The following is a 107083-nucleotide window of genomic DNA, read 5'->3' on the forward strand; positions in this document are numbered from 1 at the left end:
CAGCAAAAAGAAGAAAAAAGCAAGCAAAAACAAAACTGTATGCTTTGATGCGAAGAACAAGATGAAAGATCAGAGAAAAAAAAACTAAAAACTATGTTGACTAACAGCAAAACAAAACAAACATAAGCATTCACAGAGATGAAAACAAGAAATATAGAACAAATGGTACGTCTTTATTAGTGAAATTGATGAATTTAAGGGAGTTGATTGATTTCGTCGATGACCACACCTATTACCGATCGTATCGTATTTTACTAACCATTTTGAATATAGGGTAGGGAACCTATTTCAAGCAATCTAAGCGAGTCACTGATTGTTTTACCTTATTAAACGTAGCAATCTTTTTGTTAACTTTAGTTCTTCAAGATGTTTCCACTAAAAGTCACTATATATTATTAAACCAGACTTCTGATTTTATACATTAAAAAAATGAAGCTCTGGAATTAATTTTAATCAGCCCGAAATGCATTTTAATCACCAAGGTGCTTTCTTTTCAATTCTACTTAATTACTTACTAAGCCAACTAAGCTTGTCGCCTTAAGACAAAGCCTGATGAACAAAGTTTCTCCAACTTACTCAGTTGTGAGCTCATCATTATCAGCAGCATAGAGCCGGGGTGGCTCGTGCTGCTCCAAGCACTCGTCTCCATTCAACTCGGTCTTGGGCCACTCGTCGCCAATTTCCTAGTCGTCTTAGAAGTCGCAAATCGCTTTCGACCTGGTCGAGCCATCGTGCACGTTGGGCTCCGCTGTTCCTGGTGCCGGTGGGGTTGTTGAAGAGGACTATTTTCGTCGCACTGTCGTCCGGCATTTTTACGACGCGTCCGGCCCACCGCAGCCTGCTAACTTTCGCTAGATATATGATGGGAGTCTCCCCAAGCAGTGCCTGTAGCTCGTGATTCATACGCCTCCGCCACTCTCCGCTTTCAGTTTTTACTCCGCCAAATATCGTCCGCAGCACTTTCCGCTCGAATCCGGCAAGGGCGCGTATGTTCTCCGTGAGCAGCGTCACGGCTTCAAGTCCATAAAGAACTACCGGTCTAATAAGAGTTTTGTACATTGTTAGCTTCGTGCGGCGGCGTACGCTTCCTGATCGTAGCGTTTTACGAAGGGCAAAGTAGGCCCGATTTCTCGCTCGGATGCGCTGCTGGATCTCCTTACTAGTGTTGTTGTCCGCGGTCACCAGCGATCCCAAATACACGAAGTCTTCTACCACTTCTAGTTCGTTGCCATCAACGGTTACCGTCCGTGGGAGGCGCGCGTTTGTTTCCTTTGAGCCTCTTCCTTTCATGTATTTGGTCTTCGACGCATTTATTTTTAGCCCATTTCTCCTAGACTCCGTTTTCAGTCTGGCGTAGATTGCCTCCGCCGTCGCAAAGTTCCTGGCTATGATATCGAAGTCATCTGCAAAGCCTAGAAGTATGCTACCCTTGGTAAAAATCTCGGTTCGGTGCTCGCTAGTCGGATCACCCCCTCAAGAGCGATGTTGATCAGCTTGCAGGATAAACCGTCACCTTGTCTCAACCCTCGCCGCGTCTCGAACTCGAGCGTGTCCCAAAGATGCGTACGAAACACATCACTCGATCCAATGTAGCTCTGATCAGTCGCGTCAGTTTGTCCGGAAAACCGTGTTCGTGAATTATGTGCCATAGCTTGTCTCGATCAACTGTATCGTGTGCTGCTTTGAAATCAATAAAGATGTGATGCGTAGGCACGTTGTACTTCCGATATTTCTGCAAGATCTGTCGGATAGTAAAAATTTCGTCCGCAGTTGCGCGAACCCCATGAAACCCGTCCGATAATTCCCTACGCAACCTTGTGCTATCGGTGACAACCGGCGTAATAGGATCTGGGAGAGTACCTTGTAGGCGGCGTTTACCAGTGTAATACCACGATAGTTGCAGCAGTCTAGCCGATCACCCTTTTTGTAGATGGGACAAACCACTCCTTCCATCCATTCCTCCGGTAGCTTTTCCTCCTCCCAAATTCTCGAAATAACCCAGTGTAGAGCCTTTGCTAGCGTTTCTCCGCCATGTTTATATAGCTCAGCCGGTAGGCGGTCCTTCCCAGCGGCTTTATTAGTCTTCAGCAGCCCGATTTCTCGTTTGACTTCTTGGAGATCAGGTGCTAGGACATTACTATCTTCCATAGGCGCTCCTAGGTTAACTCCTCGGAAGAAGGCAGTGCCTCATTCAGTACTCGCGCGTAGTTCTCGGCAGCTTGCGGGTTATCTAGCTGCCTGATGTTCAGTCGAGGAGGGCGGCTTTGACGTGTCCGGTATACGGTGGACAGCTTTGAGCGCACATGTACTGCTACTAGGTAGTGGTCAGAATCAATATCCGCATCCCGACGGGAGCGTATGTTCGTGATGTTAGAGGAAAACCGGCCTCTATGAGAACGTGGTCAATTTGGTTCATTGTACGTTGGTCAGATGATCTCCAAGTGGCTTTGTGGATATCCTTGCGCGGGAAAAAGGTGCTTCGGATCACCAGGCCTTGGGAAGCCGCGAAGTTTATACATCGTTGGCCGTTATCGTTTGTGTCGGTGTGCAGGCTATGGAGTCCTACCACCGGTCTATACATTTCTTCCCTACCGACCTGGGCGTTCATATCCCCGATGACGATCTTGATGTCCCGTGACGAGCAGCTGTCGTACGTTGCCTCCAGCCTCGCGTAGAACGCTTCTTTCTCATCGTCGGGTCTACCTTCGTGCGGGCAGTGCACGTTAATGATGCTATAATTGAAGAAACGGTCCATAATCCTCATTACACACATTCTCTCGTTGATCGCCTTCCAATTTATCACGCGATCCTGCATTCCTCCCAACACTACAAAGCCCGTTCCCAGCTCGTTAGTAGCGCCACCGCTCTGGTAAAACTGGGCCTTTCCGCCACGGATCTTCCATACCTTCTCTCCTTTGCGACAGATTTCCTGCAGAGCTATGATGCCGAGTTTGCGGGGTTCAAGCTGTTCGATCAGCACCCGCTCGCATTTGCTCCGAATTTGCTTGAATTTTGTAAGTGTTGTAATTTAATTTAGGTGTGTAGCCTTACTGGGGTAACACTATCGAGTCTCGCCATAAGGCTGCCATCTTATAGTGCCGAGACTCACTATACCTCCTTCCCTGTTAGTATACGACCTTAGTTTCCACCGGGGTTGGTTACCCGATCTCCGCTAAGGTTACTCGTATTCCGGCTGGTACCACGAAGAGGTCGAGATCGGAGTTGCTGGATAAGAGGCTAACGACCTCTATGGGGTCTATATTCCGCATTATCCAGCCATTTACCAGATGTACATGCATCTACCACCAGGATTCGAAGCAAAGGGAGGAAATACGGTTTGCAGACTTCGCAAAGGTTTATACGGACAGAAACAAGCTGCTCGAATCTGGAACCACAAAATAGATGACACTCAAGAAAATAGGATTTCGTTAATCTATGAATGATTCCTGCTTGTAGGTGAAATGCTCGGATAGTAGGACGACTTACATCGCTGTGTACGTAGATGATTTCGTGATAGTTTGTGGCTGTGAAGAAGAGTACAATGATTAAGAGATATTAAGCACATCCTGGGGATTCAAGTGAATCAAACCTAAGATTACGTTTCTTTGAATCAAGCAACGTATATTTGGAAGCTTTTGTCAAGATTGAAAGATTCGAAACCAAGTAAGATTTCTCTCGATCCTGGCCAGTTACAAGGAAAGGAGCAGAATGTACTGCCCAACAACCATCAATATGCTAGTCTGGTTGGTGGATTGTTGTATGTGGCCACAAACACTCGCCCTGATATTGCTGCTGCGGTATCTATTCTCGGAAGGAAAGCAAGCTGCACCGCAAAGTACGATTGGGTTGAAGCAAAACGTGTACTTCGGGATCTAAAAGGAACGATTGATCATAAATTGGTACTAGGAATGGACATATCACAGCTGGAGATTTTTGTAGATGCTGGCTAGGCTGGAAATTCAAAGGATCGTAAATCCACAGCCGTTTACTTGTTTCGGTATGCCGGTGGAATGGTTGGATGGTGTTCAAGAAAACAGGACTGTGTTACGTTGAGTAGCTTGGAAGCTGAATATTTGGCACTAGCTGAAAGCTGCAAGGAACTGATCTAGATACTACGGCTGTTTGAAGCTTTGGGGATTAAAATCACCGTACCAACTAAATATCACAACAATTTTTACGAAGCTAACGCGCATGTGTTTGTGTAGGACGGCATGGCAAATGTTATTCTGCAAAATTTCTGCTGGCCAGGCAAGTGTTCCTGGCTGTAGAATAACGGCAATGCCTTGCGTGAGTTATTTTCATTTATGAATGACGGAAATTAAAACGATTAGTTGACATTTTCTTCTTCGTCGCATGAAAAAACGTAGTAAATTTGGCTGGTAGGACTTCTTTAATGATAAAAAGCATTTAAATAGATCTCAGCTCACTTTGATTGATCGCGTATGATAGCCAAGAAACCTTAATATTAGGGAATAACTAGTTTTGCATTGTGTGTCATAAAAATGCTGATATTTTTAATAATTTGTGTTAGATAGGAGACCTCCCAGTTGCCCATTTGCCTCCCAGTAGGCCTCGAGGTAAGACGCTGGTCTAATAAGCCAGTCTTCGTATGTTCGAATCTCGGCTGGGAGAGGCTGTTAGAGTCAATAGCATCGTAGCACTGACCCCGCACTGTCCTGTATTCTAACAGCTGGTTGCGAAGTCTGTCATATAAAAAAACAGAAGGTCAAATTTCGATAACGGAATTAGCACCCAGGCTTTGGCTTGTTAGATAGGACGGGAATAGGCAATTACGACGAAGCAGCAACATACCCTATATTCGGCAAAAAGCGACTTTGTTTAAGCAAGGCATTGTGAGAATTTGCTAATTATCCTAAATAATTCAAAACACACAACAATATATTAATAGTTGAATTCGAGTAGCAATATCAAAACATTATGATAGCCACTCATTCGAAATGAATTCTACTGTCAGAGCAATACTTTCCAGCGAAGGTCTAGAACTGGTTAATCAAATTTCAGCTCAATGCACAAAAGGCAAGAATTGTATTTTCATCGTCTTTGGGTTCACTCTTTTCATTTAGCAAACACGCGATCTTAATTACAGGCTACCGAACGCAGACAAAAGAGAATATAATTAATTTTCGGCAATCGATGAAACCACTAAAGGACCAATGGTTTTATCGGTAGGTAGCATCAGATGGACGGTAAACAATACGAAAGCACTTGAATGATCAAGCTTAGTTAGTGGGTCTTCTGTTCAGAACGCAAAACCAGTTTTTGGAGAGCATGATTTTTTTTCTGGAGATTTTAATCGTTGAGTGATTTCTTTCCGCTGCATCATTCGTTCGTTTAACTATCGTACATATTTAGCTTGTGCTCATTTAAATTTATACGTTAAATCGGATGTTTGCTGGTAAGTTGAAATCAGCTGAAACACCAATATCTAACTATGATAGTAACTGTATGAAGAATCCAAGGCCCACTAAAATTATAATTCCACATTCCAATACGGTAGCAGGGCGGTGTACAGACACGCAATGCGAAATTTCAATAGAGATTGTAATTAAGACGATTTTTCTGCGTGTCTAGTTTACGGACAAGACAGCTGGGAACCGGAAAGAATCACATTCTTTGCTGTGATCTCATCGTAATCGAGCAGCGGAAAGCTGGGTTGCGCTGGAAATAAAAGTAGCAAACTTTCGACAAAATAATGACAACACAAAAAAAGAGAATCATACCCAAATTGCAACATGACTGGACAACTTTGGGACTTGCAGTTGGAAGAGGACAATACGTTGGGGCGTGTTTTGCTGTGAATTTAATACGCTACTTGCGACCAATGGGTTTCCTGCTTTTAGCATTGAAGTCTTTCCGCTTTAGGAAAAATCGTCGGCGGAATGATTTTTCCGAAAATTGTTGAATAAAATTTAATATGTTCAATTTGTAAGGATTTGTATGAGGAGCATTTAGCTACTGTTGGTTTTAATTCAAATGAAGCACTGTTCAAACTTCCTAAACACACCAGAGCAATTCTTCAAAGTCCCACTTCAAAGAAAATCACATTGTCTCTCAATCTTACAACAATTGTTGAATTCTTTTTACAGCAGTGCATGAAACGGTTTTTGGTCCGTAAGATAATTACCCAGACCTGAATTTTAATTTGATATCATACGCCTTATTAAAGAACAATGCAACATTTCGGCTATCCCGGTTTGCCTACAGCAGCGGTGTTCCACTTGATAATCAAGCCATTTCTTCTTTGCAAAAATATGCCATCCGAAATTTAGGAGGTCAACGTATCGCAAAAAGTGAGTTTTTTTATTCGACAAGAAGGGAAGCCTTCATTATTTGCTTGCAATCAACGGACCATCACGTACCTACCTCTTCCGTCCTTCCTATAAAGCGACAACCCTAGAGGGCGGCAACCCGACAGGAAGAAGATTAACAATCTTGGCTTTGTGTCAGCAGTACTGTACTTCTAAAAATTTTCACATTCCTCTTCTTGGGCAGCAAGCTGTTATTACGCATTATCATAAAATTATCAGCTGGGTGAATAACTTTGCACAAATTTCTCAAACTTATTTATCCCATTTACCGCCAGTGTTTTGAAATGTGCGCTTCATGCGGTGATCTACTTTTGATGTTTTCTTTTTTTTTATTCCGATAAATTTGTGTTGAAGATAACAAAAAGGTGATAGTTCGTTTCATTTTATGTATTCTAAAGAAAGTTTATATGATTCTGGCCATTAATCAAATGTGAATTATTAGCGAAGATTTGTGTCATGCACTTTTCCTCTGCTATACTGCTGTGCTGTACACTAACGTATGCATCGGGTCTTAAAAGGGTTAATGGATTGGTCGCTATTCTTTGGCGAGCCCTGCCTGGAATGATTTGCACTAACCGCGCAAAGGGTAAAAACCAGCCGGTTGGGTGATGTCAGATTATTACGGACAAATGAACAGTCGCGTAGCGCTGCAAATCAGAACAAAGCCCAACCACCGCGGTAACGATGCTTTGCGGAATTGAATCGGATTCTGATGGGTTCTTACTGCTTGGAGCCTTGAACTTTGAATAAATTTCCGCACCGTTTGCTTCTGCTATAGAAATGCTATTGCGGCACGTAAAAAGTAGTAACAGTCAAAGCTCATCGTACATTTTGACTGTTGATTCAGAGTGAGTGTTATGATTAATGTAAGCTTACAGACAGTTAAAACCCGTGGATAATTCGTCAATAAAGATTTTTAAAGCTAGGTACCATGGTGCTAAAACAATAGATACTGAAATCATTTAACTGTTATCTGTGCAAACTATCGCAATCGCGTTGAATGAAAATTTGTTCATCCTGTGCCGGTGATGGTATAGCGTCACACTAGTTTTGTTTGTTCATACATGACGTAAGACAGGTGTTCATGTATATCATTAACGGTCAAAAATTGTAATATGACACTGCCATAGCTCTAGGTTCAAATACGTTCAAAAAACAGTAACGGTGTCTTAACAAAAGTTGTAGTACAATAATAAACAACTTTGATGAATACAATAGCTCTCTCTCTTATTTTCTAAAGAAGATTAATAGAATATGTTATTATTAATATCGATGTAATCATTTTTATCGATGTTCCTTTACTGATTTCTTAATGAAAGCTTTTGTTTTTCGAAATTTAAGGACAGCGCTTTCCTCACAAGGTTGTTTGATTTGTCACGGTTCGTCTAATATGCAACTGAAGATGAAACCACAGACAAACAGACGTAACACTTGTTTTCCATTCTTCGTACCGATTAAACCGTCATTTCAAATTTGCGTTTAGTTGGGAATGTCTCCGTTTTGGTCAAAGTGGCGCTTTTTGACGAAAGAAGGGAAATTCCCCATAAAAAATACTTGCTACTTCGAGGGATACCCATGTTGCTATTTGATATTTGGGAATGTCGATTATAGATGGTGCTAATGTTCAGGCTTAATGTGAGGTACGAAAATTCTTGTTGATTTTTCTTCCAAGAGTTATGTCTGTTTGTCTGTGATGAAACGGTACTGAATCCAAAGAGCGCCGTAAAGGATATAGCCTCGCATGGGAGCCATTTTTCCGGCCAAGTTTGGATTCAATACCGCTTCATCTTAACGATGTATTTTTTGTTTGGACATTATCACTGCGATCGGTGTTTCAATCTTTTTTGTTGTGATACCGTCCAGGTGTTTGCCAGTACTTTGTTCTATTTCATCATCATCATCATCATCACATCATCATCATCATCATCATCATCATCATCATCATCATCATCATCATCATCATCATCATCATCATCATCATCATCATCATCATCATCATCATCATCATCATCATCATCATCATCATCATCATCATCATCATCATCATCATCATCATCATCATCATCATCATCATCATCATCATCATCATCATCATCATCATCATCATCATCATCATCATCATCATCATCATCATCATCATCATCATCATCATCATCATCATCATCATCATCATCATCATCATCATCATCATCATCATCATCATCATCATCATCATCATCATCATCATCATCATCATCATCATCATCATCATCATCATCATCATCATCATCATCATCATCATCATCATCATCATCATCATCATCATCATCATCATCATCATCATCATCATCATCATCATCATCATCATCATCATCATCATCATCATCATCATCATCATCATCATCATCATCATCATCATCATCATCATCATCATCATCATCATCATCATCATCATCATCATCATCATCATCATCATCATCATCATCATCATCATCATCATCATCATCATCATCATCATCATCATCATCATCATCATCATCATCATCATCATCATCATCATCATCATCATCATCATCATCATCATCATCATCATCATCATCATCATCATCATCATCATCATCATCATCATCATCATCATCATCATCATCATCATCATCATCATCATCATCATCATCATCATCATCATCATCATCATCATCATCATCATCATCATCATCATCATCATCATCATCATCATCATCATCATCATCATCATCATCATCATCATCATCATCATTATCATCATCATTTTCATGAACAGAATTTTTGTTTCAAACAAAAAACTGCTTTAGAAATTTACAGAATCAATGACGACTCATTTCAATGTTATTTGTTATTTATTGATAATTTCATCCGACTTTTCATAGTCTTAATGAATAAAGAATATGGCTGGGAAAAGCCACCTTGAAAATGCAATATATATGTAGCATAGCGAGGATGCTGGGACAATCGTAGCTACCGGTCAGGATTTTTCTGGCCATTTGAGATATTATATCCTTGCGTCGCTGTTCGAGGGGTTTTATTCCAAAAAGAATGCAGAGGTCATTATACGGTGGTAAGCTCTCGGGATTTCTCCATGGCAGGGTGCGGCAAAGACGATGAATAAAACATTTTTGAATACGTTCAATACGTTTCACCCAGATGTCGTAATACGGGTCGCAGGCAAACTCCAGAATTGAGCGTGCCAGCGAGCAATAGAGGGCTAGCAAAGTTCCATGATCATCAAATTCTTTTCCAATTCTCAAAATTAAGCCAAGTTGCCCATTCGCCTTGTTAATGATCATGGAGTAATGTTGTCTGAATGTCAATTGAGCATCCAGAATAACACCTAGATCCGTAACAACTTCCTTGCATAATAAGGATATTCCATCAACGTGATAATCAAACAACAAAGGCTGTTTTTTGCGGTGAAAGCTCATGGCAGTGCATTTGGCCATGCTTAATGTCAAAAAGTTGCGGTGGCACCATTCAGCGAACAAAACAATTAACGCTTGGAGTCTGAAGCAATCATCGTAGCTTTGAATAACCTGGTAGATTTTTGTGTCATCGGCATATAACAGTCGTGTGCCACGAGGTAATAACTTTGTAACATCGTTAATAAACAACGAAAACAGTAAAGGCCCCAAGATACTTCCTTGAGGGACTCCGGAGTTGTTACTAAACCGCGAGATTGCGACGTTCCCACCTTCACAGCAATTTTACGATCCCGCAGGTACGATTTTATCCATGCAACCATCGTGACAGATACTCCGAGTTTATCACACTTGGCACATAATATCCCATGATCGACACGATCAAATGCAGCTTTCAGGTCGGTGTATACAGCGTCAATCTGAAGACCTCGATCAATGCCGCACAAGCAAAATGAAGTGAACTCTGATAAATTGGTAGTTACGGACCTGCCAGAGAAGAATCCGTGCTGTGCGGTCGAAATATAGTTTTTTTTGCTGAACATTAGATGATTGTATACTTCTCGATAGTGTGAGTCAAGTAGAGAAAAGTTGAGTTTTCTCATATAAACTTCCATGTGCCCCAGTGCCCACATACTGCACGCTGGCCGCACAAATTCCAATTTTCTGATTTCTAGGGGGTGCCGACTAAAAGTCCTGATCGTTGGTTTGACCTCTAGTGTAGGCAGTTATGCGCAATTCTCGATAATATGAGTCAAATAGTGAAAAGTTGAGTTTTCTCATATATACTTCCACGTGCCCCAGTGCCCGGTATGAAATGGGGTAGGCAACTAGGAAAAAGCGCCCAACATAGCTAAAGCCATCTCAAGCCCCTACCTAGCGCCTCCACGTGGCCATACCTGGAAATACTTCAATTTGTATAATTGAGTAGCCAAGCTAGGAGGTGCAGGGTCGTGCGGTTTTCAGTTCCTAACCTTACAAATGTAGTTTTAGGCAACCATTAAACCACACGACTTTATTTTCAAGTATTATATGATCTAAACATAATATTGTTGGCACACTAATCTATTTTCAGAGAGCGAAATTAGGCGCTATATCCTTGGCCAATTGCAGCCTGGTTTCTGGTCTAAATGCCATTAGTTCATCCCTGAGGGTCCGGAGTATCACTTAATTTTTATTAGCAAAGATACTCCCAACGACTGTAAATAAATCATTATCTATATATATGGGAAGCGTTTGGTACGGGAGGTCCACGCTTTCTTCCTTCCCCTTGATTTCAAGGAATTTAATGGAATTAGGTTTTTTTTTGGTTTCACTTGATTCCTTGGAATTCTCTGCGGTACATGCTGCGCAGTTGGCCTGGCCGTTGACAAGAAAAATGATTGATTCAAGTAATCGTCATTTTCCAGGATGCCTTCAAGAATTGGCTGCGTTAGTGTGAGATTAGATAGATTAGTACATTAGATGATTGTATACGATAGCTTCTAGAACTTTCGAGCAGGCGCACGAACAGAATGTCAATGTATGTCAAAGCCAGAGGTGTAAAATCGATATAATAATATGAAAATATAGAGCCTTCATACTTTTTCCAATTTTTTCTCGTTTCGTGAATTCTACTATGACACTCGAAAATAATTTTTATTTATGCTTATATTGCAAAATAAAACTAAATAACACACATTAGTTTAGAAGATGTTGAAACCCATGTTCTACAATTATATTCGTTAAGGCCAGTTACACAAATCTTGTGACAATAAACCCACGCCAGACGCCACACATAGGAGTATGTAGAACAAAAACGTGGCCAAAATTATTTCAATGGATTTTAAGTCTGTTGATGCATTAAATAGCTCAAAAAAATTATTATTTATTATTTTTAGATGATAAAACTAGTAAATAACAGCTTGTTTTCAGCTAGCAGTGACATATATCCTTTTTGACATACATTTTCAGTGTAGTATTCACATTTATCGTAAAGCAAATATTGGAATCAAGAGAAACATGACTTAAAAACAAAATTACACCATTGTTATATTTTTTCTGCAGTACTATAAAAAAATGTAGATCGTAAGTCCTAAATTAACGATTTAGAAACCGCTACGAATTTGAATCACTCTCACTTTCATCTGAACTCGCGTTTGATACATCGTTGTATCCTTCAAGTTACAGGTTTGGCTGACCTGGAACGAGTAGTTTAAGCACTTCGGCTGTTAAAGACTGGGTAGTTTTTATTTTGCGCGAGAATTAATCAGCAATAGTATTTCTTTCTTATATTATTAGTTTCACGGGCGAATCTGACTTTGACTGGACGGCAAAACTTCAGCGATTAAGGATTATGCCATAAAATTTTTTCTGCCTGGTAATGTTGCTTATGATCCGAAGAGGAACGACCTAGCTTATAAAAATGTTGGAATCGCTGTCTAACGGGTACTCACATTTTTGATTATATTGAATATTGTTGAGAACCATCGCATCCCCACTTGCTGATCAGCTCCGAATCAAATCAGAATTTAGATTTCCATCATTAGGCAAGGACAAAAAACGTCATCTAGATATTTACATAAGCGTGAAGCTGCTACTAGGACTGCAACTTTACATCAGCATGGGTACCTGTTACTGAAAATTTTACTTCTAGTGAATAGCAGTTTCGTTTAGCGTTCTTCAAAAGCGAACAATAAGGATAAGTGTTTTTGTTTGAAGAATATATAATTTTATACTGCTTTTTCGAAACGACGAATATAGTTAAAGCGTGTCCTGGCGAATGCTTTTGAACAGCATTTAACTGTACAGTTGTCAGCGCTTTTTTTAAATTCTGAAGCTTTTGAGGGATTTTAGGTGATACCTTTAATGATGCTGGAAACCGTTGTATTTCCCACAGATCTTTGACTTATTTGTGTTGCATAACTTAAGATCTCAACTGGGACATTTTCTCACAGCTCCAGGCTTCGCATGTTTCTCTCAGACGAGTCTACAAACTTCTTACTTGGACGACCTGCATTTGATATCTCAGACCAAGTAGATGACTTGATTGTAGAACTTATCCAAGTTTTGTTTACCTCTTTAAACCGATCCTTATGGTTATAAGAAGTCGTCCATGGGCGTTTGAACTGTGTTTTAAAACCACTCAATTGATGTTTCAGTATATGATAGTGATTCGGAGGGCATTTAAGAGTTTCTTTAAGTTTTTTTCTGTAAACAAAAGCGTTTTGTCGATGGAGCGATCAGGACATTGCCGTATAAACTGAAAGAGGTGGTTTTTAAAAAATTTCCGGTCAATTCTCTCAGAATTTGAAAGAATACATCGAAATTTCTTAACTAATGCATGACAAACACAACTAATTGATAAAGTTGTAAAACGCGTGAAAAATCGTCACAACTTCAAATTCAAAAATTAATTGAGAGCGTGAGGATGCGTGAGATTTTCTTTCGCAACATTATTCTGGAACTCCATACCTTTCTAATGATGGTAAAATTTTTGCTTAGAGATGCTTAGAACATAAACAAAAATGCTTTTTTGGAAAAATATGCCTTAAAAAAAGAAAGCAAAAAGTTGCTACTTCCAAGCCTGGTTTACGGCCTTCACCTAAATGTGTATAAATAAACTTATGCTCAGATTTACTCTACATACCTTTGTCTTGATTATCCATATTGAATTTTTACGTGGCAGTTTCTAAAAAATATCAAAAACACAGCAGGAACTCAACCTTGCTGGTCGGACCACTTGCAAAAAAATCACGCTGCGATTTATAGCAAGGTTTTGACAGCTGTACAGTCTTATAAACAATCGAGATGTTATCAAAATGGCCGACATATGATGCTATAAGTATCTAACAATACAACAATGATAAATAGCGCGTGGTTCATTCACATTTTGATTTTTGAATTTTGGCCAGGTTTTTGGCTGATATACTCCTACGTGCGCCACTTACTTTGCGCGCCAAAGCGGACGCTCGGGAAAGCTTTAACCCGAATATTTCATCCATTGACCCCACAGCCGTGCATCCAAAGCGAATGCTACCGGCGGCAGCCGTGCACTATGAGATATCAGGCGGACAAAAATCAGAAAACTGACTTTCACTAATCCGCTTAATGAAATTTTCTATCGATAGCAAATACTTCAATTAAGAAAAATCCAAAATAGGAAGTCTCTAGTCGATGTTGTTTCTGAGATAGAGGCTGTCAAAGTTGAAAAACAATATGACATATACGTTTTTTGCCATTCAAACACGTTTACTTTCAAATCAATTTTTGAACACTATTTCCAAAATTAAATCTTATGTATTATATATCATTAGAAAGGTAATGAAATGAGGTTTCCGAAAAATAAATGGTTTAGACGGCTAGAGGAGAAATTCTAATAATAAAAAGCATGAGAAGAAGGAAAATATAAAAAAATAAGAGAATTTTCTGCTTTCTCAGTCGAGAACTTTTTTTCTCCAGATATCTCCAGGTTAATACCTCCTTTTGGGTTAAATCTCAGGTATATACTATCAACTTATGAAAGAATTACGTGCCACCATGCGCCACTCTGAGAAATATAGTGTTTTGAAAATTTCTAGGCACCATGGGAGATTTCAAGATTAAATATATTTCCAGCGAATAACACACACACACACACACACACACACACACACACACACACACACACACACACACACACACACACACACACACACACACACACACACACACACACACACACACACACACACACACACACACACACACACACACACACACACACACATACACACACACCCACACACACACACACGCACACACACGCACACACACACGCACACACACACGCACACACACACGCACACACACACGCACACACACACGCACACAAACGCGCGCGCACGGCTAACTGATCAACGTGAAATTATGTCAACAGAAGAAGCATTTAGTATAATCATATTTAGAAACTAGGCTAAACAGATTTCAATATGAAGTAATTCATAGGGAGTCACCATCGAGATTTCCTTCATACAACGTTAATGGAACTATGAAGAAAACATGCGCCCCTCCTGTTAAGTTCATCGAAGAAATGTCTTCGAAAATTTTAAATTGCAATCCACATTGAGTGGGCTGAATTTTTAGACCTATGGCCTATTTCAAGATATGTTCTAGATCTGCTGAACTTATGGACCAATTTCGGTAAATCTTACAAAGCTTATATGGGACGAATGAATAACTTAACTGGCCTGATAAACTCCATTAAGTTAAAATATTGGTTAAAAATAGGTGAAAATCAGCAAAACTTAATACTTTCCGATGACAATTAAGGAAGGGGTGGGCACCATTAGATTTGACGGAAAATTTTACATAAGGTCAGTTATATTTGATCAATTGCCAGGCAGTTTCTGAATTTCGTTCGTTTTAGGCTAGGTTTTCCCGTAGTGCTAATAAAGCCATTTTCAAAATTACTTCGAAGTTTCGAATAATATCAGAAGTGAAATACCATAATAATTTTACCAGTGAAATGCATTATATTGCACAAATAAATAGCACAATTAAATAATAGAACTATACAAATTTGTACGAAATTATTACTTATATTAAAATACATACAAAAGTATTCAGAACCTCAAAATATATTATGTTGATTCTATGTTGAAAATGCATCTTTTTAATTAAAATACATTATTTAGTCATACAAATGTCTGGAAGCTTCAGGTAAACGTATTTAAACATGCTTTTACTAATAATTCAGATAGAATAACGCATGCCCCGGATATTCAAAACACCATATCTCCCGAACTACCAATATTGTCTTTTCTAGTTATGTGATCCTTATGTAGAATTTGTCTGGGGAACATTTTGAGCATATTTATTTGAAAATAAAATTGGGGGTGTTTTGAGATATTCGCATTTTTGGTTTTAAATTGCAAAAAAAAAGTATGATCTTGACAAATTAGATAAAAACTGATAACATCATTCGATTGCGCGGTCAAAATCCCATAGAAAAAGTATATTGGCATGTATTCACATCAAACTGTTGCAGAGATATTTAAGCCCGAAAAATGACTTTTTTTGAAAATCTGTAAAAAAGTAAGCAGTGCCACTGCTAGGGGAATTCATCAATCGGCGTATAACTTCGGGAAATTGGTTGTGGGATCGGAATGAACAATTATGCCAACTTTGGTTGAAATCGCTGATGGTCGAATCCAAACGTTTGAGATGGAATGATCCATATTAGTTTTTCACATATGACAAAGGTAAACAGTTATACCCTTTTCAAAATATGTTCGTGAAATGTTTGCAAATGTACTCTAACAACATATTTCAATCATATCAACTAGAAGAACGTCAAAAATCCTAGAAAAAATTCGAAAATATTTTTGTCCGCCTGCTTGTATGGAAATCCCCCATAGTGCCGTGGTCGCAAGCTTTTCTATCGTCTCGAAAAAGTCGCAATTCCACCAACAGCTGCTGCAGGCACCCGAAATCCAACCAGCCGCTTCCCGCCCAGAGCCACAAAGCAAAGCAAAGCAAAGAGACACGGCGATGATGGTTGCAACCAGATGGCCATCCCGGCAGCACGGAGAGCACTCGAATGAACGGTGCTGTATATGTTAAAATATAAAAATAAATTCACTCTAGTCACAGCCAAATAATTCAGTCGGTTCCGGCGTTTGTTTGCGTTCGCACGTGTTTCGAAGCCATCGCGCCCGGTTTGATAGTGTCAGGCTGAAAAGACCCGGTAGAGCAGAAGCGAACCCCGTTTCGAAACCGTTCGCTGCTGCAGCGGATGGGCTTATGGGTGGTTCGGTGTAAATTAGATTGCGGTTGGACATTGCTACTTGTGAAACTGGTAGGGGAATTAACCGTGAGAATTTGCGGCTTCCGGCGAAATTTTGTTTTAGATTTGTGTGTCCAGGAAGAAAAGTTCGAAATGCAAATCGGAATTATCAAAAATCAGTGAGCGGTGAACTTCGGTGGACAAACATAAACGGAAACAAAAGTGTAACGGAAGGACGGAGCAGATTTGCCGGCACCAAAACATCTCGATTTGTGGTAAGATTTAGAGAATTGCTGTTAGATACCGTTAAGGACAGTGGAGAAAAAAGTTTCCGTGAAATTTTCAAACCTAATAGTTTTTTAGTAATCTTGAATTTGAAAATTTGACATAACAAATTAAGTTTTGTTGGAATTTTGAAAACTGATGCTCAAAGTGACTATTAGAACAACCAGCAATATATGACTGAAAATTACCAGACAGACATTACCAACAGGCGGTAGGATAATTTGATTCCTATGGTAGCTGAGGTCACAAACCCAACTGGTCATCAACATCCTGCTGTATTCATCCATATTCCTCATTTACCAAGTCAAAATGCATTAAAGACCTCACCAAATCCACTGGTTGCAAAGCAGGGCATCGCACCGAGCGAAGACACGACATATTCTAATTAAAAAACAAAATGTCGATTCAAATGCAAAATTGCTGGATGAAACATGCAGCCGTTGATCGGATGGAAGCGTACCGCGTTAGTGCTGGCCAACCTGTACGCTAATGTTTGGTCAGGTTTGATTCCAAGTATGGTTAATAACAGGGTCCTGGATAGAACAAAATACTGCTACTGCTCACTGTGTGCGTGGGTGATTGAAGTTTTATTGACCTTGCCTGCGCACTGATGCTGCTGCTGCCACAAATGCACATCGCATGTCGTCGTACTGTCCAATGCGTCACCGTATGGGCACCGATGTGGAAGATTATTCAGATGATAATTAGTAAACTATTCTAGGTGTTTTGGTGCTCGACCGAAACAATCGCGTGTTGTTTTTCGGTTTTTTCGGATTCGCACACCGCTTTAGTGGAAGTGTGAATTTAGTTTTATGACGATATTTCGTAACATTTTGACAGTGACACTAGCTTTGGATGGTTTTGACATGAATTTTAGGCTTGAAATTTTGTTTGAGCAATCTTATTGGGGTCAATGTTACTTGCGTGAGATGAAAGTAGTCATGCAAGTATAAGTGAAATGGTCGGCTTTCAGAAATGTTTATATTATTAGCAGTTAAAAGCAGTGCACCATGCGTCTCCAGTATATTATCGATATCTCTTTTTTTACAAAACCGTATATGGGAACTTTCCGAAATCTGCTAAATATATAAAAGTGAGCATCAGTATGTATGTATGAAAGTATGTTCTTCCAGAACGCCAGATCGTCTGCAGGTTCTTCATCAAACTTGGCATATACATGTACCAAGCACAGAATTGACAGGAGGAAGAGTGTTCTCCAAACAAAAAGGGAGGTCTAAGGTCCAAATGGTTGTGTGACACTAGGGGGGGGGGGTTGCAAGTAACACGCTTCTACCACATGTAGTTGAAATACCTTATTTGTGACTTGTATTAGTCATATAGCAGTACTTCTGAAAAGCTTCACTGACGCAAAAAATTATATATGAGGGAAATTTAAAAAAATATTTTTAGGAAGTTCTATCTGTATTACCCTTTAATCCAAACTTTTTTTCAGCGTTTTAAGCTGGAAATACTGTTTGGGTAGTCCTAAATTTATCTTGTTATAAAATTTCTGTATTTGTCTATTTCACATTTTTATAATATTGAGGCAGCACACAAAAGATTATTGTAGTGAACAATTTGTTATAATATTCAAAATAGCATAAACAAAATCAGAGCAGCCGAGATAAAATCAGAAAACACGTTTATAAAATTGAAACTGAGACTAATTTAACTAAAACACGTAAGATTTTGAATCCAATACAAAATCAAACATATTATAACAGCTTAATAGCAATATAACAGAAGGAGACGGAACGGAAGTTAACCTAGGAGTGCCTACAAACGATAATAGCGTGCCGACTCTCGATCTGGAAGAGATCCGAAAATTCGGCGAAAAATCAGTCAGCTGAAGAACAACAGACTGAAGAACTTTACGAAAAAGGTCAAGAACCACAAGCAACCGCACTTCAATGGACAATTTCGAGGATTTGGGAGGAAGAGAAACTACAAGATGAGTGGATGAAAGGTGTGGTTTGTTCCATCTACAAAAAGGTCGACCGGCTAGATAGCTATAATTGCAGTGGCATTACGCTGGTCAACGCCGCCTACGGGGTGCTCTCAAGAATTTTGTTAGTCGACTATCCGCAATAGTAAGAGAATTCCTAGGGAAGTACCAGGTGTGTTTTACAGGGCTCGTACTACTACGGATCAAATTTTCACTGTTCGACACATACTCCAGAAATGTTGAGAGTGCCAGCGCACAACGTGCCAACCCAAGTAACAATGTGAGTTTTATTGTAATCTTATGGTGGTCTTCAAGACCAATTTTGGTCTTGAATGTCATCATAAGAGTGTAATAAAACCCAAATTGTTACTTGGGAAGGCATCATGTTACTGAGGATTTCAAGGCAGCATACGATGCAGTCGAGCGTAAACAGTTATGGCAGATAATACACGAGAAGACGTTTTCAGACAAACTGACCTGGCTGATCAAAGCTACCCTGGGGTATTTCGGGGGCACTCCTGGGGGGGAGGGAGGTCGATGAGTCCCTTCGAATCGGGCAGAGGGTTACGGATGGGTTACAAGATGGACTGTCCTGTATGTTATTCAGCATCGCTATTGAATGTGTGATCAAGGAGTGGGAATCAAACCGAGAGAAACGATCTTCAACAAAACGACATCATTACTAGAAACTTTGGGACGGAGGCAAACCTACGCCAGACTAAAAACGGAGGCTAGAAGGATTAGGTTACAAATCAATATGTCGAAAACCTGATACATGGTAGGAAGAGGCTCCAATAACGTTCGCCTCCCACGGACAGTGACTATTGATGACGATGAACTGGCAATGGTTAATGAGTTCAAATATTTGGTATCTCTTGTCACCACCGACAATAATGCGACGTATTCAAGCTGGAAATCGAACCTACATTTCCCTCTGCAAGACGCTTCGACCAAGGAGCATACGCCGCCCGCACAAAGCTGAAGATGTACGAAATGCTAATCAGACCGGCAGTCCTCTACGGACATGCGACTGTAATTTTGCGTAAGGAAGACGATACGTGCACTAGCCGTATTTGAACGAAAGATGTTGCGGAGTACAAACAGAAAGCGCAGAGTGGCGTAGGCGTATGAACCACGTGTTGCTGACACAACACTCGTTCACGTACCTGGGGAAAGTTGAAAGACTACGGTGGGCCGGCCTTTTTCAAGGCTGCCGGACGACTGTGCAGTTAAATGCGTGCTCTTCAAGAAAACCTACCGGCACCATGAATACTTACTTACTTTTTCGGCGACAATCCGCTTATCGAATCCATGCCGAATTCAGAAGCCGTCTCCACATTACTCGGTCTTGGGCTGCCACTCTCCAGTCGCCCCTAACACCCGCTGTTCTAGCATCCTCGTCAACAGCGCTCATCCAACGGGTACGGGGTCTGCCTCGAAGTCGTTGGCCTCTGTCGGGTTCTTTGCTAAATATTGTTTTCGCTGGTCTCTCATCCGGCATCCTTGCTACGTGGCCAGCCCACTGTAGCCTGCCGTATTTTAGTCGCTTCATAATATCCGCACTTGGTATATTTCATGATGCATGCGCCTGCCCCACACTCCTTCGTCTAATATGCCGCCAAGAATTGATCGCAGGATCTCACGCTCGAAAACGCCAAGAGCTCGTCGGTCGCTCTCTTTCAACGTCCACGCTTCGTGGCCGTAGAGTTTCACCGGGAGAATTAGCGTCTTATAGAGCGCGAGTTTTGTACGGAGTTTTAGTCTACGGAACCTCAGCTGGCTACGTAATCCGTAGAAGGCCCTGTTGGCAGCCGCTATCCGCCTTTTTACTTCACGGCTCACATCGTTGTCACATGTCACTAACGTACCAAGGTAAACAAATTCGACGACTTCAAAAGTATCTCCATCTATCACCACCGCAGTTCCAACTCCCGAAGGGCTATCACGCTCTCTACCAGCCACCATATACTTTGTTTTGGTAGAATTTATGATAAGCCCTATCCTCGTAGCTTCCTCCTTAAGATGCGTGTACGCTTCTTCCACAGCTCTACGGTTAACATCGATGATATCGATGTCGTCCGCGAACCTTAGGAGCATATGAGATTTCCTGATGATGGTACCGCTTCCCTGCACGCCGGCCCTTCGAATAGCACCTTCCAATGCAATGTTGAACAGCAAGTTCAATAGACCGTCACCTTGCTTCAAACCATCTAACGTCACAAACGAGTCCGATGTCTCACCCGCTATCCTGACGCTTAATTTTGAACCATCAAGGGTAGCACGTATCAGCCTAATCAGTTTTGTTGGAAAACCATGTTCAAGCATAATCTGCCACAGCTCGTTTCGTTTAACTGAATCGTACGCTGCCTTGAAGTCTATAAACAGATGGTGAGTCTACAAGTTGAGTTTCCGGAATTTATCGAGGATCCGTCGCAAGGTGAACATTTGGTCCGTCGTGGAGCGTCCCTCTCGAAAACCGCACTGGTATTCGCCAACAAAGGTTTCCTGCAACGGCCTCAGTCTGAGAAACAGGATGCGGAAGAGAATTTTGTATGCAGAATTGAGGACAGTAATACCTCGATAATTGCAGCATTCGAGTCGATGGCCCTTTTTGTAAATTGGCACCATGAATAAAGAGGCCTAAATTGCTAAATGGCTCGACCAGGTTGAAGCCGACTTGCGTATGTCGAGACGCTCAACGAATTGACCAACCATTTGTGAAATGGTTGAGTACCATATCAAAACTGTTGCCTGGTATAATATCAAGTATATTAGTTATGGTTATTCGTCGAGTTATGCGGGAAGTAACAATTTCTATGCTATGAAGCCGTAGGTATTTCTTGTGAGACTTTTATTGTGGCAGTGCTGAAGTTTATTTGTTTTTAGACAGCAACATCTGGCATTGAGTAAATTTATCATCAAGATATCCTGGAAAGGTTTTAGAAGACCATTTTAGACTGTTTTAACAGGCTATGATGGCAATAATGAAATACAATCAAGTATAATATGAGGGCATAATAAAACTCATTCTCATTAAATCCTTCAAAACTACGATAAGATATTGTGCAGTAAACTTAGATGCATCTTAAAATTTGGTTCTAAATCTCTCTTATAGTATGGTCCTCTTTAATTATAAGTAAGGTTTTTCATTGATTTATTATAACCTTTCATGTTCACGATGCTTAACAGAAAATTTAAGAATATGGCTGTAGCAACAGCATAGAGATCCTCAAAAAACTTATTTGGGTACCAAGAAGTAACTCACGACCGAGTACAGTAGAGAGGAATTGTTGATAGGGTAAGAGCCACCCCGTTCTATGCTGTTAGAAGTAATAAGTAAATATGACATCAAAGTGATCATCGGAGTCCTTAAAGCTCAGGTAGGCCAGGAGGAGAAATTCAGACCGGTTATTATAAAGTTCAGCGTGTTATCAAACCAGTTTTGCATACGAGCGATCAACAGCGGGCCAAATCATTGTATCGCGAGGGATGGTCAAAAAAGCCATCGCAAGAGTGTAGAGCTATAGAAAATAATAAAGGAAACCGACTGTCCCAGGGAAGCTGACAAGACAGATATTGGCCATGGTGAATAGAATGAATGGAAAGGTTAGATTAGCAGTAATTTTAAAAATCAAGTAGGTATCTGTATCCGCAAAAGGAACCGAGAGCTGTAGATGGAGGCGAATTCGAGGTGGTAGACAAATTTGTATACCTTGGATCGTTGGCGACATCGGAGAATAACTGCAGTAGAGTAATCCGCAGACGATTTCATGCCGCAAGTCGTGCTTATTAGGAACTCCACAAGACCCTAAAGTATGGTAAGCTTCACCGCCGTAGTAAGCGTATCATTTACAGAACGTTCTCTACGGGCAATATACGTAGACAATGCTCACAAAAATGGTGGTGGTGTTGGGTACAAGACGCAGAGGAGTAAGTGGAGTAAGATAAGGAGGTGTGGGATTTGCAAGGAATTGGAGAAAAATAGCCATGGATCTTCAATAAATCCAGTCAATTTGTTTGCTGTGCTGACGACATTCTTATCAAATATTAAACGGTAAACGGAAAAGGCACTTTGCGCTTTGGTCATTGGTAAAGAGTATAGTTAAGCAAGTGTTATAGGTATTCCGTTTTCGAAACTTGACCTTCTGTTTTGCAAGGTCCTGTTAGAGTACAGGACAATTATGGAGCTAGTGCTACGAGCTTATTGACTCTAACAACCTCTCCCAGCCGAGATTCGAACATCCGACGACTGGCTTGTAAGACCAGCATCGTACCTCGAAATCAACTCGGAGGCTAGTGGTCAGTGATAACAAAACTTATAATGCTACTTGTTTAGACAAATGTACAATTCTGTGGATTCTTTGGTTATTTTTGGTATTTACAAGTGCAATTATGTTCAAATTAAACAACAGCAGCGACAGTCGAACGCTATAAAGTCATCTTAACTATTTGAGACAGCAAAAAGTTCCTTAACAACTATGTTAATTTCATAAATGAAATCTATACCTATAAAGAAGGATTTCTGTCTGTCTGTCTGTCTGTCTGTCTGTCTGTCTGTCTGTCTGTCTGTCTGTCTGTCTGTCTGTCTGTCTGTCTGTATTTTGTTCCTTATAGAATCGAAAACTACCGAACCAATCGGCGTGAAAATTTGCATGTAGAGGTTTTTGGGGCCAGGGAAGGTTTTAGTGATGGTTAGAGACCCCTCCCCCCACTAAGAGGGGGGGCTCCCATACAAATGAAACACAAATTTCTGCATAACTCGAGAACTAATCAAGCAAATAGAACCAAATTTGGCATGTGGGTGTTTTCGGTAACAAGAATTTATTCTAGGGTAATTTGAGACCCCTCCCCTCTTTATAAGGGGAATTTTAACTCCTCTCCCCTTTAAGAGGGGGGCTTCCATACAAATTTCCTCATAACTCGAGAACTAATCAAGCAAATGGAACCAAATTTGGCATGTGTGTGTTTTTGGAGACCAAAATTTTTTCTATGATGAATTGGGACCCCTCCCCACTTTAGGAGGGGGGGCTCCTATACTAGCAAAATACAAATTTCCTCATAACTCGAGAACTAATCAAGCAAATGGTACCAAATTTGGCATGTGAAGGTTTTCGAAGGCAAGAATATTTTCTATGATGAATTGGGACCCCTCCCTACTTTAGGAGGGGGGGCTCATATACAAGCGAAATACAAATTTCCTCATAACTCGAGAACTAATCAAGCAAATGGAACCAAATTTGGCATGTGAAGGTTTTCGAAGGCAAGAATATTTTCTATGATGAATTAGGCCCCTCCCCACTTTAAGAGGGGGGGCTCCTGTACAAATGAAATACAAATTTCCTCATAACTCGAGAACTAATCAAGCAAATGGAACCAAATTTGGCATGTGTGTGTTTTTGGAGACCAAAATTTTTTCTATGACGAATTGGGACCCCTCCCCACTTTAGGAGGGGGGGCTCCTATACAAACGAAATACAAATTTCCTCATAACTCGAGAACTAATCAAGCAAAGAGAACCAAATTTGGCATGTGTGTGTTTTTGGAGACCAAAATTTTTTCTATGACGAATTGGGACCCCTCCCTACTTTAGGAGGGGGGGCTCCTATACAAGCGAAATACAAATTTCCTCATAACTCGAGAACTAATCAAGCAAATGGAACCAAATTTGGCATGTGAAGGTTTTCGAAGACAAGAATATTTTTTATTATGAATTGGGACACCTCCCCACTTTAGGAGGGGGAAGCTCCTATATAAGCTAAATATAAATTTCCTCATAACTCGAGAACTAATCAAGCAAATGGAACAAACTTTGGCATGTAGGTGTTTTTGGAGGCAAGATTTTTTTCTATGATGAATTAGGACCTCTCCTCACTTTAGTAGGGGGGGCTCCTATACAAATGAAATACAAATTTCCTCATAACTCGAGAACTAATCAAGCAGATAGAACCAAATTTGGCATGTGGGTGTTTTCGGTGACAAGAATTTATTCTATGGTAAATTGAGACCCCTCCCTCTTTATAAGGGGAATTATAACTCCTCTCCCCTTTAAGAGGGGGGGTTTCCATACAAATTTCCTCATAACTCGAGAACTAATCAAGCAAATGGAACCAACTTTGGCATGTGAAGGTTTTCGAGGGCAAGAAAATTTTCTACGGTGAATTAGGACCCCTCCCCACTCTAAGAGGGGGGGCTCCTGTACAAATGAAATACAAATTTCCTCCTAACTCGAGAACTAATCAAGCAAATAGAACAACATTTGGCATGTGGGTGTTTTTTTTGGTGACAAGAATTTATTCTATGGTGAATTGAGACCCCTCCCCTCTTTATAAGAGGAATTATAACTCCTCTCCCCTTTAAGAGGGGGGACTTCCATACAAATTTCCTCATAACTCGAGAACTAATCAAGCAAATGCAACCAAATTTGGCATGTGAAGGTTTTCGAGAGCAAGAAAATTTTCTATGGTGAATTAGGACCCCTCCCCACTTTAAGAGGAGGGGCTCCTGTACAAATGAAATACAAATTTCCTCATAACTCGAGAACTAATCAACCGAATTGAACCAAATTTGGCATGTGTGTGTTTTTGGAGACAATTTTTTTTTCAATGATGAATTGGGACCCCTCCCCACTTTAGGAGGGGGGGTCCTATACAAACGAAATACAAATTTCCTCATAACTCGAGAACTAATCCAGAAAATGGAACCAAATTTGGCGTGTAGGTGTTTTTGGAGGCAAGAATTTTTTCTGTGATGAATTAGGACCTCTTTCCACATTAGGAAGGGGGGCTCCCATACAAATGAAATACAAATTTCCCCATAACTCGAGAACTAATCAAGCAAATAGAACCAAATTCGGCATGTGGAGGTTTTTGGAGGCAAAAATATTTTCTACGATGAATTAGGATCCTTCCACACTTCAAGAGGGGGGGCTTCTACACAAATGAAATACAAATTTCCTCATAATTCGAGAACTAATCAAGCAAATGGAACCATATTTGGCATGTGGGTGTTTTTGGAGGCAACCATTTTTCCCATGATGAATTAGGACTTCTTACCTTTTTAGGAGGGGGGGGGGGCTCCCATTCAAACGAAATACAAATTTGCTCCTAACTTTAGAACTAATCAAGCAAATGGAACCAAATTTGGCATGTGAGAGTTTTAGATGGCAGAATTTTTTTTCTGTGGTGTATTACGACCCCTTTCCCTTTTAAGAGGGTGGGCTCCCATACAAATAAAATACAAATTTCCTTATAATTTGAGTACTAATCAAGCAAATGGAACCAAATTTAGTATGTAGGAGATTTTTGAGTCTTGAATTTATTTTATGATAGTTAGAGACCTCTCACTCCTGTGGTAGGGGGATATGGACTCTCATACAAATAAAACAGAAATTTTTGCGAAACTCAAAAACTAATCCAACTCGAGAAATTCGAGACTCTTCCATAAAACATTAATCAATAACAAGACCACAAAAACTATCTATAGTAACACTAGATCATTCAGGACGAGCCGGTCGCGAGTGTTGCCGGTGACCCGCCGTCGGAAGCGCCGCCCACTGGGGGGCTTGCAAAACTCGAGAAGTGACAAAGATCATCCGAGATTCATGATTTATGTACAACACAGGTTAATTTGTGGCAATACGAAGTTTGTCGGGTCAGCTAGTAAGTTATAATTAATAGGTAAACTCACACATTTAAGTTAGAACTTCTTAGGTCAGCCAACAGTCCCTGGAAAAAAATATTACAACGAATGGCAAGGTTTTCGATTCTTCCATTTATCAAACTCCCAACCCCCGCAGACGCTTTTGTTATCTCCGCCATAAAACCTAAACAATCGGCAGGTATGTATGGGATTCACAGATGATATTGATCTCGTTTTGGGTCTCGAGTGTGGTGCTATGGTGTGGTGAGAATATTATTGATCGCACTTTTTAGCTGCCGTTTTACGACCGTATATGAGCAAAATGGTTTAGCCATTATTGTAGTTGTTAGAACAAAGCTCATCAAGCTAAACGCCACCAGCGTTGGATACTAATATAACACAATCTGCATCAACGCTGTTGAATGGACGCGTCGTTATTGTGGAAAAACAATGACCAACTCGCAGCAGATGTTATGGGGAAATGAGTAGAGGTCAAATTTCTCGTATTGTAATGCAAATTCGAGTTGTCGCGATAGGTTTGAGTCATGTTTTCAAAAAGTTCAATGATTTTGTTTTTTGTTTTATGTTTGTTTGTGTCTTGCTGAAATAAAAAAAAATCAGTTACAGTTTATTTTGGAAAATACAGGCTGACTCCAATTCAGGAACTAATTTGAAATAACGATCAACAACTAAAACTAAATAGGTACTCAGACAAAAAAAATTCTCGCATAATTTATAGACAGTTAGAATTAAATAGAAATAGCACAAATAACTCACCGAATATTTTCTTGCTTCTCTTTTTCCAGCTTTCGCAACAATGTGGTAAACAGTAATTGAAAATTCCATCGTTTCCACAACTACGATGAAATTTCGGCCTAAAACTCCCAGATACTCAGCCAAAAGACAAGCTACAGTTTCAGCAATGTTCTTCTTATCTACCAAGCTGACCGGTGGTGTAGTGCGGGGGTATTTGGCAAAATTAATTAACTTTTCTTGCTAAGCCAACGGACCTTGGCAGTGAGTGTGTGAAAAAAAAATCTTTCGAATGGACAAAAAAAGACAACATACAACCATGAACGGCACAAAAGAAAAGAACCACAGGCGCTGATGTGTGATATAAGCGGCTTGGTTACTAATTGGCAGCTACGGATACTTTCGCTTCAATCACGCAGGTTCGGTGACCCGAAGGGAACAAAATAATTTAGCAAAACTAACCTGATAATCACAGCAGCAAAACCTGTCCAGATGGGCCGATGATAGTGGTTAGCAAAAACGATGTACCATCTACAGCCGAACTAGTCGCACTTTCTCTCCACACATCCTCTTAAAGTGCAAAATTTGGAGGTTCATCGCTTATTAGGCCACGTGAACTCTGCTACCAAAATCGTCCGCGGGCGAAATAGAGGCAAAACCGGTGAAATCGATAGATTTTTGAGACAAAGAAAGTGATGTGAAAAATTAAATGTGCAGTGAAAGGAAGATTACTATAAAAAAACAAACGGAACTTAAGAATAGTTAGTTAACTTGTGATTAGTAGGTGTATTGAACGTAACTATAATGAAAATGGTTACTGCCGAAACAAACTGCCGCCTTCTCACCGCTGGCATAGTACTATTTGCTACCATTCTTCTAACGGAAAGCATACAAATAGACAACCGACTCGTCCAACCACAACATGGTGAGTAGAAGGATATTAAATTAGACACTTCGAAGGTATCACAAAAAAATTATTTTTAAGAAAATTGACTTCAATTTTTTTTTTACTTATCAGTCAATTTAATTGTCAAAATGGTTTCATTTTGCCTATTAAGCATTTGAAAAAAAATTCTATATCCCATAGCCTTGACTATTTTTTTCTCCGAATCATGCTTCTTCAGCTTGTACTTACGATTTGAAGTAAACTATTCTATGTCTACTAAATTTTTAGGTGTAAGAAATACCTCCGCTATCATTTAGTAACGGGAAGTTTCATTATTTGCTTTGTATTGGAGCGATTGATGTAAAATGTCACGATAAAAATGTAGAAAATATTACTTATTGCCCATAGCGTTCATAGGTGATCCGGTAGTGATAATGTTATTGACGTGGCATCTGCTTACCACATAATTTTAATGTAAACAAATTTCTATGACATTTTCCAGAATCGTTCATCTTTCAAAACACTTATTTGAAAACAGATTCCCTAATTCGACATTAGAATGATTAAATAAAAAGAAAACTTATCCAATTTAATTCTACTATGTATATTTTATTTTTGACAGATACGTAATTCGCCTACGACTTGCAGGCTTCCTCAGTGTCTATTTGCGAACTGTTCGAAAGTTCGAAAACAGACACTGAGGAAGCCTGCAAGTCGTAAGCGTATCTGTCAAGAATAAAATATACATAGTAGAATTAAATTAGACAAGTTTTCTTTTTATTTAATTAACATGTTTCGTATTCTACTAAGACGCTCCAAAAACTTCCTTCAATTGGAATGATTGAGATTCGGGGTTTACTTACTTACTTAAGCTTACCGTCCTAAAACAAAGCCTGTTGAACAAGGTTTCTCCATATAACTCGGTTGTGGGTTAGCAAAGCAAAGCAAAGCCTAGGTGCTACATTCCGTTATCGAAACTTGACCTTCTGTTTTTATACGACAGACTTCGCAGCCAGCTGTTAGAGTGCAGGACAATTGCAGGGCCAGTTGCTACGATCCTATTGACTCTAACAGCCTCTCCTAGTCGAGATTCGAACATACGACGACTGGCTTATTAGGCCAACGTCATACCTCGAAGCCAACTGGGAGGTCCAACTCGGTTGTGGGTTTCCGCTTTCCAATTCCTTGGACACTGCGTACTCTCCGTCAGATCTCGCTCCACCGGGTCTAAGCAGGAGATTCGGGGTTTAATACCAGTGAAAAAAAACTTGTGTATCAGAAGCAGATGGTTCAAAATCGTTTAATTTCAATTACAATACAAAGCAACAGTTTTTGTTATCTTATTTTCCGAAGGGAATTAGTTGTTTAGCTGTTTTCAACCGGTAATACGAGTAATATAACCCATTAAGGACGGTTTGTTTTTTTGCATGTTTTCGAAAAAATAATCACTATGAAAGAACTACGTTTCATAGAACGCGTTTAACTATTGGGATGTGAAGTGTATTCAGCTAACGTTGCTCGACTTTTTAACTTTTTATGTCATGCGACTGACTCTAGTATTAGTATTTAGTATTTATTTATTACCCAGTAGCGTAAAGGTAAACCTTTTTCAAATTTGCTACCTGCGGATGTCTTAGTATTGTACATCATAAAACTTAACTCTAACAAAGAACTTAACTACTAACATTAATTGCGATTCCAATAATCAAGGCAGCCCCTCTTAAAAACTGTTTCAGAAGTTGAGCGTTTAACAATCGGTGGTATTGCGTTATAATTTATCACACCTCTAATGAACAGTTAGCTAGGGGGCTCTGTAGCCGCCAGGTTACCGAGTCTGCTTTCACAACCGAATGGTCGTGGGTTCGAATCGTAGTAGAATCAGGCCATTCGATGTCAAAGTGACTTTAGCATGGGTTTATTCTCTGGCTCCTCATCACCCTTCCTTCATGCTGAGTTCTACATTATCCCGAAGACGCTTCTTATGGTTAGTATACTGGTATGAGGACCTAATGAGGTAATGGTTTTGAACTTCAGGAGGACTCATCAGTGCTAACTATAACGAGGCGAAACAGGTTTGGTATAGTAGGACATGCATCGAAGCATGGGTAAAACCCTCAACACATAAGCACACATAAAAAAATAAGCTTATCGTTTACTCAATAACGATAAAGCACAGAAATACAGTGCAGAATACAGCATACACCCGGGCAACATTACAATAGATCAATAATGTTGTAGTCAAAGTGATAAGCCCATACAAAAAAAAAACAGTGAGCTTGAGTAGCTAGTCGAGTTGTTGGGAGGACCTATCAGGTTCTGTAGCCGACGCCCTTGGGATGGCAACAATTTCTCAAAGAGTACTGGCGGAGATTGCGTTCTGATCAGCTTGCGTAGGAACACACATGAGCACAAATTCTCAAGTGGGCATCCGATCAGGTTTTCCTGCAGTTGAGTTACATGCGCGTAGCGGTTCAACCCGTAAACAAAACGTACACATGAATTCTGCGACCTTTAGCCTGTCCATGGAGCCCGCACTTGGTCTAACGTGAAGTAGTTCGCCAAATGTGAAGTGGGGTAAAATCAACGCTTTGAACGGCGTGTGCTGGTGGGAGCAGCAGAAGCAGAACCGTAGAGCGTTCGAAGGCTGGCATAGATTTTCCCGCATTGCTGATTTACTAGGCTGTCCCATTTCAGATCCGTCTGGAAAATGAATCCAAGATTCTTCGCACTCTCTGTCCACACAATAGTTTGCCCGTTCATAGTGACAGAAGGTAAAAAGTTGGTCTGATCTGTATTTCTACAACGATTCTTCAAGAACATTGCTGTACTCTTCGATTTGTCGACGAACAACTGGTTACGTTGAGACCATTCCATTATTCTCGCTAGATCTTCGTTCATCATCCTAATCAATTCATGAGAACAGGGGCCAAGGCAGCGGATATACAGCTGAACGTCATCCGCATACATCTGTATTGAGCAACATCTTAATACGGAGGGTAAATCGTTGACATAACAACAAAAAACAGAGGTGTGAATACTGAGCCTTGGGGAACTCCAGATGTTGAAAACCCCACTTCGGATTACTGATCTCCACAGAACACGGTTTGAGCTCGTTCCTTCAGATACGACTCTACTAGGTTAACAGCAGAAACGGCAAAGTTAAACTGAGTTTCCAGCTTCGAACAAAATTTAAGATGATGGATGGTGTCGAAAGCTTTAGAAAAATCCAGTAATAGCAATATGGCCGAACCCTGTCGATCGTTTTTGCTAGATCATCGAAAACGCGAACCGCTGCTGTTTTAATGCTTTGCCCTTTACGAAAACCAACCTGATACTCAGATAGCAAGTTGTTCACCTTTGACAGGGCACATAAAATACTGACAGGTCTAAGGTTAGACAGAGCATTTAAATGCGGCTTTTCCGTAGTGGCAATATCTTGGCGTGTTTCCAGCATGTGGGAAAGGAGGATGTTTCGATGATGCGGTTGAACATGTACGTAATATGCTCGACTACCAACGGCAGAATTATTTTCACGAATTTGATTGGCAAACCATCCTGACCGGTTGCATTCGATGTAATATTGCATATTGCGTTCACCACTTCCCAGGACTACACTGGACGGAAGGAAAAGCTGTAGGGCAGGTCTGGCATCGGTTTTCTTCGTTCCCTGTTTTCGTCGTTTTGAATGTAGCTCGACAAGAACGTACTTTAGAACCTTTCACATACACAATTCTGTGGCTGTGGCTAGCTTAAGGGGGAACCCTACTCTGGAAAGTCGGAAAATCGAATTTTATTGTTTTGCATTTTCGAGACGCTTACACCTTCAGAAATGTCATGCCAAAAGGATTTTTTAATATCTGATCTCGTTGAAAACTTCAGGCAAATATTGTGAAGTCACCTCCACAAGCAAGTATATTGCTGTACAAAACTTTGAACGCGTTTTCCCCAAAACCATGTTTCTTTAGGTGGCGGTACGTGTATCTCAGAATTTGGCTGAAATTTTTTTCAGCATGTAAAAATAAATTATCTAAATTTTTACGTAGCCGTTTTCTGATATCTCAATTTTGCAATTATTTATCAGCTTTTGATTGGCGATTTTTGATGAAAAAACACCTTTGTTTTCGAAAAATTGCCGCCATTTTGGTACATTTTCGAATTTTCAAAAACCGTTACGTAACAATTTAGGTATTAACTTAAAGCTTCAAAATCATCCTTGAAATCCGTCCTACGATACTCCGTTGGTTTCCGGCACGTACCGCCAGCAAGGAACTATTTTCTAGAGAGCATTCACGCGCCCACCTGCCTCCAGCATAATAATCACTATTCTGGTACCGTCATCCGGGGCGAGATTGTGCCAAAAAAACATATGTTTTTGATCTTTAGCTCAGAATACACACAATTTAGGAACTAAGTTGATTTCAAACCTGTCAATATATACTAAATTGTTCAATTAACAACTACCGTAGAGATGGTTTAGTTACAATGAAACCGAATTTTACTGGAAGTGCATGAACTTTGGCACAATCTCACCCCTTCTAGGGGGTGACATTGTGCCAAAAACATAAAGTTAAGCTAAAAACCTAAACAGTGAACATTAGTATGTTTATAAACAATTCACATAAATATCAGTATAAAGTAGTTCATATGGGGCCGTCCATGAACTAAGTGGACTCTTAGCGGCAGGGGGTCGGCCAAAAACAACGCATCATACAAAAAAGTATGAACGAAAATAACCCGGGGAGGTCTGAAATTACTAAATATGAGTTTGCAGTCAGTGTACAGCCTTTATATAGCCAGTAGCGTTTCTAGGGTTAACAAGGGGGAGATATATGAAGGGGTGTATCCTAAGGGGGCATACCTACTTGATCATTTAACAAAAGTAACCATTACTTCGTTCGAGAACCCGCGGCCACAGAACATGTGGCCTATCCCACCTCCCTCCCCCCTCCTTAAAACTGGCAGTTTATACACGGTATAATATATTCGTCTTATATTAGAGTGTTTATTCATAGCAACTGAAATTTCCTGAGAAAAAATAAAAATTAGTTTAAATTATTTAGCGAACCTATGATGCTGTTTGCTCCAAAATGGATGATGCAATCTAATCTGTCCAAATATTGTGCTCAATAGTAAAGGATGTGAGTGTACTGGTGTATACTGACGTATTTTTGTTGTATATGTGAAATCCACAAATTGGATCGATCATTATGGCTTGGCACAATCTCACCCCCGTGAAGCTCGAAAAGTACAAAGTTTCGAAAAATATAATTTTCGTAATCAAAACTTATCGAATGCATAATAACCTTTCAATACATTGTAAATGATTAGTTTATATACCTTTAAAATAGCAAGTTGATGCAATTTCTTGTTTGGGTTGGTTTATGGGGGACATTTTTTACAAGCGTTATTTTCGAGTATTCTTGATCGCCAACTTTGCAACCCTATTTAGGCTAAATAGTTTGCTAATATTATCTGTGTTCCATTCTAAATTTTGAATAAATATGTTATTTTCATCATCATCATCTTGAATTTAGGTCACCAGTTTCTATAGATATAATAAATTTTCACAAATAAACATTTTTGGTTTTTGGCACAATCTCACCCCCGTGGCACAATCTCACCCCGGATGGCGGTATCTAAAATATACAAAATATATCTTCAAATATATCTTAACTAATAACCAAAATACCCCAACACTTAACTATAATTCTAACATCTGAAAAAAGTTTCCGAAAATTTATTATTTTTCGGTCTTCCAGAGTAGGGTCCCCCCTTAAAGGGATAATTAACTCAAGCTCCCAAATTTGACTTTAAACTTTCCAAACCACAACTTTAGAAAAGCTTAGCGTTGCTTAGATTGTAAGTGATAATCGAAATCCGTATACCTATTTGTGAAATATTTGTATAGTAAAAATCTTCAGTAGCATAGCATAAACAACCGTACACATCATGGGTGGCTGATATGGTGTACTCGTAAGTACACGTAACGTACACGTACGTAATATTGTCTGACTATATGAAATATGTGTTCATAGCAGATTTTTTGATATTTTGATATTTTGATATTAATACCATGCATTCAAAGCTTAGTATCTTTGGAAAACAAGAGTTCAGAAAAATTATTATTATACATATTTCGCTTTTGAAGAAAAAGGATATCTAGAACGAAATGATTAATCTCAAAATACGGTTGAAAGCCCCATCAAATAGTAAATAAATAAATAAATAATCTCAAAATTTTACTATTCGTTTGTTGGCTTCAATTTTGTAATACATATATCTGAATGCAAATGCAAATGCAAATTTTCACGCCGATCGGTTCAGTAGTTTTCGATTCTATAAGGAACATATAAGGGCAGACAGACAGAAATCCATTTTATAGGTATAGATTTGGAAAAATCAACTCACTAGTATTTTTAATCCTATACACCACTATACCTACATGCTTAAATTAAATGCTTTTCTTCGCTTTTTGCTTTTCTTGTACAATTGTGAGTAACAGCAAGTGAAGAAAATGACAATTGAAATCTAAAATCAATGGAAAGAAAAAACTTTCCGATTCAATCCCACTATCTAATAATTATTTGCGACAGATACGTAGTTCGCCTACGACGTGCAGGCTTCATCAGTATCTTATTTTGAAGTGTATACGTATCTGTCGCGAATAAATATTAAATAGTGGAAGTTAGTCGTTAAAAGGTTTTTCTTTTCTTTGATTTCAGCGTTCGTATTCCACTAAGAGGCTTCAAAAACTTTAGACAATTGACATGTTTCTTACTTTTCTTGAATTTCAATGCAAATTTCAAAATTGCAAATTGTTACATACATACATACACACATACATACATACATACACACATTCATACATACATACACACATCACACACATTGAATACAATCAACATTTGATTGATATGTTTTGATTTTACACGTTTTAACGGTTTAATATACGGAGCTTACGTGTTAAAGTTCGAATAACTTTTAAATTAACCATCCGATTTTAAATAACTCGGTTTCGTTTGATAGATATCAACAGTAATTTTCAAATATTAATAAATTATGTGATATTTTTCATTGAATTAATGCTTATATGTTACAAAAATATGTTCTAAATACTATTTTTTCATATTTCTTCATGTAACTTTCAAACTACAAGCCCAATCGTCATGAAATTTGGAAGTTAAGGGTTTGCAAGGCTCCTCTTTCATATTTTGTTCAAATCGGTTAGGGGACCTATGAGATAATGAAGTCCCATATTTTTCGTATTTTTATTCAAAACTTTTGAACTAAAAGTCCGATCAGTATGAATACGACCTATGGGAGACCTAGACCTTTCATTTGACACTAAGAACATTAAAATCGGTCCAGCCATCTCCGAGAAAAGTGTGTGAGATTGAAAGCGTTACATACACACACACGGAAAATGCTCAGTTTTCGAAACTGAGTCGAATGGTATATGACATTCGACCCGCAGGACCTTCTCTCCATTTCTGGTTTTCCGAGTGATTTCTATACCGTTATACTATATATTTATATAGTAGAAAGGCAAAACATAATCCTATATCAAAAAGCAACATCAATAGCATTGGCCCGATGAAAACAAACTCGATCACTCTCACTTTCGCCCTGACCGGCACAGGCAATGCAACAACCAGCAGCATTACGCGCCAGTTTTGGTTCTGTTTCATTAACTAAATGTCTTAATCCACCGTGCCTGCACGCATGACGTTTCGACCTATATACCCACTACCCCCGGCGTGACGGGATTGCGCCACCGTTCAGAGCTATCAATAGTCCATCTGCTGCCACCGACCGCGGGGCCACTAACTGAGGAAAGGCATCTCCAATATGCAAATAATAGCGAACATCCGTTCGTCACTGTATCTAGCTGCTCTGCCCCTCGCCGTAGATGATTTAACAGCAAATGCAGAACAATACTCTAATCCACGTTCGTTTATATGGGCAAACAATTCCATGGCGGCAGCAGAAATTGCATAATATGTTCGTGCTACCAAGCTCCAACTTTCCATAACGCTGGGAAAAGCAAAGGAAGGTTTGTGAAAGATTTACTACTGGACAGCAGCTGAGCTATAGATGCCGGCTTCGCGCTTTGGCCGCCTTAGACAAAAATGTGTTTAAATTCTAGCACCCGATGCCAAAAGCGCATCGTTCGTCATTGTTCATTGCATTTATGTGTTAGCGGGACAGCAGCAAATGGAAAATTAATTAGAATCTTCGATGTAGAAGAAGATGTCTTCAAATGTTTGCAAAAATTCTACAATAGAAAGTAACGAGCATTGAGCAACAAGAATGTTTTCAGAATATGAAACTTTTTCCTCGAGTAGAGTTTATCAATATAAGAAGAAAAAGTTAAATTACCAAAGTTAGAGTTATGAATTTGACCTAAATAATTTCAGCTAAAAAATCCGATTTTACTGAATATTGCCTACTTTACAAATTCAAAATTTTCTAAGCAAATTAAAAGTGTAAACATTTAAAATAACTATTTTACCGATTTTACCTAATCAGTAACAAATATCCCAATATAATTAACTTACAATATTTTGTTCTTCATTTCATTGCAGATTGTTTTGAGCGGATAGCGCTGGGTGCAATGTTACCGTTTGAGAAAACTTTTCGAAACTCAGACACAAACTCGCTGAAAATCTGCGAAACACTTTGCCTCAATGACAAAGAATGTCAGACGTTTGCATTTGGGTAATGTAATTTTTCAGGATAACTTTGCATGAAATATTCTGACACCAATTCTCATATTCCAGCATATCCGGGCGAGGCAATGGAACTTGCCAGCTCTCAGCGAACATAATCGATGCTACCAATTCACGCCCAGTCGGTACCGTATTTGATCCAGACTTTGATCTGTATGCCAGAAAGTACAATTGTTTTTTAGATACAGGCGGGCCGTCGAATCCTCCTCCACGGCCAGGAGGTAGGAATAATGCAAAATAGCTAAATCGAATCAATTTTCTCATCTTTACTCACATTTTAGGTTTAAACACCTTCCCCGCGAGTGAATTGCCGCCAGGAGGAACACAACGACCATCATCTTCTTTTCCTCCTTCGGGGAGTCCTGAACGACCAGGTCCACCGGTATTTACACCCACCGGTAGTACCGCTACTGGAGCACCGATATCGACCACCAACAATGGGTTTTCTGAAATCCGACCTACAAGTGAATATCCGGGAACATTTTCTACTAGCGTAGGATCGACCTATAATCAAGCAACTGGTGAAACATTTCCGGAAACGACTGCTCCCGGAGAAGATTACTACTCCACTAAAGAGCAACCGTCATCAACATTGTCAGGTCATTACACCCCAACAACTAACGCCGCCTCAGGTCCTCCGAGTAGTACAGGAGTAGATCGAATTCCTCCAAAACCAACACAGCCTGATGAAAATCCCATGAAATACCCTATTGATCTCAGACCACAATATCCAGGCAGTTCCGGTCCATCGCGACCCGGAAATTATCCATATAACTTTCCAATGCTCTACGAAACGAACTACCCGCTTCCGAACAAAAATGAACCGCTTCCGGGCATTTACGCTCCGAACATACCACCTGTAGACAACAATTACCTACGACCGGAATACTCTGGATACTTTGGAAGACCTTCCGGTCCTTCTGGACCGACCGGCTTAATGAAACCAGTAGAAAACAGTGCATCTGGCTACGGAGGCAGTGGACCTCAACGACCGGTTGAACACAAACCTCCCGACTATGGAAAACCGCTTCGGCCATCCAGTTCGGGATCTGGGCCGGATCCGTCTGGATATGGTGTAACGCGCCCACCACCTCCTGCGGCACCCAGTGGACCTACCGGTGGGGATGGATACAAAGTTACCGAAGAAAACCATAAGCCTGATAGACTTAGACGTAAGTATTGTTTTGGAACTCGCTTACTGATACTGTTATTGCTGGTAAACACATATTCTCGTATGCTCACCCTAACTAATAGTAACAAAATGACACATTAAATTCAGTTGGTGTCCAAAAAGCATATAAAAAACACCGCAGCGTTAATGGAAGTATTTATAAACAAATTTGCACGCCACGCGATAGATTCATTGCGTCACTGCAGTTAAAATGAGTCCCACATTGTGGCTGTTCCAATGGATAATTAAATTCTTTCTACTGTAACCAACAGTGGTGAAAAGTGTGATTGCAGCACGCATCACTAATAGTCATGGACAAGGTACATTTACACGGTACCTGTTGGTGCCATTTATATACATGTAGACCCATTTCAACATGTTTGCATTCGCGTCGATAGAACGCTTCTCGACTGCGCGGATAGGCGGCTTTTGTGCCTCGATGCATTAGCTGTCAATTTCAATGTCAGCTTTAGGTACACGCTGAATTCGTTGCAGTGCTGCGTCTATTTACTGTCGAGCGCCGGTTAATGGTGCTTCTGCTACCACAATGCATCGTGCAGTCCACTTTTTGACGAACCGTTCCGGGTAGTAATCACTGACCCGGTCATCGCTACTACAACGATGTCATGTCATTTATGTTGCTTTTAAAAGAGGGGTGTTAATTTGCGCTAAGCGGGTGTTAAATTCACAAAATGAGTCAAAAAATGGACGCAATTAAAATACAGCATGCAGGCTGATGGAATAAATTGCATGCTACTCACCCCTTTCCTGTTTGTCATCCGGAGCTGCCCCATTTTGCTCATTTTCCTGTATTTTTACAATTTTTACCCTTATTGGACTATACCAAGCAAGACTTTGAGTAAATAAAACTAAGAAACCTAGTAATTTTATGTAACGAAGTTCGCAGAATCAAGTAGGGTTTCTCCCATTTAGTTTAGAAGACTTTTATTTGGTTGAATTCCCGTAGTCGGTTTAGTAACGGGAACTCAACCAGAAAACATAATGTGCTCTAAACTAAATGGGATAAGCCCTATTCGATTCTGCGGACTTCTTTACATAAGATTATTAGGTTATCTTAATTGCGGCCTTTTCATTATTGCGTACGTTATTCGGATTGCTTTTGCCCATAGTGCAGTAATTCAAGGTAGTTCATAATCGAAAATATCATAACTCATGGATCCTCAAGCATCGCAGAGAACTAATCATTTCAGTAGAAGTTTGCAGATCTGTAATAATCCTTTTTTCTATACCTTATACTGTTTTAATCTATGTTTTAATCTATTATACGGATTAATCTATGTAACTATGGTTTTTTTAAATACATATCAAAGTATCAAAGGGCACTTTAAACTTTCGTTTGAGGAAAACAGCTTTTGGCTCTCAAGGAAAAATTTAATTTTTCAGACGCATTCCAAATGGCATTTGTAGTACTTTCACAAGTACATGGTATAAATAGTGGGAAGTCCTCTATGGCCGGACACTAGGATTTCTCAAAAACAAAGATTGATAAAAATATTCGGAAAGCATGCAACAAGAGTAAATTGCAAGATTTCATGGTATGTATCCCAATTATGAGGTCTTTGTTTCAAAAGGGTAACAAATAAGAACTGTTCAACCATTAAAACAGAGAGCATCGAGTAAATTTCATAAAAGTGCAGTAGCAAATGTTTTTAATAAATAAAAGATGCGATATTTCTGAACGTCGGCTTGATAAAATTGTTTTCTGAAACAGTTTAAATTTGGCATAAAAATACAAGATTTTGAAGAAAATACTTAATTTTTTGAAACTGTATCGTGTCCTCTATGGCCGGACAGTAAAGTAATCAGCGAAATATACTTACTTTATCTAGAATTGCTTTGCTGAATCTTTGATTCCTATGTAAAATATAACTAGTTAAGCAATGCAAAAGGCAGAAAAAATCAGAAAAAAATTGCTGCAAAATATCAGTTTAATGTCAACCTATCGATATGCCTTGACAATGGAGTTGCCGCGTATATTTTTGCATGCATTGCACATTACCAGCACTCTCAACAAAATTTTTATGTGAATATAACTTTATTCAGTTTTTATACAGCAAACCTGACAGGACTGGAGTCACAAGGTCTGTCTTGGAGTTTTAAATTGTTCTAGAATCTTTTTCTTCTATTGATACTGGTTTCCCCATATTTTTCTACAAAATTTTATTTTTATAGTCAGCTTTTCTTCTTCTTTTTCGTTTTTCTCAAGCTGTATTCCGTTTACAAAACTCAAAAGCTATAAAAGTCTTGTCCAAGCACCTACCAACAAAACAAAAAAAGTTTGTTCCAATACGTTGTGTAGTTTCTGAGAAAAAGGTACATAAAGTTTGAAAATCGTGGTTTTTCAGGAGCGGCGTTTCATTCCGTCGAGGTTGTTCCACGCCGCACTGGAATGCTTATGTGTATGATCGTTTTTCGGCTACTTCCCGTGGTCGGATCATTACAAAATTACTATTAAAATAAGCGGGAAAGATTGCAGAATCAAAATCTGAAATAAAAAAATGATGAATTTTTCAAAATTTTTAGTCGTTGATGTCCCCTTAATAATACAATCTACTGCAAATGACACGAATATTTTATTCACAAGTGGTTAGTGCTAGATGAAGGTAATTCAGGAACATTAGATATGAATATGTCGTACAAGATTAGACCCTCGAACCTTGAGTAAGACATTTTTCGTTGAGGAAAAAAAGTTCCAATAGAATAGTATTCAGGTTTGCAGACTCGAATTTTATAATTTGCTCTGAGCAGTAAAATACCCATGGTGAAAATTAAACTGGCACTATTTTATTGAAAGTAATTCTCTCAAAAAGTTTGCTTATGCAGAAATGATCAACTGCACAAGACTCGGGGGAAATTGGGATATCTTAAGCATTCTTCGATAGCTTAGGAAAATACGACGAATTGCGATTTTTACTAATAGGGCATGTCAAAATAATTAGAGGAAATTTCAACCAGGGTATAAATATCCCTTCATCTTATATTTTTTATTTTTTGGTAATTGAAAGAACACTATTCAGTCAGCTTGGGCTACCTCATCGTGAAAGAAGCTTTGATTACCAATTTGTCCATATTTTTGCACGTCATCATTTTCGCCTGAATTCGTTAGAATAACATTTAAATTATTAATATTCGCAAATTACTTAGCTTTCAGTTCTATAGTTCATTTATTCAATTCAGTATTTATAGTTCAATTATTAACAAATTCATTGTCATCTCTTACTTCTATAATAGACTGCATAAGTTTCTAAAAAATCTTCTAAAGATTTGGACGTTAACTGATCGACGACGTTGACTAATCAATCTCAACTTTAACGATTTTGATAGCAAATGAAAGGTATTTTAATGAGCTATGCATAACATAGAGACCCCAATACTTTACATTTTTTTCTGCAAAACTAACAACCTTTTACATCGTATTTGATCAGTGTTTGCCAATAAGTCTGGAGTTCCTCAAGGAAGCAACATGAGATCTCTGCTTTTCTTGTTATTCTTTAACGATGTTGCGTTACTGCTGGGTGTTGGCTGCAACTTAGTGTACGCCGATGTCCTGAAATTGTTTGCTTCGATAGCAAGTATAGACGACTGCCGCCGCTTGCAAGATTTGCTTGATTTATTTACTGACTGGTGCAAACGGAACTGGCTCATTGTAAGCATAGCCAAATATGAAGCTATAAGCAGGCTTGCAAGAGCCTCACTCATGTGCTGTATTTGAGGTGAGCATGGCAACGAAACACTTCATTATTTTTTTCCTCATAGTGAGCCTTGAAGTGTTTCAACACGAAGCTCCCGAATCATTGGAAAACTGCACTTCATGAAATATTCCATTTGAAGAGCGCATGAAGAGCAGCTTTACTACACATTGATGATTGCACATTGAAAAATTTCAAAGGAATATTTGCTTTACTTTTTCAAATCTTCTACATTTACGCACAGTTACTCACATTCACATTTTATGTTTCATACGAATGCTATTTTTTGAAAATTTACACAACACAAAGATTCAGGAACTTATCCATTTCAGTGAGGTGACAACAGAGAATCGATTCGTCTGGATTCCGTGAATCCGGTATTCCGGGAAAGTGTTCCGGTTGGGAAGGTTTTTTTTATGTTTTTGGATATTAAAATCAAATCAAATTATGAAAAGCGTCAAATTTCTTGAAATTATTCCGGAAGGTAATTCTTCATTGCTTTGAAACAATTTGATGATTGGTCCTCGCTCCTCGGAATGGCCATTTTGCAACGGGTTCCCGTAGGGATCCGCATGACCATGGGTGTTTTTGGATAGAATATCGACAATATGGATATCAAAATTCATAAAAATACCCCAGACGGTCATTTGCCATTGTTTTGAGACATTTTGATGATTTATGATCGTACTATTGATAATGGTTGATGGTCCCGACGAGTTGGATTCGTGGTAGGATGCTAGCCTTACAAGCCAGTCGTCGAATATTCGAATCTCGGCTGGGAGGTGCTGCTATAGAGTCAGTAGGATAATTGCACTAGCCCCGTAAATGTCCTCTACTCCAATAGTCGATTGCGAAGTCTGTCGATAAATGAGGGTCAAGTTCTCAACAGGACGTTTATACCCATGGCTTTGCTTATTACTGATAAAAGTACCGCGGAAATTTCTTCCAGAATCGCCCAGAATTTGTATACCATTATTGCCGGTGTTGCAAGCCAAACACTTCTATGGCCGCATGAAGCCCTAAGGGAAACTGTTGCAGAATAGGCATTCCAAGTACCAATTATCATAATGAAGGATACCCGATCTGTCGATGTATGCATGTATGTATGTATGATGTATGGGGACTAGCACCTATCTCAGCAGAACAACCGTTGTGAAGTCTATGGTGGCTCGAAAACCACGTGACAAACTTGCGTTTGTTACGCCTGAAAATAAAAATCAGGCACAATGTAACGAGCCAATATCGTCCCTAGGGTGATAAACATTAGACGCGCTTGGAATCAAACGTCGGCCTTCGATGGAAACTGAAAGAACTTTTTCAATCACGTTAACATCAAAATCCATTCGGGTTGAGAAATGAATTGTTCCTGTTGTTTTACTCTCCTAAACAGAAATTTTGAAGCTGAAATTTGAAAAATTATTGAAAAATAGCATTATTTCCTTAATCTCAGATAAATTTGCCAATACCGGTTTTTATCAAAAGTGTCCAATATCGATCGCTCAACTTTCATCCCTCGTTGTAATTGTCCTTATATAGTTTAGTGATCTTAACATTTTATTGCTAATACTCGCCCACCTCTATGATTAACGTCACTACTGGCCTTACAAGCCAGTCATCGTGTGTTCGAATCCCGGGTTTGAGAGGCTTTTAGAGTCAAATTATCATAATCTGTCGTATAATAACAGAAGGCTTTGCTTCTATATCTCTACATGCTCTGGTTAATAGGTCTGACCGTTTTCATTTCATAAACCATCATTTGCTTTTATAGTGAAAACTGATAGGAAAATGGTTGCAAAAATAAATTTGAAGGTAAATTTATAATTAACATTTGTATAAGAAAATCGTAATTTATTGATTTACATTTACATACATCGTACATTTGCAATTCCTATAAAAAAAATTAAGGTGATAAAACATACTTGGCATTTTGAACTATGAATATTATAAACATAAACTGTACTAGTCCATAGATCATTCTTGAAAGTTGCTAGTAACAATTACTTATGGAGTTGTGAACATAATAGGTATATTTTGTAAAATAATGTTGCAGCAGAATTTCACAGAACAACATAAAAAAAACTATAGCGATGTGATGATGAAAAAACACATAATGTGATGATAAATTTATTCAAATTTAGCTTGAGTTTTGCTCTCTGAGGATTTTCGAACTTGCTGTAAATACTACTCTTCAAACTATGATGATGATACTACTATGATTATATACAAAACATAACAAATGTTTTAATTCCGGAAAACTTCCTCGTAATACCAGATTTGCGGAAACCAGTTGAACCAATTCCGACTCTGTTGTCACCATACTAGAAGTGGATATGTTCCTTAATCTTTGGGTACTAAGAGAATTCAAATTGGTCGAAAATTGCCAAAGTTACAAGCATTTTAGTTTGTGGTACCCGGGTACCCTTGTCGAGCACTTAACGGTTAATTTTGATGAAGGTCATGATTTCAATAAACAAGTTTAAATTTCTGCATCTCGTGATTTGTGCACTTTTATTGCCCAAAATCAACTTTAGCAAGATGCACAATTTTGAGTTTGAAGGCTTTTGAGCTGACTTGTGTGAGCGTGAAATATTTCGCTCCCGAAAACTCTGAATTTGCATTTCAAGGCAATCGGGAGGAGCTTTTTATTTCTACTCAGAGCGATATGGAAGCACAACGTAGCAGGCATGATACATATGTTCTTCGTTGCATTTGCACTTCACTATTGATGAAGATAAAAAATTTTTCAGAGTGAGCCATGGAACTGCTCATATGAGTTTGAAGTGTTTTTGCAAGCCTGGCTATAAGTTTACAAGGTCGAATATCATCGCTACGCATAGTGGACCGAGTTAAGCCCCAAACACAATGCATACGGATTTTACTACGTTGCGGCAATTTGACAGTTTTTACATGGGTTTTCTGTCAAATTTCCGCAACGTAGTAAAATCCGTATGCATTGTGTCTGGGCCTTTAGTGACCTTGGCGTCCTGTTTGACACCACTCTGACGTATAATTTACATCGTGAGTCAATTATATCCAAAGCATCTCGACAACTTGGTTTCATCTTTAAAATTGGATCGGGACTTTACAGATCCGCACCACCTTAAATCATTGTATTGCGCCGGAGAATCGTAGTCTGGTTTGGTTTCCTAAGCAGTCAACTTGGAACCTATGGATTGAACATGTGCAACGGAGATTTGTCCGATTAGCATTGAGCCACCTGCCCTGGCAATAGCAAAATCATATTTATGGCTAAAACTATCAAAGGCGAAATTGACTCGCCAAACCAGGGCTGTCCTGCACTCAATGCACCGATTTTGCTTATTTAACTGTCACACCTCAACCATTTGTGGGGCATTTATAGAGTCATATATCTATACCTATAAAAATGGATTTCTGTCTGTCTGTCCCTATGTTCCTTATATAATCGAAAACTACTGAAACGATCGGCGTGAAAATTTGCATATAGGGGTTTTTGGAGCCAGGGAAGGTTCGTATGAAGGTTAGAGACCCCTCCCCCCACTAAGAGGGGGGGGGGCACCCTTACAAATAAAACACAAATTTCTGCATAACTCGAGAACTAATCAAGCAAATGGAACAAAATGTTACATGTGGTTGTTTTTGGAGACAAGAATTGTTTCTATGGTGAATTGAGACCCCTCCCCACTTTAGGAGGGGGGGTTCCTATACAAATGAAATACAAATTGTCTTATAACTCGAGAACTGATTAATCAAATGGAACCTTATTTGGTATGTGGGTGTTTTTGGAGGCATGATTTTTTTCTATGATGAATTAGGACCCCTTACCTTTTAAGGAGGGGGGCTCCCATACAAATGAAATACAAATTTCCTCCTAACTTCAGAACTAATCAAGTAAATGGAATTTTTTTTCTATGGTGAATTGAGACCCCTCCCCTCTTTATGAGGGGAATAATGATCCCTCTCCCTTTTAAGAGGGGGGGGGCTTCCATACAAATGAAATACAAATTTCCTCGTAACTCGAGAACTAATCAAGCAAATAGAACCATATTTGGCATGTGGGTATTCTTGGAGGCATGCTTTTTTTCTGTGATGAATTAGGACCCCTCTCCCTTTTTAGGAGGGGGCTCCCATACAAATGAAATACAAATTTCCTCATAACTCGAGAAGTAATCAAGCAAATGGAACTAAATTTGGCATGAGGGGGGTTTTGGATGCAGGATTTTTTTTAATGATGGTTTGAGACCCCTCACCCCTGTGGTAGGGAGATAAGGACTCTCATACAAATAAAACAGAAATTTTTGCGTAACTCAAAAACTAATCGTACTCGAGAAATTTTAGACTCCTTCATAAAACATTAATCAATAACAAGACCACCAAAAACTATCAATAGTAACATTAGATAATTCAGCGCGAGACGGCCACAGGCCGCGAGTGTTGTCGGCGACCTGCCGTCGGAAGCGCCGGCCACTGCGGGGGGCAGTCCCCCGTAGAGATCACCTCTATCTAGGTTTATTTATTTCCCTAAATCTACTGACCTCTATTACTTTGCTTCAGTTGGGTCACCCCTGCGAAATGGTACTTTCTACAAAAAGATTTTCCGTGAAATGGTGCATCCCGCGTAAGGTTTTTCGCGAAATGGTATTCTCGAAACTTTATATTCCGCGTTATGCTCAACCGAGAATTGGTGTTCCGCAAAATGGTATTCGGCGAAATGGTTTGTAATGATGGCGAATATTTAAATGCTATCCGCTTTATTTTATCAGGCTAAGCAATCGGGGGAGTTGTTTTCTACTTTACGGTGAGGAAAATTTGTATATTAAAACACCCATGAACTCCAATACACCCATAACACCCATAACTTCCAATACTCAAGATTGTGACAAAGGTCATCCGAGATTCACGATTTATGTACAACACAGTTTAATTTATGGCAATACGATGTTTGTCGGGTCAGCTAGTTATCAATAAGAATGCTAAACTAAGTATAAGTCTATCTTAAGTATTTACGGCACACTCCCAGTTCACACTGGGTGGTGCACCAAGAAGGTGCGCTATCTGCGCACCACCTAATGTGAACTGGGAGTGCACCGTAAATACTTAAGATAAATCAATACTTACTTCAGCAATCTCATGGATAATCATTGACTCTATAAATGCCCCATACGTAACATTTCAAATTTTGCTTGACTGAGGTATTACAGTTAAATAAGCAAAATCGGTGCACCGAGTGCAGGACAGCCCTGGCCCAAACTTGCTATCCATGATTAAGTTTCGCGCATCGACCATTGCGATCAACGGCACTGTGCCAGACGGGGTTCATCGGACTGCGTTTGGAATTAGCGAGCCAATAATTGGATGTATCACGACCTGTTCAAACGTGGAGGAATTATTTGATTTAAGTGAACAGTCACACTTGTTCATGAGAGATAGCGTAGATTTAATTTAGGATTTATTTAGTTTTTATTCAAGTAGACAATCGTAAGTAAGGTCAGATGAATTATGTGCAATAAATAAACAATCATAGATAACATTTAAAAAAGTAGAAGGTTGAACCGGAGACACTATTGCTCTATCCACGTAGGACTACGCTAAGCTGTTAATTATAGAAATTTTTACCATTTTTAAATGGTAGCGAAAATGGGTTTCGTTTTATATGTTTCTATAAATCCATGGCGTACACTGGCCACTAGGACAGGTCCTCGTCTATAGCCCGGATGTCGCTGGCTAAGCTGCGTCGCTATGAGGCTCTGGATCTGCCTCTTCTTCGTTGTCGTTGCAGATTCCAGTCCAGTGCTTCTCTGCAGATCTCGTTCGCTCCTCTTCTCAAGGTTTGTTCGATCCACTTCCACATACGTTCTCGAATTACTGATGCTACCGGCCGTTGATGACATCGACGATGGAGTTTCTCGTTGGTTATCCAATTGTCAAGCCACCAGGCGCGAATGAAGGATTAATAAATACCTGCAGCAGTACTATTAAATTGGTAGGTTTGTCAGTGTCCACTGTCAGTCTATGGTAGTAAACATTATGCTCAACCCCTTCGAAAATACTCCGAGATTTGCCGTGGTGGACGTCGGCACTGGTTTGCTTCTATCACATTGACCGAGTAGATAAGTCTCTTTTCTCGGCGGTAGAAATATTGAGCAGTCATACAAATAATAATCGTCGCACGGGGAAGTGTATGAGGCGTATACGGGAGTGATAGAATTGAGAGAATAAAATAGAATTAGGTATTAGACTACGTAGTATAGCGGGTGGCGGTAGTTTAGTTAATAAAACACTCGGGTGCCAACCGAGAGAACCTGCTGTTGCCCCAAAATATCTCTCTCTCTCTGTCTCTCTCTCAAGTAGCATTTTCACCTCGTATGCCAGAGTAGATCAAGACTTCCTTGGACGATGTGTGTTGTTCGCCAGTATCCGATCAACGGACCTCGCTCAGCCCCTGGATTTCAAGTTTCGCGAGGGAGTAAGTTGAGCCAGCTTACCCTGCTAGGCAAGAGACAGTAGATTCCATGTTCCGAATCGTGTCCGTGTTTTCATTAAAATTCAATTCAATTCTCTTTACCCCTATTTCCTAAAACTTTCAAGTAATCAATCGCTAGTGCTGTAATAATAACCGGAATAATAACCGATTTCAGCCGATACTATTAAAACTTGTTTAAATGTTTGAACAGAGTAAACGTTTACCCACAGGCGGTAGAAAATGCATAAATTCTTAAAAGCATCTTCCTTCGTTTTCAAGATTTGTAATTGTGCCGCTATCGGTACTTGCACGATTGAAACAAGAATTTATTATTGATTTAGCACAATGGTGTGAAACACACTCAACAGCACTATGGAAGTACAAATGATTAGCTTAACACTTATGATAATAAATTTAAGTCTCGTGCAGTCTTGCTATTTTAGCACTTAAGCAGCAGCCGTATGATGATAGGAGATAACAGAGAACAGAGCTATTTTGATAATATATTTCAGGTTTTTAACCAAATCATACAGATAGCTCAGACATTTTTTTGGGAATATCTGGATCTGATGATGGGAAATAATCCCAGAGCGGACGAAAATCACGACAAACGTCATTGTGCCAATACTGCGACACAGACTGAAAACAGTACCTGTTGGTCAACATTAACGTAGAATAAAACTACAAAATGTTGAATAGTTTTCGGCACAAGTAACCAACGTTTGCAGTCTCAAATCGAACATTTTTCCGAAATAAGAAATACCAACGATATTCATTTTGCTATATCTGGTACGGTTGGTTACTGAAACCATAAGTTTTAGGAGTAATTTCCTCCAGTTACAGGTACCTAACGGTGCACATTTCTTTGTCGTAACAACAAACGAGAGGCATCGTTGGCTCAGTATGTGATGGATTTCGCAACCTACTAACTGTTAGTTGACCGGTACTATGCACCACAGCCGATGCGTTCGGATCGTTTCAGAATGCATCTTCTACGATATAGGTACAAAGAAGCAAGAAATTTATGTGCACTCAGATGCTATAAATTTGTGTCTCTCACACGCGGCTTATTGTACTCTCACCGGCGAATACCGCAAGTCACTGGACGTAACTTTTTGCCATTACTATCGGGTGGGGGATCTGCCTACCGTTTTCATCTAGAAACTAGGTGCACCCGACAGACAGCTGGTGCTTAGTGAGCGTTTAACGTGAAGTCGTTTTGAAATTATAATCAAGTGTCAAAACAGTTCAAGCACCTTGTCAAAACAATAGCCCCTAAAGCCATTAGTCCCCCTTTGACTGCAACCAGGCGAGGATAGCCAGTTCACCTCAAAGAACCAAATTTGCGTTCTGGTCTAGTGAGTGCATACATTTTTGTGTCGTATCCCCTACTTTCTAGGGAACACCCAATCAAAATTGTGTTAAAGTGATTACATAGTTTACATTATTTGAGCATTTGCCATTCTAATATGATGTAGCTCCTTACAATAATAAAACTGTTTAACAAAAACTTAGGGAAGAACAAAATTATGAGAATTACCTATTATGACTTTGCGTCAAAGCTTTCAAATCGGATGCTAAACGGGTAAATCTCAAGTTTTTTTTATGGCTATGTAGTCATACTCAAGACATGCGACATACACCACTGAACCGGAACCAAACTGAATGAACCTAGTTGGCAATTGAAGGGTTGTGTAGAATCAACGCATAATTGCTGAAAGGAAGTGACACTATATTTCATTGTCATTGCCCATCATAATCGACAGGTAGGTGAAGCGCAGTGCAATCGTTGTAATGAGATAGCCTCGGCAACATGGTTTGAAAATATACGAGCGATGAAACTTTTGATTTTCGTTTCGTACTGGGCATTGTGTAAATCAGACTTGTCGGGTTTGTATGTTACCTTGCCGAAGAAATAGAATTTATTGTTGGGAGGTTGGGACTATGCAAGCAGAATCGGAGTTAAGCAATAGGATGCAGTGCATACAAATGTTAACACTGCTGGCCGATTACCTAGTTTAGATTAAGACTGTGCGAGATCTCGCAAAATTTCGTGTTTGCCGAAATTTAACGAAACTGGACGAAATTTACCATAACGTTAACTGTAGTTTAATGGTAATCTGTAATAAAACCTACACACTAAAAAAAAATACCGAATTCGGCAAAATTTTGCCGAAATTTCAACATCCGAACGTTCGGCAAAAATGTCGTTGGTGCAAATCGACGTTTATGGATCTTTAGTAAAATTTGGTAACATAAAAAAATTTGCCGAACGGTCGACTGTTGAGATTTTGGCAAAATTTTGTCGAACTCGGTGCTTTTTTTAAATGTGTATGGTAAATTTCGTACGACTTCGATAAACATGAAATTTCGCAAAATCTCGCACAGCCTTAGTTCAGATAACAGCTACTTTTCTTATTGAGAACATTAGTTTCGGTTGAGAACGTTTGGGAAAGTTAGAAGAATTCCGCCCAATTATATCAATTTTAATACATTTTACTTAACACAAAGGTTAACCTTTAAATGCGCAATGTTGCTTTAAAACAACATGGTGAAAAACATCCCCAGAGTAAATTATGTTTACCGCCTTTAGATAAGTAAGTTTTCTTTATAAATGAATTTTTTCGGCGTGCGCATTTAAGGATTAACTAAAACTCATTTTGCCTGAAATTTTATTGCTGAAAATACCTTCTAATTACTTTTTCTAATACACGGACGGTCGTCTTCGGAGAACCTCGATTCCGTACACCTTTTCTTTATCTTCAACGTCAATAATCAATTGCATAAAGTTGCAATAATCATCATGCTCAGTTTCATTTGAAGATTTCCATTATTTCCGGAAAATAAAGAATAATTATTTATCTACCGATGTTATTAGCTACCGAATTTGTCTTACTTAACAGAGAGTAACCTTGTCTTCAAATTTTTGAACGTTTGCCGTTTTCTTCGAGGGGCAAGACACTTCATAATATTATCATAATATAAATATATTAGGCCCTATTAAAACCCTATAAATGTATAAATAAATGTAACTTTATAGGGCTTTAGGTTATATTATGGGTGGGAAAGGTCAATATATTAAGGTTGGAAAAATATTTCCATAGGGAAAAGTAATATATTTTCAACAGTGTCTTGCCCCTCGGTTTTCTTCGAGTGAAAATATAAATCAACAGCAACACTTTCCGTCCGCAAAGATTATTTGGCACCAAATCAGACATTTTCGCAAAACTAAAAATAGGATAAGGAACGAGTTAAGCAGTGTCACCTATTTTAATCAGTTGAACATAAATGAGCCGAAAATGCACTTTTTTATTCATATTTTCAAAATCTTTTGATAGGATCGTCTTCACAAATCACTTAACCATACATTTGATTCACACAAACACAATTTACTGGGTTTCCGACAAGAAATATGATGAATTAAAAATTGTTGTCCAAAAACGTACATTTTTCAGCTGCTCTTCAGCAATCGCCACCTCGCTACTAACGAATTCATCAAATTTTCAGCACTGATTACAACCACTCTGAAAGTCAAGCACTCAATTGTCACATACCATATTATTCAGTCTCTTTTTTTCTATTATCTAAGGCTTTGTCACTAGCCAAAAGTTTTATTATTTTCTAACAAAACTGAAAACAAATTCTGAATTGACGGAACCTGTTCACCACTAGCAGCAGCTGCAGCACAACTGATGAACTATCGTGTTGCCAAGACACTGTTTCGGTTCTGGAAATAAGAATTTTAAGTTTGAAATTAACTGAAACCTCCTATGGTGAAAACGTGGTTCAATACTTTCAAGAGAAATGTATGTTCTCTTTTGTTCTCCCACCATCCTTATGAACAGCGAGTGAGACGTCAAACTCGCAGTTTCCCATAAGAACACTAGCGAATAAAAGAGACGACGAATTTGCCGAACGGTGCGGTGAGTGTATGCCCCGATAAACAATTTAGACAGATGGCATTTTACGCATCTATGCCGATACGCTATGCCGATTACGCAGCAGATGCTGATTAGTAGGTCGCGGATAGGAACGCGAACTTACTGAATAGGGGGAAAAGTTCAAGGGATTTTTTAAGGGGACGTAAAAAAAATCAGATTTCAGGATTGCTTAAAAAAGCACCTTGCGGGTGAAAATAGGTTCGGTCTGTTCAAAATTAGTTCCGCCGCACCAACTTTTAAAGCGAAAAATCAAAAGTTTAGCTCAACAATAGTGTCTTCCAATGGTAACAGCTTGAAGAACTAAAGATAGCAAGAAGATTGGTATGCTGATATCCCCCACTTAGTCAACCCATCGCTTGTAATAAGGTAAAACCATCAGTGACCCGCTTAGACTGCTTAAAAGTAGTTCTTTACCCTATATAACACTAAAACTGGAGCCAACTCTCATTCTCTCTCGCTTTCTCTTTCGCTTTCTCTTTCTCTTTCTCTTTCACTATATTTTTCTTTGTCTCGTGCTCTTTCTATTTTTCTCTTTAATTCTCTTTCTTTCTCTCTCTTTCTACTTCTTTCTATTTCTTTCGATTTCTTTCTCTTTCTTTCCTTTTCTCTCTCTTTCTTCCTCTTTGTTTTTCTTTCTCTCGCTCTCTCTCTCATGCGCGCTCACAAAAGAACTAACATTCCCTAACATTTGATTATTAACGGTTTCATAATTATTTCCTATAAATAGTTAAATTCAATATCGAATACATCCCATTTTATTTTTTGACAAATGGATCGTGACTGTGTATGTAATCTCATTTTCTGAAATAACTATTGAACAAAGAAATAACTATACTCCACAGCAGGATTACTTCGCACCGACTCCATTCAACTCAATCTGAGCCACTCGTCACCAATTTCAAACAAATCACTCTCCGCTTTCAGTTATTACTGCGCCAACTATCGTCCACAGTACCTTCCGCTCGAACACGACAAAGGCGCGTATGTCCTACGTGAGCTGCGTCACAGCTTCAAGTCCATAAAGAACTGCTAGTCTAATAAGAATTTTGTACATCGTCAGCTTCGTGCGGCGGCGTACGCTTCCTGATCGTACGTTTTGCGAATTTCCCGCTTGAATGCGCAACTTGATCTCTTTACTAGTGTTGTTGTTGAGCGAGTACCTTGCAAGTCGTAAGGGCCTGCACAGTGTCGTCGTCCTGAAAGTACAAACAAGTTAGATAAAAACATCTCGGTCGGTGGTTTCTACAGTTGACGTAGGTAGAGACACAATTTGTGTATCTAAAAATAACCCAAAACCAGATACGTCGCTGCATTAATAAGGCGGGTTGCGCAGTCTTCTTTTGTCCAGCACCTCTATGGTTCAAAGGTACAAGTACCAGCGAGCCACACGCCCTGGCGGGTGTTGTGGGTTCGAATCCGGATATAATCTCTGATTATAGCTTGGTTCGACCCATGCACCTTCCAACATTAGACAAGAGGTAGGAGTCACAACGACGAGTTGTTAAGCGTAGCTACCTATTACCCCCCCCCCCCCTTAACTTTCCACTCTTTCCCCTCCATTTTCCAAAAAAATTTCATTACTTTTCCCTACCGTCCCTTCATCAATTGTAGGACCATCGGTTCAAAAAATATTTTAAAAAACCTAGGAGTTAGCTACCCTTGATGAATATCTGCTTTTCTTTTCGATGCCCGCTCGTCGGATCACACCCTTAAAAGCCATGTTGAACAGCATGCTGGATAAGCCGTCACATTGTCTCAACCCGCGTCTCGGAGGTACTCGAGAGTGCACCCAGATTCGCATGAAACACATCACTCGTTCCAATACAGTTCAATACAGTCGCGTCAGTATATCCGAAAAACCGTTTTCGGCATTATCTGCCATAGTTGGTCGATCGACTGTATCGCACGCTGCTTTGAAATCAATAGAGATGTGATATGTGGGGACATTGCACTCCCGACATTTTTACAAGATCTGTTGGATGGTAAAAATCTGGTCCGTAGTTGCGCCAGCCCCCATAAAGCCCGCCTGGTAATTCCCTACGAAACCCTGTGCTATCGGCGGAGCAGGATGGGCTGGGAGAGTGCCTTGTACATTCTTCCGTTGATCGCCTTCCAATCTATCACGCGACTCTGCAATCTGCCCAACACTACAAAACTCGTTCTCAAGCAATTAGTCAATCCCGGTGTAGTGGTTTGCATTCACGCCTCTCTCGCCGAGGAACTTTTTTTTCTCTCCTGTAGAGCCATATTACAACTGCGTCCATTGATAAGGAATATTGTTGTACGACCATATTTGATTTGGTGCTAGTAAGATATCCTATCACAACTAAGATGTGATGGACAATGATTAACATAACACACGCTACCAGTCGTTTTATAAAGCCTAATACCCTACCAGGATCGCTTTGCCAAATTTCGAAAGGCTCTAGTAACCCCTTTCCAAATATTGACATCCTTTGATTGAATAGTGCTCCACAATTACAGAGTATATGTTCAGTAGTAGTTCTATATCTAATCGGCAAAAACGACGTTCAGTAGTATCATTTTTACCTATTTTGTTTAAGGGGAAACCGAAAGTGGCTCAAAGATGGCTGGGTAAATGGCTACCATTCGAAGCATGTATTGTTTTGCACCTTAAAAATGCATCTGTATTGGCAGAGTACGCTTTCGCCACGTAATCAGTGCTTCCAGCGCTGTTATAATTTCCTAAAACTTGTAATTCAATTTATCGATCTGCTATGTATCAATAAACGCTTAGCAAAACATAATTGCTAATGGAAAATAAATTTAACTAATCAGATCGATCATTACGTGTTCATAAAAGCGACCAATGTATAATTTGGAATTAGGGTAGAAGTACCAAATATCGTAGTAGCACCCATTATGGTAATACGAAAGTGTTTTTTAAAATTTTAGGACGGATAACATGCTTTTTTGATCCTGAAATATGTTTTAAAACAAGAACTAATTCTTCTGTACTAATTTCTTAAATTATTTTTAGGCTAAATATGTTTCTTCTGTGAAAAACCATAGTTTGAAAATTTCGTGTTAATGAAAGACTTGATTCTTAGCAATTCGCTAAGGTACACGTAATCATAATTAAGATGTTTTCGATATTTAAACTACATTTTCCGTAAACAAAACTACATGGGGGAATTAGTTATAACCTTTTTAACGTTGTAAATTAAAAAAATAACACGACTTTATTCAAAAATAACTATTTTTCTGTATTACCATGATTGGTAAAATTTCACTACGATGCGCCTATCATCGTAGTAGGCTATTAGTAGTAAACGCCTATTATCGTAGCATACGAAAGCACCATTTCTCTCCGCTGTCACTTTTGGTCATAGTGCGTTGTTTACCGAGTGTGATTGAAAATTAATTTGCTTTCATTAGCTTTTGCTGTTATTAAAATATCAGGTATGACCAAAAATTAGTCACATATTACTTATCACATAACTACAATATTTGATTTACGTTCTACAATATGTGTCCACAGCGAAAGCAACGCAAGTTTAGTTACGCAAGTTCGAGATTTCGAAGTCTACTATCGTTTATATGTAGGAGAAATGTGCTGTCAAAAATGGAGGAGCAGCAAATTATCGGCTGGTTGAACAGTATGCTGGATCGGGATTTTGCTGTGCCCCACCTTCTGTTTGAAGATAATGAGTACCTGACGTCAAATGAGCAGATTACGCCATTCCGGAACAATCGGTCAAGTATAAAGACACTTGTAAGTAACGAATTCTATTTGGGACCAGTAGGGATCACGAGAGAACCGTCGAAAAATTATGTGAGGCAAACGGTGCACACTAGAGATGGTCGGGTATGAAAATTTGAATACCCGAACCCGACCCGTACCCGATTAAGAAAAAAATTTGAAGGCCCGTACCCGACCCGAACCCGAAAGTTAATTTTATAATACCCGAACCCGACCGGAACCGGCGGGTACAGGTACGGGTCCGGGTCTTCGACCATCTTTAGTGTTGAATGTGGTCAATAGAGATACCCGATCCGACCCGTACCCGGTTTTAAAAACTAAAATTAAGAACCAGTACCTGACCCGAACCCGCAAATTATTTTTTTTTTCAATACCCGAACCCGGCGGGTACGGGTACAGGTGGGGGTTTCGGGCAAATTTTCCGCTACCCGACCATCTATAGTGCTCACGTATTGCGGTGTTACCTCTGATTAATCAAAGTTCTCATCATAATCAGCCTTCCGATCCCAAAAAGTTCTGAAACGTTATCCATGCTTACTAAATATGTTACTCATTTTCAGGACACAAAAGAAGGGCTGGTTTCATGTGTCGTATTCTCGGGTTTCTATCCGCCCACCAGAGGTCATTTACGAACCCTATATGAGGCGGCGTGCACTAATTACGCACTTCTTCCTGCTTTAGGCAATGCGAGCTGCTTTTGATAATACTCCATGTCGCAATGCTACTTTCGCTTCCACCTTAGATGCGTTATGTAAACTATGAATTATTTTTGCAATAAAATTAACACAAACGTCGTAATGTATTTTTCGCTACTCATTTTCAATTTATTTGCAATTATTAATTGATTTTTACGAATTAGTCTTTGATGTTCTAGTATATTACTATAATTGGTACACATATAACGAAATGCCAGAAACACTGCTACTATATTTGGGACATTGCAATAATATTTTCAAATCAAGTTTTTAAGACCTATAATCGAAAAATCTTCAAAACTTAAGCTTGATTCCTTTTCTACTGATCCCAAATTACTAGAAAACTTATAGGTATTATACGTTTTGACTCATAACTGGATATTTATACGTAAATTTGTCTTAACGGACGACATATCTCCACCATATTTGGTACATCTACCCTAGTTAATAGATATTTGGTTGCGCACATATTTCGTTGAACTAGCGATTTCCGAAAAAGCAGCAACACAGTATCAAACTTTCGTCACATCAATGAGCTTTTAAAGAGCTTTCAACTTTCGCCGCATCGATGAGCTTAGAGTGAGGTAAACAAACAAAACGCAAACGCAGGAATCAAAAACGCAATCCGATGCAAGCGGATTAATTAAACATCCTAGTGATCCTACGCATTATTCAGTTGCTGCTGTTAATTTTGATTGAATCGGAATGCCTTGATAAAGAAAACAAACCCTTTTTCGGGATGTTTGTAGTCAGTGCGGTTGGCTGCGGATCAGCTGTTTATGTTTGCAAGCTCCGCTATTTGACATATATTACCAATACTAATGCAATATTCAAATAAACGTTTCAAAAAACGTTTAGGTTTTTAACAAACACATGAGATGTACAGTACAGTGTTTGTCGCACTAACACAATAACGTTAGCCACTTTCGGTTCCGCCTTAAGTGATATCTGCTCGGACAGTGACCAGTCAACAGACCAGTAATTACCCGAAGATCTTTTCTACTAAGATTTAATAATATCCGGGGTTTTGCTGCACTTGGTCTTATGAAATTTTTTGCTTATCTGGATGTATCCGTGGCGTTCCAATTTTATTCTACCATGGACATTTCCCATTTTCTTATTTCGGTCCTCAGAGCACACTCCGGGACTCCGCAAAACGGTTCCGGACCAATGAAGTTTGATGCAGAACCTTCTGAAAAGCCTCTAGACTGTCGGCTTTTTCATTTCCCTCAATACCACAATGACCGAGCACCCAGTATAAAGTTACTTCATTCCTATTGGCCAATTGCCTAAGAGAGAGAGAATGCATTCCCACACTAGCTTCGATTTACATGTAAAAGTTTTAAGCGCATTGAGAGCCGCTTGGCTATCTGAAAATATGCAGATCTTTGCAAATCTGTACATCCTATTTAAACATATATTCGCACATTCAATAATAGCGTGAATATCTGCTTGAAATACTGTTGGGCTATGACCCATTGGAATATCTTTCTTGACTCCAGGGCCAAAAACCCCAGCTCCAGTATTTTCACCCATCTTCGACCCATCAGTATCGAACACAATTGAACCTGGACGCAAGCTTGGCCCAGCAGACTCCCAAACATAGTGGCTTGATTTAACCACTTTGAAGGGAACGTCATAGTTTGTCTTCGTTGTCATCCAATCTTCAATTGTAGGAATATCTGGGTATAGCCTGAAATCCTTAACGATCCTTAAATGTCCTGTCAGATCACCGTCTAAAATCTTGTTATACCGTTTGAATTGCAGGGCACTTTTCGCGGCCTGTTGCTTCACAAATTGATGCAGAGGTAACAGGTAACAGAAGGGCATCCAAAGCAACTGATGGTGTACTTTTCATTGCTCCAGTTATTGAAAGACAAGCAAGCCTCTGAGGTTTACCTAGCTTTACTTGAGCGGTTACCTCATAAAGTTTGGGCCACCATACAAATGAGGCGTATGCCGAGGACTTGGGTTCTACTCCCAACCCCGCAGAGGTCACGAATGACCCAAGCTGTTAAAGTGACTATAATTAAACAAAAAAAAATTATGATTCCACGCGTCTCGACCAACAATGATCAATATTATCAATTTGCAAGAAATTGCACGCATGCTATTATTTTCAAAAATTAAGGCCTAGTATTTTATCTAGCGGCACTATAATTTGTCGGAAGCCAGTTAAAAGTGGTAACATATCTAAAAATTAGCGAACGCACTATTCGCTGGTTAAAAAGTTTACGATTTCCTCAGTATGAAAAGGCTTTCCAAACCATTACACTTCCGCCCACAAAATTTCACCTGAATTTCTCGACGCTCTGTTGTCGTAAATTGTTCCAATAACACCTATAATAGGGCGGCTCACAACATTTCGTTATTCTTCCGCTCCTTGTATTTTTGGCAAATTTTAGGCGATTTAATTTGTGGGTAATAGTCAGCCTCGACTTTCCCTGAAGTTTCCTCCGTTTGATGTTCTGCGATTTGTTCAGGATGCGTGAAATATGTTGTCTTCGCGTTACAGGGACATCCAAATGCTAGATGATTTAAACGGATAAATGGGTGATAATGGGTGTAACTATTCCAAACGACAATGATGATTTCAAAGATAAAATTTATCCTTATATACCCCTATAAACCACCCAGTGAACTTCGAGGTGCAATACTGGCCTAACAAGCCCGTCGTCGTACGTTCTCGGCTGAGCAGTGTTGCTAGACAGTGTCAGCAGAATTGTTGCATTAGCCCCGTAATTGTCCTTTACTCTAATAGCCAGCTGCAAAATCTGTCGGTAAGGAGGGATCAAGTCTTAGAATGACATACCCTGCCTTATAAGCTGATACTTATTGCTCATCATGCGTCTGATTCTCCCCAGAACGGACATTTTTATTGCAAACATGCCATAGAATCGCAAATCTTGATGAGTGTAATAATCACCCATAATAAGGCAAATCCATTCTTTCATTCCATTGCCTAATAGTTAAACTTTCGTTGAATGACTTCCGTCTCACTGTATGAGATAATCTAGCCGGCTTCAACGGTCATTACACTTGTCGCAAAATAGCTAGGAATCATGAAGTTCAAAGTTTTTCTACGTACCTAGTCATGCCAATTTCCAAACCACACAAAGTGCAACTATCATGATCAGAAACTACCAACTTCGTAGACAATTACCCACGGTAACGCCACTTCGCAAGAAAGAAGTAACACTCTAACGATGATGATCATAATGATGATGATGATGGTGTGGGTCAAATAATTGAATTACTCATTCGGGTTTCGTGACACAATTATTCGACTAACATGAAAAGAACACACACCGTATAGGTAGCATGAAAACGTTCAGAACGGGGGGAACCTTGAATGGACAGAATATTTTACCGCTGCTGCTAGGTTAACACCGACGGTAAATCCGTTAAACATAAGCCAACTGTCATCTACTCATTAACCTTGACTAGATCCGATAATTATCTGTACCATCCATGTAGGTATTTGTATGAATGTGCGCAGTCGCCACTAAATGAAATGAGATATATTTTTGCCATATGCTAGTTTTTACAATTATGATACAACATCAAATATGGAACAATTATGAAGTTAAAAAAATGGGCGTATTATTCATCATTTGAGGTAAAATAATTCATGGACAGAAGCTCTTCAATAATGACCGGCAGGTACTGAATATTAAATTAATTTTAATAGCGTAATTCCTAACGTATGGTGAATTAGATTTTTTGTGTTTTAATTTTTGGAAGTCTATCTCTTCTATTCAAGCGTGTTTATACCCGCTGTTAATGTACAAAGTAATGTCCAAGTTATTGTTTTAAACCTACAGATTCTAGCATTCCCTTACCGAGTTTCGAGCATACAATGGCTAGCTTTACATACTGTCAACTCGAATATGTAGGTATAAAGGTAAAGTTCACCCTCCGATTGATCATGTTTCGCTGTACTTTTCGGCGCATTGTTGGAAAAAATTTGACCAATCCGCTTCCACCGGAAAACCTTGAACCACCCGTCAAAACAAAAGCAAAACCGACATTCAAAACGAGTGCCCACTCGAGTCATGCACAAACGCATCGCAAATTTCCGCTAAAATGCTCGCTTACATACAGGCCCCGGCTACGATGTTCATTTGGTGGGAAAATCAAACACCCGCAAAACCGCTCCATTTGAGAATAACCAAGCGGCTCCACCATAGCACCTAATTGCAGAACGACGCGGCGGCCGTACTTCTTCCCCACGCACACGACCCGTTGATGGCTGTGTTTGATATCTAGGTAGGTATATCGTGCTTGTTTTCTGCCAAATAGCAACGATTTTCATCGCCGGCTCGATAGGCACCAGTCGCAGTTTACGATCAACACCAGGAACTAGCGGTTGGATAGATTTGCGAAAACAAAGATGTCTACAGACCAGACGCCCATCTAACCGTGTCCGCAGAAGGATGCTCAGTGTTCGATACGCGACTAGCTTCGTAGAGTTGCTGCAGAAAGATTGAGACGAATATAAAAGACTTCACTTTGTATAGCGAAGCTTCCAGTAACAATTGGTCAGTTCATCGTGTTGAACGCGATATTCACGTGATAGAATCTCCCTAAAAGTAGTTGGTGCTTCTTTTCATTTCGTATGATGTGCGAAAAATTTAATTAGTTCCTGTATACAAGTGGCATAATGCAGTTCGGTTCAAAAAAAATGCTCGCACGTCATTAATAATTAAAGTCGAATAAATTATTAATCATCATTTTAACAATGTTTCCCAAACGCGCATGAAAAAGCCAGATTTCAAGGTAAATGTTATTTAGTGCATTCCAGTGTGCTCGCTCTTATGCAGCTGTGTTCAAATAATGATGATTGGTGATCATCAGGGCTTGTTCGTTCACTTTGACTCAATGTTGATTCATTTGACAGTACCGTCTCAGTCGAGTAAAATTTGACAAAGTTATATATGGGACATTTGTAGAATCAGTCATTATCTACAATTTTGCTGAATAAAGTTTTACTGTATGTTTTGTAATTACGCTGATACAATGTTAGTACCTTATTAGTGACTAAATGAATGCTCATTTAGTTACTAATGACGTACTAGCAATATAGCATCGTAACTAGTACAGATACAGCAAAACTTTATTCAGCAAAATTGAAGATGATAACGAGTTCTACAAATATTCCATACACAACTTTGTCAAATTTTGCTCGGCTGAGACGGTACTGTCAAATGAATCAACATTGAGTCAAAGTGAACGAACAAGCCCTGGTGATCATAGATAAGTACCCATTCTAGTCGTAGTGAATCGAGAAACGCCCTGGTTTGTGAATTATGATAGGTGGCCCAGTTCGGGTTTAAATCTAAATCTGTCATACCATCGAGAGCCGTCAGCTATCGAAGAGCCACCGAAATAAAACGGCTGTTAGATATGAGAAAAATTGTTCGTTCAAGTGTAAAAATTAAACAGAATCAACAATGATACGAAGCGTAGTGCATGTGATGATCATATTATCGTTTGGAGCGCAATCAACTATCATTATAGTTGAGGATGCTAAAGGTAATTCGTGTTTATCGTGTCTTGGCAGTCATATAGTTTGTTGTTTGTTTTATGAAGTATAATGTGGTCATACGAATTTACGAATAATCAAGATTTAATCATTCCATGGCGTACAAGTTAAAACAACAATAAAGTTATTGAACTTTAAAATATCTGGATTTGTTTTTTGAGGACCTAACCTATAAATTTACAATTTACAATAAATAATTGTCTTGTATTATTCGAGTAACAATATGGAAAATCATTATAAAACGGAACAGTGAAACAATCAGGTGCTAATCTATTTTTAATAAAATAATCTTCAGTTTTAAGTCTCTTCACTGAATTTTTTTGGTAAATAGAACCATAACGTATTACTGTATAGAGTTATGGAAAAAGATAGTTTTGAACAAAACCGGCTGAATCTATCGTAAAGTTACAATACAGTCGTACATAGTTACAATTACTCATATTATGGTAGCCTAGAACGTACACTCTGACGAACCTCTGGTGAAAGTAAGTTTTATGCTAACCAACCCACAACCGAGCTTATATTTCAAAATCCGTGCAGAGTAAGGGCCTCTTCCAATTTATTTTACCACATATTGTTACTATTGCCTTCCTATATAATTATCACTTATGTAATGATAAATATTTATTGCTATCTAATTTGCATTTAAATTTCTTCCATTTAACTAATCCATGCACGCATGAAGGAACCCCCCATAGATTTTACTATTTTTAATGTCAGCTGGAAGTTGATTTCATAAGTCGATTGCTTGCTTACTTACTTACTTAGGTGACTTGCCGTCCAAAGACAAAGCCTGTTGAACAAAGTTTCCCCACGGTTGAACTCGCTCGGTTGAAGGCTACCGCTCTCCAATTCTTCGGACACTGAGTACTCTCCGCCAGATCTCGCTAAACCTGGTCTAACCGTCTTGTTCCTACCGGATTTGAGGCGAACACCATCTTTGCAGGGTAGTTGTCCGGCATTCTTGCAACATGCCCTGCCCATCGTATCCGTCCAGCTTTAGCCATCTTTTGGGTGCTGGGTTCGCTATAGAGCTGTGTGAGTTCATGGTTCATCCTCCGCTTCCATACTCCGATCTCCTGTACGCCGCCGAAGATCGTTCTTAGCACGAATGGAAGAGTGATGGTGGTGTTGTACGCCCATCGCGATATCTCAACTGTCCATTAACCAATAAAGTTGATTTTTGGTAGTTGACCAGTTTCTACCATATATTAACAATGTACCAAAAATCAACGTTATTGATTGATTGACAACTTATTCGGGGGACTGCTGTATATGAATATATATTTTTCTTCAAAGACATAACACTAGAACGGAATTAACCTTTTTAACTGACAAATAAGCTATGAACTGTTACACTGTTGCCTGTTGAAAATCCGGATTGATCGGCATAAGGTTGAGCGCCATATTTATCGGTGACCCTACTGCTTTTCTTTTTACTGTGTAAATTCTTCATGATCGTAGGTGCAACTTGCGATGATGAAGTGTTTTTGTAAAAAGAATAAATTTTCTGGATTTTAATCACTTTGTGCTCCTGGCGAATTTTATAGTAGGACAAACCACCTACACTAAGAGTATTAAGGCCAAGACACAATGCATACGGATTTCACTCATTGCGGCAATTTGACAGTTTCTCCATGGGTTTTCTGTCGAATTTCCCCAACGTAGTAAAATCCGTATGCATTGTGTTTTTGCCTTTAGCCATATGTGCCGCCTAAAGGGTGTCCCACATCAAATTGCATCACGAAAGAAACGCTGTAGAAAATTACCCATTGAGTATTTTATCTTGAAAATTTGTGTAGAAGTGGTTTAGAGTGTATTGTATACACTATATATTCATCGCGGTCAGTTTTCCGAAAATTGGAAAAACTACATCATCCGAAAAGCAACGCCGCGAATTTATTTTGCGCAAGCACCTGGAAAATTCTCAAGTCATCATGCATGATGAGACTAACGTCAAGGCGGACTACCAGCAGCTTCCGGGGCTGCTGTACTTCACCGCTCAGCACAAGTTTGATGTTCCGAAGGAAGTAAGGATGCATAAACTTTCAAAGTTTGCCAAGAAATACATGATGCGTCTGCTCCCTCTGTTGAAGCAACACAACAACAGTCAGTAGGATTTTTGCACAAGCTCCGTAACTGTTCTGTACTCTAATAGCCGGCTGCGAAGTCTGTCGATAAAGAAGGGTCAAGTCTTAGAAAGGACGTTTAATCCCACGACTTTGCTTTGCCATAACCGCACAAGTATTTTAAGCTTAACTCGAGAACCTGGTATAGCGTCGTGGTCGGTGAGGTGAGGGAACCGTTTTCGTCGCGGAAACTGTCGTCCGGCATCCTTACGACGTGTGTGGCTCACCGTAGCAAACCGGCTTTCGACAGATGTACGATGGGAATCTCTCCAAGTGGCGTCTGTAGCTCGAGATTCATACGCCTACATCACTCTTCGTTCAGTTTATACTCCGCCGAATATTGTCCACTGCATCTCGAATATGGCAAGGGCGCCTATATTCTCCGTAAGCTGCTTCAGGTCCATGAAGAATTACTGGTCTAATTAGGGGTTTTTACATTGTCAGCTTTGGACAGCTGTGTATGCTTCTAGATCATAGCGTTTTGCAACGGTTAAAGTAGGCACAATTTCTCACCTAAATGCGTAGCTAGATCTCCTTACTAGTGTTGTTGTTCGCTATCACCAGCGATCTCAAATACACAAACTCATCTACCACTTCTAGTTCGCTCTTTGCCGTCTGTGGAAACATGAGACCCTTCCTTTCATCTGTTTGGTCTTCAAAGCATATATTTTTAGCCTAATCCTCCTGAACTCCGCTCTAAGGCAGCTCCTTTTGGTGAAAATCGTGCTTCTCGTTTCGATGCCCATTCATTACGTCTCGAAGGAACCCTAGAGTGTCCCCGAGATACGCATGAAACACATCACTCGATCCAATGTAGCTCTGATCAGTCGCGTCAGTTTGTCTCGAAATTCGTGTAGCTGATTTCGATCGACTGCATCGTGTGGTGCTTAGAGGTCAATGAAGACCGAATGCGTGGGCACATTGTACTCTCGTACGTTGTACCTGTATGGTAAAAATCTGATCCGCACTGACGCGTGTTGTAACCGATCGTTACAGTATGATTAAATAATTTTTTAAATTTGTTATGCATGATTATGATAAACGCCCACCTATTTTGAATCCTGTACTAAACGCTCAACACAGTTCAAACACACTCCACAACACCGATGGGCTAATGGGTAACGGCACAAAATACAATGCGGTCGACAAACCGCCAAATCAAGTGAAAAGAACCTTTGGGCTGTTCTCAAGAATGTGCCAACGGCCATTTCGAATCAGGCGAGCGAGTGCTTCAGTTGTGCGAAAAATTTGAATTAGTGCCAAAGTGCCAAATTTAACGATTTATAAAAAGATTTCAAACCGAGACAGTCATTCAGGTAACAAAAAGGGAGAAATAACTTATATAAGCCCGAAGATTACACTAGAAGGGTAAATTTCCCACCCACGTATAGGACCTTTTAAGTATACCTTGGTATACTTTTCCTTGATACCGTTTATTGCGATTGGCGATCGCATTCCCGGGAGCTTGCGAGCAACCGAAGGCACTCTGCACTCGCTTCGGCCTAGGTAACCTGCCGGTTACCTACGTCTAACCGTAAAAGACCAGCGATTGGTCCTCTGATCTTCCGTATCATAACCGTCAAGGAGGACATCAACCCTCGGGCTTCAGCCCTAATTACTAAGGAGGATTCCCTTCTCGGTCTGGCAGAAGGCGGTCTCGTCCGTCGCCAACCGATCTCAGTCAACGAAGGAAGCGCTTGAAAGGAGAACTTACCTGGAACGCCTTTCCAGGTCGCCCATCCGTCGCCGCCATTCCATCGTCGACGCCATTTAGCCGCAGCGGAGATTAGCGAGCGCTCGCCGATCATTCTCAGCCACCACCGTCAACACGCAGAAGAAAGTAGTGAGTAGTAAAGTACCGTCATCCCAACCTATCGAACACACTACACTGGACAATAAAGTACACGTTTTTCAAAGAAGTTGGCCGTTTCAGTGAGAACTTTGTATCGCGAAATCCCTCTAGTTTGCCCAGTAGCGCGCCGACCTTGTGACGAAGTCCGGGTCTCGAACTGCTGAAGTTTGTCGGGGTAGCAGCTCACTTGGGAGTTGTTACAGTGTCCTCATGAAGTCAGCCTAATAACTCCCTATGAAACCTTACATTATCGGTAACAACCGGCGTGACAGGATCTGGGAGAGTACCTTGTATGCGAAATTTATCAGCATTATACCGCGTTAGTTGCAACAATCCGTTTACCGTTTTTGAACCACTCCTTCCATCTAATCCTTTGATAGCTTCTTCTCCTTGCAGATCTTGGAAATAACCCAGTGTAGAGCCGTTGTCAGCATTTTTCGGCTATGTTTATAAAGTTCTGCTAGTAGGCGGTCCTTATCGGCATAGGAGTTGGTCTTCAGCAACCCGATTTCTCGTTTGACTTCTTGGCGATACTGGTGCTGGCCCATTACTATCTCCCATGAGCAGATTATCTTCCGTTCCGCCAACTTCTGCAGCTTCCCAATTGAAATCCATTCCCTCGCCGACCTTCATCAAAACACTATTTCCACTTGGCGATCACCTCGCGCTCGTTTTCAATTGGTTCTTTCAATTGGTCTACCTAAGCTAAGCTAAGCTAAGCTAAGCTGGCAACCAACTCGCGCTCGTTTGTGATCAAATTCCCTGCCTCGTCCCTCACATGTCAGATTTCCGTGTGCGGCCCTTACGAGTTTGGTTTGCCTTATCATAGAACTTGGCCGTGTTTTTAGCACGGAATAGTTGTTCTAAATCGCTGTCATCCTTCTGGCGCTTTCAACTCTTCAGAATCGTGGTTAACTAGTTCATTTCTCATCGGTAGTTGGCTAAGTTCTCCCTAGTGACAATGTTCAGATAATTTTTCTAAGCCATTTTTTTCTATCCACCGCTCGTTCCCCATCAACCCAATCATTTCCCATACTCCGGGGCTCTTCACCTGATGCCACGGTAACGCCCTCTCCGCTGGGCCAGCGTATTCTGTCCTAACCGTCTTCGAGGATTGAAATAACTCACTCCCCAGAATAAGACAGAATCATCCAGTATTCGCGACTAGTTCTCACCAGATTGCGGGTTATCTAGCTGCATAATGTTCTGCCGAGCAGGACGGTATTGAAGTTTCTGGTATACGGTTGATAGTTTTGAGCGCAAATATACTGCTACTAGGTGATGGTCAGAGTCAATGTGCGCACCCCCTAGGGATTGTATATTAGGGAAGAACCGGCTATATATGAGAGCGTGTTCATGGTACGTTAGTTAGCATCTCCGAGTGGCTTTGTGGGCATCATAATGGATTCGACTCTGGATAGAGACTTGGGTTGGTTATTCGGCTTCTGTAGTCTTAGGAAGGTAACAAAACGATGTTTTTGTAAATCCGACATTTCGGCCTGGAAGAGTGGTCGGCAGTATATTGTATATTTGTATGTATGTATGTATGTATGTATGTTCCGCCATAACGCCAGAACAGCTTGAGCGTTCTCCTCTATGCATACATCTGACTTAACCCATTATGACCCAGCGTATGATATATCATACCTCGTCTTCAAAACCTGTTTACTGCTGAATTTCAATAGTTATCATTGTTAATATATCACTACAAGAGAGATAAGACATCAATCTGATGTGTGTGTGATATAATTTGTCAGTTTTTGTCATTTCATCTGTATTTTCAACAGTGCAAAGTTGTGACAAATGGCGGAAAAAAAGTTGAAAAAATGGCGAAAAAAATGTTTGTCTCCAAAACGCATGAAAAAGTCTACATTTAGTGACGAAACATTACCTGACATGTAAATTAGCATTTATATGTAAAGTCTATCACAAAATTCGATAAAAAATCTGTAAAAAAATTTGTAATTTGTTTGTTTAAAACTGAGCCTATAAAATATTTAACCTGCGATATTTTGGCCTTGAAAGCATTGCAAATGACGATTTTGCGTTTCCCGACACATTCGAGCCATAATATAATAGATTACAGAGTTTCACTTCATTTGGTCCAAATTTAGGTATACCCGGGTCATAATGGGTTAAGAGAATCGGCACAAGGGGGTTGACAAAAGGGGGATTTCCCAACTAGGCAAGAGATTCGCCATTCAGAGGTTGAAAGGCACAAACAAGCAAAAAAAAAGCGTTGTTTCTGTTTTTCATTATAGGGATTTTTGAAGAGCCAAGAGACAACTGTCGAAGAGTAGTGAACCGGCATCAAGAACGCCTTCATCACGACTAGTGATGAAACTCTCGGTAATGTGCGCAGTGGGCAAAGGGAATGGATATCGTATGAAACTTGGAGGAAGATCATCGAGCGGAGAGAGGCGAAAGCCGGCATTGAGGGAGCGCGAACTAGATTGGCTAAGACAGCTGCCCATCAACGATACACCGAACTGAAGAGGGCCATTAAACGAGTTTGTAGGCGGAACAAGAGAGCCTGGACTAACTCCCTAGCCGAGCAAGGGGAAACCGCCGCCGCCAATGGTAATATCCATTTGTTGTACGATATTTCTCGCCGACTTAGTGGTGCCAGGATGAATACAAAGATGCCACTAAAGGACAGAGCTGGTCAGCTACTGACTGACCACACAAAACAACTTAATCGAACGAGAACGATGAATTCAGAACGATGGACTGCCCATTTTGAACAACTCTTCCGAGTTTCAAATGTCAGAGACCAACAAAACCAGTAACGTATGACGCCAACAGTTCGTCGAATTAATCGCGTCAACTCGGAGGCGCTATCGCTGGAAGAAATTGCTCAAAGCTGACCCACCTTTGTCAGCCTATCCTGATTTTTTTTCCATGTGTGGACTCATCACTGCGACCAGTATCGTTGATCTATTGTGATATCGCCCGGGTGTTTGCTGTATGACCTGCACTGCATTTCTTTTAGCTATAATAGCTATTAAATGAGCGATATGCTAATTAAATTTTATGAGTGCTTGTGTGTATTGGGGTTTACCCTTCCTTCAAAGCTTGATCTACTTTACCCACATATTCCTCACTGCCAGTACTATCCCCATATTATAGCCGTCCCTGGCGAGGACTCATTCGTACCTCTGACCAGTACACTAAACTGTAGGAGGGACATTTGCACTGTCAAGAGGCGTCAGAGGGTAAATATAGAATTCAGCATGAAGGAAGGGTAATTGGAGGGGCCTGAGAATAAACCCATGCTAAAGTCACTTGACATCGAATTACTTGATTCTACTAAGATTCGAACCCACGACCACTCGCTTGTCAAAGCAGACTCGATAACCTTACGGCTACGGAGCCCCCCCAGCCTAGATGATACATCAGCTTTTCAGCTGGGACACCGCTACCATCTCGACCATCTCAACCTCGAAAACGTCTAGGACGCAGACACACTTAGGCATACAGGAGTTCCAGTTAAGCTAATTAATCTCATCGAGGCTCAACACGCGGCGTTCTCGTGCAAGGTTTTGCACAACGGCCTCTTGTCCGACCCTATAAGGGTTACTGCTGACGTGAGACAAGGCTGCATTTTATCACCGCTTCTGTTTCTCATCGTTATGGATGAAATATTCGTTGGAGCAATTGACAGTAGACCAAATCGAGGATTACATTGGAATCCTCGAACAATGGAGCAGCTAAATGACCTCGACCTAACCGACGACATTGTCTTGCTCGCACAATGCCGAAACGATATGCAAAGCAAATTAGATGACCTTCCCGAGAGATCCCAGTCTATGGTAGTGAACACTGACAAACCTACCAACTCTACTAACTATCACAGTAGCGGGACAATGGTTCTTCCTCAAACTTGGGGCACATGTTCTTTGATGTAATCAAATCAGCATAGAGGATCAGTATAAGGAAAAAAGATTTGTTGATTTCTTTTGTTCGGATTAAGGATTTTCGAAGAGTAAACAGATGTATGTATAAGTGGCTGCGGGACGTAAGATGGCAGCTGATCTCGGGAGGAAGAATTAGCTGATAATGGGGCAAAATATTAAAAATCAAAAACAAAAAAGCTTTGCTTTCAACGAAATTTTCGAAACGAAAAGAGATGCGCAAGCGGCTGGAATATCGAAAGGGGCTGAAGAGGTCCAATGACTGGTATTGTAAATCGACCAAACACAAGGGAATGGCAACCCTATACCTACTCTATGTGTTTGACAGTAGCCAACATCTACTGCATGCGTGGGTATTATTAGCAAAAATCTGGCTAAGATATGAAAATAATACCCATCTGCCATCTGTGATTTAATCACGATCAAACGTGGTGTCAAACTCAGGCCTATGACAAGAGACCATGTTTTTGTGACTAGAATCACAGCTCGCTCCCCACACGCTTTACACGAAGCTGAAACTAATACCACAGACAAACAGACGAGACACTCGCGTTAATTCCATCGTCCATTCAAAAACAACTTATTTTTCAAAAAAGCATGTTTCGCAACATGTCCACACCGCGGCGCTCGAGTGTTGCTTCGAGTTTCCAGTATAAAACCATACAAATGTAAAAAACCTACAGTATAAAACCCTGCAAATGTAAAAAACCTACAGTATAAAACCCTGCAAATGCAAGCTACTCCGCAACATGCACAACAGAGGGCACTAGTGTGCAAGCAAAATGTGTAGGACGATGGTTTTTGAAGAATTTTCTTCTATGTGTCATGTCAGTTCGTCAGTGCTAATACATATTCACCTAACCTGATGCTGGTGCGTACGCTTCATGAACACTTGCTTATCCGAGGCGAGGTTTGTTGTGGGCTCAAAACGAGACCGGCTCAAAATTTGTGTTACAAACAAACCCTGCGTATTCATATAACAATGTCAGTGGCCTGATCAAACTCCAAAAACAAACCCCCGTTGCCCGACACGGTTTGTTTTGTACACTCAAAAAAATCAGCACGTCAAGTTTACGTGAAAACACAGGTAATTCATCCATCACACTTTTCATGGATGTAACATTCACGTGAATTGTTGGTAACTCGCACTCATACTAACCAGTTTACATGCAATCCCGGTAATTTTATCAACTTTCCCATTAACTAGTACATGAAGTTCATGTCAGTTGATGTACAGATGTTTACATGTTTTTCACGTAGATGCAACGCGTTAATTTTTTTTAGTGTGGTTTGACGTCCATTACTGATTTTTCGCTACTAATATCATCAAATGTCTTCTTCTTCCACACCTCTTTAAACCTAATTGCTGCCATACTCCGGAACGCTTGGACGATTCTTCTTAAAACTTGACATACATGTTCTTTGACATAAGAGAATCACAATAGGATGCTTGATAAAAGGGAGGTGGTCCGTAACATGGAGAGAAGCTCCAAATAAGAAAAAAAGCTTTGTTTGTCTAACATTATGTGAATTACTGAATCGATAACTTAAAAATAATGAAAAACCAATATTTTACTTGACCAAACTCGTGTTTTAGTCTTTGACTTAATATTAATATTTTTTTGAAACGATGGTTTTACAATTGATGGAGGGACGCTAGGGGAAAGTAATGAAATTTTTTTGGAAAGGAGGGGAAAGAGTGGAAAGGAAGGGGGAGGTAGGTAATAGGTAGCTACGCTTAACAAGTTGTCGTTGTGACTCCTATCTTTTGCCCAATGCTGGAAGGTGCATGAGTCGAACCAAGCTATAATCGGAGATTATAACCGGATTTGAACCCACAACACCTGCCAGGGCGTGTGGCTCGCTGGTACCCGTGTACCTTTGAACCATAGAGGCGCTGGACAAAAGAAGACTGCGCAACCTCCCTTATTAATGTAGCAACCTATCTGGGTTTTGGGTTATTTTTAGACACACAGATTATGCCTCTTCCTCCGTCAACTGCAGAAACCACCGATCGAGAAGTTTTGATCTAACTTGTTATTACTTTCAGGACTTACGACTTGCAAGGTACTGCGTGTGACGTTGTTCGTCCGTAAGCGTGTTAGTCCGCGTTTGTCAGCGCGGGTCTTCGGAGAAAGGCTCCGTTCCTATGCAATTGAACAAACTCGTGTTTCGTGGTCCAAGCCAAGAAGGGATTTCATATGAATTTTTCCATGACATGAAATCGGCTATATGGCTTCTGAGAGACATAAAATGATCACCAATCGCTTTTCTTACAAGTACGGATGTTTTGTGATGCACAACATGACATATATTACTGATGCTAGACTGTTCCCTTATAGGAACCGGTTCCGGATTTTGACTGTCCGCCAGGCGTGGATGAAAAAATTAACATGTCCTAAGCAAATGTTAAAAAATAGAAAAAGTTATTTCAAAAAGCTACATTGCGGTCCCCTAAGGAACACCGAAATAACTCCAGAACCATGTGACATATAGCCGTGATCTGCAGGAATTATGAAATTAAAAAAAATCGGAAAAAGGCCCAAATTTGAAAAAATAGTTCACGAAGCTAAAACCATGTAGACCTTAGAGGGGTTAAATTATTTTTTAATTCGAAATAGTTCTTCAGTTTAGTAATGCTTATGTATCACACAACATCGTAAAGCTAGGATCTGCTATAATTCGAACCCACCCACGGTTACACAGTTACAGAATCAATAACCTTATGCATCATGTGTAGTTTAAATTCATTCTATGTTCAGAAGAAATACTAAGTTCATACTATTCCCGCCCACAACAGTTCCTTGACTTGCTTAGGTGCCTATAAAATTCATGCAGAAAAACAGCTTAGATTCAGATTTAAGCACTGTACCCATATTTCTAGCTTCAAACCAATCCATTCTTCCATTGTATTCTAAATACCTAAGGCACGAATATAACGAACTTAAGGAAAAGCTGTCAAAAACCGAAAGAACTCAGCCATGCACTACCGATTCGACTGGTGTGCTCTGGGCACTAAACTTACCGAGAGGCTCACTATTTTTTCAATTTCAAACCGAATCAACGAACATACAAGCGGGAAAACGCACGAAGTGTCGCAATTGGTAGGTGCTATATAGAAACAGAAAACATTGCATAAGGAAAACAGGTAGCGTGTATCTACCGGTTAAGTGAGAGTCAACGATGGAAAAGAATAACACAGATAAGGTTCTTGCATGCAGCGCACAGCTTGGTACCTTTTGGCGCAAACGATCTACGAGTCTGTTGATGTGGGTACAAACCGCGCGATGATTTTTGTTTCCGAATGTCAAGATTAGATGTTAATTTAATGTTTAAGAGTGAACAACTACAGCAGCTGTACTTTAAAAACTTGAAAATATTGATTCTATATGATGTAAACTTTCGTTAAGTGAGCTTGCCAAATTAAATAGTGTCCCCAGTAGCTTCCTCCCTGATATTAAAAATCTACACAAATCTGAAAGTAACCTCTGAGTTTCCGCAGTCATTTGCATTTGGAAGCGGAAAACGGTAATTGAACTGTAATTCGGTGCAAATATTTAGCTTGTGGTGGTAATCGACCGGAAGTGGCATATGCTTATGGGCAGACTTAACAGCTTTAGTTCTCTTATCGTGACAGGGAAATCTCAACAGGTAATAAAATTTAATAAAATGCACAAAACAATGGACCATTTTTTTATTGCTGTACGTTTGCAAGAAGTGACTCCATCACGATGACTTAAAACAGTAGACACTCTGTGCGACGACTTGTTTCGACCTCTTGACCACGATGTTAGTCATTTGGTTGCTGACATTGATCAAATCAGCTTTTTGAATACTGTCATTCGTTACTCTATGATTATTTGCTACAATGTTTTGGGTATTGATCCAACATGATGCTATCTTACTTATGACACTTCGTATTGATGGAAATCGATGCCTATTGATTACTAATTACTAATCGCATAATTTGCAACATATTTTTTACTTTTACTCTAGCATGCTACCGAAGAGTGCTGGCTGGAAAACGGGTTGCCCCACAGTGGGTTCGGAGGACACTGATTTGTGAACGAGTAGAAGACTGCCAACGCGAATGCGGCGATGAGCGACGATTTCCCTGTGAAGGTTTCAACTACCGGTAAGGAAAAAACAATATAATCGAATGCTGACAAAATTAAAACAATTGTTTTTTGTAATTCCACCACTCCTTTCATCATACAGGTTGGACCCAACCGGTCGGGGGCAAGGCGATTGCGAGCTTATTGATCAACCTCTGTCTCAGATTGATTTATACTCCAGCCTACATCAGCGAGATTCAAATCTAATTCGTGATCCGGATTACGACTATTACGAACGCGATCGTAGTGCTTCTCCTTCGTGTCGTACAAATTACGGCTGCAAGGATTGTGGACTGAAACCATACCGACCGCCCTTCGATTTCATTCGACCAACGACCTACCGTCCGCATGCCGACGGCTACAAACCATTTCCACCAGAGCGGATACCTTATGAGGAAATACACTATAAACCAATGACCGCTGTAAGCAAATATCGACCTCCCTTTTATGACCGTGATTTTGATAGATATGGTTCAAACTACTATCCATCACCACCTCTTTCACCGAGCGAATCATTCAGACCATCGTTCCCTTATAAGCCACAATATTCCGGTGATATCGATAGATACGGATCGGTAGATCAAGATCGTTATAAACCACCTCACGGTAGTTATGAACGTCATGACTACTACCGACCATCAATGCCGTACGGACCACCTCCAGAAGATCATCGACCACCTGCACATAGGCCTCGACATCCATATGAAGATCGCGAACCACCACGGCCTCCAACTTCTCCTGCACACTATCCAGTCCAAGGTGAGAAACCGATCGGTTTCATTCCATATTTGATTGGACAAGACGCCCACAAAAACTGGGGTGTTTATGGTGGATCATATGGACATAGTGGCACCGACTCCTACAAATCTGTTTCCGACTACTGGGGCATAAGAAATGAAATCAAGCGATACGATGGCCCATCATTCAACTACTTTGAATTACGAAGTGATCACCACCTAGACGACAACAGCATCTGGAGTTACGGAGGCCGAAAGTACGGTTTTGACGATCCGAACGCACTCAGTATTCCCGATCATCGTCCCGACCGTGGCCACTTCGGTCATCAATGGAGTAGAAGACCGGGGTTGGAAGAATGTTCCGTTAAATCTAGCGAAGGTTTCCGATTGCACAAAGGTGTTGTGAAGTACGCCCTGAACACGCCGACCGTCATCGAATGTGAAAGAATGTGCTTCTCGGAGTCACGCTTCCGATGTTTGACTTTTAGCTATCGGTACTCTACGGTTTCGCGGGAAAATTGCTTACTCTGCGATCGACCCTACAATTTGCTGGATTTTTATGCTGATTTAGAACCAGATCGTGACTATGACATCTATTCAATGACCGATGATCTCAAGGCTTGTCAACCAGAGTCTCATCCACCAATTTTCAATGCGCGTAATGTGTACCAGCTAGCAAATATCGTTGTACTTTTGCATTAATAGTTCTTTTTTTCTTTAGAATGTTTCATTCGAGCAATGGATTCATCTCGATTTTACAAAGCAATCATTCGTGACTCACTGACGGTTCGGTCGGTTGGTGAGTGTGAACTCGAGTGTATCAAGGCATTGAAGTTCACCTGCCGAGCATTTACGTACAGTTTCGGTCCACACACAATCAACTCCGTTATAGATAACTGCTTGCTGTCGGACTGGCCAGTACGAGATATGGACAGAGATCGCCACTTGGTGTTTGACGAAGGATTCGATGTATTTGAGCGTGCCAGCTACGGACAAGGATGTGAAATTCAGCCAATCATCGACGATAAACACCAGAAGAAATGTAAGTTCACAATTAGCCTACGCGAATTGATTAATAATGTTGGTTGTCATTTTAGTCTGCTACCTTGGATATGGCTCACCGGCAAAGCTGCTGTCATCAGCAATTAAGAAAGTGATCTCTGTGAATACTGAACTGGACTGCAAAAATGAATGCATTCGATTAAGAGAAACTACGCCATTCAAATGCCTTTCATTTAGCTTTGGGTAAGTTGAGCCCTTTTTTAGAAGATAATTTTTCATTTACAAACAAACATCACCATCGGCCATCGAGTTTAACCGTATATGCTAATGTGTGGAATGCTCTTAAGGGGGAACCAAAAAATCTTTTCAAGGTCAACTTAAAAACCAACACTTTAATAAGCAAAACCTCCGAGTTAACTGAACCGATTTAGACGGTTTTAGTAGCAAACAAAAACTTATTGTTGACGTCTACTCTGTTTCCACAGAGATGGGATGACAGTGACACTGATATTAAATTGAGTCAGGATGGCGCGCCAATCCAATTCGCCAACTAAAACTTTCCCAATGAAGAGCAAAGCAAAACAAAGCAAAGCAAAGCCTAGGTGTTACATTACGTTATCGAAACTTGACCTTCTGTTTTTATCGTTTTTATACGACGGACTTCGCAGCCAGCTGTTAGAGCGCAGCACAAGTGCAGGGCCAGTTGCTACGATCCTATTGACTTTAACAGCCTCTCCCAGTCGAGATTCGAACATACGACGAGTGGTTTATTAGGCCAGCGTCATGTTTCGGAGCCAACTGGGAGGCAATGGCAATTTTTCGTCTCGTTTCAAATGTGTCCATATCCAACGAACGACAATGGTCTTGATACGGCGGCAGATTGTATGTGTGCAGATGCAGATTCCTCCATGAGAGAAATTTAAACCTCTATAGAATAAAGTTGGATTGAATGTCTTCCAATCTCCATGACCGCATGCCTGTGTAAGGTCTTAATACCACAGCTACATATTCGCTTACAAATCGTACGAAAGAGTAATAAAGAACGCGCAGGCCTTGGTGACTTGCAAAATTTAAACCCGGAGATTTGTTGGTCTTCGCTATTATGCACGAGTAATGTTCCCGGAACGAGACCTTCTCGTTCAGGTGTACACCGAGGTCTTTGATGGCAGAGACTCCACGCCCGCCATCCACGTTGTAGTTCCATGTAAACGGGCTCTTTTTACGTTAGAAAGTGATTAGTTTGTTTGTTTTGCACCAGCCGACAAAGTTATTGAGGCTTTAGGCCTTTAGAGCACGCGACAATCTTCACTAGACTTGACACTGAGGAAGTGCTTCAAATCATCCGTATCCGTACAGATGTCAACACTGAAGAATAGTGAAAAAAGCAAAGGTCCAAGGTTGCTCCCTTGTGAAACACTATATCGATTTCAATATCGATTCGAATGTGCGTTCCCTAGTCTCACAGAAAGATGCCGATTAACCAGGTGTGGTTAAAATCAGGTAACCAGGTCAAAAGCACATCAAGTCTTTGTATATAGTATCTATTTGAGTAACGTTTTCCATGCTGATCACAGGAGATATGGTAGTTTGCTTCACACAGCTGAACTGTGTGGTTCAGTAAATCCCGAAGGAAGCTTTTCAACTTAGTAAATCCCGAAGGAAGGTTTGGGCGACTTCAATGTGAAGATTGGCTCAAACAAAGTGGACTCGCATTCAACGACGGGAAGAGAAAGTCGGATGCCGTTACGACGTCCACAGGTTGGAAACCCATCAGCATCCCAAGCCTCAGAACTACAGCCTGTCGGAGCTACTGTACAACAATGGATCGGGATCAACAACACCTTTGTCACAACCTGTGGCCTGCGCTGTGGCCGGGGAAATGGATTTCAGATGAAACCATGAAGTCCCACTTTTCTGCCATCATTGAATAGTCTCCAGTTCCACGGGCACCCGGTGCTGGCGAGATCTCGCCACACCTAGTTTTGCTACTTCGCTCGCTACGCCCTCTTCGTCTTGTTCCTGTCGGATTCGATGAGATAACGATTTTTGCATGATAGTTGTCCGGCATTCTAGCAGCATTGCCTAACGTATTCCTCCAGCTTTAGTCACTTTCTGAATACTGGGTTCACCCAGAGACGCGCGAGCTCGTGGTTCATTCTTCGTCTCCATACACCATTCTCTAGCACAGGCTTGATTTTGCTCATCTTAAGCATATAGAAACAGAGCAATCTGCTTCTCACAACGACCAAGAGCTTTTATTTTCTGTTCAACCGTTTGCTCTGCCTGCGAATGATGCATGCATCCTGTTTTCCCTGACAACCACTCATCTTGCGTAGAAGAAGCACAACTACAAGCAGAGCTAATCTTCTCTTCGTACACTGGAGTTAAAAGACTGTTTGCTCCGTATCCCGAAGAGAATACCGGACAGGCAATTATATGGACTGAAACGATTTGCTCCGTGACCTTGAGAGCATGCATTCGGTAGTGTTCCGGCAGAGAAAGAAAGATGAAACAAAACTGACGCTCACTCGGTGGCAGAGCAAAGCAGCAAAGCACTGAGGAAACAAAAGACTCGTCACTTCCCGGAGAAGGTAGCATCCGGGGAGAGAGAGAGAGAGAGAGAGAGAGAGAGAGAGAGAGAGAGAGCAAATTGATTTGTTTTCTGCGCTTTGCCGGTAAAACACCGAGAATTGAGATTTTTTTTCAGAGCACGATGGAAGCCTGCTCTAGCACGCCGCCAAAGCTAGTTCTAAGCACCGGCCGTTTGAAAACCCCGAGTACTCGCAGATCTCCTAGCAACGTCCACGTTTCATACCCGTAGAAGACAACCAGTCTAATTAGCGTTTTTACAAGGTTCACTTTGTACGGAGACTCAGATTGTTGAATCGCAACTGATAGCGAATTCTATAATAGGTCCGACTTCCGCTGATAATACGCCTTTTAATCTCACAGCTGGCTGGTAAACGGCTGAATAATGCGTACCGTCGGTGCCTTGTGCACGTGTAGGCATAAAATAGACCCTAAAGTGGTTCATAACCTCTTATTCAGCAACTCCTATTCCTACCGCCTCGTGGTACCAGCCGGGATACGAGCAACTTTGGTGGAGATCGGGTAACCAACCCCGGTGGAAGCCAAGGTCGTATGCTGACAGGAAAGGAGGGCTCTTTCGAGCTTCGTTGGCCCTCCGGCGAAACAGGGGGTTGGTGTAGCAGGCTTTGCAAGCCGTCACCACGAAAAATACTAAAGCATGGAACGAAGAACAAATATATTCTTACTGGAACAATCGGAATGGACCCACGCAACGAAAAAGGACTATGGATTGGAAACTCGGGACGTGGAACTGCCGATATCTCAACTTCCAAGGGAGCACTCGAGTGCTCTCCGACGTATTGAAGAGCCGCAAGTTCGACGTCGTAGCGCTGCAGGAGGTGTGCTGGAAGAGCTCAACGGTACGTACGTTCAGAGATGGACATACCATCTACCAGAGCTGCGGCAACACACACGAGCTGGGTACAGCTTTCATAGTGATGGGCGAGATGCGGAAACGGGTGATTGGGTGGTGGCCAATCAATCCTCGAATGTGCAGGTTGAGAATCAAGGGCCGATTCTTCAACATAAGCATCATCAACGTGCACAGCCCTCACCTCAGAAGTACCGATGACGACAAAGATGAATTCTACGCGCAGTTGGAGAGTGAATACGACCGCTGCCCAAAACATGATATCAAGATCGTCATCGGGGATTTCAATGCTCAGGTCGGCCAGGAGGAGGAATACAAACCGGAGATTGGAAGGTTCAGTGCACACCAGCGAACCAATGAAATGGGCCTAAGACTTATCGACTTTGCCACCTCCAAGAATATGGCCGTACGTAGTACCTTTTTCCAGCACAGAATCCACCATAAGTACACCTGGAGGTCACCAAATCAGACAGAATCACAGATCGACCACGTTTTGATCGACAGTCGGCACTTCTCAGACATTATCGACGTCAGATCCTATCGAAGCGCTAACGTTGACTCGGACCACTACCTAGTGATGGTTAAGATGCGCCCAAGACTCTCCGTTGTGAACAACATTCGGTACCGACGCCAGCCTCGGTTAGATCTCGCGCGGCTGAAGCAGCCAGACGTCGCCGCAAACTACGCGCATTCACTCGAAGCTGCACTGCCGGAAGAGGACGAGCTGGACGAAGCCCCTCTCGAGAACTGTTGGAACACTATCAAAACAGCCATCAGCAGTGTAGCGGAGAGCTCCATCGGGCATGTGGCCCGGAATCAGCGGAACGATTGGTTTGACGATGAATGTAGGAGGGTGATGGATGAGGAGAACGCTGCGCGGGCGGCCAAGATGCACAGTGCCACACGTCAGAACGTGGAAAGACACAAACAGAAGAAGATGCAGCGAAACCAAATCTTTCGGGAGAAAAAGCGCAACCTGGAAGAGCAGGAATATGCAGAGTTGGAGCGGCTGCATCGTTCTCAGGAAACGCGGAAGTTCTACCAGAAATTGAACGGATCCCGCAAAGGCTTTGTGCCGCGAGCCGAAATGTGTCGGGATAAGACTGGCAGTATTCTGACGGACGATCGTGAGGTGACGGATAGGTGGAAGCAGCACTTCGACGAACACCTGAATGGCGCCCAGGCGGAAAACCATGGCGGCGGGGAAAGCGATTTCGACGGTGCAACAAACGGGGAAGAGGTGCCAACCCCAACGATAGGCGAAGTTAAGGAGGCCTTCATGCAGCTAAGGAACAACAAGTCAGCTGGAAAAGATGGCATCGGAGCGGAGCTTATTAAAATGGGACCAGAAAAGCTGGCCGTTTGTCTGCACCGACTAATTGTTAAAATTTGGGATACGGAACAGCTACCGGAGGAGTGGAAAGATGGGGTTATCTGCCCGATCTACAAAAAGGGCGACAAGTTGGACTGTGAGAACTATCGAGCGATCACCGTTCTCAATGCCGCCTATAAAGTGCTGTCCCAAATCATTTTTCGCCGTCTATCACCAATTGCGAATAGATTTGTGGGAACTTATCAAGCCGGCTTCGCCGAAGGTCGGTCTACAACGGATCAAATATTTACACTGCGGCAAATCCTCCAAAAGGGCCGTGAATACAGAGTTCCCATGCATCATTTATTCGTTGACTTCAAAGCCGCATATGATACCATCGACCGGAAAGAGCTATGGAAAATCATGGACGAGAACAGCTTCCCCAGGAAGCTCATCAAACTGATTAAATCTACGATGGATGGTACGCAGTGCTGTGTTCGGATTTCGGGTGGATTGTCAAGTTCATTCGAATCACACAGAGGGCTTCGTCAAGGTGATGATCTTTCATGCCTGCTGTTCAACATAGCGCTACAAGGTGTTATGAACCGAGCGGATATCAACACGCGGGGCACGATATTCAACAAATCTAGTCAATTCGTCTGCTTTGCCGATGACATGGATATTATCGGCAGAACATCTGTGGCGGTGGCTGAACAGTACACCAGACTAAAGCGCGAAGCAGAAAAGATTGGGTTAAAGGTAAATACGTCTAAAACAAAGTACATGCTGGCCAGCGGAACCGAGGCCGAACGACACCGCTTGGGCAGTAGTATATTGATCGACGGCGATGAGTTTGAGGTAGTCGATGAATTTGTCTACCTTGGCTCACTGGTAACGGCGGACAATGATACCAGCCGTGAGATTCGGAGGCGTATTATCAGCGGAAGTCGTGCTTACTATGGGCTCCACAAGCAATTGCGCTCGAGCAGACTAAGTCCCCGTACAAAGTGCACCCTGTACAAGACGCTTATTAGACCGGTTGTTCTCTACGGGCATAAAACATGGACAATGCTCGAGGAGGACCTGCGAGTGCTCGGAGTTTTCGAACGACGAGTGCTAAGAACGATCTTCGGCGGCGTACAGGAGAACGGAGTATGGAGGCGGAGGATGAACCATGAACTCGCACAGCTCTATGGCGAACCCAGTATCCAGAAGGTGGTTAAAGCTGGACGGATGCGATGGGCAGGGCATGTTGCAAGAATGCCGGACAACTACCCTGCAAAGATGGTGTTCGCCTCAAATCCGGTAGGAACAAGACGACCAGGAGCGCAGCGAGCAAGATGGTTAGACCAGGTGGAGTGAGATCTGGCGGAGAGTACTCGGTGTCCGAGGAATTGGAGAGCGGTAGCCCTCAACCGAGTTACATGGAGAAATTTTGTTCAACAGGCTTTGTCTTAGGACGGCAAGCCACCTAAGTAAGTAAGTAATCTCACAGCTGGCTGGTATTGTTGTCCTCAGTTGCTAGTAAGTCAAGGTACACGAACTTGTCGACTTTCTCAAATACGTCCCCGTCGATTATCGATAAACCGTCGATAAATTGACTAGATTTATTGAAAATCGTGCCTGGAATTTCAATCGCCGGTCGTCTTATAATAGGTACTTTCGAACGCAATGTTGGATAGCAGGCAAGAAAGACCATCTCTTTGTCAAAGTCCCCTGCGAGATTCGAATGGGTCCGACAATCCACACGAGATTGTCATACAGCACTGGATCCCATCTATCTTAGCCTCCTAGCAAGCTTACCCAGAAAGCCGTTTTTCCATAGCTCATGGTGGTTTATACCATCATATGCGACTTTGAAATCAATGAACAGGTGATGCGTGACTGACCGATCGCACGGACCAGCTTAACCGTGAACACTTAACCAGCTGAACACTTTGAATAATTCTCCCTAGTCTCAAGGGTCGCAGGCCAACAAAGCCATTAGCGCGTACTTCGCAACAACCGCATAAACTCTGAGGTGCCGTAGTTAGCTGCAATTGAAGCAACACTCAATCGTATGAAGTCCAGCATCAAGTGCTTCAGGGAAAGACTGTGTTTCAGCCGAGAATTCAGACCCAGTATTGTCAGCGCATATATTCCATCGGCATTTAGCAAAATCTAGGAAACTGTGACATTTCTGGTAGATTGGGTGCATAGCATATTTGTTAAAGTTGCCAAAAAAGGGGACCTATTTGAACGTGGAAACTGACGCGGCATCATGTTGCTCTGTATCCCTTTCAAAGTACTCCTTAATTGGATCAGCAGAAAATCAACGTTACTCTCTGACGGCAGCAAGCTGGATTCCACGTTGACCATCATGTGTAGACCATATTATGACGCTCCGTATTATATTGGAGTAAATCAACGAATACGAGGAATCTCTTCTTCCGATGTTCGTAAGCTGTGAAGGAGTTCAAGATGAACTACTCCATCTCATCGTGGTTCAGTGTGAGGCGTATTCTTGCAAACTGTTACACGACTGACGGGGTCTTGTCGTACCCTATCAGCGTCACTGCTGGATTGAAATAGAGCTGCGTACTTTCACCACTATTGTTCCTCGTCTTTCAACGAGGATTTAACAGGAGCTATTGATAGTGAACCAAATCGAGAACTAACCTGAAACGTCTGAGTATGACCACGCCGGCGACATTCTCTTGCTCTCCAAACGGCGATCAAATATGCAGAGCCAGCTTGACAGCTCTAAGATCTCATAATCAAAGGCGTTAGTCGCAAAGACCAAGTCATTGGGATTAACACTAACAATTCCTACAATTTCACATTAGTGGGACCACAGGCTAAGGATGTGGAAGTTTTTCAAACACCAGGAGCGATTCGCATCGACAGTCTGGATATCGTAGGCTAGGCTACGCTGCCATGAGCGTCCGAGTCTACCTATTCTGCGCTGTCCCTTCATATTCCGTTCGCTCTTCTTCTCAAAGTATGTCTGATCCACCTCCATCTACGCTCTCGAATTTCTGTTTTATCGGACGCTAGTGACATCGACGCTGAAGTTCCGAATTTGAAATCCAAGTGTGGGGCACGGAGCCCGAACCATCTATCATAGGCAGCGGTTTACGAAGATCTGTAGTTTACGCGTTGTCTCCGCCGATACGCATCACGTTTCGTAGCCGTACAGTATGTACAACAGATTTCTCGTTTTAATATTATTTTTACATAAAAAGTGATCCGTCATCATATATGAGTTATCTGATTTCCTCAATCTTAGGTCTGCACACGTTAGTAACGCGCACACTGAAGTTGTCGATGGATATGATTGGTTTCTACGGCTATGATCGATGATAATGGTTCCTCCTTGTTAATATATTGCTATATGATACAATTTTTTTTGCAGATCTCAAGCGTCAACATACAACTGTGAAATGTCAGACCTAGATCAAAGTGAATTGAAAATGGGTGTTCACTATGCGCACACCAACAACCGAGATTACTGGTTGTTTGCGTGGAATCCTTTCGACTACACCTGTCGCGACAAAATCATTACCATCAGTAGTGGCAGCAACGGTGGAAACCGGGAGAATCACGACCGTCGAATGGACATATTCCGAGAACCGGGTAATAAGAACAGCTCCTCTGAATGGGATTCCCCTCCTAACTTTATCATTTTGCTACCAAACCAAGCCAATAACATTACCCAGCATAATCCAAAGGCATCCACCAATCACAGTAACAGAAACTCTGACACGCACGCTCAAACCCAACCACAACAGCAAGAACAAGTTCACGATCACCAACAACTGCAAAACAATAGAACAATCACAAAAGCTTAGAATCACCCATAAACAAGTAAAATATTCGTATGTCAAACTTCACTTAAAGTTCTCACTCTTCACGTAACAATTCGATTGTTTCAGAACACGTTATACACCATTAAATTCTGCCCAATAGTCTAAGCCATCACATCACATCAGTGCCTCATTATTTAGTCGTGCTCTTTGAGTAACCCTCGTCTCTACTACTTTATATATTTGTTGTCTTTCTATATTACTCCTATGTGTACCATGTGATCGTAACTACGCTCTGCGTCCTGACTCCCTGTTTTCAACCCTCAACCTTGCCCAAAAACCATCAACCCAACCCCGCCCCAACCAACTTGTATAATTGAAACCCAAAAAAACAGGTGATGGAGCTTGGCGCCAGTACACCGTGTCGGGGAAACCCTGCCGCTCTGGTACCAAATGCGAGCGCAACAAGATCACAGGGTTTTACTCGTGCGAAATAGATGGTGGTGAGGTTGGTTCGTGGGACTATTGCTGTAAAACCGATCACCCTTGTGGCTACTCGCAAGGGTTCGAATATCCATGGTAAGATGACCCTATTTCTGTGCATGCTGTTATTTTCCATTTCTTGTTTTACGTTGTTTTGTTTTTATGTCTTAATTCCAATTGTTCATCGATGTTGATAAGTAGATATAGTAAGCTACGGAAGATCATCATCACTGTGTATACAATATGTAGATATGAGTAGACCGGCTTATGCATTCGAACAGATTTCAGTCAAATGCCGTGTTTCAAAATTGATTCGCTTATTTTGTTGATTGTCGTTTAAATAGAATTAGGACGGAAATGACACAAATCTGTTCAATGCTATAGATAAGCCCCACAAACTTGTTTTATCTGGAAATACCGAACGCCTTGAACAATTATTGACATCTTACACTGACAAGCAACACACTTTACTTTCATCATTTGCAAACAGGTGCTTCGTGGGCGATGCTCCCGACCAGTGGCGAAAATGCAGCGATAAATACTTCCCTGCGAAACACCACCAGCACCAGCAGCAGCACCCCAATGGGCTCGCCGATGGTACGCGTTATCAAGACAAGAATAAAAAGGGTGAAATCTATCAGCCACCACCCAAACCCGGTGGACTAAGGCACACGGATGATGTTACGGCACCCGCCGAGCTTTGGCCGGTCACATTCCTGTACGACAAGGGACCACCGGTGATGACCGGCAGCAAAAAACCGTTGGCGTCGAATGCAACCGAACTCAGCAGCAACGTGATCGATTGTAAGAAAGACAAGTGCTAGTGACAAGCTGTGAAATCGTAGAACATCAAAAGTGACGGTAATAAATCAAGAATTAGCATTGAAATATTCTTGTAGCGGAAGTACATATAGCATTTAAAAGATGTGAGAGCAATCCATAAAGTACATGGAAATACTGCCAAATTCTTTTCCTTCTGAGCTTAATTTTTTTATGGCACTATCGTTAGAATGAATCGCTGCATGCTCTTGCCACTTTCTTTATCATTGCTCATCGCCAATGATTTTGCCTTTCAGAATTAAAAGGCTTAAAAGAGAGTCGGCGACCAAATACATCAAATCACGATCTATTTATCGTTAAGTAACTATAAAGTCTAATTTTAACGTAGTTTTAGTGATACTGAATAAAATTTAAAATAAATTTCTACTGAAATCGCAATTTAGTGCATTTTGTTTTGAACAACTTCTTGCGTCTGCGTCACACTCCATTTTGCCACCAAGTATAGATCGCAGAATTTTTCGCTCAAATATCCCAATTCCGTCCCACCTCGGCACCAACACCATTAGGACTCCCACGTTCCCTGCCAGCAACTCTATACTTCGTTTTGATAAGTCCCAATCTCGCTGCTTCTAATTCTAAAGCTCTAAAGGCGTTTTCCACTGTTTTACGGTTGATTCCGATGATATCCGCAAAACCAAGTAGCATGTGACTCACATGCTCACATGGTGTGAGATTGTGATGATAGTCCCGTTCCTCTCCAGGTTTGTAATGCACCTTCCAAGGCAATGCTGAATAGCAGGTTAGAGAGTGTATCCCTTTGCTTTAGTCCCTCCAAAGCCACGAAAACGGCTGATATCTCACTCGTTATTCTGACTCATGATTTTGACTCGTCCAGCATCACACGAAAGCGTGTAGCTCCTTTCATCGATAAACCATGTTTTAGCATTATCTGCCATAGCTCCGCCGCCTTAAATCTCACAAACAGATGATGAATCTGCAAGTTATAAGTTACTTCCGGAACTTATCGAGTAACTGACACAGGGTAAACATCTGATCCGTCGTGGAGCAACCCTACAGAGACTATAGATTATAGATGCGCCGAGACACTCAAAATCCGCTAAATTTTGAAACAAAACGGAGAGTACCATCATAAATAAAGGTAACTCTCCGCTTTCGTTCAAAATTTAGCGGATATTGAGTATCTCGGCGCCTCTGTAATCTATAGTCTCTAAGCGACCCTCACGAAAACCAATTTGATACTCGCCGACAGGATAAAGGAGCATCTTATAGGCAGAATAATTCTCAATTATTGAGCAATGTAACACCTGTCTAGTTTTTACATCCTAGTCGATCTTTTCTAAAAAAAATAGGGCACATAAGACCATTCACCAACTTGCAAATAACACTATCCAATACTCGACATGTCGCAGCGACTCGTAATCGGGAGATGATCAATGATTTTCAACCAAAAATAGTTCACATCGATATTGAAGAAATGTAGTTTCAACAGGACGAAACATCGTAAACGGAGACAAGCTTGATTTTGCTCATCTTAACCATACAGCCATACAGAGACAGAGCAATTTGCTTCTCACAGTGACCAAGGGCTTTCGACGCTTGTCGAAGAAGGTACCATCCGGCTGAGAGAGATCAAATCGATTCGCCTTCGGCGCACAAAGTTATTTGAAGCAAATTTTCATTTTATTCATCCATTTTGAATCCAGCAATTTCAATTTCAATTTTATTGCAAATTTTGAAATAAAAAAAATCTACTTTGCTACATTTTTCTACTTATTCAAGTATATTGCCTAATTGACTTTTTTCATCATTTTCTCACAAAAATTGACAGAAAAAAGTAATAATTCTACTTAATTTATACAAATTAAAGAGCTACAGCTCACAGCTTCTTTCCATTGATTTTCGAGAGCTGGTTACGTGCAACCTTATCGAAAAACAGCAATCCAGCAGCACGTTCTATCGTTTCCGGTGGTACCTGAAACATCGTAAGCGGCGTTCCTTCATCGATTTTTTGATTCGGCAGTACGTATGCTTCCATTTCGAGTCGGTGATCCGTCGTTTCCATTACCACCACTTTGTAGAAGTGCGTCGGAACAGCCACATTGTTGGCACCAATCACCTGATAGCGTACGTACAATTTCCCATCAGCCTCCTTTCTGGGAAGATACAGTGGTCCGGTGCAGCAGTACACGTTGGGATATTCCTTAGTCAGTTTTCTAACGTGCCGTTCAAGGTGGTTCCATTTATCGCGGTTAAAACCGACGCCTACCTGTTAAAACCAGTTTAATCCTATTGAATGAAAAAAACAGAAATATTTTATCTTACTTGCGGGGCCATGTTAGTTAGAAAAAAGGTTTGCTCGCAGTGCTTTTGTTCTGATTTATGATTACCAGCGGCAGCGAGATGTCCCCTATCGAAGCCCGATCCTTTGTAATCGGAATTCAAAGACCGAAAAAAAGGATGCATGCTTTCATCGGGTTTAAAATCACACTTTGACCGATCGACCGCATCGTTGTGTTTAACTCTGTCTGCTGTTAGGTGTTCAAATACCCAATGGGCCACTCGTGTCCTACGATCATATGACAATACGAAATCATCATACGACCTCACATTATCCAAACCCGGAAAACCGAACTTCATTATTTGACCTATACGACTCACGTTGCTTTGCACCACAGCATCACCTCCTGCGGGAACGGGAGAAGCGGCGGATACCGTTCCGAAAATCGGAAGTCCCGGCTTGCGTTGAAATTTCTGGCTAACACATCCGTCTGTAGGTTTATTTACATAATCATCTGCAGTCCACGCTTGATGATTCGCGGATTTCGTTCGTTCGACATAGATACCGGCAAAATAGCTTCCAAGTCCAACAGAACCTAGCAGAAGAATCCTCGACATCGTATTTGAAGACATGTAATATTCGTTTAAAACTGTGTACTATCTAATAAAATACACAAAACACAACTTATCATTCTATCAAAATTCAATCTTCAATATTAAATCACCTATTTTGCCTAATAAAAATTTAGACCCGTAATTTTGACATTCCGTATAACCGTATGTAGAGTTGGAACGTCTTTTTCAAACGACCCCGCTGTTGATCGTTTTTTTACACGTTCTACGTTTTTGTCATTTCTGTTGTTTTTGCTGTGTCTCCTGTTTCGTAAACGTCCGGCCAGGCCTGCCATATGTATACAAATTTTACAAAAATCTGCAGGAATTATAATTTCTGTGTAACAATTACGATGCATGAGTGCATAGGTTGTGTGCAGCGGGAAACGATTTTGCTGCGCAAAAAATCCTGAAGACTACAAATCGCGTATGCGTATACGCGGCGAAGAGTGCCTAAGATAAAGTATATGCAATCCTATAGTGAACAAAATTTCAAAACTTGGTTTATTTACGAAGCATTATTCCCCAAACCCACCGGCATCCCTGCTGTCCGATCTTCTTTTTAGTTTTCTGGTTGTACATTCTACATTGTACTGGAAACTGGATAGATAGTCCATAGTTAGTTTTTCTTTTTACTTAAATTTATACTTTAAACTTATTTTATTTATAATTAAGCTGTTTAATTATTACTACTTTGGTGCAGATTAAACTGATTGTGATAAAAGGTGAGTTGCCGGACGATCTGTTAAATAATTACTGAGTGTTACAATTCATCGTGGCCATTGTTTACATTAATGATTGTTTAAACGCTATATCACTTATACCTAGTCTGAATTAAGCACTTAACCGTGATAGTAAGTAGTGGGTTTTGAGTACTATACTAGAGATCTTGAAATAAATTCCAATTATAACTACAAAAATATTGGGAGTTTTTACGCGTTTTTATCGAGTCTATGTAGCTTGAACCGCTCGAACGGATCCTTTGTCAAGAGCAGAAGGTTATGGCTTCCTGCCATTATCCATTGAATTGTCTACGCCGTGAAAGTTTGATACGCGTGGCTTGAACCACCGCAATGACGAAACTGCATATTGAAACCTGCGATAAGGAAAAACCTCCCAGTTGGCTTCCAGGTACGACGCTAGTCTAACAAGTCAGTCGTATGTTCGAATCTAGGCTGGGAGAAGCTGCTGAAGTCAATAGAACCGTAGCATTGTCCCGCAATTGTCCTGTACTGTAACAGCTGACTGCCTGTCGTATAAAAAACAGAGGCAAGTTTCAATAACAGAATGTAGCACCTAGGCCTTGCTTAAAGAATAAGAAGAAATACAGTCCAACTGTAATGCGGCGACATCAGGATGTTTAAGCAGTAGTAGCGAATTACCTGATACTTCCCTGTATCAAGCAACAGTGAGCATTAAATGCGTTGGACCTGAATTAATTTAAAGCGGTCAGCTTTCGAGAAAGGATTTTATGCATGTTAAAGTCCTGGTAGACTTATTAGCATATCGCCACCTAAATTGGACACCCATCAAAGAGATGGACAATATGCGGTTGTAATGTAATTAATAATCTTTAATGATTTGAGCTATCGCATTCACCAGTTTTTTCACATTGAACGCTTATAATGAAAACCATGGTGAATAGATGATCTATTCGTTATGCTGAAGGTAAAAACTAATGCCAAAAGCAACGACCTTTAGCGTTAACGTGTTGTTGTACATTCCGCTTCAAAGTGATAAAACAAAAATGGAGCACGACTAATATTTCCCATTTTTCGCCATACACCAGTTGCTTCGGGGTTCTACATAGACAGTCCGAAGATCTACCGTGTAAGCTTTCGTAATGTGACACTGTGCCCTAATACTAAAGCTTTCAGGGACTTTCAGCGGTAGCAATGCAGCCTACAAGGATATAAAACAATGAAAGTAGCTAACTGCGTTGCGATTAAATTTATAACCCTTTCTCAAATCAAAATAAACGATCTATGTGTTTTCGCGGTTGTCGCAAACTTTGGAAGCATGGATGCTTACAATATGTTTGATAGAGTTTAGAGAGTGCTTAACACTTTTTTGCTTTTTTCAATATTGAATTTACATAAATCTATTACCTACTTAGGTATTTCCTCTACATTCTTCAATTCGATGAACATGTCTATTCGATTGATAAATTTGTCATGAAATGACACATTAAAAAGCTTACAAAACCTGACTGCTTTTATCCATATGTTTCGGGTTTGTGTCTTATTCGTAAATGTTTGTGAGTATAACAAATAAAAACATGCGTTTTCAAGCAGATTAACGTACCTATATCATTACGAGTAGAGTTAATGCGTGATGTGCACCATAAGCGCGCCTAATTCTGGCCATAGTTCCTAATTCTGCGCACTCCGCAATTCAATCAAAACTTACAAATCTGCAAATTTTCATTTTAATTAACACATCTTGGAACATATGTACACATGTAGTAATTAATTTGAGAATGTTGCAATTTTTACCAAAAATATGCGGTGCGCAGAATTAGACGGTCTTTATAATGCTCAGATTATTATAATTCCTATTATAATTCTAAGTCAAAAATTTTTGATTTGAAATTGTTTTTAGGCGCGCGGTTGTTTCAGATCATGGTGAGTACCGCACCAGCACCGCAGCATATTCAAGACAGTGCCTAATTCTAGATTGTCGTAGATTTTTCTTAAACAATAACAAAATTCCAACTTTTTACAAAATTCTATCGCTACATCTGGTGATTTTATATTAATAACAATGTTCAAATAGGTAGAGTTTTATCAATATTTAAGATAAATCTGTACCTGTCCAAAGTTGGGCACTTTTCTTGAATATATGATGCTGGCACGATAACCATGATTTCAAATACAGGGATACCTCGATATAAAACAACCTCGATATAAGACAATTTTTACCTCGATATCAGACAAATTGCTTTGACATAGTTGGAAACGACACCTGAGCCAATCTTCCAGTCCACAACCGGCGTCATAAAAATGTTCATTTTTTCTAAATATTGCTAAAAATTGTACAAAACTAAAGGCCATTGCAAATCAATTTCAAAGTTTTTGTCACCCGCCTTGGAAATTGGCTCGAAAAATCGGGTGGCAAAAAAATAATTTGTAGGATATGAGTTAAATTTTTTTTATGAAATCAATTGTCTGTGGGCTCTACAGCTTGAAAAACTGGAAAAATGAGTGTACGAGTTGAGTCAACGCTTCTGTCACGAAATAGAAATGGAAGTTCAAACAGTGGAATTTCCGAAACTCGTCCAAAAAAATTTTCTTTCGACATCAGGATGGTTTAAGCAGTAGTAGTCTCGTTGTTCGTAGATTTTTGCATCAAAAATAACAACGTATTTATTAAAAGCAAGAATAGATTTGGTTTTCACGCTTAAACTTTAAATAAAAATGCCTAAAATCCATTTTTTTTTTTGCTCGATTAAAAAATTCTCTTTGTCTTATATCGAGGTAGGTATCCCTGTATTGTCAAGGTAACTCTATTATTTATATGCTAAATCATCATAGTCGGCTATTTTCATTTGTAAACAATTACCATAGATAATCATCAACATTTTGCTTTACCCCTGAATAACTGATGAAAAAGTTTTTTCACTTATTAGTTTTCCCACAAAAGATAAATTGCAATACCGTGCCAGCAACAATTTATACAAATATGCAATCGGCGGTCGATGAAATCGAGGATGAAATCAGCACGTGGGGGTTTTCAACGTCGTTGTCCAGCTACCAGCGGTCGCCCGGCCTATGTGTTCCTGAGAACAAAACGAGAGGTCGTGGTCGTGGCATCACTAACCCGTGCCACATGGCAAATATTCGACTAGCTTCGGAAATTGATGATTTAAACGCACACGCCTTTCCGATGGGCTACTTGGCAACTACCGAAGATCTTCTATCCAGCACGGCGGAAAACGAAATAACCCCGATGCTACGTCAGCTCGGGTTGAGCGGCCACGACGAGGATATATCAAATAAAACAACTAGGAAAAATCCCAAAATGGAAGACGAAATTCGCTTCGATGGAAATTTGCCCATAATACTTAATGCAAAACTTTTTGAGACAAATGTTAAAAGCGAAAGTGAAAGCGATGATGGCATAGAAATTACGGAGAAGTATGATCCCGCACTCCCATTGCATGAACAATTCAGTACTATTCCTGAACTTGGTTTAGTAGATAAGAACAGTAAACTTGAAAAACCTGAAAGTTCTCTGAAGAAACCCAAACCAAAAAATATCAAAAATAGCGGCTCCGATGATTCTGCACTAGGCAGCAGCACCAGCTCTTCATCTAGTCAAACAGCGAAAGGAAAGAGTAAACCAAAAAAGAAAAAATGGCGTAAAATGAGCGCGGCCGAGCTGAATTCGGCAGAACCAATTCGCGATCGTTATGAAGAATGTTATTCTATTGGGGTACATGATAATTCCACGCAAAGTGTTTATGCTCCAAGACAATTGCATGGTGTTAATGGGTTGAAGGGTTGGCCCGCACAACACTAGTTGCTTAAGAGATTTATATTTTCGTTCACTCTATTGTATTTTACCTATATAGACTATGAAGATTTTAATTCTGTACCTACATGTTTAATTTTTAAATGACACGAGATGCAAAATATATTGAACTGACTATCAAAATACTTTTATTCTAATGAAATACATATCACAATTCCGTGTTTCCCTTTTTTTCAGGCTAGGTCAACATGTCCTACGATTCCAACTTCGAAGACATCGAAGATGAGATAAGCAGCTGGGGATACTCGATGTCGTTATCCGACTTTGAGAGATCACGACAATCGGAGGAAATTGTGCAACCCAGATTCAACGGTATAGTTGTCGGACGAGGACGAGGAATCAGCAACAAGTACATAGAAACAGTCAGAATGGCCTCGGATATAAATTCACTGAAAGCTCATCCTTTTCGTATGGGCCATTTACCAACTACCTCTGAGGTTTTGGAAGCTTCTCCCGAAAATGAAATAACTCCACTTTTACGTAAACTAGGCATAAGTGGTCATGACTGGCAAATCAGCAGCCGCACAACGAGGCAGGTACCTAAGCACCAGGAAGAAATTCGGGTGGACCGCAGATTACCTGTTATACTTAACGGTGATCTATTCGGTGCACCGTTTATTTCATCCTGTTCTGATGTGTCCAGCGATAGTGAGGAACCATACGATCCTAGCAAACCGCTGCAGGAACAATTTAAGACGATAAAAGAATTTGCTCAAATTATCGATCATCCAGACACACAGAAGGAAAACGTTCCCATCAGTCATGGAGACTCTAAGGGTAATTCAACATGCCCAAATTCATCCAAACCAAGTTCTACAACAGCTTCAATTGAAATTTCGTCACATTCAACACCTGCTAATGATGATAGTTCTTCTGCAACGAGTATTACAACCTATAGCACTGGTGAACAATACTCGATGGATCAATACTGCGAAGAACCATTACTTAAGACAAAAGACCGGCTGTACACTCCAAAGCAGTTGTATCAAATTAAGAAAATGCAATTTTGTAGGATTTATCCTACAGCTTAATTTCTTTCAATGCGCTGTACCAGATTAACTCATTAGGTAATATATAGCGTAATTTATTATTTATTGGGCTGGTCAACCAGTTTTGCACGAAATGCTGTGAATTAAGAGCGTATAGAATAGACACAATTTTTTCATCCACTTGCAAATCAGGTTTTATGAAAGAATTTGGTAATAGAGTATAAATCAAAGATACAAACCGGAAGTATAAGTGACAGTAAGAATGTTACAAAGTCAAAAAGCAATTCTTCAGCAAATTACTAGTAGTAGATGCTTCTCAATTACCCTGTGCACTAGTTGGTTGCAAAGTCTGTCGAACAAAAACAGAAGGTCAAGTTGCGAAAACGGAATGTGGCACCGACACTTTCCTTACTTTGCTTTATTTCAATAGATTATAGATCAACAGCGAGATTCTTCCACTCCGATATACTAAATATGGTTTAACAATCAATATTTCAGTCAGAAATCTGTCAAATAATAAATCCAGTTTTGAACATTCAAATCTGTTAGCTTTGCCTCATTCGTTTTACGGCTGGTAAGATGAATAAATTATTTTTTAAATATATACATGATAGTTTAAGTTTTATTTTCTAAATAAAAATATTATGTTTAAATCGATCATAAATCAATTCAATTTGCTATAGTTATCTGATATCAAACAAGAGAATGCAAATTAATTGGTTTTTCACGTCTACCCAAAAGGTATGTTCTTTAGAACTAGTTTCATATTGTTATGTGCAAAACCAATAGCATATAATTTATTAACGTGGTCTCTGAGGATTATATTACATTACACACAGGACCAATAACGTATGAATCGATTTCACCAGCTCTGACATTCGACTATAGGAAACCTAGTCAAAACATATTTTGAGCACAACTTGTGAACTCTATTGAGTCATCTCTGAAAACCGACGACTAAAGTCAAGCATCACATACATCCATACAGACTTTACTCAATTCGTCGATCCCCATCGTTTGTTATATGACACTTGGCTCTCCAGGCTTTGCTTCCTCGGATCTGTTTCGCGGCAGCTTAAAACACAATTGCATGTGTTTTTTAGCAGATTCTACCTATTAGCATATACACTTATAAATTTCTACAGTGCGCAATACTGTCATCCAGGGCAAATCATCCGAATCCGACACCCAAGATAATCCCAGAGGTATTATAGTCGTTGAATTTTATACAAATGTTTTCAAAATTTAGTTTCGACATTCTGAATACAGTAAGGGACAAAGGTAGACGAACCTGAGTCTCACGAACAAATGTAAAACCAGAATAAACAAAATTGAACATATTTTACTAGCTGTAAGTATTGAAAGAATGAACCAAAAGTTGTGTACTTAATTCAACTTAATTTTATTTCCACATTATCGTAAACATCTACTGCCAGAGTAAACTCATTACTGATAGGGGAGGCATTCCTGCTTCTGATCCTTTTTGGAATCCTGCAAAGTTAAAACGATTTATTACGTCACGTTCAAACCGGTGGTGTGCAAAACAAGACTCACCCAAATAGAGCACGGTCGGAATGAAACCCCAGTGGAATGTGGTTTTAACAATCTCGAAAACCACACCCAACCGTTCTTTGGCGTCTGGTGATAAATTCATCGTCTATGGTTACAAAAAGTTCACAACTTTTATAATAAATCTATTTAGTAATTAGTTAAAGATGAATTAAAAGCCGCAGCAGTGCAGAGGTACACGACACGGACAGACCACGATGTAGGATTTTGTTGATAGTGTGCAACTGCAACGGCAGCAACAAAAGCAATAATTATTTGACATTTCTTTACCTCTTCGATTTCATTACACTTTCAGAGGAAGTTACCCCAAAATAAATAAAAGAAATTGAAATAACTTTCAAAAATTAATATTGCGGTTATTTAAATATTTATTGCGCTCTTCACACTCAATTGGACTGCAAAGTTATTAAGTGCAACCTTCAAAACTGTGATGAAAAGTGTGCTACTGATAATATCGCTAGTAATCTTATATCGATAATACCATCAAACTTTATCGTTATGGAAGAATATCGAAAATTGGAGGGTTTAAAGTGAAATCTTCTTCTTGGTTTGTTATTATTTTAACATTTTTGTTCTATTTCTTACGTATTTTTGCTTATATTGCCATATTATCGTTATTAATTATTAACGATAACAAAACTTTATCAATAATCGTTATAGATTTTGACCGACATTTCCCATCATTACAACTCTCCCATCTGAGCTGACATTTGATTTAGCAGTGGCGCCAGTACCAGTTGTAGGGAAAGCAAATAGTATTTAATTTTTCATTTATTTCATATATGCTGCATATTTATTCAAGTTATGAATTATGCGTGGAATTATGTATTTAGAAACTATTTTTATATTATTCTTTGCGTCGATAACAACTCTACGTAAGCATCAGAATTGAAATAGAAATCAACCAAGATCCATGGTTTTTTCCCACGAAATTTTGGCAACTTTTCTCACCTACAAAATGTGTGACTGGACAAGTGTGTTCAAAATCCAACTTTCAATGCAAAGAGCAATACATAAATTTTCATTCTGTTGCGGCGGTAGTCCGCATCGTCAATCACCGCAACGAGAACAAGGAAAGGTAGCCAAATATTTTTTGGTTTATATGTGCAATTGTTACTGATGCTTTAGCAACTAAAACTACCATAAAAACTTCTTTTAGCCTCTTACATTCAAAAATCTGTTTTATATAAATCATAAGTTCAAAAATTGGTGTAAATAGTAACAAAATTTAAGAAGTACGGAATGGTGATGCAAATAATCTAAACAATAGAAATTGATCTATTTGTATGGCACCTCTGGACTAAAGCGCATCCTTTAATATAAAGCATTGCACGCAGATGTCAGAGCGTTTTTTTCCTCCCAGGTTTGACAGTGTTGTGGGGTTTGTTTTGATTACTTATTCGTAAGACCCAGAAGCAAAAAACTGCAAAAAGGGCAAAAATATATGTTGTACAGAACTGTTATCATTTTCCTGCTTCGAAAAAGTCGGGTATTTCCGGTTTCCGCAAACAAGTGGTACCAATTACAAGTAATAAACCCACTAGCAATAAAATTAGGTTACAAAGGGAATCAAAACAAAACACACAAAAACGTCAAACCAGAGTTGAGGTTAGGCACCGTGCAAAGGTTTATTGGCGAGCTCAGCATTGGGCGATAATGTATCGATATAACTGGTATCGACATTTGTGGACGAAATCTCGATAGAGATTTTTTCGAAATATAGTTAATTTCGGCATGCATATAAATAAATACAACAGCTCTGTAAATGTTAACACGTTATACGGAGTGTTATAAAATAAAAGTAAAATGCTGATCGTCACGTGATGCGAGCAATTTTGCTGATTATGCTTTCAACTGAGTATACGTATCGATTTGTGAAAAATATTGATATTCAATTAATGAAAATTCGTCAGCTTCGCGCAATACAGAATTATTTTGACAGCTTGCTATGAACTTTCCGAGAATGAAAAGATTTCTTGCAAAGCACAATATTTAGTTGGGTATTTAAATAATGCAGATTGCAGGAACAAATTTACTTTCAAAAGTGCGCCAGTCGTTCGCCAAATTTATTTATCGTCTTTTTTAATTATATTTTCCTTTTTCGTTTAAAAAATTGGTATGTTAATGGTAAACAGGACGATAACATTTGCCATATCCACCTTTTCGCGTGCTTAATGGCGGATAGTGGGCGCAAATTTTGGAAAATATTTCAATGCTTTTGGCAACTTTGCTAACGTACGCTTGACAGTTTTGCAAGGGGAAAATGTCAACATGACGTGAGCAGAGTTGCCAAAAGCATGTTATTTTTTCCGTTAGTTGTACCCACAAGCCATAAAGCCCTATAAATGTATATCTTAGCTAGCCGCCATTAGGCGCGCGAAAAGGTCGATTCGAAAAAAAATATTTTATTTCATTATTTAGATACAACCCGCCATTTTTATGATAGAATTTCTCAAAACCATAAAAGTTATGGTGGACTCTTGGTGGTTTATTAAAATTATGATAAGTATTGGCCTTGCCAGCGTTGCTGATATTGTTCAGGGTTTTGCGTGAGAAAAAAAGAAAGAGAAGTATTTTTGCTTTTGTCAACACTCACGCGTTGACAGTTCGGCACTAGATTTCCTGTAAGTGCGAGCAGCTTACGAAATCTCTTTCAACGCTGGCAAGGCCAATAGACATGGTGATATGACAATGATAAACAGTAGGCAAATTGGAGTAAAAGCTTTTGTTGTGCAGGGCAGGAGACGGCACGGTGTTCAATATTATACGTTTAGGCAGTTGGTAACTTTTTCTCCTAAAATTAAAAAAGAAGAATGTCAAAAGATTGTGCCCACTTGTGCTCAATAGCCGCCATTATCGCTCGTGGAAAGCTGGATATGCAGCTCTTTTTCGCCGGAAACAGGGCTACGCATTTGTGAGCGAAGTCGCGTCGCGTCGCTGTCGCGTGCACTCTGTACGGGGCCTAAGGAAGTATTCATGAAGCGTACGCACCAGCTTTTGGTTAAGTGAATATCGTGAATATGTATTAGTTTCAGCTTCGTGAAAAGCATGTGGGGAGCGAGCTGTATTTCTTATCACTAAAACATGGCTTCCTGTAGGTCTGTTTTATCCACCCCATCGACATCTCTATCGACCTTTTCGCGTGCGTAATGGCGGATAGTGGGTACAACTTTCGGAGAACGTTAGCATGCCTTTGTCAACTTTACTCACGACGAGTTGATATTTCCAGCCTTAATTATTGTTGTAGAACTTCAAGCATACGTTAGCGGAGTTCCCAAAAGCAAATAAACATTGCCGAAAACTGTACCCACTAGCCGCCGTTAAGCGCGCGAAAAGATGGATATCGTGCTGCAGTGAACGTCAGCGACGGCATGTCCGGGGCTCAAAATTTGACAGCGGGCCCAAAGCAGACTGCTGGCAGTTGAATGAAACGCAGTGCTGACATGCTATCTCATTTTCGCACACACGAGATGTTAGCGGCGAAAACATGGTTGCCTGCCGATGGGGTAGTTTTATTCATCTTGATTAAAACAAGGACCGATTTGAGTGAAAAACACGTAAGCTTGAGTTTTGTTAGTTTCCTGTACAAGCCTTCCTGTTTGATCGACTCGGTAAGATCGGTAAAATCAGTAGAGACGCGCGCGTGTGTGCGTGTGATTAAAATACGAAAAACGTGCAAAAAGAAAATGACGGAGGGGAACAAAGGAGAATGGACAAATGTCAAAGCTTTTGAAGCCCATGTGGAGATGGAAAGACGGAAAAAGAATAAAAGTTCTTTTTCCTACGAACGCTCTCATTCGTCGTGCTGAATTCGAGTAGCCTGGTTAGTATTTTTTAAATAAATAGTGCATATTCGGCGGCATTCTATTCAAACGTTGTTGTAAAACGATTCTGTTTATCTACTGCATAGTATGCTTGTATTTAATATTCAAACTTTATTTAGATTATCCATAAAAGAAGTGTTAAAATGGACACTAGTCCGTAATAATTGTACCAACCATTGTACTACACATGGTTACGTAAATCTTTTTTTTTATCTTAATTTTATACGTTTATATAAAGACTCATTTTGTGTAAAAATCCTTTGCGAAGAGCCGAGCCGAAAATACCATATTTAGCTGGTCGGGATGCTGTAAAATATTGACTGACCTTGACTCTTCCTTGCAGCCAGTAAACCCGAGCAGAGAAATTTTCCAAAGAAAAAGATCAACGAGTACCGACAATTGGAGAATGAAGACTAGCCAAATTGCAAGATACGCTATTCGTTTAAACTACGGACAGGTAAGGGTAAGAGATTATCATTTTTATGCTAACTAAACAATCTTGCTACGGTATATTCTAAAATATTTTCTATTTTTGGAATGTTTTATTATGCCAAATGATATGTTGAAAAGTATTTTTAACGCGTATTTTTACCGAAAAGTATTTTTGATAAGTGCGGATTTTTTTTAAATTTTTGATCGGTTTATGTTGGTATAATGATTTTATACACCGACGTTAACTTGTACCTTGATACACTAAAGTAAACATAAATGCCAAATACAAATACCTAATCAGTTTCATATTTAATCTGCATAATCTCACAATAGATGAAACGAGCTTGCTAAGAAACAGAGTGATGCGACTATGAGGTAGTAGGTCTATTTAGAATTAAAAAAAAAATCACGGAATGTCTGTTCTTCGACATTGGCGTCTAAATATAAATATCGCTTCGTTCCGTATTGATAGCACTGAGTTCCGTTTTGTTTTGCAAACAGCGGAAAGACCTTTTGCGCGGCAGCAGAATTTATGGTTTTGCACATCAGAGTGCCGTTATTGCCCAGCCAGCAGGTTTGCGCTTTGTGTAGCCTGTGAAATTCAAACCAAACCAGTTGAGTGGGTGGGTGGGGGTATGTTTACTATCTTGCAAGCCGTGCGTCATCGTCTACGTCAGCTTAATTTGTTTACTTGGTTTGCATTCTTCACGCTCTTTAGAACTGTGATAGCAATAACGTGAATCCCGTGAAACCAGTTTTGTGGTCATACTATCTACACGCATTAAAGTTGCCGGTACACGCGGTTAACCATTTAAGTTGTAAATACCTCAACATGTGATCGTTAGAGCTTTTGTTATCATTTTTTGGCGAAAAACCCGTAGACTGTTACCTTATCAGTAAGAAAAGTGTGTTTGTATGCAGTGGTGCTAGAATTATATACATATAAATAGTGAAAATTAAAATATACACCACAAGGTCAAATAAATTAATATTTGATTAAGATATGTCTCCGGTCAAGCTGTATAGTCAAATTGTATCTACGATCGAACTTTTCTAGTAGGTACAGCTACATATTTCTTCCTATTAAGAATGGATTGCCTGATCATGCAAACACTTTGATGGTGTGGTGCTCTATATCAGTGCGGACATGATTAACTTTTAACAACCAGAACTATCATCGTCGATTCGAACACCTTAAAAACTACCGAGACATTCTAGCATTATTTCAGGTTATAATCACGTCGTCAAAATCCACTCCATTGGAACTAATTAAACGCGTGTGACTATTACGCTCCTGTGGATATAACTTTTTAGCGCATCTATCTATCCACCCTGCTTAATAAAGGCGCATTTGCCTGTAAAAACTGGAACACGCTAATAGGGGCGCGATCTAGTATACTTTAACAAAGTTTTTGCGCAGTTTTTTAATTACGGCGGCGTATAGTTTTTGAACTAATGAATTTCTATAGGATAACTTCGCAACACGTTTCTGCTGATATTTCAGATAGTAGATTTGACTGTTGAACTACTTCTGGGGTTACGATTTACACACTTAAAATTGAGCCATTTTCAATAGATTCGAGAGATTCTTCCATCAATCAATCAGAAATACAGGTCGGACTCAATTATCCGGAATACTGAAAAAATTACACTCCGCATAATCAAGCCATATTTTTTTCAACTTTCTAATCGATTATTGAACTAAAATCAACATGATTATCATTATTTATTGTATGTAGTACATTTACGAGACCAAATAAAAACAATTAAACCTAAATGGACTGAATGAAATGGACCACATAATGGAAATGAATTCAAATTTCTCGTTATCTGTTGTAGATCGTAGTTGGAATTTGTCAAACGTGAGAATTACTTGCCTAAAGTGTGCATATTTCTTGTCCAATAAATTAGCGTAGATAGTTTTCATCTATCACTATATCTATTTTTGTCACTGGCTAAAATGTATCAAGGTTGGCAAAACAAGTCTGGAATGTTTGTTTTCGGAAACTTTTTTTAGAAAAGAGAAACAAAAGTTATGACTTCCGGATAATTGAACCACCGGATAATCGAGTCCAACCTGTATATCCAAACAATAATTAAAACTAAGTATATGATAAATTTGCAAAATGATCACTTGCAAAATGCCTATTTTACCAATCAAATGTAAGCACAGTTTACCTACGTTTAAGTTTCTTGAGTTTCAAAGTGACACAGCCCTCTCTTCCCAACAGGTCAGGGTTTATTTGTTTTGCTTGAGACTAGACCAAATTGATGTCCTGAAAGTAAACAATGTTGTAAGAACGCCTCTTATTTGCGGTTGATTTTATTGATATGCTGCTAGAGTTCCAAGATAGATACCGATTCATTGTGCAGACGTATACCTACTACAGTTTAACGTATTTTGATTAGAAATTTCGACATAAGTCGATGATTACTACTACCAAATAAGTCATTTTTGATTTAATCTTATCCATTGGGAAAAAAATAAAGCAGCGAGAAATGCAAGGTTCATTCAATTTATATCAAATTTTGCAATTGTTTGTAATCTAAAATCGCGACGCCATTCCATTCGGTATCCATTGGTTAATTGTTTTTAATTTAGCTTTTTCAAATTGTTAAAAATTGTGGAATCAATTACAGTCAGTTCACAATCATGGGTGACACAATTGTGAGTTATTTTAGCTTTAGCTGCTAATTTCCGTTTGAATATCAGCTAATGACTGATCAAATTGTTAATGCTACTTATGAGTAACAATTTCATCAATCGATTAGTATAATATTCACGCATTAATCGTCAAAATAAGCTAAAATTACCCATGATTGTGGACTTGACTGTATTTGATAGAAAATCGAGATGTGCTGCATATCTCTCTTTTGTCTTATAGGTACAATACATACTCTGTCGAGTTGAAATAGACTTCTTAAACAGCTCAGCTTTTCAATATCAATTTATAACAAATACCTCACAGTGAACCTGAAATACTAACTTGCCACTTGTTTTCAAATTTCAGGTGAATGAATTAGCTAGCTCAAAGGCGATCGATCGCAAGACAGCCCGATCGGCAGCGCTGCTTGCTGCACTCGGAATTGGGCTCTCGTCTTTCAGCATGAAGCAGATGTTGGCACAGCAGCCTAAGAGAAAATTTTAAATAAGAAGTGAACGTCGCGAAGGTTGATGAATGATGTTTGTGAGTTTTGATTGTTTTCTACCTTGATGGATCGCAGTGCAGGACGGTCATCAGCATGATCATCATCACTAGGTGGCAGCTTATAAGCTAGTCATCGCAGACACGTGTGCGACGATACGCATTATAAAAAGCCAATTACTGTATTTGTTTTAGCGTTAGTAGTCTTTCAATTCATTTAGTTTTAGTTACGTAAACTTTTACTTGTTCACTGCACGTATGTTTATGCTTGCCAGAAGAAGTAATTTAATTGTAACAAAATATTTGTTCTTTGGCAAAACAGGTTCCAAATTTTAGGTAATTTTGCTCTCAGCGAGAAAACGTGAACCGTGCGATCTCATTCTACTAATAAACTTTCAAATTACTGGTCTGTACCTAAATATTTTGATATAGTTCTCGTGCATCGCAGTGATTTAGTTTAGTAGTATTTATTGAATGCTTTGCATAAAGAATATCGTAAAAGCAGACTAGTTGACGCGGTGATATTCGCTAAGTTCGTTAATTGAGACGATTCGTTGTTGATTGATGCCTCATATGAGTTGTAATGCAGAGAGCAAAACCGTAATACATGCAAAATTGACGAAAATACGTTGTGTACCATACGGATAGACTTGACACAAGACAATGCAAAATAATAGATTTGAATGACTGATAAAAATAAATCAAAAGCTAGTATAGATGCTTGTTATGTTGTGTTATGCAACATGTCCGAATGAACAGATAGAAGTTTGCCACATTGCATATTCACATTAGCATTAGCTTCAGGATTGGTCGGGTGCTTACGGGTAAATTTTGAGTGATAAATGACGACTAGCCATTTGAACATCTTCAGGATGTACCATTTGGCGAATTTCATCTTTAATAGTTAATAGTTCATAGTGGACAGATCAGTAGAGGCTGCGTATGCGTAGCTCACTCATATGAGTCATGGGCATCATAGGTTTACCTAAATCGTTGAAACAGATAGGCTGGAAAGAAACGTTTTGCTCCTCTAGCTTCTAACGATGATCATTTGATATTTGCAAGGCTTAATTTCGCATTGCTCGCAAAGTTATTAGGTGGCAAGAGATTGGTCGCTGCTTGAAGGGGGTAATAATTGTCACTTAGATGTCATATGATTTTACCGACTGAAATGATTTGCTCAGTGACCTTAAGAGTTGCAATTTAGTTTATATTTGGAAGAAGCTTAACGGCAAATGTAGCCTGTCTTCAGCTAAAAAAGTTAAAACTGGAAATATAGGGAAAATTTAAAAATACGTACAGTAATTTCAATTATATTGTCAGGACAAACGGGTGGCTCGAGCACCGTAACAACAATCTCTGGGTCCAAGTAGGAGCAAGATTGGTGTTGTATCCAAAAAGTAGAAGAAATGTAGACACCGACACACACAAAAACAAATAATAAGCATGTCGCTTACTCATTATGGCAACATCGCAAGGAACAACAGAATGCAGAATACAAAAAGATCAAATACTACGGCGCCATCACAAACACAATAGACCTAAGTACTGGTCGCAGTTCAATCTCCATGCACAAAAAAATGACAGGCACCTTAACTAAGTCCACAGCTTCAATTTTCTTGAAATTAAAGAATGCCAACCAGCGCTAGGAGACTGCATCGGAAAACTACGGATATCAAACCCTACATTACCCAGGATAAAAGGACAACTCAAAAAAACACAAACCAGGAACGGAAATGCGGGAAATAATCACGGCGAACGGATTACCCAGGGAAAAGACAGCCAAGTCGTTGGACGATAAGCCTCTTAGAAGACTGGCTATTCAAAAACATGGGAACAACGCATGGAGAAAATAAAGGTGGGAGGATACTTGAAGCTGGCACGTTTATGTATGAAGAATTACTTCCCATTTAGAGGAAACTAACTACAAACAGTTGAAAGCCGATGGGCAATCCACTATCACCGTTCCTGTGCGAACTGTTCATGGTGAACCTTGAAAATAAGCTGGAAGAAAACCAGTTACTCCCAAAAAGATGGTGGCGTTTTATCAACGACGTTTTCAGCATAATCAAAAAAGGAAAACTGGAAAACGTCCTAGCAGCCATAAACGGTGTGTGTCACGAAATAGAAAACTTCCTTTCTTGGACATATTGGTAATTAGGCAAATAGAAAGCAAAGAAACTTTAGAATTTAAAATATACAGAAAACCCACCAACACTAAACTGCCGGTGGAAGCATAACTGTCCCATGTTCCATTTTGTTATTTTTCCCATTTTGTTGTCGAACGTTATAATTCGATATGTATTTTTAAAATATGATTCGAAAACATGGTGTTTATACTAGAAAAACTCGAAAAACTTCGAAGACAATTTGTCCCACTGAAAAAATGGACGTATATTTGTCTCTTGTCTCACTGCATACATCATCTATACCTATAAAAATGAATTTCTGTCTGTCTGTCTGTCCCTATGTTCCTTATAGAATCGAAAACTACTGAACCGATCGGCGTGAAAATTTGCATGTAGGGGTTTTGGGGCTAGGGAAGGTTCTCTCGATGGCAAAAGACCCCTCCCCAACTAAGAGGGGGGGGGGCTCCCATACAAATCTATGCCTATAAAAATGGATTTCTGTCTGCTCTATGTTCCTTGTAGAATCGAAAACTACTGAACAGATCGGAGTGAAAATTTGAATGTAGGGGTTTTTGATGCCTGGGATGGTTCTTATGATGGTTAGAGATCCCTCCCCCACTAAGAGGGGGGCTCCCATACAAATCTATACATATAAAAATGGGTTTCTGTCTGTCTGCCCGTATGTTCCGTATAGAATCGAAAACTACTGAACCGATCGGCGTGAAAATTTGCATATAGGGGTTTTTGGGGCCAGGGAAGGTTCTTATGATGGTTAGAGACCCCTCCCCCCACTAAGAGGGGGGCTCCCATACCAATGAAACACAAATTTCTGCATAACTCGAGAACTAATCAAGCAAATGGAACAATATTTTACATGTGGGTGTTTTTGGAGACAAGAATATTTTCTATAGTGAATTGATACCCCTCCCCACTTTAGGAGGGGGGGCTCCTATACAAGTGAAATACAAATTTCCTCATAACTCAAGAACTAATTAATCAAATGGAATCTTATTTGGCATGTGGGTGTTTTTGGAGGCATGAATTTTTTCTATGATGAATTACGACCCCTTACCTTTTTAAGAGGGGGGGCTCCCTTACAAATGAAATACAAATTTCTTCATAATTCGAGAACTAATCAAGCAAATGGAACAAAATATGACATGTGGGTGTTTTTGGAGGCAAGAATGTTTTCTATGGTGAATTGAAACCTCTCCCCTCTTCAGGAGGAGGGGCTCCTATACAAACGAAATACAAATTTCCTCGTAACTCGAGAACTATTTCATCAAATGGAACCATATTTGGCATGTGGGCGTTTTTGGAGGCATGAATTTTTTCTATGATGAATTAGGACCCCTCTCCCTTTTTAGGAGGGGGGGGGGCTCTCATACAAATGAAATACAAATTTCCTCATAACTCGAGAAGTAATCAAGCAAATGGAACCAAATTTGGTATGTGGGAGGTTTTGGAGGCAGGAATTTTTTAAATGATGGCTTCAGACCCCTCACCCCTGTGATAGGGGGATAAGGACTCTTACAAATAAAACAGAAATTTTTGCGTAGCTCAAAAACTAATCGAACTCGAGCAATTTTAGACTCTTTCATAAAACATTAATCAATAACAAGACCACCAAAAACTATCAATAGTAACATTAGATAATTCAGTGCGAGACGGCCACAGGCCGCGAGTGTTGCCGTCGAAAGCGCCGGCCACTGTGGGGGGCAGCCCCCCGTAGAGATCACCTCTATCTAGGTTTATTTATTTTCCTAGATCTACTGACCTCTATTACTTTCCTTCAGTTGGGTCAGCCCTGCGAAATGGTACTTTCTATGAAAAGATTTTCCGAGAAATGGTACATCCCGCGTAAAGTTTTTCGCGAAATGGTATTCCGCGAAACTCTATATTCCGCTTTATGGTCAACCGAGAATTGGTGTTCCGCAAAATGGTATTCGGCTAAAGGTTTGTAATGATGGCGAATATTTAAATCTTATCCGCTTTATTTTATCAGGCTAAGCAATG

At 40.0% G+C, this 107083-nt stretch overlaps 5 protein-coding genes across 6 annotated transcripts; 4 read left to right on the forward strand and 1 right to left on the reverse strand.

Annotated features, from left to right (window-relative positions):
* Positions 1-27933: 27933 nt before the first annotated feature.
* On the forward strand, positions 27934-85579 carry LOC128740411 (uncharacterized). Its single transcript, XM_053835952.1, has 11 exons — positions 27934-28048; positions 36595-36727; positions 36790-36959; positions 37020-37910; positions 73858-73996; positions 74080-75371; positions 75435-75755; positions 75811-75958; positions 83882-84102; positions 84668-84851; positions 85246-85579. The coding sequence occupies exons 1-11, from the start codon at positions 27934-27936 to the stop codon at positions 85577-85579; spliced, it is 3948 nt and encodes a 1315-aa protein (XP_053691927.1).
* Positions 85580-87313: 1734 nt separating this feature from the next.
* LOC128742460 (endonuclease G, mitochondrial) lies at positions 87314-88599 on the reverse strand. 2 transcript variants are annotated; one of them, XM_053838830.1, is made up of 3 exons: positions 88559-88599; positions 87879-88494; positions 87314-87822 (listed from the first exon to the last, which is right to left on the reverse strand). In XM_053838830.1, the coding sequence occupies exons 2-3, from the start codon at positions 88464-88466 to the stop codon at positions 87433-87435; spliced, it is 978 nt and encodes a 325-aa protein (XP_053694805.1). In that variant the 5' UTR covers positions 88467-88494; positions 88559-88599; the 3' UTR covers positions 87314-87432. The 2 variants fall into 2 exon arrangements, with proteins under 2 accessions (XP_053694805.1, XP_053694806.1); XM_053838831.1 differs by lacking the exon at positions 88559-88599 and having other exon boundaries at positions 87879-88517.
* A 480-nt stretch (positions 88600-89079) lies between these two features.
* LOC128743618 (uncharacterized) lies at positions 89080-93087 on the forward strand. The gene is made up of 2 exons (XM_053840221.1): positions 89080-89170; positions 92074-93087. Exon 2 carries the CDS (start codon positions 92127-92129, stop codon positions 92964-92966), a length of 840 nt encoding a protein of 279 aa, XP_053696196.1. The 5' UTR covers positions 89080-89170; positions 92074-92126; the 3' UTR covers positions 92967-93087.
* Positions 93088-93166: 79 nt separating this feature from the next.
* LOC128743799 (uncharacterized) lies at positions 93167-94218 on the forward strand. The gene has a single exon (XM_053840467.1). The coding sequence runs from the start codon at positions 93167-93169 to the stop codon at positions 94007-94009; it is 843 nt and encodes a 280-aa protein (XP_053696442.1). The 3' UTR covers positions 94010-94218.
* Positions 94219-99273: 5055 nt separating this feature from the next.
* Positions 99274-103789, forward strand: LOC128743089 (uncharacterized). Its single transcript, XM_053839609.1, has 3 exons — positions 99274-99359; positions 99704-99823; positions 102804-103789. The coding sequence occupies exons 2-3, from the start codon at positions 99767-99769 to the stop codon at positions 102939-102941; spliced, it is 195 nt and encodes a 64-aa protein (XP_053695584.1). The 5' UTR covers positions 99274-99359; positions 99704-99766; the 3' UTR covers positions 102942-103789.
* The last annotated feature ends 3294 nt before the right edge of the window (positions 103790-107083 follow it).

Source organism: Sabethes cyaneus, chromosome 3, assembly GCF_943734655.1.
Source record: "Sabethes cyaneus chromosome 3, idSabCyanKW18_F2, whole genome shotgun sequence".
NCBI classification, from domain to species: Eukaryota; Metazoa; Arthropoda; class Insecta; order Diptera; family Culicidae; genus Sabethes; species Sabethes cyaneus.

Excerpts from the sequence above, each read along its gene's own strand:
- LOC128743799 (XM_053840467.1), top strand. The coding sequence starts at position 93,167 with ATGTCCTACGATTCCAACTTCGAAGACATCGAAGATGAGATAAGCAGC.
- LOC128743089 (XM_053839609.1), top strand. The coding sequence starts at position 99,767 with ATGAAGACTAGCCAAATTGCAAGATACGCTATTCGTTTAAACTACGGA. Across the intron at positions 99,824-102,803 it reads TAAACTACGGACAGGTAAGG|GTGAATGAATTAGCTAGCTC; the intron begins GTAAGAGATTAT and ends TTCAAATTTCAG.
- LOC128740411 (XM_053835952.1), top strand. The coding sequence starts at position 27,934 with ATGGTTACTGCCGAAACAAACTGCCGCCTTCTCACCGCTGGCATAGTA. Across the intron at positions 73,997-74,079 it reads TGTGAAGGTTTCAACTACCG|GTTGGACCCAACCGGTCGGG; the intron begins GTAAGGAAAAAA and ends TTCATCATACAG. Across the intron at positions 75,959-83,881 it reads TGCCTTTCATTTAGCTTTGG|ATCTCAAGCGTCAACATACA; the intron begins GTAAGTTGAGCC and ends TTTTTTTTGCAG.
- LOC128743618 (XM_053840221.1), top strand. The coding sequence starts at position 92,127 with ATGCAATCGGCGGTCGATGAAATCGAGGATGAAATCAGCACGTGGGGG.
- LOC128742460 (XM_053838830.1), bottom strand. The coding sequence starts at position 88,466 with ATGTCTTCAAATACGATGTCGAGGATTCTTCTGCTAGGTTCTGTTGGA. Across the intron at positions 87,823-87,878 it reads TAACTAACATGGCCCCGCAA|GTAGGCGTCGGTTTTAACCG; the intron begins GTAAGATAAAAT and ends TGGTTTTAACAG.